This window comes from Canis aureus, chromosome 3 (genome assembly GCF_053574225.1).
Source record: "Canis aureus isolate CA01 chromosome 3, VMU_Caureus_v.1.0, whole genome shotgun sequence".
In the NCBI taxonomy this organism is placed as follows: Eukaryota; Metazoa; Chordata; class Mammalia; order Carnivora; family Canidae; genus Canis; species Canis aureus.
Genome location: NC_135613.1, coordinates 84,425,941 through 84,568,634, shown reverse-complemented (window position 1 = coordinate 84,568,634; position 142,694 = coordinate 84,425,941). Strand labels below are relative to the sequence as shown.

The 142,694-nt window shown below is 49.2% G+C and overlaps 2 protein-coding genes and 1 non-coding gene across 6 annotated transcripts; 1 reads left to right on the top strand and 2 right to left on the bottom strand.

Annotated features, from left to right (window-relative positions):
- Positions 1–4,519: 4,519 nt before the first annotated feature.
- Positions 4,520–41,169, bottom strand: ST14 (ST14 transmembrane serine protease matriptase). Its single transcript, XM_077894192.1, has 19 exons — positions 41,012–41,169; positions 18,723–18,882; positions 17,692–17,819; positions 17,432–17,502; positions 16,585–16,742; positions 16,358–16,393; positions 15,854–16,094; positions 13,654–13,793; positions 13,243–13,340; positions 12,506–12,615; positions 12,290–12,420; positions 11,000–11,104; positions 10,665–10,775; positions 10,457–10,570; positions 9,987–10,109; positions 9,348–9,534; positions 5,828–6,102; positions 5,274–5,410; positions 4,520–5,114 (listed from the first exon to the last, which is right to left on the bottom strand). Exons 1-19 carry the CDS (start codon positions 41,090–41,092, stop codon positions 4,953–4,955), a joined length of 2,568 nt encoding a protein of 855 aa, XP_077750318.1. The 5' UTR covers positions 41,093–41,169; the 3' UTR covers positions 4,520–4,952.
- Positions 41,170–56,654: 15,485 nt separating this feature from the next.
- Positions 56,655–139,297, bottom strand: APLP2 (amyloid beta precursor like protein 2). 4 transcript variants are annotated; one of them, XM_077894188.1, is made up of 18 exons: positions 139,099–139,297; positions 94,638–94,811; positions 93,493–93,616; positions 80,385–80,497; positions 79,446–79,642; positions 78,929–79,137; positions 77,746–77,913; positions 74,729–74,859; positions 73,665–73,739; positions 72,089–72,247; positions 71,083–71,211; positions 66,887–66,986; positions 65,257–65,409; positions 63,712–63,747; positions 60,719–60,804; positions 59,941–60,015; positions 59,419–59,574; positions 56,655–58,139 (listed from the first exon to the last, which is right to left on the bottom strand). In XM_077894188.1, exons 1-18 carry the CDS (start codon positions 139,201–139,203, stop codon positions 58,038–58,040), a joined length of 2,292 nt encoding a protein of 763 aa, XP_077750314.1. In that variant the 5' UTR covers positions 139,204–139,297; the 3' UTR covers positions 56,655–58,037. The 4 variants fall into 4 exon arrangements, with proteins under 4 accessions (XP_077750314.1, XP_077750315.1, XP_077750316.1 ...); XM_077894189.1 differs by lacking the exon at positions 63,712–63,747; XM_077894190.1 differs by lacking the exon at positions 77,746–77,913.
- LOC144311685 (U6 spliceosomal RNA) lies at positions 123,538–123,639 on the top strand. The gene has a single exon (XR_013377264.1). It is a non-coding gene; the product is annotated as a U6 spliceosomal RNA (small nuclear RNA).
- Positions 139,298–142,694: the final 3,397 nt, after the last annotated feature.

Genomic DNA, 142,694 nt, shown 5'->3' with positions numbered 1-142,694 from the left:
CGGCCCGGCAGGTGGGTGACCCTGTGACCTCACAGCTGCTAGGAGCCTGCCCTCCGCGGCCACAGGCTTCCGGGCAGCGCCCCCCCCCCCCCGTGGCCGCCAGGCCAGGGAGCCGGAGGTCGCCCCCGCCTACACCAGGGGCCCCCTGCCGTCACCCCATCACCCCGAAGGTCGTCGGTGACCCGGCCCCCTGGCTCCCTCCCACAAAGGAGCTTGTCACGGGTTCCAGGCCCTAGCGGCTGGCGGGACGGCCAGGGTCGGGGCAGGTGGCCGGGCCGCAGCTCCGGGGACTGGCCTGCGACCATGGGGGGAGCCCGGCGCGGCCCTCCTGCCCCCCAGCGCCCCCCCCACTCCCACCACCCGCCCCCAACCACACACACCCCATCGTGTTCCCGAAGCTCCTGGAAGAAGGGCGCAGGCTAAGAATCTCCGTTGGGAGTAGAGGAGGACGTGGCGCAGGTGCTGCGGGCTGGGGCGACACCCAAGGCGCAGGGGCGGGGGGCAGGTCCCTTGAAAGGACACAGGCCTCGTCCTGGTGGAAGAGTCTGCGCTGGAAGTGGCTCCGAGGGACAGTGGGAGGGCAGGGCACTGACACACCGCACCTCGGAGCTGCAGACAATGGGACTGGGGTGTCCACCCCCCCGGAGAAGGAAAGGAGCGCAACAAGAAAAGGGGATCCTTCAGGGCAGCAGATGTCTTCACCGACGTAAATCATCCCTGTGGGCCCATCTGAGCCCCGAAGCACTTAGCCAGACCCAGGTGCTCCTGGGGGGTCAAGCCACTCTGCAGCAGCAGGGATCAGGGGTCAGCCTCCCCCCTTCCCGGGGGGCTCGCTCCCTCTCACCTCCCACCCGGCCACCAGCTCGGAAGGGCTGGTTCTCCGGGAGCTGGGCCTCTGGTGGCCTCCGGCTGGGGGGGAGCCCGAGGGACCCCACAGGCCCAGAGCCAAGGCCGATGGCTCAAGACCTCTGCTGTCCCCCCTCTGCTGTCACTGCCGGTGTTTGTCATCTTGAGGGAGAACAACCTGAACCGTCTCTTAAGTAATGCCGAGAGGTCAGAGCAGGTGACACACTCCCGTTCCTGCTTGGGGTTTGGTCTCTGGTGGCTTTCCCGGCGCTCCTCCTGAGGGTCACCCCGAGGAATCCTGGCGGTGTGACCAAAGGGACCGGCCCTGGGACAGCGGTCTCCGCCCACCTCCGGCCATCCCTCAGCCAACCCCTTACTGGGCCAGCTGAGGTGGCCCGGCAGCCAGGGGAGCCCAGGGGCGCCGTCGGGCCGCCCAGAGGGCTGGTGCCCGGGCTGCTGGACATTCCCTATGAGGCGGGCACCCCCGGCCCTGCTCCATCCTACCCGCTACCTCTGGCGAAAGGCTGGGGAGTGCAGGATTCACAGCCCTCGGGGCGGCCAGGGCACCAGCCCTCGATGCCTAGATCCAGTAGGTCCTCAGCAGGGGACGCTGGCAGCGGCCAAAACTCCTGGCACCCAGGATTTCTGTCTGTGCCATGGGAAGTGCCGCAGGGTCCTTGTGGGGCTGGAATTAAGTAGAGCCCCAGGGACACCCAGAAGGGCCCCACGGTCAGGTGTGAGATCTGCGGCCACGCACTTGCACAACTGTGCAGTTCCAGAAACTCCAATGTCTGAGAACCACTGACATCAAGATCCACCTCCCCTTACGTGTGGCTGCAGGTGCACAGAGCACGTGTGCACACACAGACACACACACGCCCAGGACTCCAAGCCTGGAACGGTGAAAAGCATCCTTTCAAGCCCAAAACGCAGAGGCCCCCCTACATCCAAGAGAGCGGGTCCTGGTGGAGCAGCCAGGTCACATCCCTGTGACATAGGCCATTCCAGACGTTGGTCCCTCGATGCATACCCTGCTCCCGCCCGCAAATGTCTGTGTGCGTGTACATGTGCGTGCGCACGTGTGTAAGAACATACGGGCCTACAGGTCACAGCCAGCGGCCCGCGGTGAGCGACCCCCATGAGGTCTCCCGCCCGCTGCCCTCAGCGGAAACCCCTACCCCCCCACTCACCCCCAGTGGTCCTCACTCCAAACTGCCTTGGACGCTGCCCTGGGGACGTATGTCGCCCAGGTCCCGCCTGAGGGCCAGCGGCCCTGACTGCAGAGTAGGGCCCAGGGGACCGGAGAGGCCACGGGGCTGCCCGGAAAGCCTCATGCGGGGCCTGATGCCCACTGGCCGCCGCCGGCACCGCGCTAAGAAGCCCCTGAAAAGTGGCAGCCTTCAGCTCGCCACCCCACCTGCCCCCCCAGAGGCGACGTGCCCGGTCCCCTGGGGTGGCCCGCAGCCCGGAGCTGCTGCTGTGCGGCCTCTGTGGCTCCGAGACCCTGGACCTGAGCCCCTCTGGTGTCTATAAAGAACACGCGAATTCATCCAAACTCAGTTATTCCTGCACAATCTCCATCTGGGGGCACAAGGGGGGCCCAGTGGTTGAGCGCCTGCCTTCCACTCAGGGTGTGACCCCGGGTCCTGGGATCGAGTTCCACATCAGGGTCCCCGCAGGGAGCCTGCTTCTCCCTCTGCCTGTGTCTGCCTCTGTGTCTCTCAGGAATAAATAAAAAAATCTTAAAAAAAAAAAAAAAAAGGAATCCACATCTGGACTAGACTCCCTATCCATGCAATTGCATTAAACACTCACTAAACTTGAGTGTAAAGGTTTTTGGCTGGTGGCCAAAACAACTGAAATTCAAGACAGTTGGGGAGATTCAGAAAGATGGATCTTCGGAGGCTAAGGAGCCTCGGGGAGGAGCTTGACTTCCCGTCTTAAGGATTCCTGGCCTATATTCTTGTCCAGTCAGGAGGAAATGGATTTGGCTCCACGGTCTTTCTAAGGGAACTGACCCGTCGCTGAGCTTCCAGGGACGGACTGAGGCCGCGGAGATGGGCCAGGAGCGCAGGACGCACCCTCACTCCGCTGCCCTGGGCCCGGGGGAGGCCGGTGCCGCCAGCCTGCGGGCCCGCTGCTGAAGTGCTGGTGGGTTAGAATCATCTGGAACACCTGCTGATGCACATACTGCACGGCCCTGGCCCGGAGTTCCTGATGCAGGAGGTCTGGGCGAAGCAAGAGCCTTCCCAGGCGGTGCCAGGGCCCAGGGGCCACACTGGGGGAACACGCAGAGACTCCTGGGGGGGGGGCTGAAGAACTATCTGTATTTTTAACCCTCCCCCAGGTGGAAAACAACAGGGCTGAGGAGCCCCAGTAAATTGGAAAGGGGGGTGACAGAGAGGGGGTACCCTTAGGGGACAAAGGGACTTTCACAGTGAAGTCCTCCTACATTCCTGGGGAGGGAGTCAGGCCATGGGGGGAGACTGAGGACACTATTGGCAGGCACTGGCTGGCCTCCCTACACACTGTGTGGGCCGCCACCACCTCCACACCCGAGTGGAGGCGGGGACCCGGGGCCCCTGAGTGCTGGGGAGGCAGAGCACAGGGAAGCCCCTCCCTGGATGTCACCATTTAGAACGTGGTGCCAGCTGCACAGGGGTCTCCTGACAACGGCGTCTGTCTGCTGCTTGTCAGGCCTCGCTAGAGAATGGAGCCCTCCCCCTTCCCTGGACGGCAAATCCCACAGCATCCGTGCTCAGGTGCCAAGACAGAGCTTCTCCTTCCTCCCGGGAGCAAAGCATTCGGGCTGAAATCAGAGGCAGCTCAGGTCCTCCAAGAAGCCGGTCCGGATGGCTGTGAGCGGACTGTCCCTCCCTCTGGTTCCCACACTCATGCAAGGCAGCGACTATTCGTTCAGCAAACGCGTACTAGCATCTTCTAGGAGCCAGTTTGGGCCAGGGATACGGAGACAGCCCAGAGCAGCCCATCATCGTTCACGGCCGCCGGCTCCTCTCTCTAAGCCCCGCCTTTCACCAGCCCGACTTGCATCCCGCCTTGGCGAACAGAGGCTCTCACATGTCCCTTGGAGAATTCCCTGAGCCCTCCACCCCGCAGACGGTTGATGCTACCGCTCTGTGTCACTCCGAGCAAGGAGAGAGAGAATATTCTAATAAGGAGACACCAAGGAAGGTGCGCTGGAGGTGTGAGAACACTTCAGCAAGGCGCCAGGCCTCCCGCGCGGCTCAGGGACCCTCTGCTGGGCCCACCCTGGGCCGCGTGGCTTCCCGTGTACCCTCACGCCTGCGTGCACAGGTGCACACACGGATGCACAGATCGCCCTTGACCCCCTGCACGGCCTCAGGGAAAGCCACACTTCCTCCTTTCTTCCTGGGGCGCAGCTCCCCCTCTCCTAGGGCGCCCAGGCTGGGCAGGGCCGCACTCCGCCGCCTCCTCTCGGCCCCACATACCCTTCCTTCCAGGGCACCAGGCCCTGCTCTCAGAAGCGAACATGGGCCCCTACTGCCTGGAGGGGACCACAGGGCCCGTGGCCCCTGCTCTTAGCCCGACTCCAGCGTCTGTGCTGAGGGCAATTTCAATCCAGCTTACTGCTTGCAACTGGGGTACGAGGAAGGCGGAAAGGGCGCCCGCAGTAAGACCAGTGAGAAAACAATTTACCTAAAAACAATTTACTCATACACACAAATACACACACTGAAGCCCACCCTAGGAGCTGGTAAAAATTCAGATCATAGGCCCGCGTGTCTTCCAGGGTCTCTGGCCTAGGAACCGACCGCGCCACGGCCCCACGGCAGGGATCCCGGGGCAGCCCTGCAGGGCCCCTGCGCCGGGGGGCAGGGGGGCAGGGGGGGCAGGGCGGGCAGGCCTCCGGGCGGGAGGCTGAGTCCTCACGCCTGCGCCCCCGCGCGGCCAGCGTCCTCCGCCCACCTGCATGCGCTGCTCTGGAGGCCCGGGCGCCCTCTCCGGAGGCCTGGGGATTGGGTTCACAGTCTGGGTTCCGGGGCGCCCAAGTCAGGGGTGCCGTGAGCGGTCCTGTCCTTGGCCCGCACGTGCGCACGCCGGGGTGGCCGCGGATGGCCCTGCACCTACACCCCAGTCTCCTCTCTGATCCAGTCCCGAAATACAGCGAGCCTCGTGTACACGCCCGGCTTGTCCCTCTGAGCGCAGCCGTCGCCCCAGCTCACCACGCCGGCCTGGAAGATCCGCCCGTCGGCCTCCACGCTGGACAGGGGACCCCCGGAGTCGCCCTGCGGGGAGACCCGCGCCGAGGCGTGAGGGCCGGCCCCGGCCCCTGCCCCTGCCCCGGCCCCGGCCCCTGCCCGCGCTCCGCCCCGCCCCGCCCCCTGCCCGGTCTCCGCCCCCGCCCGGCCCCGCCCCCTCGCCGGGCCGCCCCGCCTCGCCCGCACCTGGCAGGCGTCCACGCCGCCGCTGAGGTAGCCCACGCACATCATGCGCGGCGTGATCTGCTGCGGGAGCAGGCTCTCACAGGTGGTCTGGTTGATGACGCGGATCTCGCCCTTCTGCAGGACCAGCGCGCCGGAGCCTGGGCGGGGGACGAGGCTGACGCGGGCCATCCCAGGGCAGGGGCCTCGCAGCCCCAAGGGCTCCAGGAGCTGCTGCCACCCAGCCGAGGGGCAGGGGGCGGGGGACGGGGCGTCGCCGGGAAGCGGCGTGGGAAGGGACAGGAGGGGGCGCCGCGGGTCGTGCAAGGCAGGAGCGCCCCAAGTCGGGCTCTTCCTTCTCCGCTTGCGCTCTACAGAGCCCGCGGCGCTGTCGCAGAGCGGAGCTTCCCATACACGTGTCCCCACCACCGGCCTTGGATGGAGGCAGAAGGACGGGGAGCCCGGGCTCCCGCCCAGGCCTGCATCACACGCGGCTGCCTCCAGGGGCCTGGCCGGCCTTCCACCCGGAGCCCCGGCGCCGCTCGCTCCTGGACACCTGGCCCCGCCAGCCCACTCACCTCCTTCCTGCGTGTGACCCCAGCCGGTGACCCAGATGGCCTTGCCGGCGGGGAAGCTGTGCGAGGTCTCGGGCAGGCAGATGGGCCGCACGGTGCTGCTGTACTCGGCCGCCTTCTCCAGCTCCAGCAGCGCAATGTCATAGTCGAAGGTGAAGTCGTTGAAGTAAGGGTGGGAGATGATGCGCTTGAGGCCGAGCTCCTGCACCCCAGTGGCGCTGCGCTTGCTCTGGTCATGCAGGCCCAGGAAGGCGGTCCACACCATGTGGTCCGAGTACCTGGGACAGGAGCCCCGGCAGCTGCGGTGAGCCCAGCGCCCACCGAGGCCGGCCACCTGCTGCTGCCCCCGTGGCCAGTGGGCCGAGGCTTCCGAGCAGCTGCAGCCCTCCACCGAAACCGCTGGCGGCTGCCGCCAAGCACTCATCCCCTTCGACCCCCTTGTTTCCTTCTTTTAATACATTTTCTTCTGATGCCAAAAATATACTTCTTAGGGCAGCCCAGGTGGCTCAGCGGTTTAGCGCTGAGTTCCACCCAGGGTGTGATCCTGGAGACCCGGGATCGAGTCCCGCGTCGGGCTCCCAGTGCATGGAGCCTGCTTCTCCCTCTGCCTGTGTCTCTGCCTCCCTCTGTGTCTCTCATGGATATATATATAGATAGATAGATTTCTTAGTGATCTGATCTTCCACAGAAGGCATAACACAGAACTCAACACAGACTCTTTTAACAGCGGTATGTACTCTAAGAACAAAATGAGTTGGGAAGTAGGCTGAACCACGTCTACGAGGTTTGCTATTGGTAGTGGGACACGAGTCACAACTCCAAACGGTACCCTGTATACTGGCAGACTGAACACATAAGGATGACACACTGACACTGCTGGGAGCTAATCCCCGGTGTGGGGGAGGAGATAGGGGAGTAGGGGAGAAGGGCGTGCAATTAGAGGTAGCAAGAAAAGCTCAGGATTTTTCCAAAAAATGATCCCAAAACAATGACATCCCCAATAGCACCCAGAACATCAGATGCTCCTGCTCCCAGAGGCACTCCCAGGTCTCCCTCCCCTGCCCAGGGCCCGATTCTCGGCCTACCCACAGGGCTTAGGTAACCTGTGCACCATCCATCCCCACACAGCACACACCGTGGGCGCATGTACGTATGTGCATGTGCACGTGTACATTCACGTATGTGTGTGCATGTATACATGTACGTGCATGCAAGTGTGTGGGCACACATTCATGTGTGTGTGCACACGTGTGCATGTGTGCCTGCATGTGTGTGCATATATGCGTTTGCGTGTATGTGTGTGCATGTACGCATGTGTGTGCATGAGCACACATGACGTAGCAGGCCCCCCCCCCCCAGAAGCCTGGGAAGTGCAGGGAAGAAGCCTGATCCATCTGGGGCCCCCGCAGTAACCACAGCAACAGTGTCGCCTGCATGGACCACACTCTTTCTCAAGGAAGGCTGACTGGGAATCAAGAGAAGATGGAAGAGGAAATGAGAAATTCAGTGATGAAGCAAGACAAGGAGAGAGGAGGAACCAAGGGCGGGGGGAGGCATACATGGGGATCCGGGCTTGCCGTGTGGAGGGTCTGGAAGCAGCGGGGCTGTGGCAACTCTGAGGACACCGAGTGCCTCGGGCTGGGTCCCACTCAACGGGATCCCTGGCGGGAAGGCTAATTCCAGGCCTGGGCCTGCGCAAATACAAGACGCGCCAAGAGCCCCTGGGAAGGCCCGAAAGGACAGAAGTGGCTCAAAAGAACCAAAGAATGGGGGCCGATCAAAGGGACACGGGCCAAACTTGAGGAGACAGCAGTGGTCAAATCTGGAAGAGTCTGAGCCACAAGCAGGGCATTGGGTTACAACCCAAAGGAGACGCGAGTGTGCGAGAGTCCACACGAATATCAATAGCGTGGAAGGGAAGGGCCGAAGCTTCCTCACAGAAGAGCTGCACGCTGCCTCAGTCCCAAAGAATAAAGAAAGGGGGGCTTGAGCGTGGGGAGCCCTGGCAAGCACCGCGTGGGCCCAAGGAGAAAGACCCACATTAACCGGCGACGTCTGGCCGGCATCCTGGGCCGGCTGACGGGGCGCGACCTTCTTTCCAAACCCTCAGAAGCCATGTCTAGTATCACACGAACATGAGACGAGCCGGGGGGGGGGGGGGGGGGGGGGGCGGGGGGGCGGCATTTGACAGGACCCCTGGCCTCCAGACTGTCACGATCACAGAAACAAAGACGCGGCCTGATCGCAGCCTGGGGACACGGGACAACAGAAGGCAAAGTGGTAACGCGGACGGGCTCTGGCGCCCAGGGGAGCTGAGTGTGCAAGCCACGGAAGGCCAGGTGAGCCCGCGGGGGCTCTGGGGCTCCTAGCAGGGGCCCAGGGTGAGCCTTGCCGTGCGGGGGCCACACCGGTGCACAGCCAGGGAAACTGGGTGACGGCGTGCGGAACCCCGTCTCTATCCCAGGGTAAACAGTGTTACAAGTTCTGCAGTGAGCTCCCACCCTCCCGAAGAGGATCAAAACCACTTTTGCCCGGGGCAGAGCAAAGCGTGACAAAAACGAGGGAGGGGGCCAGCTGGGGTGCGCTGCCCTTCAGTCCAGCAGGGCCCCGGGGACAAGGCCCTGACCCGGCTCCCCCATCCCCGCCTGACCTCCGAGTGACCTCCATCAGCCACGCCCACATGCACCTGCCTGGGCCCTGGCTCTCCTGCCAGCGGCAGGAGGGGGACTACAGCCCAGCCACCCTCCTTCGCGCAGCCAGCAGAGGGTGGGGATCCCCCGGAAGGCTCTGCTCCCTCCCCTGTGCTTGTTCCTCCGGGAGGAAGCGGTCCCAACAGACTCCCCCGATGGCCGGCGGCCAGAGGGCCTGGGCAGGCTGGCACGAGGACACAAGGAGCCCCGGGCCTGGGCAGGCCACCTGCCCCTGCGCCCCCGTCCTGGGAGGCCAACATGACCCCTCCTGAGAGACCTTCCCCATGCCGGGCTGAGTGTGCCGGAGGACGCAAGGCTCCCGTGGGCAGAGCACACGGCGTGCCAGGTGCAGAGCGTCTCAGGAGCAGGAACACGTCACTCTCACAACTCCAAGGACAGGAACTCACCGTGTCCCCCTTACTGCGGAGGGATCTGAGGCCCAGGAGGCGAGCATGACTTGCCCAAGGTCACCGGGCAAGCAGGGCTGGAGCATGAACGTGAGTCTTGAGTCAGCCAGTGCCGAGGATCCCCCATGCACACTGACCCCATGAGCCTTGGCATCCGCACACGGGCTCCAGTCTCTCTGTGCCACTCGCTAGCTGCGTGCCCTCGAGCACCTGTCCTTACCTCCCTGACCCTTCATTTCTGCAAAATGGGAACGTAATGGGAGCAGGTGCAGTCACACGGTAACTGGGCTTCTGGAGGGGCATCCGGATACCGCGGTACCTAAGTCTGTGTCTGTGATCACTGCTGTGAAGCCCCAGCAGTGCCACCCTGGCATGACGTACACTCGGGGAGAAAGAAAACACAGAAGGGATGCCCTGCCGGCCTACCTGAATCCTCGGTCGTCGATGAAGCAGTGAGCGGCCGACACCAGCCAGTTGGGAGAGATGATGGAAGCCCCGCACACGTGGCCCTGGCCCAGCACGTGGAGGCTCACCTGCCAGGGCCACTCGCCTTCGTCCGCATTCGTGCCCCCGACGACCCGGGACTGCCTGGTGAACGATCGCAGCCCACAGTCTGGGAGAAGCAGAAAACCCAAAGGTCAGAGGGTCGAGGTCAGGGCACCGGCGCCCGGCTGACCCAGAGGCCGTGGGAGGCCGTCCCCTTTCCGGGGGACCCCCTACAAGTATCTCTGAGACTCGGAGACCCCACTGACTTTCACCTGGCCCCTCTCCCTCCCCAGACCCCAAACCCTCTCACTTCCACCTCCCCATTCCTGCCCAAATGCCTTTGGAGGCCTTCGGACACCTGCTGGTTTGCCTGGATTTAATTTGAGTGTCATTTGCCTAGACTTCCTTGCTGACAGACGAGAGCTGGCCCAGGGGACAGCAATCATCCTTCCCCCCGGGGCAGACACACCCTGTCACCAGGGCAGAGCCGGGTGAGTGAGGCACTGGCATGACTGGCACCTCTGTAGGGGCCTTGCCCAGTGAACAACCTGCACAACCGTGCGCAGCGGCCCTGCTCACCGCAATCCTTCTCATCCGAGCCGTCGCTACAGTCCTTCTTCCCATCACACTCGGGGTTGCTCTTGCTCAAACAGAGCCCGTTGTGGCAGCGATAGGTGTGTTTGGTGCAGGCCACAGTTCTCACTGCACAGCAAGAGGTATAAGGGGCAGGGAATCAGTTCCTTTACAGCACCCAACCAGAAACCTGATGACCCGTCCACCTTACACCCCTCATCAGGCTGGCCCCACCCATCCACACCCATGCCCACGCCCACGCCCATGTGCTCCCAGCCCCACCGGAGTTTCTCCACCTTCTGGAACATTCTCCCCCCACCGACACACTTTCTCATCATGCTTCACACATAGGGTGGTTTGTGCTCATCAACCTTGGGACACCCTACAGTGTGAGCGAGGCCACGGCTACCTCCTTCCTTCCTGCTCCCGCCAGGAGAGAAGTCCCTAAAGGAAGGTGGGGCTGGGCCAGGCCTCACCCAGGTCACACGTGGCCTCATCGGATCCGTCCCCGCAGTTGTCCGTCCCATCACACTGCTGGTTCTGTGGGAGGCACTTCCCGTTGCCACACCTGAAGGTCTGAGCCGGGCAGCCTGGGGGCGGGAGGCACAAACGCTGAGCGGTGGCCCGGCGGCCCCTGCTGAGGGTGGGCCGCAGGGAGGCGGGCTGGCCCCGCCCCACACTCACTGCACTCCTGCTCATCGCTGTTGTCTCCGCAGTCGTTCACACTGTCGCACACCCAGAAGAGGGGCTTGCAGAACTTGTTCTTGCACGTGAACTGGTAGGTGTCGTTGCATTCTAAAGGGAGCGAGGGGGGGGCAGCATGAGCCGGGCTCCAGGCCTCCAGTGCGAACTGCTCCCTGGGGAAGCAGCGGCAACCACAGCTGCTGGGGGGCGGGGGGCTCCCCGGCTATGGAACTGACCCCAGGACTGCAGAAACACTGTGCTGTCTGCTCAGAGGAAGGGAGGGAGGGAGGGAAGGGGCGCGGGGGGTGGGCACAGGGCACGGGCAGGGCACTCACGGCAGTTGAGCTCGTCGCTGTAGTCCGTGCAGTCAGCCCAGCCGTCACAGCGCAGCTCATTCCGGATGCATCTCCCCGTGTGACACATGAACTTCCCCGGGCACGCTGCGGGGGACAGGGCGGGCCTCAGGTCCGCGGCCACCGGCCCCACCATCCACGCCAGCCGCCCTCCCTCGGGGCCGCCCTCACGGCCACACTGACAACCAAACAGGACCCTGTCCCCCGGCCGGCCCTTGGTGTAGAGGGGCAGGGGTCCCGGGCCCCAGCGGGCTGGTGCAGCGGGGACCTACCGCCCACGGCCGGCCCGGGTGGCCAGCCGCAGAGCCACAGCGAGGGGTCCTCCCGGCCGCCGGGCTGCAGCCCCAGGGGGCTCCACACAAGGTGGACGGAGGCGGCCGCTGTGCCCTGTCCCCTGGCCCGTGTCCCCGGCCGCCCACACCCCCCGAGTGCCAGGCTCCCCCAGCCGCACTCGGAGCAGCGGCAGCCTGGCAGATGGGTGATGCGAGCACCCGCTCCGGGTGTCAGGCGGCACCCCGAGATTTCCTGAGTTCTGAGGCCTTTCCCACGTTTCCCTGCTTCCAAAACTGGAAACGTGTCAGCCCGCTGATGTCACAAGGCCGGTGACAGAGCCGGGCCAGGGGGCGGGCGGCGCTCCTGGCTCCGCGCCGGGAGCTCTAGTTACTGATTAGAGGGGTCGTTCGCCTCGTCCCGCTCCGGGAGCCGAGCCGAGCCGAGCCGGAGCCCGCAACTTAAGTCTGGATCCTGTGCAGACGGGAACCGTCTCCATGACGTCGGGCGGAACCAAACCGTCAGCGCCGTGGGAAAACCGCCACGCACGCAGCAGTTGGGGAAAGAGAGGGAGAGACCACCCGACTGTCGGAGCTCAGGGTAGTCACTGCGGCGCCCACGCCCCGTGGATTCTCACGTGTCTCAGAATCGCGCTACTAGTCCCGAAGGCGCTAAAAGGCCACAAAGTCAGGCACGGATTGGCAGGGTCAAGGCCATGCTGGAACAACGGGACAGACGGCTCGGGGGCCGGGGGGACCCCTTGGGCCCCGGTGCCTCGCGGGGGCTACAGGGCACCGTGCGGACCAAGCACTCGCTGTCGCCTTCTCCAGTAAATGCATCTATGGCAGGGTTTTATTTTTCCCTCAAAAGGCTGCCAGAGTGGTACGCACCCCATGTGCCCTGGTGTCTCGGAACCAGGGGAGCACGAGGCTAGGAAGATGCAGCCGGAGGGTCCATCCAGCCCCGCTAGCCGGGCCGCTCCCCCTGGAGACGGGTACTCACGGTCACTGGAATCGTACGACAGGTACTCGGCCAAGAACCCCGTGTCGGTGTAGGACTGGTCGGAGTGGAAGCGAACGGTGATCTTGTTGCTCCTGCTGGTGACCACAAACTGGGGCCTCTCTCCGCAGTACCTGGAGGGGGTGTTCGACGGTAGGAAGAGGGTCCCGCGGGGTTGGGGGCAACCCCCCCCAGCACCGGCCGCCCCAGGGCGCTCACTTCTCCCCGTTGACCTCCACGTAGTCTTTGGAGCAGGTGCCCAGGGGGGTGTTGGGCTCCAGCATGTAGAAGGCCTTGAAGAGCACCTTCACGTTCTGGTGGCTGGGCACCTAGGGAGGGACACGCGCTGGGTCTCTGCGGCTTCCCCCGAAACCCAGCGCCACCTGGGCTGTGGGCGGGGGCCCGCGGGCGGCACGGAACACGCAGCAGGACGGATGCGGGTTGGCCATTTGGAAGAACCTCCAGACTCAGAGGCGACAGGCACCCTGTTCCCCTAGAGAGCGTGCGGGCCTCCCGGCGCCGTCGAGGAAAGGGCAGCCGGGGCAGCCAGGATGGCGCGAGGGTGGCCTGGGCGCCAGGACGCCGGTCTCGCTCGCTGCCCTTTAGCAAGTGCTTTCTCCGCACTCGCGCACATTCTGTGACTTTACCTGACTTTACCTCTGAGAGGCCCACCCGCCGTCACCCCCCTTCCACCCGGGAGCAGGCCGAGGCGCAGGGGGACCGGCCCGGGTCCCCCAGGCAGCCCCGAGCAGGAGCTAGGATTCCAGCGGCTTCTGCGGCAGCTGCAAGCTCGCACCCCTGACCCTGCCCCGCGCTGCAGGCTGCCGAGTTGGCTCTGGGGGCTGCTCGGGAGCCCACCTCCTCTCCCTGCCCTCCTCGTGCCATCCCGGGGCGCCCCCTCCCCCTGCCCTCCGTCTCCCCAGCCCCTGCCCTCCCGGGCACCCGCCGGCTCCTACCTCAATGTCCCAGGTGCAGTTCATGTTGGGCGGGTAGTGGCCAGGATAGTAGGGGCTGCTAAAGGTCCCCTGGCTGCCGCGTAAGGAGCCGCCACAGCCTGAAAGGAGAGGCAGGAGACGGGCCTGAGCACCGAGGACCCCGTGGCCGGGCGGGCAGGCCGAGGGCCCCGCCGTCCGTCAGGCTTTGCGCCAGGGCAGCTGCAGGCTCCACGACCGCTGCCGGGAGGTCTGACGCCGGGGCCTGACCCTCCAGGGAGGCCTCCCGACCCACACAGGAGGCGAAAGGCCCCGCGGCTCCGAGCTTCGGACCTGTCACCGACCTCTGTCACCGACCCCGGCCAGTTCCCAGCCGGACGGCCCGGCCCCTGGGCCCCGCCAGCCCCGCCTGGGCCCCGCCGCGCCCGTCCTTACTGCTCAGCTTAGGCAGCTGGAAGAACGTGGCCTCAAAGCCAGGGTGTCGCCGCTCCGTGTTGGTGATCAGCGTGACGAGCAGGACGTTCTGGGAGGAGAGGAAGGTCAGGTTGTAGGAGGGAGGGTAGGTGCCACACAGCCTGCGGGGGCAGAAGGGGCGCGTGTTACAGGGAGCGCACAGACCCCGCGCCCGGCCCTGGTCCCATCCAGGCCCAAGGGGGGTCCCTCAAGAGCCCCTCCCTGCATAAACGACCTGAACACGGATTTAGTTAAAACCACAGAAGCTCAGGGGCGCCTGGGTGGCTCAGTCGATGAAGCATCTGCCTTCGGCTCCGGTCACGGTCCCGGGGTCCTGCACGGCCTCCCCGCTCAGCGGGAGCGCCCCCTCCCTCGGCTGTTCCCCCTGCTTGTGCCTGGTCTTGCTCTCTCTCTTTTTCTCAAATCAATAAATGCAATTTTTATTTTATTTTATTATTTTTTTAAATTTTTATTCATGAGAGACACAGAGCTAGGGAGAGGCAGAGACACAGGCAGAGGGAGAAGCAGGCTCCCTGCAGGGAGCCCAATGTAGGACTCGATCCCGGGACTCCAGGATCATGCCCTGAGCTGCAGGCGGCGCTAAACCGCTGAGCCACCAGGGCTGCCCTAAATGCAATATTTTAAAAAGTAAAAACAAAAAAAAACAAAAAAAAAAACAGCAAAAACTCACAAACCTCTAATGTCTGACTACAGAAGATTCATTAAACTATGGACTAAATCATAACAATAAATAAATAAAAATAAATAAAAAATAAATAAATCATAATAATAACAGTAACAGTGAGAGCTCCCCCAGCACCCGGGAACACACCCGGCTCCATGCTCAGCTGCGTATCTGTGAGTTCTTCCTAACAACTCTACCGAGTAAATACTAGCCGCACCCCCCCCATTCCACAAATAAGGAAACTGAGGCACAGCCAGTAAAATAACTCGCCCAAGGGTCCACAGTTAATAAGTGGAAGGGCTGAAAACAAAACTCGGGCATCCAGGCCCCAAAACCCACGCAGCTGACGCCCGAGTCACCGGCCTCTACGTGCCGCCAGGTGATGCAACCGTCACCGAGGACAGAGCTGAGCCGACTGACTGGGACGGACCAGCACACGTACACCCGCACAGCACGTGCGTGGACGGGCCTTCGACACGAATGTGACGGTGATTACGTCCAGGTGGGGCGGTCACGATGGGGGCTTGAGCTCTCGGGCGCAGCTATTCCCCGCCTTCTCCCCCCGGAGCCGTGTGCTGCCTTCGTTGTACGACCCAGAAGCCAGAGGGGGACCGCGCCCCGCACACACACTGGAGCCGGCTGCCCAGCGGCGGCCGCAGACGCTCCCATCCCGGCCGGAGCCGGGACGTTACCCCGTTATTCACCACGAAACGTCTGCCCCGCTCATTTCCGCGGGCGGCCGGAGAAGGTGGCCCACTGAGGCAGGCACCGTGAGCCGCGCCAGCACCCCGGCACCCCAGCTCAGCAGGTCAGCAGGTGCACGGTGTGGCCGCTGGGCCGTGCCGCCCCTGGACAGGCTGTCCCCGGGACCGGGAGCCCCCGGAGCGGCCGATCACCCTGGGGCAAGCCCTTCGCACGCACACACTCAACGCAGAGCGCACTCCCTAACCGCCTCCTCCCCGGGGCTCATCCCGGGGCTGGTCTCCAGGCCGCCATCACCCGCCCTAGCACCCCACGACCAGGTGCCAGGCGACGAGACACGGCGCTGTGCCCCAGAACCCCCCGGAATTATAAAACCAGCCGACCCCGAAACCTGCGGAGCTGCCTTGCCTTGTCTTGCCCGGAAACCGCGACAAAGGCCCTTGCCCATGTTCCCTCCACCCCCGAGCCTCCTGGCGACCCGGGGCTCCCCTGTGGCCCCGCCCATGGTAACTGTGGGTCACAGAAGATCTCTTCAATGGCAGCGTCTCCCGATCCATCGGCCTCCACATAACTGGTAACAACGTGGGGTCTGCACCCCCCCCGCCCCTCGGCCCCAGTGTGCCCTCCTCGCCCGGCCCACCTGCGGACGTCACCTCCGAGCTCTGCAGGAGCTCACACTGAGGACCACGCGCCCTGACCTCTGATGCCCGGCGGCGTGCAGGGGCCCAGCGTCGGCCGCAGCTCCAGCCCACGCTCCGCTCCCCCAGCCCACCTCCGCGCCCCCGGGACACTCACTGCACCACGGCCCGGGGTTCCACGGGGCTCAGGGTGTCATACACCATGACCAGGTCGCTGCCCCGGTCGTCACAGGTCGCGACGTCAAAGCTGCGGAAGGTGAGGCTCAGCACGAAGTCGGCATCCCCACGCAGGGTCCACTGGCAGCGGGCCCGGGCCGGGTACGGGCTGTCGGGGAAGCCGGGCGTGGTGAAGCGCATCAGCTCCCCGCTCCGGGCGTGCAGGGCGAAGCTGCAGCTGTCTGCGTGGGACACAGAGAGGCCGCGGGGGCAGCGCTGGGCAGAGGCGGCCAGCGGCGGCGGGGGCAGCCACCCAGGGCCTTCCTGACGCTGCACCCGGGCCTGGCCCCTCTGAGGTGTCCCCGGCCTCGCTGGACCCCCGACGGATGGAAGAGGGGGCTTCTTGTGGCCTGGGACAGGCGGGGGCTGCGTGCACGCGTGGGGCGTGGGGGCCCCCATCTGGCCACACCGCCCCTCTGGTCTGGGAGGAGGGCAGGATACTTACTGTCCTGGGCGGTCTGTACTGTTCTGGGGTCAGTGGCTGAAGAAGAAGGAGGAGGACAGAGCGGTTACCAACGTGCAAGGTCCCCGCTCCTGCTTCCTTGCTCCGGGCGCGGGCATCCTCTCGTCCCTGCACCTGCTCAGGAGCGTGGCTCCCCGCCACGGGCCAGGCCGGGCCTGCGCCTCCCCCCACCGCCCGGCAACTGCCCACGCCTGGCGCCCCGTACTCACGGAAGGCCACCACCGAGGTGAGCACGAAGGAGTTGAGGGCGCGGGCTCGGGGCGGCAGCACGGCCGCCCGCTCCTGGGCCATGACGCGCTCGGCATCCTCCACCAGGTACTGGGGGATGCTGAACTCGGACCAGTAGTAGGCGATGATGCTGCCCTCGCTGGGGGAGAGGCGTGAGGCTGGGGCGTGGCTGGGCACCGGGCTCCCCCTGTCCCCTCGCCCCCCCAGGTGCCGGGCGCAGATGGGACGGCTCGGGCCCCCAGACACCCTCCTCCAGGCAGGGGCCCGCCCCAGATTCCTCACGCTTGCCCTCCCTTGGATCCCTGAAGCCAGAGCCCGTGCCCTGTTCCCTCTCCTCTCGGTCTCGGCGCCCGCCCGGACGTGCTCTGGGGCCGCTCAGGGCTGGGGAGCTGGGCAGCAGCCTGGGCTGGGCACACTGACCCCCAAGCCCCCGGGTCTGTCTCCTCGACTTGGAGACGGGATGAGAATGCCACCTGCCGCACGGCGTTCGTACACAGTAAATCAAACAAAACCGAAAGTCCCCTTGAGATAGTCTATTTTTTAAAAACAGTGTATTGAAGGCGGTTAAGGAAGGAAAATGTGGAGCCTCGCTGAAGCCCTCCAAGCCCAGATTTGGAAAAGTAATGAACGGTCACCACCGTTACTGAGCCGCTTATGTGGCAGACAGGCCACCTGCCCTGGCCCCAGGTCCCCTGGCCACATCCTTATGGTCGCCCTGCCCGGGAGGGCGCACAACGGCGGCTCCGAGGGACGAACGGGCCTGGCTCCCCAGGCCCACTCCTCCGGCTGCGAGCTCCCTGCCCCACCAGCCCTCTCCCCAGCACCCACCTGAAGGCGGTCACCATCGACTTCTTGTGGTAGGGGCCCAGGGACGGCACCCCACTGTACAACAGCTTGAGCTGGGGGAAGGAGACGGGGCTCACAAGCGGGCCGGAGAGCGGCAACAGCACCCCCCGACCTGTGCCCCCTTCCCAGGCGCCTGCCAGGGATCTGGAGGGAAGGGAGCCGTGTCCTTTGGGCCTGGGCGAGGGCGGGTGCGCCAGGGCTGACAGCAGGGCCGGGGCTCCCTGCCCCGGGACCGGACTCACCGCTTCCTTCACCCTGTTGGCCAGGTTTGCAAACTCCGTGGAGTTGGAGTTCTCATAGGCATCCACGAAGTTCTCGTTGGTGATCCTCAGGTAGCCATTGAAGATCTTCTGAACCCGCATGTTCTGGTCTATGGGAGGCAGAGAAAGAGGATGCTCAGCGGTGGTCACCATCACCCCCAGTGTCCTCATGCTGCCCTCGTAGCCCTCGGGGAGTGAATGCCAGGAGGGGCCCGGAGGGGCCAGGAGGGGCCAGGAGGGACCAGGAGGGGCCAGGAGGCACCAGGCGGGGCCAGGAGCAACCAGGAGGGGCCAGGAGGGACCAGGAGGGACCAGGAGGGGCCAGGAGGGACCAGAAGGGACCAGGAGGGATCAGGAGGGACGAGGAGGGGCCAGGAGGGACCAGGAGGGGCCAGGAACAACCAGGAGGGACCAGGAGGGACCAGGAGGAGCCAGGAGGGACCAGGAGCGACCAGGAGGGGCCAGGAGGGGCCAGGAGGGACCAGGAGGGGCCAGGAGGGGCCAGGAGCGACCAGGAGGGGCCAGGAGGCACCAGGCGGGGCCAGGAGCAACCAGGAGGGGCCAGGAGGGACCAGGAGGGACCAGGAGGGGCCAGGAGGGACCAGAAGGGACCAGGAGGGATCAGGAGGGACGAGGAGGGGCCAGGAGGGACCAGGAGGGGCCAGGAACAACCAGGAGGGACCAGGAGGGACCAGGAGGAGCCAGGAGGGACCAGGAGCGACCAGGAGGGGCCAGGAGGGGCCAGGAGGGACCAGGAGGGGCCAGGAGGGGCCAGGAGCGACCAGGAGGGGCCAGGAGGGACCAGGAGGGACCAGGAGACACATGGCCTGGGGCCAGCCCTCCACCCTTAGGGCTTGAAAGAGCCAGGAGAGACAGGGCCCCGGGACACTTCCTCGGCTGCCCCCAGCTGCCCCGGTTGTCTCCCTCGCGCCACACCCGCGGGCCCCGCACCTGTCCCCAAGAGGAGCACTGTCCCGCCCTCCCCCCCAAGGCCAAGCCCTGGCCCTACTCACACTGGAAATGCCACATCAGGAGGCAAGCCACGAGGGAAATCAGGACCAGGCCGGCCAGCCCGGTCACCAGCAGCACCCAGCGCTTGGGGCCCCGCTTCTCCACCTTCCTGGTGTTGTTGACCGGCAGGAACTCCACGCCCTCCTCGACGCCACTCATGCTCTGAACGGAGAGACGCAAAGCGGCTCAGGGATGGCCGTGACCTGGGTGGGGAGCTCCCGCGTGGACAGCGGGCCAGGAGGAGCCCCCGCGCCCCGGGCCAGCGGCGCCACGCTCGGAGGGCTTTCCACCTGACAGGTCCCAGCAAAATGACACAGGCGGGCTAAGCCCAGCCGTGAGTCACCCCGACCAGGTGGACGCCCGGGGGGGCGGGGCGACCGGCCACCAGGGCGTGTCGCCTCCTCCAGCCGGGCAGCCCCGGGCGGTGCACAGAGGCAAACCACCCCCCCACCCCCCCACCCCCCCACCCCCCCCGCGGCCAGCCCCACGGAAGCTCGGCAATAAGGCGGAGCCCGCCAGGCCCAGGGGACACGCCGTCTGTTTCCCGCCTTAAGAGTCCCTGTCCGGGATCCCCAGGTGACGTGGGGCCCGTCTCTCCGGGAACCCACACCCACACTCACGCCCAGGACGAGGACGGGAAAGAGCAAGACTTGCGACAAACGGGAGGGCAGCTTACCCGGGCTCCTCCCGGAGAGGGCCGGAGAGGGCCAGGGAAGCAAGGACAAGGACACGGGGCGGGGAGGGGGCACACGCACCCGAGGGCCAAGAGGAAACTGTCCTGCCCTGTGACACGCACTCCGCGTGCCCGAAACCCCGGGGAGGAGCTCCGGCCCCTCATGGGTGACCCACTCCAAAAGGGGACGTGACAAAGGCAAGAGCCCCCACGTCCCAACCCCCCAGACGCGGCCGCGAGCGGGAACTGACACGGCTGGACTTGTCACACGGGAGCACCGTCTGGGAACTCCACCACTCCGAGCTCCCCCATTCTTGCCACGCTGGGTCCTCCTATTTCTGTTCCTCAACTGGTTCCTGCTGCGACTTGAATATTGCAGCAGGAACACAGCCCCTACCCTGGGCCTCCTATCGCAACGTGTAAGTATATCCAATCAATGTGCTCTGTCCCTTAAAACGACACAACGTTCCACGTCAATTATGTCTCCATAAAATACGTTTTTAAAAAGGAATGAAACATACCCCAGAGGTGACCGCTTAAAGTGCTTTCACCAACTGCTAATTTTGGAATTTATCTCCGTATTTCCAGGTAATATGCCAATAGCACTATCTCTTGATTCATCTATTCAAAAATATAATCATCTGACTTCCTATTATGATCATGTGAATTCTAATATCTTTCTTTCTTTGGGTGGTTCAACTGGTTGAGCATCTGCCTTCAGCTCAGGTCCTGATGTCAGGGGTTGTGGGATTGAGCCCCACATCGGGTCCCTGCTCAATGAGGAGCCTGCCTCTCCCGCTGCTTGGGCTCTGTCTCTTGCTCTTGCTCTCTGTCAAATAAACAAATAAAATTTAAAAATAATAATAACCATATCCTTCTTTCCTTTTGTATATCCCATCCCCCCCAATAGTTATAGGGCTAAAATTTGTTTTTTTAAAAATTATATCCATACTCTATAGTTTCATTACAGCTGACCCTGGCAGGGTTAGAGATGTCCACCCCCGACACAGTCAAAAATCCACATATAACTTTTGACTCCCTCAAAACTACTCATAGCTCTACTGGTGACCAGAAGGCTTACTGATTAACACATATTTTGTACGTTATATGAATTACATACTGTACAATAAAGCTAAAAAAAAAACGTTAAGAAACTCATAAGGAAAATACATTTATAGGACTAAACTGTGTTTATTAAAAAAAAAAAAAACAACCCACATATAAGTGGGACCACACAATTCAAACTGTGTTGTTCAGAGGTCAACCATATTAGTCTTTGAAAATATTGTTCTTTATTGTTTCCTTCCCAGTACAACTAATTTATTTCCCCTGCTGCAGAATTCATTTACTTGGATTTCTTTTGAACATATACCCAGGGCTTCCTAGACAATCTTAGAGTCCTGCAGTACTCTTCTAATCTTCCATATAGAAAGTCTGTCAAATAACCTCTCACTTCATTTTTTTCCTGGAATCTTCCCTCCTCTGTCCTTTCCCATAACTATTGTCTGGAACTTCCTTCAATAGCATCCAGGGAATTTCCTTCCTCTCCGTCTTCTGTTAAAACCCCTATTCCTCAGGGATGCCTGGGTGGCTCAGCAGTTGACCATCTGCCTTCAGCCCAGGGCATGATCCTGGAGACCCAGGATCAAGTCCCACGTCAGGCTCCTTGCATGGAGCCTGCTTCTCCCTCTGTTGTGTCTCTGCCTCTCTCTCTCTCTCTCTCTCTCATGAATAAATAAAATATTAAAAAAAAAAACTCTTCCCTGGATTCCATGTCTTCAACTTTCTTGGATTACTTCATTTGGGAGGAATACACACTTCACTAGCTTCTCAAGAGGAAAATTTTTTTGAGATGTTGCACATTTCTGAAAGTACCTTACCTCTGTATGCACATTTGTTGATAGTTTGGCTGGGTATCGAACTATAGGTTTCAAATCATTTTCACTTAAAATTTTGAAGGCTCCACTGTTTTTTTAGCTCCCAGTTTTGCTTTGGAGAAATACAAGAACAGTACAAATCCATTGTTTCTTATTCATAATTTGTTATCCCTCTCTGAAAGCTTTGAGGATGTGCTTTAAATTGAGCCTTTAAATTTCATTATCTTGAGCTCTCTCCCCCAGCCCTTTGAATTTGGAGATTCATTATCTTTCAGCCTGGGAAACTTTCTTGTACAGGCATACCTTGTTTTATTGTGCTTTGCTTTATTGCACTTCACAGGTAATGCACTTTTCACTAATTGAAGATTTGTGGCACCATGAGTCAAGCAAGTCTTTCAGTGCCATTTTTCCAATAGCATTTGCTCACTTCATGTTTCCATGTCACGTTTTGCTAATTCTCATAAGACTTCAAACTTCTTCATTATTAGTATATCTCTTAGGGTGATATGTGATCAGTGATTATGATTCACTGACAGTTCAGATGATGTTTGACATATCTTAATAATAAAGTATTTTTAAGTTAAGGTATGTACATTGTTTTTTAGACATGATGCACACTTAGTAGACTACAGTATAATGTAAGCATAACTTTTATAAGCACAAAGAAGCCAAAAAATTCATTTGACTTGCTTTATTTGCCATTTGCTTTATTGCAATCGCCTGAAACTGAATCCACAACATCTCCAAAGTATGCTTGTATTATTTCTTAAATTATGTCCTCCCCTTCATTTTCTCTAGTCTTTCTGCAATTCCTATTATATTGATTCTCTACTTATACATTCTCGCTATTATCCATCTCATTGGGGTTTTTTTTTTAAGTAATCTGTACACCCAACATGGGGCTCGAACCCATCACCCCAAGATCAAGAGTCACACACCAGCCAGGCACCACCCCCCTCATTGTTTAACTTTTCCACTGAATTTTTCATTTCTGCTGTTAACTAATTTCCAAGAGTTCTTTCTTATTCTCTGAATTTTTCTCTTTCTTGTTTTCTGAACTTTGAATGCAAAATCTTCTCATCTTTGTGTTGCTGTCAAGTACCTTTTCTCTGTTTTGGACTTTCTTTTTCATGTTGAAGAAAGGATATTAGATTGTTCATTCATATTTAGGAATGAGGTCCTAAAGACTGATTGGAAGCTCTGTGTGCATGGTTTGCCACAGTCACTTCACTGTAGGCTACAATTAAGTGGTGAGCTACTTTTTTTTTTTTTTTTTTTACTAGGCACTTCCAACTGTTAGACTATGCCTATCTTTTTTTCTATGGGATGACTTAATTGCTCCACAAAATAATTTTCTAATCTCCTGGATAGAGTGATTTAAACCCAGCCACTAGCATTCTGGAATATGTGAAAGAAGAGGCCTTTGACTATTTTTCACCCCTCCGTACAGCCTTCCTCTGCACCTAACATCCTCAAGTCTAGAGAAATCAATTTCACATCCCTTATAGAGGACTGATGAGGTAGGAGTACATTTGTTTGCTATCTAAGTGGGGATCTGGGGATTCCTAACAATGCCCTTCCGTAGCTCTCCTTTATCGATAGCCTGAGCCCAATTCCTGAACCTGATAGAGGACATTATCAAAGAACCCTGTAAGAATATTTCCAAGAGCTAAGGAGAGGCATATATCTTTAAATTCAACAGGCCCACTGAATAGTAAGAAAGATAAATGAAAAAGCACACTTAGCTGAATATATCACGATGAAATTTCAGGACACCAAGGATAGAGTAGATCCTTTGCATCTTTCCCTGGTGTTTTTTCCCTTCTCTCATATTTTACATTTCTTTGTCATTTGGTTCTATTCTGGGACTTTTAAAACTTACTCCTGTATACCTTCTATGGAATTTTAAAAATAGCTTCACTGACATATCATTGACATAAAATAAATTATACATATTTAAAGTGTGCAATTCTTGGCATATATATATACACCCATGAAACCATCACCACAATCAAGATAATAAATATATCTGTCATCTTCTAAAGTTTCCTCTTGGCCCTCCCTTCCCATTCCTCCCTGATTCCCTCTCCAGTCCCAAAGCAACCACTTATCAGCTTCCTATCAGTAAAGACTAATTTGCTTTTTTCTAGGACTTTGTGTAAATGGCATTATTCAGCATGTACCATGTACTCCTTATTGTCTGGGCTCTTTTACTCAGCACAATATTTTGAAATTCATCCACGATATTACGTTTATTATGCTAATAGTGCATTCCTCTCTATTCTTGAGTAGTAGCCCATTGTATGTATGTACAATGATTTACTTATTCATCTGTTGAAAAACGTTTGGGTTGTTTCTAATTTGAGGCTATTATAAATAAAGCTGCTATAAACATTCCTGCACAAATCCTCTTATTGGCATATGCTTTCATTTCTCTTGGATAGATACCTACGAGTGGAATAGCAAGTTTGTGGGACAGGTATATTTTTAGTTTTTTTTTAAGATGCCACCAACCTATTTTCCAAAGTGACTCTATCATTTTACATTCCCATCAGCAGCGTGCAAGGACTCCCATTGTCCACATCCTAACCAACATTTGGTATGGTCAATGTTTTTCATTTTAGCCATTCTAATAGATATATAGTGGTATCTCACTGTGGTCTTTTTTTTTTTTTTTTAAAGATTTTATTTATTTATTCATGATAGTCACAGAGAGAGAGAGAGAGGCAGAGACACAGGCAGAGGGAGAAGCAGGCTCCATGCACCGGGAGCCCGACGTGGGATTCGATCCCGGGTCTCCAGGATCGCGCCCTGGGCCAAAGGCAGGCGCCAAACCGCTGCGCCACCCAGGGATCCCTCACTGTGGTCTTAAGATGCTTTTCCCTAATGACTAATGATGTTGAGCATCTTTTCATGTGCTTAATTACCATCGGTTTGTCTTCTTCGGGGAAGTGTCTTTTCAAATCTTTCCCTGATTTTTTTTTTAAAAGATTTTTATTTATTCATTCGAGAGAGAGAGAGAGCACAAGCAGGTGGAGAAGCAGGCACCCCATGGAGCAGAGCCCAACATGAGGTTCAACCCCAGGACCCTGGAATCATGACTTGAGCCAAAGGCAGCTGCTTAACCAACTGAGTCACCCAGGCGCCCTTTCCTCTAGTTTTTAAAGTTGGTTTGCTTATCTTCATATTACTGAGTTTTGAGAGTTCTTTCCATATATTCTGGTTACAAGTCATTTAACTGATATATAATTTGCAAAGATTTTTCTCCTAGTCTGCAGCTTGTATTTTCATTCTCTTAATAGAGTGTTTTGAAGAAGAGAAGTTTTTCATTTTGATGAAGTTCAATTTGTCAAGTGTTCGTCTATGGATTGTGATTTTGGTGTTGTAGCTAAGAAATCTTTGCCTAATCCAAAACACCAAAGATTTTCTCCAATGTTTTCTTCCAACAGTTTTACAGTTTTAGATTTACATTTGGGCCTATAACCCAATTTGAGTTTTAAAATTTTTTATTTGGTGCAAGGTATAGATAAAAGTTCTTTTTTTTCTCTTTTTCCTTTCCTTTTTTTGTTTCTTTTTTATACAGATATCCAATTGCCCCACTATAATTTGTTGCACAGACCATCCTTTGTCTACTGAGTTGTCTCTGCACCTTTATCAAAAACCAGTCAGTTCCCCCTGCTTGTGCTCTCTCTGTGTGGCAAATAAATAAATAAAATCTTAAAAAAAAAATCAGTTGCCCAAGGCAGTGCCTGGCTGGCTCAGTTGGTAGAGCATGCAACTCTTGATCTCAGAGTCATGAGTTCAAGCCCCATGTTGGGGATAGAGCTTACTTAGAAAATAAAAAAGTTTAAAATTTTTAAAAAAAAATCCATTGTTCATATATTTGTGGGTCTATTTCCAGACTCCATTTGGCTCCATGGATCCATTTATGTGTGTTTATGCTAATATGATATCATCTTCACTACTGTAGCTTTGTAAGTCAAAAAAGCTATTGAAATATTCAGTGAGTGTAGCCAGGTTGCAGGATACACAGAAATTAAAAAGATTAATACACAAAAAAATCAATTGTATTTCAACATAATAACAATGATAATAACAATGACCAATTGGAAATTTAAAATTTTTTAAATGCCATTTACAATAACATCAACAATATGAAATACTTAGGAGATAAATCTGACAAGATATATACAAGACCTGAACCCTAAAAAATACAAAACAGTACTGAGAGAAATTTTAAAAGACTTAAATAAATCAAGTAATATCCCATGTTCATGGATTGGAGGACGCGATATACTTGTCTATTCTCCTCAAATTCATCTAGATATTAATATAATCTTGATCAAAATCTCAGCAGGCTCAGGGCTCCTGGGTGACTCCTGGTTAAGCATCTGCCTTTGGCTCAGGTCATGATCCCAGGGTCCTGGGGATTAAGCCCCCTGTCGGGCTCCTTGATCAGCAGGGAACCTGCTTCTCCCTCTGCCTCCGCCCCTCCCTCTCCCCTTGTCTCGTGTTCTCTCTCAAATAAATAAATAAAATTTTTTTAAAAAGAAAAGAAACATTGGTTAATAGATCAGATAATAATAATAATAATAAAAAACCTCAGCAGGCTTTTGGAGAAATTGATAAATTGCTTCTGAAATTCATATGGAAATGCAAAATACTCTGAAGAAGAACAAAATTGGAGGACCAATGTCACCCAATCTCAAGCCTTATTATAAAAGCAATAAACCTTTAAAAAAATCATGTATTTCATTTCCAAGAATGATGTTTTATTCTTTGATGGTTACTTTTTAGAGCAGCCTTTTCTTATCTTATGAATGCACTACATTCTTGCTCTTTCTTAGGATACCAACTCGATTTTATTTTACATTCAGAACTTTGTCTTTGCCTCTCTCTTTCAGGGTATAGATTTTCATTAAATGCCCAATAGTCCTTGGTAGTCTAATCATGTTTTAAAATGAAAAAAAAAATAGTAAGGTTTTGGCTAGGCTCTTTGGATAAACTATATGTTTGCATATGTTAGACGAAATGTAACAAAATAATAGCTTATTAAGTTTATTTTCAATTTTCAGAGTAGCTGCACTCTTTTTTCTTACATGACTCTCACAATCCTGGAATCATTCATGACTGGTGCCATCACTCCCACTCTATAGATAAGGCAGGGAGACATGATGACTGCAAGATCACGCAGCCTCTTGGTGGCAGACCCAGATTTGACCCTGTTTTTCTGCCTCCCAATGAGAGCAGTTTCAGGAATTCAGGAAGCAGGTGTTAAGGGAAACGGAAAGCAAGTTCCTTGGGAAGGGGAAAGTGGCTGACAGCATGGACAGTGCACCCCAGGGGCCACCCCCAGCCTTGCTATAGAGCAAAGCTGTCAGCACTGGGACTGGCTCAATGGCAGGGCCCTGGTTCCCCCTGCTGGGGCTCCAGTCAGCCCAGACCTGCTGTTTAATCAGTAACTGGACGGCTGCCTTTTACAACTACTCTCAGTTCCATTCTTAGGCATACGAGGGATCACCCTGCCTAACCTAGTCACTTTATTGATAAGGAACTGAGGCTGACAGAGAGGGAGTGTCCTGTCCAAAGTCACAAAGCCAGTGAGGTCAGTAAAGCAGCAAAGTTGAGATAAGAGCCACATCCTTCAACCCTAAACGGGGTTTCAGGCCTGCACACAGTCCATCAGCCTCCAGAGGAGGAGGTGGCAGAGAGTTCCCACCCACTAGGTCTCAAGTGCATCCGTAACCATCTCTCCGTACATAACAATCTCTCTGCAGGGCCATAAAGCTAACGGAAGACAAAGCGTGCCAGTGCCTGCTTCCGCCTCTCCTTTCTCTCTTTCATAAGAGTAAATACATCAGCAGGTGCGCCTAAGAACTCAGTGCTGGGAAGCCAGGTGCTTGCTTATGAACAGAGACAGAGGCCCCATAACTCTCAGGGCCAATTCCACCAGCCAGCTCAAGTCGGATCACGGCCAGAGTCCCTAGAAACACAGCAGGGCTCAAAGGCCAGCTCCGACAAGAGAGCAAGGAATGATTTCCCGAAGGACAGATGCCCAGAAAGGCCTGAAGCCCACACACAGTGAAACGTAGAGGGTCGGAGGGGGAGAACCCAAGCGATGGGTTGCACAGACAAGATCACATTACCCCTTTTTCCATCCAACGTCCTGGAGGAAACAGGGGGCAGAGGCCAGAAAATCAGGAGGGAGGGTGTGTAAGCCTTGAAGAATATTTACTTTCTGTTGTTTTAAGCACACAAGTACAAATTGAAACATATCTTCCCCCAGGATAGTGACTATGCCAAAGAAAATGACTGGGGCGCCTGGGTGGCTCAGGTCATGATCTTGAGGTCCTGGGATCGAGCCCTGCAGGGGACTCTTTGCTCAATGGGGAGCCTGCTTCTCTCCCTCCTTCAGCCCCTCCGCCTGCTTATGTTCTCTCTGTTTTTTGTTTTTTTGTTTTTTTAACATTTTATTTATTTATTCATGAGACAGAGAGAGAGAGGCAGAAACACAGCAGAGGAAGAAGCAGGCTCCATGCAGGGAGCCCGATGTGAGACTCGATCCTGGAGGATCGAGGGAGGCGCTCAACCGCTGAGCCACCCAGGCGTCCCCCCACCTTTCAAATAAATAAATAAAATCTTAAAAAAAAAGAAAGAAAGAAAGAAAAGAAAATGACTTACAGAAGGTATTTGATGATATAGGAAAGACTCCTGCAGTCACCTGACTCCCATCCAGTAAAAATCTCCCCAGAACTGAAAACTAACTGCTAAGCAAACAAAACTTGGTGTCCAAGTCAACCAAAAAAGTCCTTCCACTTTGAAAGGAACCTTCTCCTGGGTCCCCTGTCATCAGCTCCAACTCTCCCGGACCCTCCCCCGGGCTGCAGGGACCCGCAAACCCTAAGCCAGAACTTGCCTCTGGCAGCTTGGAATGTGGTCTTTACTAGAGAAAAGCAACTGGTAAATGCATACATTTATAAACAGCAAAAATAATACTGACTATCCAAAAATCTACACAAGATTTCAATCAGAGCAGATGGAGAGAAAAATGAATCATCCAGGAATCTGCCAGACTTTTTTTTTTTTTTCCTGGAGATTGTTCCTCATTTGGTGACGGTCGGGTGTGACCTGATGGGAAGGCAGGGTATGAAACTAAACACTGAAGCAGTCACTTGGAGTCGTGGGATGACATTACACAACGCCTGGTAATCTGCTTCTGCTGCTGAAGATCAAGATCAAGGGGCAGAGGTGAAGTCACTGGATGGAGACACAGGTGTTTTGCTCAGTCCCGAGACAAGGACAAGGGTGGCCGGCTTCACGTGCCACTGCCAGCTCCGTCGCTGACTTGCGACACACGCTCTTCACCCACAGCTCCGCGGACTAGTGTGCCCACCACCAGGGGAGATGGATCCCACCTCCATCCATGATGTCATCGCCACCACCCCAGTCATGTGAACGTCCCTCCGATCGTTCAAGCAGGAGAGGACAATCTGAGCCTCTGCGGTGGTTTTCCAAAGTGAGGAGTGTTCTGGAGCACTCGAAGATGCCCTCCTTGGCTGGGAGCAAGACAAAGCCCGCGGAACTCTCGGGGCCACCCCGATGCCCGTTGGGGTCAGAGCCTGGCCGAAGTCCCCAGAAACAGAGCACGGCTCCAAGCCGCCTGAGACGACAGAGCAAGGAATGACCTCTAAACCCCAGCACTGAGTGTGTCACCCTGGACACGCTGAGCACGGACACACCCAGCAGACACAGCAGAGGTGACGCTGGAGAAAGGCCTCTTTCTCCAGCGGCTGATTTCGCAGGGAGGTGGGTCCCTACTGAGCTGGGCTCTCTCCAGCCCCGGCGGCCGCGGACGGGGACAGCCAGCGCGTGCCCAGGGACTTCACCGGCACAGAGAGGACACCGGATTTGTTCATCACAGGATGACCGAGGGGACAAAAGAGAAGGGGGAGAAAGCCCGCGCTCAAAGCCTCCACCTGCCCTGCTCTCCAAGCTGTGGCGAGTGATCCCACGGAAGCTGGCGTCGCGGGAAACCCACGGGGGGCGACGGTTCCCGTGCTCGCACCACTTCGGCGTTTCCCAGACCCGTGGGGCCGCGAAGAACAGTAGAATAAAGTGGAGCAGACACGGTGCTTGCCCGCGGCTCGTGCCAGGCCCGCTGGACGGTCTGAGGCTGCATGGTCGGCGGGGGGGGGGGGGGGAGCCGTCGGGAAGCTGAACAGACCCCCCATCCCCCCAACACCCCGGTTCTTCGGGGGCTTCCTCCTAGGAACCCACCCTGGAGAGCTCAGCCCGCCACCCCAAGCCCCCCCCCACCCTGAGCCCCCCCCACCCAGAGGCCCCCACCGCCCACCCTATTTAAGCAACCAACTGCGGGCAAGGAACCTGCCCTGTGGGGCTGCGCCCTGCGTCTTGCCCCGGGACCCCCCACGCAGGGTCCCACAGAGGGGCTCAGTGTCGCCCTGAGGTCCCTGAGGCCTGCCCAGCCCCGAGTGGACTCCCTAAACCCTCCCGCCCTCTGGGTGACCAGCCCTCTTACTCTTGCCCTTTGACCCCGTCCCTGTCTTCAGCTGCTGGGAAATGGGTGAGGCTTCGGGCCCTGAGGAGGATCCAGAATTACGTGTGGATCTGTGACCTCAGGCCATCCAGGGGAGCAAAAAGCTGACCCAGAGCCAACAGTATCTGCTCAAGGAAGTCCATCACTACTCTGCCCACCTGGTCCGAGCGGGAGGGGAAGTCCCCGGGTCCTGACTCAGCCACTGTGGCTGCTCTGTCTGCGCAGAAACTCAGTAGGCCTCGCAGGCCCGCGGCTGGCTACTGCGGGGGTCACGCTGTGTCCCCTTCGGCTCCCTGCACCGCCCAGACCCTGCGCACACAGCTGTGGCCCGGGGACCACACACACCTGCAGCGAGACCCCGTAAGGTGACATCAAACGGACTGAGGGCAGGACCACCTGATACAAATCCCTTCTTTCCTTTTTGCGGGGATGGGCTGGTTATCACCGGGATTAGGGGTCAGGCCTGGGAACCCCGAGCCCCTGGGGCAAATACTTCTCACTGTGCCTCAGTCTTCCCCTCTGAAAAGTAGGTTAATAACCCCTTGCACCTTCTAAGTAGAGGTGTTGTAAAACGTAATTAGCTGATTCCTGCTAATGACAGAGGCCTACCTACTATCGCCCTTCGATTTTCATTTCTCCGCCCACAGTCCATCCACCTGCCTAAAGCGACCGAGGCCCATTCCTCCCTCCCGTCTGGGGGAACGGCTGGAGTTCAAGTTCAAACATTATGATGAAACAAAAACACCGTGCGGCCTCAACCGTAGCCCATGGCCCCTGCCCTCTTGCCACTCGCCCAGGGCCAAAGGCACCAGGAAGGCGTCCTGCTCCCACCTGGCTCCCATCCCCCCTCCCCTCGTCTGAGGAAGGCAGGGAGTGGCCTGGGGGAGAGAAGCAAGCCCTCCTAGGGACCTCCGCACCCTCACAGCCCAGAGGAGACTCACCTAGCAAAGCCATCAAGTCTGCCACCTATTTACATTCTAGGCCTCCGTCTACACTTCAGGTTTCCAGTCATTTCCAAAACATGTTTTTAAAACATTAAAACATATCTCAGGGACGCCTGGGTGGCTCAGTGGTTTCAGTGGTGGAGCATCTGCCTTTGGCTCAGGGCGTGACCCTGGGGTCCTGGGATCGAGTCCTGAATTGGGCTCCCCACGAGAAGCCTGCTTCTCCCTCTGCCTGTCTCTCATGAATAAATAAATAAAATCTTTTTTTAAAAAATCTCAGGGTCACCTAGGGGGCTCAGTCGCTTGAGTGGCCAACTCTTGATTTCATGATCTCGGGGTCCTGGGATCCAGCTCCACAGTGGGTCTGCTTGGAGATTCTCTCTCCCTCTGCCCCTCCTCTCCCTCAAATAAACAGATAAATCTTTTAAAAAATCCATTTCAAATGCAATTATTTGCAGAACCTCAAAATAATAAAATAATGAACAGACTGGCTCAAGTAGCCTCAGGACCCAGAAGGTGTCCAGACTATTCCTTGAAAAGCTGCCCTCAAGGACTGTGACCGGTTTCCAAGCCGTGCGGTTAGAGGACGCCTCACCCGAGGCCTTCCTGGGCGGCTATAGGAAGGCGGCCAAGGCTCACGGGGCTCTGGGGACACCTGGACAGTTGCCAGGGCTCTCAACCCGTCGTCTGCGTGCCACACAGCTCAGGGGAGAGGGCGGAGCCACCACGAGCATATTCATGATTTCTGCACATCTTTGTGCCATTTAGGCATTTTAAATACAGATTATCTCTAACTCCTATAATCAGGTTGCATTTCCAGATGAGGAAATGGGTAAAGGAGGGTTAACATCAAAAACCCAGATGGCTGGGACACCTGGTGGCTCAGCGGTTTAGTGCCATCTTCAGCCCAGGGCGTGATCCTAGGGTCCCGGGATCGGGTCCCACGTCGGGCTCCCTGCATGGAGCCTGCTTCTCCCTCTGCCTCTCTCTCTCTCTCTCTGTCTCTCATGAATAAATAAATAAATCTTAAAAAAAAAAAAAAAAAAAAAAACTCTGCAAAACTCTATCTGCTTCTGGGGCCCAAGTGGTGAGAGGCCTTGCTCAACTCTGTATATGCATTTCCACCCTTGAGCCACAGGTGTAGGGGTGCTGACCCCCCCACCTCTGACCTTGCCCCTAGCCACGGGGTCTCACACCTGTACGGAGCCAGGAAGCTGCTCCCATCCTGCCCAGCTCAGAATGGCTGCGCTCCCCTCACCACCCCTGAAAACACAGCCCAAGGCTCAGCCCCTCCAGGGAACTTCCACAGACCATCTTAATCCACAGGACTTTCTCCTTGGGGCCTCCCCCCACCCCGTGGCCTGTACGCCCACTTGGCATCAATGATACCCCACTGTCATGCTAAGACCAAGCAGTCCTAGGGGGCCAGGGTACCCCAGTGTCTTCTTCATTCTGCGTCTCTCTCCAACCCCCTCTATGACCTTGGCCAAAGGTCATAGTTTGGTTGGTTGGTTGACCAACTGAGGGACCTCTCTTTCCACAGCCACGCTTGGGTAGCCTACCCCGGGCCAGCCGGGGATCACCCGGTGCCAGGGCTTGCATCCCCTGCGTGCTTCATCCTCCTGGAAGGGGACAGAATGGTTGGTCCACACCCCAGGGTTCTGTTGACAGCCTGCCCATCTCTCCGGTGTCACCCAGCCTGGCCACCTGCGCTGGGCAGCTCCACCCAAGTGTGGACTCTCCCAGCATCTTCCTCTCCTGGTCTTCAATTAAATGCACCCCCGCCCCCCTAGGACACAACGTCTTTTGCAATCCCACCGGAGAATTCCAGATCAGTGGGAGAGAACGCCACCAGCAGCCCCCACTCCACCCTCAGCCCTTTGTCCTCCCAAGTCAGCCTGGGTCCTGTCCTACCTGGGTCCTCTCCTGAGAGCCTCTTCCCACCCAGCCAGTGTCGCCCCTCCGGCCCGCAGTCACCGGATTCAGGGAGCACAGGGCTCTGCCAGGACCTGCACAGCCAGAGATCACACCCGAAACGAAGCAAGAGAGACGAGAGCAGCGCCACGCAGCCCTTCTCATCCTTCCCCCCACGACCCACCGAACCCGCTTTCTGACGTCTCGGCCCGTGCTTTTCGCACTCACTGCCTTTGTTACTGAGAGAACGAGGTTCCCCTGCAGGTGTGAGAAACACCACGGGGAGCCCCCTGTGCACCCTCCGCCCAGCCTCTCCCAGGGGAAAGGTGCTGCATCGGGATACCCAGTGAGGACGCAGTCCGGCGATCTGGGTTTCTCCTTTTCCTTTGCTCATTTGTGAGTGTGAGTTCGAAGTTCCACGGCACCGATCTCGGGCGTGGGGGGCCCCCGGCCACCAGCCCAGATAACGGCTGGTTCTGTGTCCAGCACCAAGATCCGTCCCGCCGCCCTTCGGGAACCACGGCCGCCTCCTCCCCGTCCCCTCCCTGTCCGTCTATCCTCCTGTCCTTGAATTGTCCTTTCAAAACCGGCACATAAATGAACCATCCAGCGTCAGTGTTTTGGGATTGCTGGCGTCCTTCACTCTGCACACTTCTCTGGACAATCGTTTGGTCATCGCGGGCACCGGGGCTTGTGCTGCTTTGCGCTGCGTCGTATCCACAGCAGCAGGCGCCACGGGCCGGCCTCCCCCTTCCCACCGCTGCCGCGCGGCCCCGAGACTGCAAAAGCTTGGGGCGCCCCCTGCCCCCCCGCCTCCTGGGACGCCTCGGTTCCCAAAGCGGGCCCTAAAGCCAGAGTCCGGGGGCAGGAGCCTGGTGGCAGCACGCAGGACAGCGCGGCCCTGGGGGCCCCTGGAGGCCAAGGGCGCGCTCAGCAGCGTCCCCGCGGTGTGTCCTTGGAGGCGCATAGGAGCCATCCCGCCTGCCGTCCGGCGCACCCTCGCTGGGGCAGCGGAGCTTTCCCTGGGTGCCAACCTCGGGCAGCGCGGCGGCACCGAGCGGGAGGAGCAGGCCCCCGGAGGCCCCTGCTCCCCGGCCTGGCTGGTGGCCCGCGGACTATGCAAACTAAGTGTTTGTCACCTCTGGCCACCTCCGGCCTCGCCTCGGCCTGCCATATCCAGACACGACTGCCCACAACCCAGCGGCGTAACTCAAACGTGGACCAGCCTGGGGCCCACGGGCCGTTGGCCCATCACCTCCCTTCCCCGGGGGCCCCAGGTCCCTTACCTGCCCAACAACGGCTCAGGGAGCACACACAAATAATCAAAACAAATAGTAATCATAAAGGGTGACATGCCCACTTGATGAAAGCTTATACGGGAATCAAAACCGGGTTTTCAAAGAGTAGGTAATGCCACGAGAAAACTCTAGGATGCACGGTTGGTCGGATGAAAACACAAGGTCAGGAAGCCTACAGGCACTTCCCATCCCGCTAAGCTCACCTCCCACGTCTCCTCCCAGAGGCTCCCCAGGGGGCCCCTCCCTCTGTTTTAATCAGGTGACTTCCCCAGGGTCCCCTAGCACCCCAGACACCCCCCAGCCCCAGCCTCTTGCCATCTCAAGGCCAAGCACTTGCTCTTTCAGGATGGGAGAAAAGGGCTGCCTTGTTCCAGTCCATGGCTTGAGACAGTTAATACATGTTTGATGCACTGATGGACTACGACCGTGGCTTTGGCTGCAGAATAGGAATTAGATTATGACTCTATTTGGGGGAGAAAATGCATCACATATATATTAACATCCACATGAGTAAACAGCCTGGGGGGCTCAGTCGGTGAAGCATCTGCCTTCGGCTCAGGTCATGACCTCAGGGTCCTGGGATGGAGCCCTCCCTCTGCACTGGGCTCCCTGCTCAGCGGGGAGTCTGCTTCTCCCTCTCCCCCTGCACACCTCCCCACTCGCACTCACTTGCACTCTCTCAAATAAATAAATTTTTTTTTAAAAAAGACCTTGGGAGATTGTAAGCCAAACTACTTACAGGGGTTTTAAAACCCCAAGGAAAGAATTTCAGAGGAACTTTGCTTTCTACCTTGCATACTTTTGTATTGCTTGATAAAAACAAAGAAAGAAATTAAAAAAAAAAAAAAACCCTTCCTAACTTTTGTATTCAGAAAAAAAGTAATTTAATTTATTATTTTTTTTCTGTTAAAAAGCAGTTTCATTTAGAAAAATGCATAGGCAATACCAAATGATTAAAAATGCCTTTCTAGGGCATTTTCTCTCCTTTCTCAATTCTTTTCATTTATCTGAGTTATCCAAATTTTCTTTAAATATGTATCTATCAGGGACACCTGGGTGGCTCAGTGGTTGAGCACCTGCCTTCGGTTCACGGCATGATCCCGGGGTCCTGGGATCGAGTCCCGCATTGGGCTCCCATGGGAAGCCTGCTTCTCCCTCTGCCTGTGTCTCTGCCCCTCTCAATCTGTGTCTCTTATGAATAAATAAAATCTTTTTTAAAAAATGTGTATCTAGGGCAGCCTGGGTGGCTCAGCGGTTTAGCGCCGCCTTCAGCCCAGGGTGTGATCCTGGGGTCCCAGGATCGATTCCCACATCAGGCTCCCTGCACGGAGCCTGCTTCTCCCTCTGCCTGTGTCTCTGCCTCTCTCTCTCTCTCTCTCTCTGTGTTTCTCATGAATAAATAAATTAAATTTTTTTTAAAAAAATGTGTATCTATTAGTCTTTTTTAAATGATAATTTTAAAGGGTATAACCAAATAAAAATATGGGGAAGGAGGAATTTACTTTGCATTTTCGGGAGCCACACAACAGGCCTGGCTCTTACTAAGCTTGCCGTTGACTCCACGTACTAGATCTCCTACGGTGCCCTGCTTGTTCTTCCTTGGCCTCCTCCTCACATCCCAACCGTGGGAGCAGGTGGGTTTTGTTTCCAGTGTTAGGGTGGGGCACCCAGCACAGCACTCACTCCCGACACAGATGGACACAATTGCTGGCACCCCACCAAGCCGGCCGTCCAGGTCCTAGTGACTCAGAATTAAGTCATCCGAGGTATTGGCCTTTCCCTCCCAGGAGGGTGTCATCTACAAAGCTGATAAGCAAACGTTCCGAGACTCCATCAGAATTGTTGGTAAACAAGAAATGGCACAGGAGGCAGGCAGGAGTTAGGAGCCGCCCCCAGGCTAACCGCACAGAGTGACAAAGGGACCCTCTTAGGCACGGTGGGTCGGTAGGTAGTTCAGCCAGACACGGATCTTCCAGACCTCGCTGGTCTTCCAGCCCCCGGGGACGCCACGACCCTGCAGATAGGAGAGAAGGCCTCGGACACAAAGGAGATGAACACAACACGAACTAGATAAAACCTATGCATATGGTAAGGCCTGTAAGGAGGCCAGGGAAATGTAAACAACCAGATTTGCTGGCCTGGGTAGGTGAGTCTTTTCTTTTTTTCATTTTAAAACTGCCTTCATGGCTATAATCATGTGTATAATAAATAAAGCCACATTTTGTTCAAAGGCTTGTTGAAATCACACCTCCCGTCAGTCTCCTGGTCGACCGGATGAGTAACTTCATCAAAAGGGGAAACCAGACGCGTTTGGTGCAAGAGGTTTTTGTGGACTTGGGGTGGCGCCTGGTGCTCACCACTCTCTGCTTAATAACGTGTTCCCGTATTTTGCTGGGGATGTGCATCAATCACCATCATCTTTGGAATACAACTGTATAATGGCTTTGCGGTTAAGATCTAGGCTTTGAAGTCATGCAGATCTGGGTTGGAACCCTTGTTCTGCCTCTAATTGCCTTTGGGTCATCATGCAAACCCTCTGAGCCTCAGTATTCTCATCTGTAAATAGGGCTGCCCCCCACCCCCCCAAGGGTTGGTGTGAGACTAGAGAGGGATGATGAGCTGAAATACACCTATTCGGTGACGGGTAGAAATGGCTGTTACCATATTCTGCTCTACTTCTCCCCCAACATCACCACCTCAGGGAAACAAAGGCTCCAAGATTTGGACCAGTTTGCCAACTGCCCCCAAGGAACCCAAGGATTCCATTGCTAACCCTGGGCAGAATTTAGCAAATTCAGAAAATACTAGATTCCAAGATAGAAATTTTAGTAGAGACCTGCTTCTGGAAAGTCCTTAACAAAGAAAAAGAGTCAATTGATGTTCGAGAACTCCGAACTAACCGCAGACACCTTCTCACTCCTGCCAGCCTGAGCGAGAATTCTGAGCAGCCCAGGCGTTTCCATTGCCACCTACGAACTGCGAGCTGGCCATTGTAATCATGGTAAGCCCCCAGCATCTCAGAAGCAACTAAGAGGAGGAGAAATCCAGTTTCTTGCCCAAATCAAACTAATTCTTTCCCGTCATAAGCCAGCCGGGCCTGAGCTCCGCGGACGGACAGCCCTGTCTTGGCACCCTCGCGGTCTAGTAGAGTAAGCAGAGCCAGACCACCAGGCTTCAAATTCCAGTCCCACTCGGACGTCAGGCAAGTTCTTAGCTCTCTGTGCTCCCACTTCCCTCACCTATGAAGGGAAGTAATACTGCTAAGAGGCGTGATTCACGGAATATGCCCCACAGATGCTAGCAGTGATCTGAACACTCCGTCCTGAAGACGTGGCCCTGGGCTGAGGGGCTCGGCCACACTCTCTTCCTCTAAGAACAGACTTTCTCTCTTGGGAGAGACATGAGCCAACAGTGTGGGCAGAACCAGAGGCCACAGGAGGAACTGACACCACGGGAACTCCAGCACCCAAGGGCCACCGGCCACCGCAGCACAGACCGCCACCTGCCCCGGGAGCAAAGCATGAGAGGCTCAGGTGGGGTGAGGATGTGGCGCCGCCACCAGCAAGCCGGCTCAGGGCCGACCCACCCACGGGCGTCCCCACGGCTTTAGACGGCCCGGGCCTCTGACTGGGGCAGCCGGCAGGCTAGGGTGGCTTTCTCCGCCTGTTTTCCCATCTCCCAAATGAGGCCACGAAGGTCCAGGCCTTCCCGGGGCCGAGGGCAGCAGGGAGGCCCCCCTGGAGTAGCCAGGCTCCCTGTTCATTCACAGCACCTGGGGGGCGAGTCCCCCCTAAAGAGCCATCCGGGTTCATCACTGCCCACCTCGCTGCTCCTCCCTGCCCCCCTGTGCACACCTTCCCGGCACACGGGCCTCTGAGAGAGCCCAGCACGTGCTCAAGAGAACCCAGAAAGGAGGGAGTTTTTTTTTAAGTTTTGTTTTGAAGGGGGGTGGGGGGGCAGGAGGAAGAGGGGAATGAGGAATCGGTCGTAGTGGTTGTGGGCACACATTTCCTTTCCATAGAAGGGTCTTCCTTGGGCAGCCCAGGTGGCTCAGCAGTTTAGCGCCGCCTTCAGCACAGGGCCTGATCCTGGAGACCCAGGATCGAGTCCCGCATCGGGCTCCCTGCATGGAGCATGCTTCTCCCTCTGCCTGTGTCTCTGCCTCTCTCTCTGTGTGTCTCTCATGAATAAATGGATAAAATCTTTAAAAAAAAAAAAAAGGGGGGGTCTTTCCCATAGAAGCTGCTGTGCAAAGAGCGGTCTCATTCCCCAAAACTCCTCAGAGAGCCCCTGCGTTCAGCAGCGCAGGCCGGCCCTGCTGGGAGGCCAGTCCCCACCACCGGCCCGGTTCCTGGCCTCCGCGGGCCTCCCACCAAGACGACACCACCTTCCTGTTTGTCACCAGGCCTCTTCCAGCTCAGAGATCCAAACTGTGTACCTACACACTGCAACTTACAGAGGGCTCGGACGGGAAGTGTCCCTTTCCATCCTTGCAACGAGTCTATACCATGCATGTCATCCCCATTTCATAGTTACAGAAACTGAGGCTTCCAAAGATTAGGTCACATCTCTGAGGTCACCGGCCAGCAGAGGGGAGGCACCGGGTCCTGGCTTCACGCTGGACACTCCGGCCACCACATCACAATGGCCTACTTGCCCCAACTCCTCTACCCTGCCCCTTCGAGCGTGGGTTAGCTGTCTCTAAGTGCCCGCCCTGGGCTCCTCTGGAGTCTAGGACTTAGCACACCCACAGAACTGAACTCCCGAACCCCTGGGCCTTCGCCTTAAGCAAGGGCTCGATGGCTGGAGTCTTTCTCGCTGTTATCATCCAGCCTGGCCTGGCGCGTGCTCGGGCCGTGGGTATCTAATAAATATTTGGTACAGGGATGAGTGAATGTCTGACTAGTTAATAAAGAGATGACTCTCTGAACAGCCAGAGCCGCACAGCCTACCCCCCACACCTGATTTCCCAATCGTGGCCTCCATGTGCCTAGGGAATACGAGTCCTACCCAGGGCGGGCACTCGAGAAGGCACCAGTGGATGTCACGGCACTTTCACAGCTCCATCAAATATTCCACACTCAGTGAGGCAGGCTCCCTGGCTCTTCCTGGTGGCCACGATAGTTGGCATCTGCACACCTGCTCTCGTGCAGGGAAGGCTCACACAGTCCCCAGACATCAGGGTCCTGGGGACAGCAGGGAAACCTGAGGTGGCCCCTTCCTGCTTGATGGGAACAGCTTGGGCTGGGGCGAGGGCCACAGTCCTTGGGAAAGATGCTGCCATATACACAAGAACCTCCAGACAGAACTCTTCTCCGTCCGTGCAGGAATGGAAGTAGCCAGAACCCAGAACTCAAAAGCACTGGTTCCCCTTTGGGGCTCAGCACGACCTGGCTGGGCTCTGCTGATGGGGTGAAATCAGGGGCAGCAGCTGTACCTCCTGGTCGGGGAACGGGTCAAGGCCGAGTCTGCAGACCCTGACTGCAAACACTGCAAGGTGATCCAGGGAGCAAGCTTCCTGCTAAGGCATGGGATGGGAAGGAGTACGTGAAGCCTTCCTGGAGGCATGGAAGTGAGCCTTGGGCACAGTTGGCTACTTTCTTCAGGACCCACTGCATCACGTCGAATTTTTGCACGTCTTAGCAGGACTCTCGGGACTGTCACTTCCTTAAGGGAAGCAGTGCTATCTTGTCTTGGAGAACCTTCCCTCCAACAGTGCCGGGCCCGGGACTAGCCTCGGAGCTGGTTCAGTAGAACTTGGCAGGAGAGAGGACAAAGAGTGATCCATGTGAAGGAAAATCGCAGAATCAGGGAAGAGGGAAGAACCCGATGGAAGAGGGAATGTGTGAGCCTCGCAGAAGATGAGCAAACCGGCAGGGACCAAGGGGAAAAGTAAGCAAGGGCTTGCAGGTGACACGAGAGAGCTGGCTGTGGTGGCTCAGAGCGAGGCAAGGAGCCCCAGGCTCCGCCCCGGGGCGCCAAGACTGGCAAATCCCAGAAAGGGAAGTGGAGGGGGGAAAAAAAAACCCAAAAAACCCCAGCCCAGCCCCGAAATAACAAACACCAACCAGCAGGCCCCCCACTGCGGAGGCGGGAGGCTAGAGGCCCAGCAGGCAGTTATCAAGGATTCGCAAACACGGCACTTACAGAAGGGAAAATAAAAGGCGGGCACGGGGTGGATGGGCCTCCAGCAGGGAGGCTGCGCGGGAAGGCCCGGGCCTCCAGGCTGGCCGCCCTGACTGCGCTGCTTCTTTCCACACAGGAAGTCAGGTGTGGAGAAAACAAGGCGGCCAGGGGAGCCGCTCTGGGGTCTGGCTAGCCGCCGCGGCCCCCAGAGCTGGTCTTCTGCAAACTCCCGGGGTCACCCCGCCAACAGGGGAGAGACCGGCTTCAGGGACCTACGAGGTCTGGCCCGGCCGCCCGACGGCGCAGCGCGGGGCAGCGGGAGGTCCCGGACCCCGACGCCGCAGGGAGGAAGCTGCCTCCCAGGGCGCCCCGCCCGCTGCGCCCACGGTGCCCGCCCTGACCTGGGGAGCCCTGGGGCCCGGGGTCGCAGCGACGGTGCGGGGGCCTGGCCGGGCCGCCTTCAGGGGGCCCCCCGCGTCCTGGGGCTCCCGGGCTCGCTGCTGGGTCGGTCGCACCAGGGACCCTCCGCGGGCGCAGCCCCCACCCGCGGCCTCGGCCCCGGCAGCACCTGCGGACCGGCCCGGCCCCCCGGGAGCCCCCTCGCGGGCCGCAGGGGCGCGGCGCCTCCGCCCGGCCCCGACGTGCGCCCCGAGCCCAGCGCCGGACCGCGGACGCCCGCCTGGCCCGACCCGGGGCGGAGCGCGCCGCTCGGCGGGGACCGGGGCGCAGGCACCCGTCCGACAGGAAAGTCCACCTGCCGGGCCGCCCGGGCCGGGGGCAGCCGAGCGGGGCCCTCGCCGGGCTCAGCGGGCAACGCGGCCCCGCCCCTGCGCCCCCCGCGCCCCGCCCCGCGCCCCCCGCGCCCCCCGCCCCGCGCCCCTGACCCCGCCCCCCGCGCCCACCTCGGGCCGCGCGCTGTACTTGAGGCCGGCGCGGAGGTCCTGGCGGCCGCGCTCGCCCTTGAGGGCGCGGCTGCTCTTCATGGTCCCGGTGGCGGGTCGCGAGTCTCAGCGGCGCGGGCCCCGCGGGCGGCCGCCTGCCATCGCCGTGGGCGCTCGGGGCGCGCGGGGGGCGCGGGGCGCGCGGGGGGCGCGCGGGGGGCGGGCGGGGGCTGCGCAGGTGCGCGGGGGGGCGCAGGGGGCGCGAGGGGCGCGGGGGGGCGCGGGGGGCGCTCGGGGGCGCGGGGGGGCGCGCAGGAGGCGCTCGGGGGCGCGGGGGGCGCTCGGGGGCGCGGGGGCAGGGTGCGCGCAGGCCGAGCCGAGTTCCGGTCGCAGCCCCGCGTGCGGCCGCCGGCGGTCCTCTCGCGCTCGCTCTTCCTGTCCCGGGCAGGTAGTTTCAGGGTGTGGCCTCCCCGGGCCCGCCCCGCCCCGCCCCGCCCCGCCCCGCCCCTCGCGGGCCCGCCCTCTCTCCCGCCCTCCCGCCGCGCGCGGGCCCCGCGCCCCCCACCCCACCCCCACCCCCACCCCCAGCCCGGGGACCCGAAGCTGACGGACACGGAGACCCGGCGACCTGCCTGGCGGCGGCCCCTCGCCAACCGCGCCGCCCACCCGGGTCCCGGGGAGGGACCTAGCAGCCCGCCCTCTCCCTCTCCCCCTCCCTCTCCCCGTCCCTCTCCCTCTCCCCCTCCCTCTCCCCCTCCCTCTCCCTCTCCCCGTCCCCCTCCCTCTCCCCCTCCCGGAGGTGACCCCTTGCGCTGGGAGACCACGGCCGCCGCCTCCTTGATGCCACGGGGCTTCCGCTCCCTCCCTCAGGCATCTGCAATCTCTCCCCACCGTGCTACGTGACCGGGTCTCAATTACAACCCTTCCAAACCCAAACAAGAACCACCACCGGCCCTAGACCCGGCCTCCGCCTCCACCGCTGCCGGCCTTCCTGGCGGCCGCCTCTGCCCTCCGCCGGGAGGCCCTGCCTGGGCCGTCCAGCCGCCCCGGGGTGGGTGACCAGGACTCCCGTTGCTCCACCAGGTGCGGTCTTACCTGTTCCCAGCATCCTCACCTGTTTGCCGCGCCCCATACTCTTGATCCCAAGCTCAGATGCTCCCCTTCCCTGGATTCCGTGGTCCTCCTCTCTGGCCCCTGAATGTCAAGGTTCCCAAAGTTGTCTCTTGGGCCTCCTCCCTTTTTTCCCTACGCTTTCTTGCCAGGTCGTCTAAGGGCTTCAAGTAGGTAAATCTGCTTTCCTAACATTGACATCATGAAGGAGCGCCGCGTCTCCACTGAGAGCTGCTTGGGAACTTCTCCGTTTGTGAGCTACTGGTGTGACACGCTCAACAAATATTACCGAGCACGTATTATATGCTCAGCACTGTCCTAGGTGCTGGGAAACAGGAGTAAGCAAAAGTAAAAAGTCCCGCTCTGCAAACTTCCTTCCCAGACGTGGCCGCCTTCCACTCTGTCGCCGGGCTGTAGTGGCAGTGGCCTAGCCTCAGAATCTGGGATTCTCTTGGACTCCCCATCCTCTTACACTTTGCATCTAATTAGTTCCAAATCTGACCAAGTCTTTCTCTCCAGGAGCGGATAAGTTTAGCCCTTTTTTTCCTCTCCCTTTAGGAGACCCCTTGATGGCAAGCCCTCATCACCTGGTTCCTGGATGTGTGTGAGCAGTGACAGGATCTCCTGTGTGCTCCTCCCCTAAGCCCCCCTGTACCCGGCAACCAAGTTGCTCTTCCTAAGCCACGGCTTCTGCAAACCCTTCTGGATCCCTTCCGACCTCCTTAGCATGGCTTTCACGGTGTGATCTGTCTTCCTTTGCAACCCTGCCTCCCAGCAGGCCTCTCTGGGCCCTGTCTCTGCAAGCAGACTTTCTGATACGCACCTTTCCTCATGCTCCTTGTGCATGGAAAAGCACTTCTCCTTCACACTCGTCTCTGAGCATTGGGACAAAAGTCACTCACGGGAGTCATGAGTGTGTTGTCATTGTTCACCTAGTGTTTTTAGCTTTCTGCCCTCTGGGCACAGGCTGGGATTTCGCTCCCTCCCCTTTGAAGTTAGGTGTGGTCCTATGGCTAGCTGTGGACAAGGAAATGTTCAATGAGGAGGTAAACACCGCTTCCAGGTGGGAGCATAAGGAAGTGACACACAGGGGCGCCTCGGAGGCCCCGTGGGCTTGCCTTGGGCTCAGGTCATGATTCCCGAGTCCCGGGAGCAAGCCCTGCATCGCATCAGGCCCCCTGCTCAGTGAGGAGTCTGCTTCTTCCTCTGCTTCTGCCCCTCTCCCCACTCATGCTCTCTCTCAAATAAATAAATAAAATCTTAAAAAAAAAAAAAAGGAAGTAATACACGATTCCGTGCCCTCTTCCCCAATGAAGTACATGTTGAGACAAAAACCTCCCGTCACCCTGTGATCCAAAGTGGCTTCAGTGAGCGGAGACTCTTGCTAATGGCCATGGGCTGTAGAGCATGAATGAGAAGCAAACTTTGGGGATGTTAAGTGCTTTTTTTTTTTTTTTTTTTTTTTTTGCTTGTGCTTTTATCATGGAATGTATCACCTTTTCTTTGCATTGCTGTCAGAGTCTCACTCACCTCTGAGTGTCAGAGCACACCAGCACAGTAACTCGTGTCAATTTAATAAATGGAAAAATAAGCCTGCCCCTGTGCAGAGAAAAGCATTCCAAAGCTAACCAGGAGATATCAAAAATAATTTTCTGCATATTGGGACAAAGTCACCTCCAGTCCTTTGTAGGCACCACGGTTGCCAAGGACGCAACAGCCTCGAGTTAGTGCCGGTGATTGAAAGTCAGCCAGACCCGAGGTACCGTGAGTGAGATGGCACACGTGGCACTAAAACCTGTTGTGCTGCTGCAAAAGGAGTGTCTCGTGTCATCTCCCAGGCTCCTAGAGCATCGTCTCTTATCTCGTGGAGCTAACACATGCCTTGCCCACGGAAGGCCCTCGGTGCTATTGAACGCAGTGCGTACGCAGTGCATTTTCCAGGTTCAGAGGAAGCGATGCAGCCCAGGACCCTTCTCTACGGTCACTGAGTCGTGACCACGTACATTAAACGGACTCGGTTTACTCCTCATAAAATTCTATCATGTGAGATAAACGCTAACGCTTTTATTCCTAGACTGTACGGGAAGAAAGCCAACAGCAGGCAGCCCGAAGGATGTAGCCAGGTTCTCACGCTCGTAAGGGGCAAATCCAGACTCAAACCTAGATTTTGGTCTGAGGCCCGGGTCATTTGCTACGACGACCAACTCTCAGAGCCACCGTCATCCCCCTGCCGGCCCCGAACCCTCCCGCCAAAGCTGCCACTATGGCCTGGGCCTGCCCCACGCTGCCCCCAGGACTCTGCTGGGCAAGTCAGGCCTGTGGCCCTGGGACCCCCGAGCCACTCAGAGCTTGTACCAGAGCAACCTGACCACAGGCCAAGACGCTGGCTTCCACGGGGGATAACTTGGGGGAGGGAGAGGGGCCACCAGGTAGACTCAGCCGCACCCCCCGCTGAAGCAGACTGTGCAGGCCGGCCGCCAGGCCCCCTAAGGACAAGCGTGGACGTGGGGAGGTCGGAAGGTGGAGCAGGTGTGCGGGTCGCGCAGCCGTCACCTGCGGGCGTGTCTGCACCTGCCGGATGGCGGGTACCTACGGGTCCTGGCGCCACCTTTGCTTCGGGGCCGCTGTGGCTGAGGCTCGCCTGGGGGAGAAGGTGCGAGAGCTGGTCCGTGGCCCGACGTGGTCTTGCCTTCGCCCCGCGTGACCGCTTCACCCACCCCGTCTCCTTCTCCCGCGGGCACCCCGATTCAGCGGACGTAGCACCCTGTGGACCCTCCTCCAGGCACCCCGATCTCTTCTTCCCCAGTCCCCCCGGACCCTGGCACGCCCCTCAGCCACAGCTTGTCGTGGCCTGAGCTCTTCGGGTGTCCTTGCAGGAAGGGGCGAGCGAGGCCGGCCCACGAAGCTGGGCGCTGTCGGTAGATCAGGCCCTTGCTCAGGCTTCTGCTCTTGGGTTTCTGCATATACTATTTAAGAATACAAGTGTGGGCAACCCGGGTGGCGCAGCAGTTTAGCGCCGCCTTCGGCCCAGGGTGTGACCCTGGAGACCCAGGATCGAGTCCCGCATCAGGCTCCCTGCATGGAGCCTGCTTCTCCCTCTGCCTGTGTCTTTGCCCCTATCTCTCTCTCTCTCTCTCCATCAGTCATGAATAAATAAATAATCTTTAAAAAAAACTACAAGTGGTTTTGTGTTTTTTTTTTTTTAAGATTATTTATTTACTTATTGAGACACAGAGAGAGGCAGAGACCCAGGCAGAGGGAGAAGCGGGCTCCATGCAGGGAGCCCAACGTGGGACTCGATCCCGGGTCTCCAGGATCAGGCCCTGGGCTGCAGGCAGCATTAAACCGCTGCGCCACTGGGGCTGCCCCCCCAAAAAAATCTTTAAAAAAAAAAGAATATAAGTGGTTTTGTGGGTTTTTTTTTTTTAAAGATTTTATTTATGTATTTGACAGAGAGAGAGTTAGTGAGCACGAGCAGGGGCGGCAGGCAGAGGGAGGGGGAGAAGCAGGCTCCCTGCTGAGCAAGGAGCCCGATGTGAGGCTCAACCCCAGGACCCCGGGGTCGTGACCTGAGCTATGGCAGATGCTTAACCCACTGAGCCACCCAGGCACCCCAAGAATAAGAATATGTACTTCAGGGGCACCTGGGTGGCTCAGCGGTTGGGCGTCTGCCTTCGGCCCAGGGCATAATCCTGGGGTCCTGGGATCAAGTCCCACGTCTGGCTCCCTAGATGGAGCATGCTTCTCCCTCTGCCTGTGTCTCTGCCTCTCTCTCTGTGTGTCTCATGAATAAATAAAAATCTTTTTTTAAGGCAGCCCCGGTGGCGCAGTGGTTTAGTGCCGCCCGCAGCCCAGGGCATGATCTGGAGACCCTGGATCGAGTCCCACGTCAGGCTCTCTGCATGGAGCCTGCTTCTCCCTCCTCCTGTGTCTCTGCCTCTCTCTCTCTCTGCATCTCTATGAATAAATAAATAAAATCTTTTTAAAAAATCTTTTTTTAAAAAAAGAATATGTACTTCATATGTCACAATTTTGTAAGAATTAGACCAAATGGGTCTAATTTAACGACACAAGATTCCGCTTGCTCCGCCTGCCCTCAGGAGGTGGACCTGAAATGATTGCAGAGAAGGGTCTGGGCCGGCATGATTTCCTCTCAATCTGGGATGGCATTAAGTGCCCTGCACGTGTATTGCATTCAAATGATAGCACTCAGGGCCTTCTGTGTGCAGGGCATTTATTAGCTCCGGAGATAAAACGTGATGCTCTAGGAACCCAGGCAACAAAAGGAGACGCTCCTTTCCTAGCAGCACAGTGGGTTATTTTATTATTTTATTTATATTTTATTTTATTTTTTATTTTATTTTTAGGTAAGCTCTAGGCCCAGTGTGGGACTTGAACTCATGACCCTGAGAAAAAGAGTCATGTGCCCTATGGGCTGAGCCACCCAGGCTCCCCTTTTTCAAATACAGTTGGTCTTTTTCATTTTGGAGGGAAGATTACTTCGTACGTGGTGGTGTGTTCACATCTGGCTGTCTCTTGTATTCCCAGCGTCATGTTTAGATTCTAAATTCAGGAAATGTGAACGGTAACATTTCAGTTTATCATGCCTTGTTTATTTGCTGACTGAAATACCTCTGCTAGGGGAAAATTTCCATCTACATAGTTAGCCAGTGGTAACATTTGTGTTGGAAAGAAAGGATACAGGCCTGAGTCTTTCCCTTTACTTAGCCGCTCTCAAAATCGTTAAATTCCCTAGCATCTTCCAAAAGGACCAGTTGGTGTCTGTTTGCTTGTTTTTGTGTTTCTATGAATTCTTGGATTTTTATTTTTTTAGCATGTACTTTTTTTTTTTTTAAAGATTTTACTTATTTGATAGAGAATGAGCAAGAGAGAGAGAAAGAATGACCAGATAGTGGGGGAGGTGGAGGAGAAGCAAACTCCTTGCTGAGCAGGGAGCCTGATGTGGAACTTGATCCCAGGACCCCAGGATCATGACCTGAGCTGAAGGCAGACGCTTAATCAACTGAGTCACCCAGGCGCCCAATTCTTGGATTTTTGAATATATATACTATGTTTTGGCTCATTGTCATTTTTATGCTTAGTGATGTTCAAATTGAGGAGTCTCTTCTTCTTTTTTTTCCTTTTTAAAGTCAGCTCCACACCCAGCATGCGGCCCAATGTGGAGCCCGAACTCGTGACCCTGAGATCAAGACCTGAACTAAGACCAAGCATCGAACACAACCAGCTGAGCCATCCAGCTGCCCCAAATGGGAGCTCTTCCAGTTGGCTGTGACTTTGGCCCCCATTGTACTCATCATTGATCATTTATTTGCTTCCTGGTAAGATGTTCCAGGTTCTTCTCACATATTCATTCCTGGCCCAGACATGCAATCGCCACTCCTTCAAGACATCCTAGTGCCTTTTTTAGTGAGAAATGGTATTTCGAGACAATCACCTGGGCGCAAGGAATATTTATCATTACTGAGTTGGTCACTGCTTCTGGGGCTTTTGGTGGTGGACAAAGCTAGGAATTTTTTAAAGAGATAAAATTCAAATTCATATTGATATTTCCAATTCAAATTAAGGACCACAGGGTATCGACAGAACTTATTCTATCAGTCTTGTCTTCCCCCACACTTGTTCCCATGTCACTTTCCCCCCCATCTTCTTTGTTAAATGAAGGTCACAGTACAATTTTCTCCTTAGACTTCAGTGACTTTGTTTTTAATGGAGTTTTTGTCAACTTGCCAGTTGATAAACAACAGAATACTCTAATTTGAGAAGAAAAAAAAAAAGAGGAAATTATTAATCTTATGAAGTTCCTAGAGCCTCTGGGAGGGCTAGAGAGGCAAGAGGGGAGGAGACGCAATAGGGAACCAGACCACCCCAGGCCCAGGGCCACCCAGGCCGCCCCTGCCACCTGGTCCAGGGCGACACCACTACAGTTCATCCCAACGAGACTCACCCTGTGCGCAGGTAATGCTACCCCTGCTGCGCCCAAGCCGCCTGCCTCTACTGTTACTCTAACCAGAGAGTGACCTGTGTCCTTTCTTTGTTCGCTCTTGAATAAGTCCCTGTGAGTGCATCTCACTGGCGATCCTAAGTTCGCTCTGTGCCCTACCTACCAGCCAGCGGAGAAGTCGAGCTCTGCGTCCCGGCCTGGGGAGCCAGGACTGTTTACATGGAAACCCTCCACATATAGGAGGGCTGCTCAAAAGAGCCCCTGGTGTCTATACGCAATTGCAGGTGCTCTGAGCTGCTAGTCTGGAATGTGCCCTCCGAGACTTTCTGAAAGGCGTTTTATTTACCTCTGGCTACTACTGATTTGATGCTCTGTCTAGATAGCATCCTTGAGCACTTCCCTCTGTGCTTCCCCGGCCCTATGCCCATCACCCACACATCCAAGGTCACCCCTTCTTCCATCTGATATGTGTAGCTGTGCCCCAGCCATCTACTCCCTGACCCACGGTGCTGCGTGGGGCCGATATGGGCTTTTTGAAAATATCAAAGTGCCCTGACTCATTTGCTTATGCTCTGAGTTCTGTGCTCATGGGCCTAACTATAAAGGAACTTAAGTTTTTTTTGTTGCTTGTTTTTTTTTTAATTTTTATTTATTTATGATAGTCACAGAGAGAGAGGGAGAGAGAGAGGCAGAGACATACGCAGAGGAAGAAGCAGGCTCCATGCACCAGGAGCCCGACGTGGGATTCGATCCCGGGTCTCCAGGATCGCGCCCTGGGCTAAGGGCAGGTGCTAAACCGCTGCGCCACCCAGGGATCCCGGAACTTAAGTTTTAATCAAATAATGTAAACACCTGTGTGTGTGGCATGAAAAGATTCTTGCATCTTCATTGCAATTAAATAGATATCAGTACTTCAAGCAGAGAACAAGAACAGGTCCACATGGACATTTCTACTCTTAGTACAGACTCTTCGGTGGCCACAACCATGGCCTGATGGTTACAGCAATTATCATCTGATTAAGAAGTTGGTTAAAATGTTCTAAATCATCGAGACCGTGGGTTTACATTTACTATTAATAATGATGTTCCTTAGGGCACCCGGGTGGCTCAGTTGGTTAAGTGTCTGCCTTTGGCTCGGGTCATGATCCCCGGGTCCTGGGACTGAGCCCCTTGAGCAGGGAGCCTGCTTTTCCCTCCCACACTCCCCCTACACGTGCTCTCTCTCTGTCAAATGAATAAATAAAATCTTAAAATTTTTTTTTTAAATTTTTATTTATTTATGATAGTCACACAGAGAGAGAGAGAGAGAGAGAGGCAGAGACATAGGCAGAGGGAGAAGCAGGCTCCATGCACTGGGAGCCCGACATGGGATTCGATCCCGGGTCTCCAGGATCGTGCCCTGGGCCAAAGGCAGGCGCTAAACCACGGCGCCACCCAGGGATCCCCCCCCCAAAAAATTTAAGATATATTTTTTGCAAGAGAGAGAGCAAACGAGGGGCAGAGGGAGAAGGAAAAGCAGACTCCCCACTGCGCAGGGAGCTGACATGGGACTCGATCTCAGGACCCTGAGATCATGACCTGAGTAGAAAGCAGATGCTTAACCAACTGAACCACCCAGGCACCCTGAATAAAATCTAAAAAAAAAAAAAAAAAAAAAAAAAGAAATTAAATATCCAGGGGCACTTAGGTGGCTCAGTTGGTTGCACAATGTAACTCTTGACCTCAGCTCAGATCTTGATCTCAGAGATGGTCATGGGTTCAGGTCCCGTGTTGGGCTCCACACTGGGCGTGGAGCCGACTTTACAAAAACAAACAAACAGACAAACACACAAATATCTAGTACATAAGACAAGCCACTGCATTTTTTTTAGTGCTTAAAGTCATGCAATACTCAAATAAGTAATTTACAAAATTTTATTGAGGAATGATAAATGTAGCTTGAGGTACTTTTTTTTTTTTTTAAAGATTTTGTTTATTTATTCATGAGAGACACACAGAGAGGTAGAGACACAGGCAGAGGGAGAAGCAGGCTCCCTGCGGGGACCTTGATCCTGGGACTCCAGGACCACGCCCTGGGCCAAAGGCAGACGCTCAACCACTGAGCCACCCAGGCGTCCCGCTTGAGGTTCTTGAGGTTCTTAATTACAAACCAAAGACACTGTAGAATCACTTTTCCTGCCATGGTAAGAATGGCTGAAACAATACAAAAACCAAAAACAAAACCAAAAAAAAAAACCAAAAAAAACAAAACACAAACAAAAACACAAACCAAAAAACCACAGGCAGCACCATCATCCATTCTTATGTCAGTAAACGCTGTTGGAAGAGTCACAGGCTTGAAGGAACAAGCAAAAAAACAATGTTAGTGTGTGGAAGGTGTGATGGAGGCACAGATGTTTCTGTCACAGCCCAGCACGTGGTCTGGTATTTGCCAATTTCTTTACTCGTGACGTACACAAGTACTGTCTCTTCAGCGAGCCCTAGGTCCCAGAGATGATGTTTTCAACCATTTCAAACAATATGTCAGGCTCCTGGCACGTTTCTCTTGATCTCAGGGTCATGAGTTCAAGCCCCACATTGGGTATAGAAATTACTTTAAAAATAACTTTAAAAGATAGCTCTGGGGGCGCCTCGGTAGCTCTGTCGCTTAGGCGTCCAACTCTTGATTTTGGCTCAGGTCATGATGTCTGGGTCATGAGACTGAGCCCTGCATTGGGCTCTGAGCTGAGCGCAGAGCCTGCTTAAGATTCACTCTCTCCCTCTCCCCCTCCATCCTGCTCTCTAATAATGATAATAATAAAGCTAGGTCTTACACTTTTAAAAAAAGATTTTATTTATTTATTCTGAGAGACACACGGAGAGAGGCAGAGATACAGGCAGAGGGAGAAGCAGGCTCCATGCGGGGAGCCTGATGTGGGACTCGATCCTGGGACCCCGGGGTCACACCCTGAGCCAAAAGCAGATGCTCAACCGCTGAGCCACTAATAACCGCCGAGCAAATAATACTTGCTCTACACTGAGTACCCATCCATGTGGCAGTCACTCACTCCTAACCCAGTGGGGTCAGTGTTGTCACCACCCCCCATTTTTTAAGGCACAGAGCAGTGATAACTTTCTCAAGGTCCATTAGCTAGCAAGTGGCCAAATTAGGGAAAAAAAAGCCAGGCAGTTTGGTTTCAAAATTCCTACACGTAGCATTATAGCTCCCTCTTAGATTGTGTCTGTATTTTATGGAAAAGGATGGATTATGAAAAAAAAATCTCAGAAAATGTGATGGTATTGGATTGGCTGCTTTGGGTAGAATAAAGAAATATCTCCAGATAAAGTTCTGGTGCTAGCCCACATGGAAACCTGAAATGCACAATATGTTACAAAATGTCTTCAGTGTAGTTATTTTGATGAAAATCAGGAACATGTAAAATATGGTGGAATTATCTTTGCAATATTTTAAAATAAGATTGAAAGTGACCAAGAAAACATTTGGTCCCACGCGGAGATCCATCTTGTGACAAAGTCTTTAAAAAACTGAACCTAAAGATGTTGCACTGTTGGTTGGTAAGGTTCCTAAGCTAAAAAACGCCTGTTCCAATGGTCTTGTGTCTTTTTTTTTTTTTTCTCTTAAGTAAGCTCTTGGCCCAACGTGGGGCTTGAACTCACGCCCCTGACACCAAGCTCCACCGACGGTGCCGGCTGGGCACTGCCCTGCCCACCCTGGACTTGCTTTTTCTTTTTCTTTCTTTTCTTTCTTTCTTTCTTTTCTTTCTTTTTCTTTCTTTCTTTCTTTTCCTTCTTTCTTTCTTCTTTCTTTCTTCTTTCTTTCTTTCTTTCTTTCTTTCTTTCCTTTCTTTTCTTTCTTTCTTTCTTTCTTTCTTTCTTTCTTTTCTTTCTTTCTTTCTTTCTTTCTTTCTTTCTTTCTTTCTTTCTTTCTTTCTTTCTTTCTTTCTTTTTTTGGAAATATCTTATTTATTCATGAGAGAGAGGGAGAGAGCGAGAGAGAGAGAAGCAGAGACACAGAGGGAGAAGCAGGCTCCGTGCAGGGAGTCCGACGTGGGACTCGATCCCGGGTCTCCAGGATCACGCCCTGGGCCAAAGGTGGTGCTGAACCGCCGAGCCACCCGGGCTGCCCATGACTTGCTTTTTCTTTCTTTCTTTTTTTTTTTTTAATTTTATTTATTTATTCATGAGAGACAGAGAGAGAGGCAGAGACACAGGCAGAGGGAGAAGCAGGCTCCATGCAGGAGCCCGACGTGGGACTCGATCCGGGGACCATGGGATCATGCCCTGAGCCGAAGGCGGATGCTCAACCGCCGAGCCACCCCGGTGTCCCTGACTTGCTTTTTCTAAAGAAGCTCGTGGTATAAATTTGAAAGCAAACGTCCAGAGAGGTTTCAGTCGGTTGGAGGTTTCCATCGGTCCGTCGTCTGGTTGTGGGCAGGCTCCCCGGCGAGGCCCATCTGGGCACCCGAACCCCGAGGCAGAAGCGGCAGGTAGGAGGCGCTGTACCAGCCCGCGGCCCGCTTCTTCCAGCTGTTAGGACCGGGGTCTCGGGGCCCTTCTTGAACAGCTTTACTGAGGTCGGCTGACACGGCTGACGGCCGCCTGCACCTCTTCCAGTGCCCACGCCTGCACCCCGCGCGCCTGCCACCCGCACGGCCACCGCTACGCTCAAGAACCCTTGCAGCTTGGATACCGTGAAATGCAACAAATGGGCCTCGAGCCAGACTTTTAATTGCTCTAAGTGTTAAAACACGACTTAAAAATAAATATGGAGAAGGCTCCCCTCCTTCCAAGGGGGGGCACGTGGTGGGGGTACAGGGGAGAGCCTGCCTCCGCCGGGTGACGGGGCCCCAACAGTGAGGGGTCACGGGGACAGGGTTACCCCATGTGCTGAGCGGGGCCCTCGGCCTCCTCCCCCCTACCCAGCACCCCGGGGCCTCGCCAAACCCCGACAGAGGGCGGCCGGGCCCGCAGAACTGTCCGCGTCACCGAAAACAAGGCCAGTCTGCGAAGCGTCGCGGTCAAGAGGGGCTTAAAAAGACACAACTCGATAGAACGCGGTATCCCGAGGGAGGGAGGACACTGATAAAAACTAAGTAAAGAAAAAACAAAAACTAGGGAAACCGGAGTCAACCCTGGGCCACGGCTGTGAGAGCGCCAGCGACCGCTTTGCCTGCACGGAGGCCGCTCGTATTTTACTGGCCCCGAAAGGCTTTGTTAAATAACATTTGGAAAAAATAATTTCATCTTTTTTCTTATGCTTTCCAAGTTTCTATTTATGATTTTATATAGATCGAATTTTAAAATAACTGTACATATAGGGCACATATTTAAAACGTTTTCTTGATGGATGTTGCTGCTCTCACCGGAAAGAGCCGCTGGCTGCAGTATCTTAAGTCCAAATGGACCTGGGTCAACTTGGCCAAAGGATTCCTTGGGCAAAGATTCTCCGAGTCGTGCCCCATCCGTTTCAAGGATGAAACAAGTATTCGTGAATTCGTTACGTCTCTTGTCCCGTCCCCTGGACGCCTGGGCTTCTCGGCAGCGGCTTCGCACTAACAGTCTGCAATTGTTAGGGACGCTAGACCTGAGAATCCCGACAGAAGCACCCCATTTCCCAGTAGCTAGCACGGCAAGGTCGTCTTCTCTTAGAAGAACCGCTTTACCATTTGTCCCAGAAAAAAGAACCTGTTGCACATACCAGATTTTGGTTCTGCACTGAAGAGCATCGTGACCTTGTGGTCATGTTTCAACGGTGAAATGAGAGATGCCAGCAGGGCCCTTCTAGTTCCTTCTATCCATTTCCCATTTTTTCCATTGCCCACCACTTCTAACGAGTGAGGTAAGACCGTAGATCCCTTTAGAGTGAGGCCCTGGGCTTCCCCCAAACCTGAGGGACTCATGGCTTCCCAATCTGTGTCTCCTAGTGTAAGAGTATCGGTGTGACAGCGAGTGAAACCAGAGATTGCCAGGACACCTGGCCCGGCTCAGACCTCAGCCGCTGGGTTCCGATTTGTAACAGGGCAGACGGGGAAGTAGGAGGAACTCGCACCGAACTCAGCTGGGAGCTGCTTGGCACCTGCGGTTGACGGCAAGGTGGGCAGGGCCGCATTCCTCAGAAGGCAAAGCTGAGTCACCAAGGCAGAAACCGGGAGGTAAGTTTCTCTCAGTCCCCAAAGAGGACACGGTGCCACCAGGGAGCAGAGTGGAGCTGGCCTAGGGTGAGGCCTGCTGGGCCGTCCGCGCCGGACACACACCTCATCGCTGTGGGCGTTTCCTTTCAAAATGAAAAAACTACTCTTTATAGCTGCCGTATCTGCAGATCCCTATCAGTCCGGACGAGGGAGGTACGCGAGCCTCGTTGCCAGCACATTCGAGTCTAACCCCAGCTGCCCCGGTACTGACCCTGTTTCGGTAACGGATGTGAAAATGCAATTTCCCCAGCCCCAAACTCCCCCCGGGGCCCACCATCAACAGGAGTGCTGGGAATGGATAGAAGTCCTAATGGTTGACCAGTTGGATGGGTCCCGGTGGACTGGCCCCAGCCTGCGGGTTGTCCCCGGGGCCGACGTACAGCGAACACGGGGACTACTGGGCGCGGAGCTTGGATCTCCGCTCCATCCCTTACCAGTGGAAAGACCTCAGCTTTCTCTAAGATAAGAATACCCACGCTATAAAGGTTAAGACAATTAAAGGAGGCACTGCATGTAGCTAGCAGCTAGCAGATGGCAGGCACTAAAATAAATGAAGCTGGTCTGTTAGATTTGGAATCAGATAAGGAATGCTCCATCTACATGTTCCAGCTGATACTGCAGAAGGTCAAGTGACAACACTTTTGAGATCACTCTGGCAGAAACTGGCTTTGAAAATTAAAAGTTTCATTTTTTTTTTTTTTTTCAGGACTTTCCTGGCAGTAATCTGAGAGGCCACAGAGGAGGAAGAGGCAGATAGGGGAAGTGCTGATGGTTACAAAGAACCGGCCTGTTCTACTGGTTCGTCCCACGGTGCTTCCTGGCCCTAGGTTCCTCAGATGCACATTCATTATATTCTAGAACTCTAAGCCAAGTACAGGCGTCATAGAGGTACACACGGATGTTTGCAGACCTGCACGCAAGGTTAGCTTGACTGCACCATGTATGTAAGCTGGCGCTCCACTCCACCGGGGTGAGGACTCTAGGGTTGGCCCGAGTTTACTCTTACACACGTAGCCAGACACTAACAACACTAAATCACTAGTGAAAACCACCCCAGGCACAAAGTGCTAGAAGCTGAGGTCAGGTAAACAAACCTCCTTCAATGAGAAAACAGCACCTCCTGGTGGCAGGTCATTAAAGAAACACGTCAAGGCTGGAAATCCTTCCCTGGAAATCCGGCCAAAGCTGTGCTCACGGCTTCCAGGATCAAAAATAAAAGTCTCATATAAATGAATATCGGTAGCCTGGATCATCTGGGTGGCCCAGCGGTTGAGCATCTGCCATGGGCTCAGGTCGTGATCCTGGGGTCCTGGGATTGAGTCCTGCATCGGGCCCTCCGCAGGGAGCCTGCTTCTCTCTCTGCCTCTCATGAATAAATAAACTTTAAAAATCTTTTAAACAAGTATCAGTAGCCCAAATTCAAGTTTGCGGAGTTTTACAAAACTCTCGACTGTCTGTCCCTCTTATTTCTTTAACCATGATTAAATAAAAAAAAAAAAAAAAAAACCATGATTAAATAAATGATTGCTACATCATTTACAGGAAATCAACAGCCAAAAGGACATGTAACTTAAAGAACGTTTAAAAATCTCATGTATAAACTCAGATTTGCCATCATGAAAGGGGATGTTAAAAGGAATAGTAAAAAAAAAAAAAAAAAAAAAAAGGAATAGTCAAGGGGACGCCTGGGTGGCTCAGTTGGTTAAGCATCTGCGTTCAGCTCAGGTCATGATCCCGGGGTCCTGGGATCGAGCCCCTGCATTGGGCTCCCTGCTTGGTGGGGAGTCTGCTTCTCCCACTCCCTCTGTTAAATAAATGAATAAAATCTAAAAAAAAAAAAGTAAAATAAGATCTTCTGAAATTTCAAACTTACAAAATTCACAAAAATGGCTGCAAGATAAAGGCAAAGCAGTCACTCAGATTATAAAACCCAAACAACATATCAAAGAAATTTAAACAAATTTTAAGGACAAAGAAGCAATCTGGGAAGTCTGAGGTTTAACCAAATTAGCATTTTAGAAAACATAAAATATGGTGGAGGAAGTCATTAAAGGACACAATGAAATTTCCCTTAGACAAATATTGCCCTTAGACAAAGAATAGATACTGGCATTTTAAGTCATCTCGACAGTCAGCTCGGGGCTCGAACTCACAACCCCAGATCAAGAGTCACATGCTCCAGTGGCTGAGCCGGCCGGCCGGGTATCCTTCCCTTAGTTCTTCCCATGAAAAAACGGAATTCAAGTCCAAGAGCCCAACTTGCTTGAGTGGTTGGATTCCTGCCCCTGAAGGGTGCAGCCGGTGGCCCTGGAGGGAAGGGCGGGCCCCGGAGCGCGGAAGGCAGGACAGTGAAATCCATCCCTGCAGATTAACACCAGGCCAATGACACAAGGAGTCTTGGTGGAAGTTAAAGTATTTATTGATGTGTTTAAACTGTACATTCTCCACAGATCAGATTAAGGAGTTTGTAGGTGAAGTTTATCTGTGCATAGTGGGAAGACACATGGATAAGGTGAAGGGGAGGAAGAAGAAGAAAAAAAAAAGTTACAGGGAAATAGGAAAAAATACACCACAGGTTACCAGAACCTTCAGACTAAAATAAAATAAAATAAAAATAAAAGAAAGAAAAAGAATGAAAGGAAAAAAGAACAGAAGAAAAAGAAAAAAAAACCCAAACAAACCGTGAGCATCCTCAACTATACAAGCATCACAAAGACTCGGGGGAAGGAAACAATCTCCAAAGCTTTCCACGGTGTCTACAGAGCATTTCGTGTACAACGTGGAGGGTCCTCCTCGTGCACACAAGCCAGCCCCCCGCTGGCCTCCTGCCGTCCTCCCTGAACAGCTGGGGGGCTGGTGCTGGGAGGGGGCCGCAGAGGGGTCAGGGTCCGACGGGGAGGGCTGAGGGCCAGTGCCTTCGGGGGGCAAAGTGTCCAAAGAGGGGAAGACAGCACGTCTGGACATCACTTGGAGGGCGGTGAGCAGGAACAGGCTACGGCAGGTCAATGGCAGACAGCGGGAGAGCGTCACACATAGACTAGAGGCTAACTTCTGTGGAAGAGCTGGATTTAGAAGGAAAGCAGTGCGGGTGCCCTCAGCGGTCTACCTCGGGCTCGCCAAAGGACGCCGGACTCACGCCTGTGACCTCCGTGCTGACACCAGGGTACCCAGTGCTGGGAACGCAACTTCTGAGAGAACTTTGTGAGGGTCTCATGATGAGCTTGAACGGCCGTCGATTACGGTTCCCTATCACACTTGGTTTCTGGGCAACTTCCCCAGAGCTAGCTCATTTAACAAGGGAATAATGCCTTAACTGCTGCTGCTGCTGCCTTTTTTTTTTTTTCCCTAAGAAAAACCAGGACAGTGAATGAGCCTTAAAGAGTGATTTATACAATGCGGCTGGAGCGGCCTGCGTATACAGTCTATCACCGAAAACCAACATTTCCATTTAGAGAGCATATGTGAGACAATACAATAGAAGTGGGATTTCTGATTAATTTAAAAAAAGAAACTACATCAGTCAAATATCTGCAATAGATCATTTTTTTTCATTTAAGGTTTATATATCATATATTGTTATATTAACATTTTTCACCCATTTAAAAGAATGGAAATTGTGATTCTACAGTAGTACTTTATAGTCTTAATGATCCAGGAGGTCTGAACGGAAGGTGAAATCCTCTGGAAGCAACTGCTGGTCAGTAGTTGATCCCAAACACCGGACCTCTCCTGGCCCACCTGCACCACCCCACGCCAACCGGTGGTGCTGCGTGCTTTCTCCTGCTTAAATCTGCATCTGCTCCAGGTATTTGTACGTGGGGTTTTCATAACCATGGTTCTGCATCTTGTTCAGGTGACGCTCTTCTGGGGTGAGCATTGGGTCAACCTGGAGGGACGAGGATGGGAGATCACTGCACTGGACCGAAAGAGAATCGCAAAGCAGGCCGCCTGGGTGGCTCAGTCAGTCGGGCATCTGTGCTCCCCTTGGATCATGGTCCCCGGGTCCTGGGATCAGCCTCGAGGCGGGCTCCCTGCTCAGCAGGGAGTCCGCTTCTCCCTCTGCCCCTCCCCCTCCCGTGCTCACTCACTCTCTCTAATAAATAAAATGTTTAAAAAACAAGAATTGCCCCGGAGACCAGAAGACTGGGCCGCTTGCTGCACAATCCCCTGGGAATGAAAATCATCCCAGTGTCCGATTGCTGCTGGGCAGACCAACAAGAGCTGGTGGTGAGGACAGAGGAGGAGGAGAAAGAAAAGAAGGGGGTCACAGAGGCTTCTGAAAACTGGAGTCCTAAAAGCTGAGTCCGAGCTCAAGAAAAGAATGAACTGAATTTCCTCGCAGCACAGCAGAACCCGGTCTCAGTTCTGCTACTCGCTATTCGGGACGGCCCAGGCGAGCCATCCCTGTGAAATCAGAAATGGGACCGGACCATCTGTGGGGTCTTTCCCAGCTCAGGAATTCTACTACGAGGCCAGTGCGCCATGGGAGGTGAAACCATGTCACTAAGACACACATCCGAAGCACCTCACGTTCCTTATTGTTTTTGTTTTCTGGAACCGAGAACCTCTGGATGTTCCCATCACCCACCTCAAAATGAGTCGTAAGCAGTTCTAATTATGAATCGGCGGAAGACGGAACAGAAACAGTCTGCTCTGGGCTCTAAGTTTCCTGTTGCTTTTTCCCCCCATTAAAAAAAGACTATTACTTCTATTTCATACTTTTAACATGTAGTTCACTCATGATTGCCATTGTCACCTGATCTGTCACATACCCGGTTTGCTCCTCAAAAGAAGAAAGAAAAAAAAAAAAAAAAGATCAACAACAAAAACCAAAAGAAAGAAGGGTAATCGACAGTCCTCATTCTCAACTACCTAAACATACCGGAAAGAAGAGAACACTAAAGAAATCATCTGAGAAAAGCTTTCACCCTCTGCGGCAGAAGACGCTCTTGCGGTTTTCTCAGGTTCACAGCCAGAGCCCAAACTAACTAACGTTAAGATGTGAGAGGGCCAACTTAGTTCAGTGGGGACGGGCTTCCAAAACACGACCTAAGGACGCGGTGGGGAATTTACCTGGAGCACGGCACCCACGCGCGGAGGCGTCGGAATTCCATGAACCGCCCCGACAGCACCGGGCAAACCGTCACCAGCTCGGGGCCACTCACCTCCACGATCCCGTGGCTGATGGTGCCGTACTGTCTCTTCCTCAGCATCACCAGGCTGATGACTATGACCGTGGCGATGGCCACGGCGATGACCAACAGCCCGATGAGCGCGCTGCTGCTGAGACTGAAGTCCTCCCGCAGCGGCCCCACGGATTCCTAGAGTAACAAAGCATGAGTGGGACAAGGTCTTGGTGACCCTGCACGTGAGACCCAGCGAGCAGGGGGCGGACATGCGTGCTCCACGAGGGCCACGCTTCCGGAGTCGTGACTCTGAAATCCGAGGGACCTCTAGGAGCCCGCTTCCCGGTTAACCAGCCCCATTGGGAGAACTCCCACTCTTCCAGTCTCCATGGAGATCCTAGGTTCAGCTCTCTTATCCAAAAGTACAGAAAAATGGGGATGGGGCCCCCGATCACTTGGGACACCTGGCATCTCTCCGTTTCCCACATGAAACGAAGAGGGAGAGAAGCAGCCAAGAGCCACGAGAAACCTGGCAGTTAGGTTTTGGAGCTGAGCACGTACCGGCTCTGCCTCCAGGCCGCCGACCCTCTCGGCATTGAAGATCATTTCCTTAACATCCAGAGTCTCGTCGATGACCTGAAACAGCATGAAAATATCAGCAGCTGGGTGGAAGGGGAGACATTTAGTACAAGTGGAACCGCTTCTTTTCTACTCCATTCACTACCTGGTACCCGAGGACACCCACGACCCAAGCCATTCCATCCCATTCCTCTACATCGAGTCACCAAACCCCCAGAGGGGGAGGCTAGTGTGGACACAGGCCAGTGTGTCACGGCTGGCTCCCCGCGGCTTTCACCCGCATCCTCCCTGAGGTAACGGTCATGGGGAGACACTGCAGGACAGAGTGCCAAGGAGTCACTCAGGTGAGGATGACCCAGAAATACCAGTGACAGAAAATGCTAGAAGAATAATTAATAGTGGGGTATAAACCTAAGACGATAGAACCAACGTCAACTCTATTCCATTTTCAAGTTATTAAATCTCTGTACTCGCTTGGAAATGGCCTCTCATATTTTATTCATATCTGTAGTTGCAAATGTGTCTCCCCCGCTGTAGAGCAAGGGATGAGTTACTGCTGAGAATTAATTCTTTATTCCTTCTCACGCCCAGATGCTAAACAATACGACAAACTCGTGGGAGCAGTTGGAGCCCACCCATCTCCCAGCATACGGAGAGCGAACACATGGAGGTTCATCTGGAGAGCGTCTAAAACGGTGCCACTCACTCTAATGAGTCTCAAAATTCAGCGAGGGCAGGGCAGGAGGGAGAAGCGGCTCACCATGTTCTCATCCACTTTATTCTTGCTGTTGATCACTTTCTCCTCGGCACCGATCAGCCCTCCGTCCTGCTCTCCCGCTCCAGAGCCTGTGGAGAGAGGTCACGGCTGAGCGCTCCCCGGCCTGGCCCACGCCGCCCTCACAGCAAGCTCGGTCCTGGGGGCCGGGGAGCCCTCCTGGTCACCTCCCCGCCCCACAGCCCCGCCCGGCTACATGACGCGCGACTTCGTTCCCGTGCCAAGGATGCCCCGTGTGCTCTAGAAGGATGAAGGGTGCAGGCAGTTTGCAGAGGACCGATGGGTACAATGGACGAGGACAGGGTGCTCAACGGATGTCCAACTTGGAAAAATGGAATGCCAGCCTTCAGAAGACCATGTTTACTGTGAGACAAACACTAGTGGAGCCCAGAGGCTTTCCAGCACAGAAAGATATGTGACGCTGCCGCCGCGCCCCATCACCCCACAAGCCGGCCCTTCGACAGCCTGGGCTCCCTCGGGACGGAGGACCCAGCACGGCGGCAGGGAATCTGCAGGTCTGCCTCGAGCATCGGGTTTTATCCCACAGGCGGTTCTTTCTGCCTGACCGCCCCCCCCGACCTCCAACACGTCCCGCTTGTCCCCTGAGCCGCAGCCCCTCGTGGGAGACGCTCCCCGCCCTCAGCACTCCAGCGCCTGTTTCTCCTCACGCAGCTTCCTCTGTGTGTCCCCCTGGCCTGTAACCCTCTGAGGGCGTGGATCGCAGAGGTCACATCTTTGACGGTGACCAGAGAATGAACAGGAAGGAAGCATTCCACAGACAGGGAGAAGCTGAACGCGAGGTGGACGGTCCCGTCTACAAATGGAGCAGGACTCACCGCTCCTCTTGTCAAGGTGGGACATCGCCGGGGCCAACATCCCCTGTGCGCCGCGCCCCAAATGACAGTATCCGAAGATGTGACGTGGCGGAAGCCAGTGCTAGCCCAGGTGGAGAAGTGACGAGCCACCCTCATTTTTAGCTTCAAAAATCATGTGACGTCTAGCTATCCTATGAGTTTTTTAATAATAAGATATACGGTTCTGTACAAAGGTCTGGGTTTTGAACCTTCCATAAACAGATCAACCTGCCGGCCCGCTCGGCATTCTAAGGGGACCACCAACGTGTGAGGGAGGCTCCCACACGAGGATACGGCCCGCACTGCCACCGCTGGGCTGGCCGGGCGCAGACGGTGACACTTGGGCCCGGCCCCAGCGGAGCCTTCCAGCTCGCAGCCACCCTCGCCCTTGACCAGGGCCAGGAGTCGCAGCCACCACAGGCGCCGGGCGTGCAGCCCGACATAAGGCTGGTCTTTCCTAAGCTTTCACTGTAAAGAGGAATTTCACAACTTGATTCTAGGGTAAGTTAGATCAGGGCTGGCTCTGTAGCCTCTAAGTGCCATTGGAGCAGGGACGCTGTACCCCGACCATGTGAGCAAGAGGCACCTGGAGAGCTGCTGCCTCAGCAAGGATGCGGATGAGCAAGCCTAGGAAATCTCTAATCCTCCCATCCTTCTCCCTCTCCTCCTCCAGACTTTACAGGTCATAGGGCAGGATCCTATTTGAAAAATAACATGGCACTGAACCAACTAACGTAAAGTCCTACTAGTAGCCCCGGCTGCTCTGACGCACCTTTGGTGGGAACAAGCCACATGTTTTCTTAAACGCTGACCAAAACCATTTGGCCTCAGAGAAGGCATAAACAAGTGACATCGGGAGAAGAAAATTTAACGCTTAAATTATTCCAACTAGTAACTGAAGCATGAGGGCGAAAGCCAGGTAAGCTTCTAGGAAACTCACCTCTACCCCTAAGAATCCGAGAGGGACTGATGAGAGGAAAGGGAACACCGGCATCGCCAGGAGGAGGCTTATCCAAGCAGAAGAAAATCAAGCATTTACCCCTAAGTGATTTTTAGATTCAAATTGCACTCCTCTGCATCAAATTCTGAGAGAACACCGCGAGGTCCGTCCCTGGTCCTCCGGAGCTGGCGGGGGGTGGCTGTGGGGGGGGCCTCATAAAACATACACTAAGCGCTGAAACGTATGCACTTCTCACAGCGACCCCAGGACTGCACACTAAGGAGCAAGCCAGAGAAATTCAGCAGCATTTTACAGGACAGAAGCAGCAGGGCCTTTGAAGACAAAGGAGCTGGGGTTCAAATTCGAATTCCTCTGCTCCTCAAAGTCGTGACTCCGAGCAAATAATTCGGTCTGAGGCTTCTTGGACCACCCAATCTGTCAGAGCTGAAAACCAGGCCATCGGCATGCCCGGTGCATCCGGTGAGACCAAGTACAAGAGGAGCTCAGCAAGGTTCTTGCAGGGTCCAGCCTGTTGTGGAGCTCGGACGCTCACGACCGCGGAGCGCGAGCTCACCTGTCGCAACCTGCGCCGTCCAGCAGCTTCTGAGGAGCCACAACTCAGGACAGGAGACAGGTGGCAACAGGCAGGTGGGCACCACAAAGGGCCAGGCACAGCTAAGAGGAACGGAAGGATGTAGCGGGAGGGAGCAGCGGATGGGAAATACAAAGAGGTAGAAGAAAGCGACTCTCCACCTGCCCCTAAAGTAAGCATTTTTTTTTTTTTTAAGACTTTAAGTAAACTTTACACTCCCATGTGGGGTTCGAACTCCCAACCCCAACGCCTGACCTAAGCCAGCCAGGCGTCCCCGCGTAGGTTTAGATATATTAGTAACTCCAGCCAACCTAAGTCGCATATACATTTGAAAATCTACCCAGATGAAAATGTTTCATGAGAATATCTGGTTTTGGTTACTCTGTATTGTCCGGCCATGCAGAAGGAAGGTGTGGGGTGGCCACCTTATAACCCTGCACCCGGGGCTACTCTGGCTCCGCTCACAGCCACGTCTGAGGAAATGAGGTGGAAAAATCTCAGGTGATGGTATGACACAGAAAATGAAACTCCTGACACACGGGGGAAGTGAAGAGGAATGAGGTCTTAAAGGGAACATCTTTGACAGACCAACCTTTTTTCATTGGGTGGTACAACTCCCGCTGAGTGTCTAGCAGAAAGGAAAACAAAAAATAGTACAAAAAAGGAGATTAAGAAAGAAAATGGCGTCTTTCAAAATTCCGATCTTAGAATTTCTCTATAACGTGAAGAGGTATTGTATCCTTCCTTAAAAACATGCCTGAAATATCCCATTAAACCAACCAGCAGTTAAGGTCCGCAGCATAGGGACTGGAAGGCAGGAGAGAAAGAAAAAGGTCTGCCTTGGGTCGTTTGGGGGCGGGGGGGGAGGGTGGTTGGGGGAGATTTCCAAGCTCTTCAGAGCTGAACCCACAAAGTTATTTTTCTTTTTCTTTTTCCCCAAAGTTATTTTTCTTAGGGAAGAGCAAAAATATAGTCAGTATGGACTGTGGTTTTCTGACAAGGAGACAAGACTCCAGTTTGGATCTGTCCGAGGTGCCCTGACCCCAAATGAGATACATCAGCGTGGCCGCCCTACAGGCCCGGGAAGTCCGGGATTTTTAAGTGCAGGGCTTAGGAACGAAGTGGTATCTCTTTATTTATCTGGCTCCCTTCTCAGATTCTGATTACTGCAGGGCCAGCCGTACAGAGCTGGTACTTCTGGGGTGTCCAGTTCAGAAGGCGTGTCAGGGTCTGAAGGCTATGCTGGATGTCCCCGTCACCCGCATTTGGCACCTTCCTCAGGCTTCTGTTCCACCAAGGCTGCATCTGATCAAGGGAGGTGACCATGCCCAGGATTGCAGGGGTTCAAATCCTTACTCTCCACCTGGGCAGAGACTTCACCTCTATCTGCCTACACCCAGGACCCATGAGGACACTCCAGGACCTAGCCAAGAGGGCTCCCTTTGAGGACTCAAGGAGAGCACCTGGGCTCCAGCTTAGCCAGAGCGGCATCCGATGAGGACTCTATCCACTACTCTCCCCATCACCGCCGTCAGCAGTAAGAGTAGCAAACTGCTGCTTCCACACCCTGGTCTCAGGGCACCGGGCTCGGCAGTTTATTTCTGGTGCAGACCCACGGCTTTTAAAGATCCTTTTAGACACCGAGAACCAGCAGCGGAACAGAAGCAAGCATGCCAGAGAGGGAGTCAGAGGGACACGGCCTCTGGTCACCCCCCAACCCCACCCCCCGTACCAGAGGTGTCACCTTGAGCATGTCAGGCCACCTCCATGGCCTCTCCACTGCCTGCCCCCCCCCACCCCGTGTTATGAAAAGCTAATGACCTCATATAACATGACAGTGCTATTTAAGGGACTTCCACGTGCAAGGCGTCACACACCCTGGAGGCAGCTGACAGGACCAGGAAAAAGAGAGGGTTTCACACAAACCACCCACAGAGGGGGGGAAGGTTACTCACCTCACGGGGATACTGAGCCCAGCAACATGCGGGTGCCCAGCATGGTGCCTGCAGTCGGGGCTCAGCGGATCTGGCTGTCAGCAGGGGCACCGCCTCCCTGGCACACCCAAGTTCAAACATCCACCTGCCGCGTCCTAACCCCCACCCCCCAGCCAGGTAGGCGCACTGTCGATCATACGCACCTTCGTTCTCAGGTAAGGATGGGAAGGGATGGAAAGGGTGGAACGGCGGGATCTCATCACTCTCTTCGGAGCTCACCCGGACGTCCACGGGGGTCTCGGAGATGGAGGCGGTGAACTGGTCCATGTCTGCGCGCTGCTCCTGAAGTAGCTCGTCTGACAAAGACAGACACGGCAGGGCCCGGCTTTCAGAAGGCCACGGGCGCGATGGAGGCTGACGCGGGTCATCACAGAACGCGCGATCTGCTGCGGGGCCACTGCCAGCTGCCCTTGCCGTGGACAACCCCTCCTACCTACACCCCCGACCGCACAGCACCGCAGACCCGCACGGGGGCCCATGTGGGCCCTCCTCTCTTCCTTAGGGACCCACTCCGGTTGGGTGGTTTCACCCCCGGCACTGTCCTAAGCACCATCCACAGCCCATGACCCCCAAACCTGTACCTCCTCCCTGCTGCCCTGACCTCTGGCTCCTCGAACGCCCTCCCCACCTCACACACCCTCTCCTTAAGCTCCAGCAACTTCGACTTCATCATGCACGAAGAGACTGCTCCCCTCAGTGCAGTGCAGCCCCACCGCCCACTCCGCGGCTGATGGAAGCCCTCACTGCCCGCACGCCCCGCTCACCCTTCCTCTGCAACATGCCCCAAAGCCCCCCACATCTCTCTTTCCTCCATTACCGTCAAACGCCCACTACCAGCATTTTTTACCCGATTTTTACAATTGCTTCCTGGCAGGTTTCTAATTTTAATAGCACACAGCAGCCAAGTAATTCTTTTTAAATTCACATCCTTTTTTAAAGCAAAGTACAGATCTAGTCACTCCCTAGTTTAAAACTCTCTATCGGTTTTCCATTATCCTAGGATAAAACCCAAACTCCTGGATTTTGCTAAAATCTCTGAACAAATTGGCCTCTGCCAACTTCTTTGGCCCCATTTCTCCGTGTGTTCTGGCCACACTGACTTAAAGCTCAGGCGTGTGCAGTCGTCATGCCCTCTAACAATGTCTTTCCCCTTGTGATCTTCGTGTGGGTGGCTCCTCCTCCTCATGTGGCTCTCGGGTTCCTGTGCCCAAGACAGCCTCCCTGGCCCCCCCAGCCATGCTCCACCATCCACCAACTATTTTGTCCCCCACGTGGCACTCTGTCTTGTTTTCCTGTTTCCCCTGTATTAACATCATCTCCAGGATACACTGTCTCCTCGTGCACCATTTTACTCTGTGACAACATGGTGGACAGTGGACACGTAACTATTTGCCAAATACATGAAGATGAAGAGCACAAGAGGGAGGGGAAGTGAGAATGTGTATAAAACAGGTGCCTTGAAATGCACCAGCAATTAAGGGGGAAAGGGCAACAGGAAGTTCCCCCGGTCCCTTGCAATTTCACACCCTAGACTGTTTTTTTCCCTTCCGGTAACAGAGTAAAGGTCAAGAAACTCAAAGCCCTGTGGCTCACAGCCCGCCCACCTGCCTTGACCTTGCCACATAAGCTCCAGCGCATTCCAGGCTTAAACCCCAGCGTGCTAATGCCCGGCTTCCTGGCCTGGCTGTCCCGGTTTCTCTAATCTTGCTCTGCTGCCACCCCAGAGCCTCGGCCAGAAGTCCCACTGGACCTCGATACAAACACAGCACCCACCAATTTCCTCCTGGATCTCTTGGGCTACGTAAGGTACTTTGTAGAGCAGTGAGAGGCTTTGGTTCCTTCTTTCTTCAATCACATGGAGATGCGTCATCACCTGGGGGAAGAGCATGGTGGAGAGGCCCTGTTACCAACAGAGCCGGGCCCGGAGGCGGCTTGCAGACACACGCTTCCACAAAGATCAGCTGCAAAAGTATATGCTCTGCAGAGCCCAGCAAAGCAGGTGGTCAGGGAAAATATATTAATCCCCACCCTACTTGCTGGCCCCTGCAGTACAATAGGCCGCCCTCATCCGTAAGGCATACGTTCAGAGACCTCTGAACCCGACACCTGGAACTGCAGGTAATACTGAGCCCCGCATATACGAGGTTTCTTTCCTGTGTGGACATACCTAAAATAAAGTTCAATTTAGAAACCAAGCAATTTTAACAATAAGTAATAATAAGAGACTAATAGTAAGTAATAACAAACAGGAACAATTATACTATAATGAAAGTTGCTTAACGTGGTGTCTCTCTCAATACCTTCTTGTGCTGTACTCACCCTTCTTGTGATGACGTGAGGAGATCACGTGAGGGGAATGACGTAGGCACTGAGACATGAGGTTAGGCTACTGAGCCCCTGACGATACCTCAGGGGAAGGGTCACTTGTTTCCAGGCCATAGGAAGCGAACCCTCAGGTAAGGAGTGTGCCCAGACTGTGTGATACCCCTTGGTGATCTGAGCACTTATCCAGAGAACACTCCGAGTTAAAAGAAACTTTAAAAACTTTCACCAGGCAGTTACTGACTTTTTTTTTTTTTTTAAAGATTTCATTTATTTATTCATGAGAGGCAGAGAGAGAGAGAGGCAGAGACACAGGCAGAGGGAGAAGCAGGCTCCACGCAGGAAGACCGACGTGGGACTCGATCCCGGGACTCCAGGATCACGCTCTGGGCTGAAGGCAGACGCCCAACTGCTGAGCCACCAAGGCATCCCTGATTTTGATTTTTATATAAGGCACTTCCTAATTTACTTGTTGGGTGTAAAAGAGTAATTCATACTATGCCAGATACTCGGTAAGGTTCTGCTGAGTGAAAGATGGAAACAGTCCATTTTTACCACTGGTCAGATTAGATGGGGTAAAATAAGAATGAAATCACTGGCTAAAAAGTGGATTTGCAGGGAGAAGGGGCCATTCATGGATTTGCTTAGTGAAGTAATTGCTTGAAATGATTATCATGGTAAATAATAGAGCTGGTTTATTCATATTTAACTGAATTACTTTTTCCTTCAAAAATTTACACTGAGATAGAAGTGAACCTGATTTTAGGGGGGTGATAAAGGAACTTACCTACCACCTGTCTTACACAGTTTACTACCTTTTCTGAATGAAACAGTTCCAGGTTGTTGATATTTTTTAAAAAGGGGGAAAAAAAAGCCATCACAACTGGTCATTTAATTTTAAAGCTTTTTTGGGGTAGAAACGAAAGGTGATGGGATCCCTGGGTGGCTCAGCGGTTTAACACCTGCCTTTGGCCCAGGGCATGATCTTGGAGACCTGGGATCAAGTCCCATATCAGGCTCCCAGCATGGAGCCTGGTTCTCCCTCTGTGTCTCTGCCTCTCTCTCTCTGTGTGTCTTTCATGAATGAATGAATAAATAAAATCTTTTAAAAAAAAAACAAACATTGCATCAATGTAAAATTCAAGAAAGAAAAAGAAAGAAAGAAAGAAAGAAAGAAAGAAAGAAAGAAAGAAAGAAAGAAAAGAAAAGAAAAGAAAAAAGGAAAGGGAAAGGGAAGAAAAGAAAGAGAAGAGAAGAGAAGAGAAAGAAAAAAAGAAAAGAAAAGAAAAGAAAAGAAAAGAAAAGAAAAGAAAAGAAAAGAAAAGAAAAGAAAAGAAAGAAAAGAAAAGGTGATGTGGGCTAACACCCTCCCCAAGGCCACAATCAGCCTGTTGCTGTAGCTCAACGCCAGCTACTTCAGGACCTGCAGTTACCAGGCTCATCCTAAAGAGGGTGCTTTAAGTCCAGGGATTAATTACGTGGGCTTGAAGCCATTAGCATGGTCAAAATGGAAAAAAAAAAAATTAAATGGAAAAATGCTTTTATTGTAGATTGATGTCTCTCTGACCTTTAAAAGCAGGGATGAAAGCAATTTAATTTTATATTTGCCATTCTTTCAATCAAGTAAATTGATGGGAAAGCACAAGACTAAGTGCCTTAGATAGAAAATGCAAATGGAGAGAGACTGAAAAGGCACCACCGGCAGTCTTCGTGCGTGTTGATGTTGTTATACTTCAGATGAATTAAGGAGCCATTTGATTGAGGACGGTTCATATGCCCCCAGGAGAAACAAGAACCACAGGGTGGGATACTGGACGTAGCATCTTCACGGCGAGCCCCTGGGCTGCAGCACGAGGGGTCAGGGCACCATACCACTCACCCCAGACCCAACACACACGCTCTAATAGGCTGAGCATATTCAGCATTCTCTAAAGTGTAGATAATACAACAAGGGAACATGCAAAAGTTCATGTAATTCAGCAGCCAAGAATCACTAGAATTAAGGGCTTAGAGCACAGAGCAAATATCACAGAGGAGAGCTGGGTGTTTCCCCGAGATCTGCTAAGAAGGGAGAGAGTTCCACTTCCCGTGCCATCTGGTGTGGCGCTGTGATCTTGCTGGCAGACGACTCATTCCCTAGCTGTTAATTTAATACACTGATCGAGGGCTCTCCTTTCCTTCTGTTCTCAGACCATATAAAAATGGCTCTTCTTCTGTAAAGTATTATATGATAATCTAGTTTTTCCACAAAAAAATCTAAAAAAATGTCATGTTTTTGGGTTTTGTTTTCAAAAAACCAAGTAGACCTGAAAAATCTACCCCCTGTCAAGATGGATGCATTGTTCCATCTACACTTCCTGGAAGCTCCTCTAGGATTTGGCCTTTTGCCTTCTCTTCTACTCCAACCAGCTTAAAGCAAAGCCCTGAGCTGCAGGCCCATACCAGGTGCCTCCTGGGGTCCCCAGAGCCATCCCTGTCCATATTCTCCCATTCTTCTCATTCCCCTGATTACCCAGCATCTGACTGTTGAAGCCGACTTTGCATGTTTAAGGATAGTTATTCTTCATCTTTACAGCTACTATAATTAATACTATGCTGATGGTGAGTTGCTCCAGGGTTCAACTTTGCAAGGTCAGATGTGAGTGCAGAGTCTGGCATGTGGACAGTAGGCACACAAACTCCTGAACCAAGGGAGTAGCCCACCTACCTCAGTTGCCAGACTCCCAGGACTTTGGGCAGATGGCCTCACAATCCTAATAATACACACAGCATGAGGCTGGGAGGGGGAGTTGCTGGGGAGGTGGGCAAGTGTGCACACGAGTGAGCGCATCCCATGGACACTGGGCAAGCTGCAAAACACTCACCTAAGAATGTAAAGCCCAGCCGGGCACAAGGATGAAAGCTGTGCTTTTTAAAGCTTTGAAGTTCACCAAGTAGTAAGAAACTACCTTTCTTCGTAAAGTACCATATTTAAATTAAATTATGGGAGGAAATTAAGTCAGATCTGTTATGTCATTACAAGGCCCAATAGGCTAAGCTACTAGACTTGCTGGTTTACAAGGAAGCCAACAGTCTTGCAGGCAGGCTTCTTTTCTACGAATACAAGAGAGTAAAACACGACTTAACACACAGACAATACTGAAATGCGAAAGAGGGTCCAGAAACAGACCTCTCCGGACGACTATAAAGGAAAGCTGGATCCCACACGGAACAAAACCCAAGAACGTACCAGTGTGTGTCCCAACTAAAACTAATGTACAAAACAAAAAAGACCAATTTTTAAGAACTGCTTGGTATAGTTGCCTAGAAAAAGACTTCAAATATTAATTCTGGCAGTACCCCAAATCAGAAGTAAACAGATATAAAAAAGATTGAGAAATTGCCTTATCTCTTCAATTCAATTGTGCATTCTTAAGCTTCCAGAAAGGCTTTAAGTAGAAATGACTTAATAGAAGAAAATATGGAAAACATATTTTTAAAACTAGGATCTCTGCAAAATCAACTCTTGTAACCTAATAATGTCTTTGGAAATAAACCATTTATCATTTTCTAAGCACAACTATCAGGGCTGCCCGACCACTGGACAAAGCTAGAGTGCCCCCGCTAGAGACCTTCTCCCGCCGCGATTTCTACTTTGTCTGGTGTACCTGGGATTTCATTTGGGCTGCCTTTTCTGGGTCAACAGCCAACACATGCTGGTAATGACGGATGGTATGCAGGCGATCTTTGTTCTCAGCGCGGACGTAACGCCGCAAGGCCTGGAGAATGCGATGAGGCTGCAAGAGAGAACAGTAGTTTTAAGATCCAGAGACCACAGAATGAAAACAGGCAGGAAAGCAAAGCTGCAAAACACTCACCTAGGGTAAAGCCCAGCTGGGCACAAGGATGAAAGCTGTGCTTTTTAAAGCTTTTAAGTTCACCAAGTAGTAAGAAACTACCTTTCTACGTAAAAACTACGTGCCAAAAACTACACACAGTTCCAAGCTTATGTTGGCTCCTTAACCAGCAGTATCTTCCAGAGTCTGTAGCCCACTCTCCTACTCAATCTGTCCTCTCTCCTGAGCTCAGTGCCTGACACCTTGATTACAAGGCAGGCAATCCCTGTGTCATCCAGGAAAGCCTTTACTTGCTCACTTAAGAATAACACCAATATCCTACTTTCCAGTACTCTGCATTCCCCCAAAGTAAAGTAGGTTAGAGTTAAGGGATAAACAAGTGTGAGACCACGCTTCCACACAGGGCTTCGACGTAAATTCCTTTACCTCTTTTTTCCTAATCTTATTTAGAACAGAGCAAGTTCAAAAGCTTTGAAAGGCATGTTTTTTTATTCTCTAAAAGTAAAGCTACTATAAAAAAATTCAGTAATTGAGTAACTACCAACCAGTAGTACCCTGAGGTTATGCTTTTCCAGTGTAAGACACTTCCATCTCCAGGTGGCACATGCAAGCAGCAGGTGTAAGGCCAAGGTGACATAATAGTTTCCTCCCCATTCTTCTTCCTTTCTCTCCTTCAGCCTCACCAGAATTTGTCTTAAAAGTGTCATGTGTTTGCTGACCTGCGTGTCATCACGCGTAGGCTCGACACATGCCCTACGTTACAGCAGGAACACTGAGGCTAGCATTCATCAGAGACGGGGCTCCACACACCACTCACCCGCGGGGGGTCGGACTGCAAGGCGGCCAGATAATTCTCCAGAGCCATTCGGCGGCGGTCATTCAGCATAGCTTCCACTCGAGCCAGGTGGGTCTCCACCAGCTGCTGCTTCTCGCTGGCTGCCTCCTTCTCTAAGGCTTTAACCATAGCTTGGAAGTGCTAAACCAAGAAAGCAGGAACAGACACGTAAGTCATGGCACCTAGAAGACGTCTAAGCCAACAGCCAGAGCCCCCGATGCTGCCTCTCCTTGCCCAGAGCCTGTGCCAGTCGATAACAGAGTCAGAGAGGGGAGCAAGGGTGAGATCCAAGTATACTTTATCTGATTGCTGTCAGAAAAACGACTTCCTTATCTAATGAGCGTGTGTTAAATTAGAGTGTCAGGGTGCACCTTGGCACTGCTGGCACGGAAATCACCAGCGCCAAGAGCCCAATTGTGGGCTTCCTCAACGTGCCCTGCGAGGGAAGCGATGCTGTCCTTTCCACACCACAGCAGAGGCACCCACTTCCAAATCCCGAGACGCAGACCAACAGGAGCCATATCTTGAAACATATCCCAGTAATGGGGTGGGTTATGCAGAGTCATCCACACTGAAGTTCCGAAGGCCAAGTATCTGGCCCGCTGGAAGGGTAAAGTTGAAGGCCCTGAAACTACCTCTCCCTGCACAGGATGCACCGGCCGCATAGAAATTAACATTCAGATTTCCTAGGTGACTGACACAAAAGGAAAGGTGCTCCAATTAAGTGTTAACATCACAAGAAGACAGAGTTCAGTGAATCATAAACACGAACTGATTTAAAATGCAATCAGGTTTATGAAACCTAAATTGCTCTCCCTGGGACTACCACACTCTCATCTATTCAACGGGGACCCAGCTGCTGCTGGGACTCTAATGTTACAGGCTTGCAAAGTTACAGATGAACGGGGATCAGAGGGTCTTATTGTCTGTCTTTTGACTTTTGAAGACGTCCACAAAAAAAAGAATTCAGGGGATGCCTGGGTGGCTCGGCCGACTCAGTGTCAGACTCTTGGTTTTGGCTCAGGCCATGATCTCATGGGTCTTGAGATCAAGCCCCATGCCCCCCTCGGGCTCTGCGCTAAGGGGGAGTCTGCTTGAAGACTGTCTCCCTCTGCCCCCTCCCCGCACTCACATGAGCTACCCACGCGCTCGCACACTCTCTCAAATAAATAAATAAAATTTTTTATATATAAATAAAAGGAGGGGAGGGAACTCAGTACTGCTGAAAACTGAGTCACAGCCCCAGAATGAAGATGACTGAGGACTTTTGTCAGGAGAGCACAACTGACAGACACAGCCAGCTAAGGTTGCTTCCTGGCACGAGTTAGGTGCGCTCTGGTCGGTCTGCTTTCCTTCTACTATGGGTGATCGACTCTAGAGAATGCCAGTTTGCAGATGAGAAGGGTTAAAAAAAAAAAAAAAAAAGGCCAGTCAAAACTTCCCTGTAACATAAGCTCTCAACTGAAAGAAGGTGTCTAACTTTAATTTCCTGGGAGTTTGGCTTTGGCTGGGTTTCGGAGGGCCAGGCTGGAGGCTATCTCTGGAGAACGCATCTCACCTGAATGAGAGTCTGCCTCTCTGCTTTCGGGAGGTTCTTGGCCTGAAGCTCAGCCTCTTCCCACTCCTTCTTTACCTGGAACAAAGGTCAAGGCCAGTATCACCAGAGAATCCTCTATGAAACAATCCCCCCCCCCCCCCCGTTTCCTAATAATAGCACCAGGCCTTGGAATCTAACATGAGAAACTGCAAATGGAAATCGCCATCATATGACCCCTCACGAGCTCAGCGCTGGTTAAGCTGGTTCACAGAATTACTGCTCACAAGGTCCTGGACCACTACCATCCCTAACAGAGCCTCAATGCCATGACCTCCTGGTTTTATAACCTCAGGCAAGTTATTCAGAAGTCTTTGTGCCTTAGTCTCCTTGCACTAATAAAACGCGGGGTGGAGGCGGGTTTCATACCTACTTCTCAGAACTGTTGTGGATAAAACAGATTTAACACACATTTCCAAAAGTGTAATCCCGGGACCGGTGACAAGTGAGGTTTTAGGTGGGATTCAGACCTAAAACTCTTTTCAATTTTCTTTCAATCTTTCTGAGTAACTCCAGGAGGAAGCTGCACTAGGATGCTCATGCTGCTCCGACACTTATGACTCTTCTGAGAAAGCAGCGGAGACTGAGAACCTTCCGCAGGCAACAGAATCTCGCTAGAATAGGTTAATATAGGTTTGCTCCTATCTAATACGTTTTTAGTTACCTGTCCTAATGGCAAACGATACCAGCTTTCTATCTACAACAGTGATATAAAGTTTCCCTCCTTAAAATACAAAAATATTTTAAAAGCTAGTTAACAGCGAACAAAAACAAGGATGTAATGGTTACAGGAAGTGCTCTGAGTGCTCTGCAGAGTCTGAGCACTGATAAGCACTCGGAGTAATTACATTATCATGAGGGGGTGGGAGGTGGGGAGGGGGCTAGGCTGGCCCAGGGGTGGCCCTGTTGAACTCTCACATGCAACACTGCCTGACGATCCAGGGGGACGGGGTCCCTTTTCTTCAACCATGGAAACCCTATTACTCGATGCCACACCTCAGGGGCGTAAGGGGAGCGCCGAGGTTTACCCTGTCCATTCGGTTGCGGTGCCGTATTTCCAGCTGCTCCTTTGCCTTCTGGAAGCGAGCGTGCTCGTTGTCATCTGCAGAGGTCTCAAAATACACATCGACATCATTGGTTGGCAGAGGAGTTGGGGGAACTGAAACGAAAGACAGAAGGGGTTCCCTCTGGGGGTCAGGCCCAACGTGGGAAGTGGGCTGTGCGCTCGGAAGAGGCTCGAGCTCAGGCCTGCAGAATGCACCCGTCTGCCCAGCACCACGCTCTCAGTACAAGGTGCTCCTGTCTGCCGAGACCCCACGGCGGCCCCGCTTCCTGACGGGACACTGGACCTCCAGGCCCATCCAGGCCCGTCCACGCCCCCCGGCATCTTTGTACCAGCGAAGCACCTCCCTGGGACTTCAGGGGAAGAAAAGGGAACCTACCATACCTTCCCTCGGTTCCTCCAATCTTAAAACCTAAAAACTAAGGATTTCTGTCCCTGATCGCTTCTGGCCGGAGCCAAGGGCGGCCATCAGACCTGCGAAGGCACCTCCCCAGACGCTCCATTCTGAAAGGAACTGTGGTGCCCAACGGCCTCTGCATACAGGCTGCGTAGGGCCCGTCCAAGCTGCTCTAGCTATCTTTTTATCGTTTTCAACAAGACTGAAGAAGTCGTAGCCCCATCCCCAACACCAGGGAGAAGAGGGATCGACACCCAGCTGCGGAATCTGACAAGGACTCAGCACAGTGTGGAGATGCTTTGGGTGTTTGGATCCACGATGCTCCCTGGCCTCACCAGCCCATCACCCAGACACACCCCTCACTGCTAGTCGGCACCCGGGCTCACGGGCCCCAGCAGGTGAACACTGCGCAGTGGAGCTTAACCTCGTGGGCAGGTTTGAGATGACAAGCTTACCTCCTCAACCCCGTGGGAAATACCCAAGAAAAACTCTTACTGGCCCAGTTCACTCCCAATCTCCCAAGCCAGGGAGGACACTTGCTCGTACAACCTGCTGTGTCATGACGTCAGCGCTAAGAGAGGAAGTACCGAAACCTGGTGAGTGGCCTTCAACTCAGAAATAAAGTTACCTAATGCCACGTGGCGTAGCTGTAACACACCACCAAAACAGCCGTACGAGCGACATGCGCACCTACACGCCAGCCACTCCAAAGCTCTTCCATCAAAGCATATTTCACTTAGGTTCAAACCTACACGCTACAACGAAAACCCCGTCAGGAACGTTTGGCTCCTACGTATGCTTCCACAGGATCACCACGGCCAGTTTTCACATTAACTAGAGTGTACAGCTTCGCAAACCCCATTCCCCATGACACTCGCAAGTTGTCGGGAGGACGTCAAAGCACGGAAGCCGTCGGTGCCAATACGCACGTTGCCATCGTCTGCAGCTTAAAGGCTTATGTGCTGCAGACAGTCTTTGGTTCCTATCACTGGGCTGGATAAAGATCATACAAACCACAAGCTGCCTCCACCCCCGGGAACAAAAGGTAAAGGCAGAGTGGGCCTGGAGACCTGGTCCGGAAAACCCGAGGGGACGCACACCAGAACCACACCCCCTGGTCCGTGGGAAAACCGCCGGCTCCAGAAACCAGCACATCGTCCCTCCTCGGATCCCTGCAGGGAGGGGCACAAACCCCACCAGTGGCCAGTGATGCTTCTAGGCAGTCAAAGCCCTGGGGCCGGGGACCCACCAGGACATGAGCGCAGGGCTTCTCTGTGGCCCGTCTTCCTACCACAGGCATCAGAACGACAGCTGCGCACACCGCAGAACCGCGATGCCTCGAGAACCTAGGTCCCCGTACAGCACCGCCTGCGTGATCCTCCAGGAAGCAACCGCCTCTCCCTATTCTGGGAGCTCCTCCATGACCCCGCATTCCTCGGGCTTCACCTCCAGATTATGACTCCTTGCCCCTTGGTTTAAGCAACCTCGCAAAGCAGGAAACATCACAGTAGGCTCTGCCTCCAGCTTTCCTGAATAAAAAAGTTTCTGGGTAGCCCGGGTGGCTCAGCAGTTCAGCGCTGCCTTCGGCCCAGGGCCTGATCCTAGAGACCCGGGATCGAGTCCCACGTCGGGCTCCCTGCATGGAGCCTGCTTCTCCCTCTGCCTGTGTCTCTGCCTCTCTCTGTGTCTCTCATGAATAAATAAATAAAATCTTTAAAAAAATGAAAACATAAAAGTTTCTGCCACCAAAGTTCCCTAAGGACTCCTATTGTTTCCACACTTTCAATTACTTCCCCTAAGAACAGCTTCTCCACAGAGCAGCAGCTGGGGTGGTGGTGCTAAAAGCCTACTGTGTTCTGTTGGGATTCGAACATCTTGGGGGGGGGGTGGCGAGGGGGGCACACGAAGGTATGTAAGGGAACACCCGGTGGAAGCTACAGCCGAGGACTCCTGAGAGCAGCGACCAGGAGCGAGCAGGAGCTCGCTGCTCCGGCGAGATCCAGAAGCAGAGCCAGGGAATGAGCGCGGAGCCCAAGGACTAGCGCGACCGCGGGGAAAGCCGAGCCCTCCTGCCGCGGCCGTGGGAACCCTGCTCGGTGGAACCGCTGCACTTCCTCTGGGACCAAAGGACACGTGGACGAAAATTCCTTCACTTCCTAAAGCTCCGCGGTCCAGCGTTGCCAAAACACGGGAGCACCAGCTACCGCCCCGCAGCCGCCGGGCCGCTCCCTAGAGCAGTGCGTTCCCGCCTGCGGACCCCGGAGGGGACGAGGACAGGGGGGACAAGGACAGGGCAGCTCGAAGACGAGACGGGGAGCGCAGCGTGTGCGCCCCGCAAGGACGGACAGCCGAGGGCGAGGCGGCCGCCGCGACCCCACCGCCACCAGCCCCACGGGGAGCACGGGACACAGAGCCGGGCTGGCGACGGCCCACAGGAAAGCAAGGCCTAGATCTAGGAAGCACAGAGGGGAGACGACAGCAAACACCTGCGTCGGCAGGGAGCACCACACAGACGCGGCCACGGGGACGCCGGGAGACACGGCCGACAGGACAGCGCTGCCGCGCGGGCCGGCGCCGGGACTTACTCATCGTCTTACACACAGCCATACAATAGTCCTCAGACTCAAAATTGTTCCTGTTGCCTCCGCAGCCGCCATATATAAAGCGCACGCACTTCCCCTTGGAGAGGTCGAAGTACCACCGGGGCATCACGGCCCGGCAGGGCCCCGTCATCGCCTCCTGGGAGCAGACAGCTGTGTGGAAACGGTCAGAGCGTGAGCAGGACGGGCAGTGGCTTCGCGGGCCTCGCGAGGCTACGGGGGGGCGGGGGACGCAGCCCCTCAGTGGAGGCCGACACAGCCCGGCTGCCGCCCGCCCGCCAACACGCGTGTCTCACACGCTGGCGTCTAGCCCGACGTCGAGTTCTGGGCCTCCCGCTCCCCGTCTCGGAGGTGGGGGCAGGGGCCTGACGCGCCCACCGGCTGCTGCCAGGGGCCGAAGGAGCGCGGCGTGGGCGCGAGGGCTGTTTTAGTGGCCGCGACCCCAGGAAGTGCCACTCAGGCCCCTGGCAAGCCTGCGTGTACAGGTTTACTTTTTATGTTTTCTGAGGTGAATCGTAAAGTCTGGACTCGTCAAGTGTTTGGCCTCGTGGAGCCCGAAATCATTCTTCAGGTCTCCAACGCTTCGGAGACGCACCAGCAGGAGGCTGCCGGGCAGCGGGCCAGCGTGCTCACACCGTCCTTCCCCTTCTTTGAGGAACTGGCAGAATGAAGAAGCGGCCGGCCCGGCTCCTTCGCCGGCGGTCATTCCGTGCCACCCGCCCGGGGCACAGACAGGGCGGCCTAGAGATGGGAGCACACCCAGGAAAAGAACCAAGCAAGTCTCTTCCGTTCTAGAAGGTCAGGGCTTGAGAAGCACTGAGGAGGGGGCTCCCCTCGGGGACAGAACCCCTCGGGCTGCACGTGGAAGCGTCCTGCCCACGCGCACACCACGCTCTCTCCCTGATGCTCTGGTCCGGTCCCTGTCCTCCAGTCAAGTCCTTACAATGCAAACGAGACTTTCTGATTCACTCTGGGTCCCTCCTGAGTGGGCCAGCTCGGGACCCCCAGCCTGGCCGCCAGCGTGAATAGGGCACGACCAGCGTGCTGCAGGCCGCCCTCACGTCGGCGCCCAGGAGCGCCAGCTCTCCTGGGACTTACCTGGGAAATCCAAAATTGTAAGCAAACACCACCAAACAGATTCTAACGCCACGGCTTTACGTCGGGTTACCTTTAACGTCGTGAGTAATTTCCTTTTCTGAAATCGTCCCGTCGCTGCTGGGCTCAGTTGGGTTCTCGTCATTGTAGTCGTCTCCTTTAAAGGTGTCGTAGTAGTAATCACGGTCTTCCACCACTTCCTCCCCTTCCTCCTCGTCCTCGTCGTCCTCGTCCACAGCTGCCTCTGTGAAGTCCTCCAAATCCGCTTCGGTAGGAAATTCACTAGAGGTCACAGCAGAAAAGGGAGGTTAATACGGATTCCTATGTGCAGCGCACAACAATGATTCTCTTCCCTATTCTGAAACGCAAAAACAGAGACAGGAAACCAGCTCAACTCACGGTGAGCTCTGCGGCCACAGGCCAGAGAGCCGAGAGCCACCGGCAGTCTTGCCACCAGCTGTGGCCAGAAGGAAATGCCAGCTGGCCCCACTCCCGGGGCCTCGGGGGAAGCCCACCGCGCCCGGAGGGAGGGACTGGCAGGCCACGGCCAACAGCAGAACCATTTCAGGTTCGTCTTCTCTGAGGTTTACCTTTTGTAAATATCGTAGTCTTCCTCTTCATCCTCCTCCTCCTCCTCATCTTCATCTTCCTCCTCCTCCTTTGACACAGTAGATTCAACAGTCTTTGTCTGGGGGCAGCACACATATTCAGTGCCGTGGAACCGGTCTACCCCACAGGGCAGCAGCATGCCGTAGCGATACAAGGTCATTCCCTGAGCCAGGCAGGCCTAAAAGAAACCCGTGAGTCCGCATCAGAACGTTGACGAATGCGGTCAAATCGTCCCCAAAAGAAATGCCTATCTACATCACTACGTAATACCTTCTTCTCAGGGACACAGAAATTTTCTGTCAACAAGCTGCCATGCTGTAATTTTAAGATTCACTAATTTTGCTTAACTTGTGATGAGGAAACATCAGTTGGGTCAGAAACAAAGGAAAGCCCAAAGTTAGAAAAACAATTAAGGAAAAAGGAGTTGTAGTCATCAATGCTGGCTAGCTAAAGGTGGTCAGAGATAATTCACACTCCTCACCGCAAGGGCGTGATGTCAGAATTTGACCAAAGAAACTGACTGGAGATCCAGCTTAACTACAGAAGGCAAGTGTAAGAAAGGCTATTTCTCCTCCCAGAAGAATGAAATGGCATCTAATGCCAACAGCACGTTCATCAAGACACAGATTTTCTATAATTGGCTATTTCTGCTCTAAGGCGCTAGGGTTTGGGACAGCCTCCTTGGGAACCCAAGGGACAGCATTCTTCCTTTTCAACATCCTTAACTATAGGGGCTGGGTTGTCAACACTGTATTTCCCTATAAAAATGCCCTCCCAAATATTTTTAATTTATAAGATACAAGTACTCATAAACTTTGAAAAGATAATGGGAAAATTAAATCAAGTTGAAATCAGGAAGTTTCAAAGAAAATGCTACTTTGTCTTTTAAAGGGAAAACAATACACGATCTGTTCTTTTACCTCTTTGACCACAGTGTGCCAGTGCTGGTGGTTCTCGCACACTTCCATCTGCTCTTTGTGGGAAAACTGGCACTTTTCTGGAACTAGTAGAACATCACTTACGAATTCACCCACTGGAAAGGAGAAAGCTTTGTTACAAGCAAATCTGATGGTGGTTGGAGGTGGTAAGATCCTGAAGATTATACAGTCAGGTGTAAACAGGAGCAAGCTCAGATACACATAAGCTGATGTGCCTCCGTCCTCTTCCAAGGTCAATGGGACGTTACGGCTCCAGGCAAAGGGCCACAACAGCTTGACATTCCCTTACAGTCCTGATGCCTGGGACTCTGCTCACTCTCCCCAGACTCCAATCCTTACAGTCTGTGTGGCTATCACAACACACGAATAGAGACGCCTTCCATTCCATGATGTCAAACACACACAGATACTCCCGACTGCCTCTGAGTTCACAGGAATTCATATTCCTAGCCTCCTACTTCCCTATTTCTGCCCATATTTTTTAACTTATTTACTTATTTTAGAGAGGATGGGATGAGGGGCAGAGGGAGAGAGAATTTCATGCAGACTCTGCACTGAACACAGCCTCGAGATCATGACCTGAGCCAAAACCAAGAGTCCGATGCTTAACCGACTTTGCCACCCAGGCACCCCAGCCCACGTTAGTCCTAATACAAAATGCCAAGAACGTAAGGATGTTCTTCTAACGTATGGGTGAATCTTACTTTGGCCCTCTGTGTACCTAAAAACGTAGCACCATTATAAGTGATTCAGGTAAGACTCCTCGATGGAAGAGAATGGGTGCCTCTGGGATGAAAAACTCTGGCAGACACTACTTTAACCAGGTGACCAGCCTAACATCACCAGTAATGACAAGCTGCCATATGTGATGTGCTAAGAAGAAAATATCACTACACGGTCTTTCCGCCAAAAATATGTCATTTGAATCTAATCGTGATAAAACAATAAGACAAATTCAAATTCAGGGATATATTTAAACAAGTGGCCTAAACTAAAGAAAAAATAACAAGTCATGAAAGATTTTTTTAAAAAGACGGAACTGGGGAATTACTGTGGACCAAATATAATGTTTGATACTTTTTAAAGGAAAGCTAGGAAGGACATTCTGTGGACATTTAGAGAAAAAGTGTCTGAAGTGTGACTACCATAGTTACATAGGAGAACATCCCTGATCCTAAGAGAAATAAGCCGAATATTTAGAAGTGAACTGTCATGACGTCCTAACTTACTTTCAAAGGGTATAATCACAACAACAAAAGGCAAATAAGACACAGCCACAGAATGAGATAAAGAAGGCAAATCCAGAGAACCTCGGGAAAGGGCAGAGAGGTATTTGCTGTCACATTTGTGTTCTCTAGGTCTCTTTTAAAGTTCTCTTTTTAAACATACAAAGCTGGGAGAAAAATGCACATAGCTGTTTAAAAAATAGAATGTGCTCTTTTAGAAATACACACTGAAGTATTTATAGGAAAAAAAAAATACTGTCTGTGATACGTTTCCAAACACTCAGGGAAAGGTGGGGGTGGGTCCACAGACAATGTAAGAGCAGCTCGCAAACTGATGATGGATACATACTGGACCACGGGTACATAAGGGTTAATGGTACTAGTTCTCTCTGTGTTTGGACATGTTTGTAACTTCCGTAAGAAAAAGCTAAAAACTCACCTATCAATGGGGTGGCCTGGCTGGCTCCGCCAGTAGAGCATGATTTCGGGGTCCTGAGTTCAAGGCTCACATTGCGTATAGAGATTACTTAAAAAAACATATTCATATATCACTGGATCATCACCCAGAGATTCTGACTCAGCAGGTCTAGGGTAGCATCAGTACTGTTCACTGAACAAACATTCCAGGAGATTCTGATGATCACCAATAAGCTCCACACAGGGGCTCAGCAGAGGAAAACAAAGAGGGAGAGACATATGTGCTCAGCTCAGGAAGAGATGCAGTAAGTAGGGGCAGGAGAAAGGAAGCAGGCAGGCTCACCTCTGAGGTGTCCTTTTCTTTCTTTCTTTCTTTAGAAATGAAGTGCAAAAGGAAAGTCATCCAATCTGAGAAAGGTCTCAGGGCTGTGAACTAGTGGAAAGTCCACTCAGACCCACCTCCTAAGGTTCATCACCACAGCCTGGTCCTCCAGGACTGCTCAGTCTCTGGGCACTACAGAAGTCAACCCTTCCATGATCCAAGTGCAAGCAGAAGGAGCCCTGTTCAAGGGGGAAGATGTGCTCTGACATCACAAGCTGGAACTGTAAACACAGCTTCCCCACATCAAAACAGCCTCACACCCGGTAATGATGCTGTACACCACTGTCAGAACAAGGGAATGTGAGGGCCAAATAGCTCCATTTGACACTAAACGCAGGAACAAAGTAGTAAGTTAGATGTACGACGCCCTAAAGGCTCTAACGTGGTAGACCATATACATAAACTTTTTTAATCAACTAGACACAATCAATGCTCAACAAACCCCAAATCCCTGTCGGTAAATGAGGATTTGCCTCTATTAGGAAAAAATATCCTGATACTCAACAAAGTTAGAAATCACTTGAACTAGGACATCCAACCACTAACTCATATTGTCTTAATGGGATTATCCTGTATTGACTGGGCAATTTTTATATTTATGACAAAACCATCAAAAGAGTATATTAAAAGGCAGTGTGCACAGGGTTAAACGCCAGGGTTCAATTTTAGCACTGTCATTATAAGCGGAGTGGTCTTAGGCAGCTTGTTTAACCTTTCTGTGCCTGGATTTCCTTATCTTGTTGTGAGAATTAAATGACATAATATTTGGAACACACAGAAAGCTTAGAGCAGGGGCAGCTGGTTGGCTCAGTTGGTTAAACGTCTGCCTTTGGCTTAGGTTGTGATCTTGGTCATCGAGCCCCACTGAGCCCCGTGTCAGGCTCCCTGCTCAGCGAAGAGTCTGCTTCTCCCTGTCCCTCTGTTCCTCCCCCTACATGTGATCCCTCACGCACACTCTCTCTCTCTCAAATAAAATCTTAAAAAAAAAAAAAAAAGAAAAAAGGCTTAGAGCAGAACCTGGTACACTGTAAGCACTCAGCAGCACATAAGTGTGCTAGTTCTAATTACTGATGCTAATGTTGCTGAAGTGTTAAGCTGACAGCTTCATACAAAGGAAACTACATATACAATTACAGTTATCATACAGAAATCTGTAATTTGTAAAACCTTGATTTTATATGTACAATTGTGACATCAGAAAAAAATTTAGAACAGCAATTTTATTACTAGATATATAATCTATCGACACAAGAAACTGAGTTTTAAAATAATACAATGGAATACTATATATCAGGTTAAAACTGAATGAAATCTACTTACATCACACTTTAGTCATACCCCCAAAATGATGTAAAACAAAATCAAGTTGTAAAAGGTCAACTACAGGGCAACCCTGGTGGCTCAGTGGTTTAGTGCAGCCTGCAGCCTGGGGTGTGATCCTGAAGACCCGGCATCAAGTCCCACGTCAGGCTCCCTGTATGGAGTCTGCTTCTCCCTCTGCCTGTGTCTCTGCCTCTCTCTCTCTCTGTGTCTCTATAAATAAAAATCTTTAAAAAATAAAAATAAAAGGTCAACTACAGAATGATACCATTCATGTAAGCTTCCAAACTGAAAAAGAAATGGTTTATAGGTACATATGCATATAGCACAAGTATAAAAACATGCATGAGGCAGAGGTGGGGTGGGGGAACAGGGGATGGGGTTGAAGGAGTACAGTTGTCCTCAGTGCTGAGTAACGTAGAGAACTGTTGAATCACTAATATTATACACCTGAAACTAACAAAAGACTGCATGTTAACTACACTGGAATTAAAATTTAAAAATTATTTAAAAATGAAGCCACTAAAATTCTGGTTCTTTCCCCTCAAAACCAAAAAATATGCATGAGAATAACATGCCATCAAGATTGGCACTGGTTACCTTGAGAGCAAGAGAGAGAAGAAGGGAGGAAAAGGGAAGGAAGGATGAGGCTTTGGAATATTCAATACAACTATGAAAAAATAAGATGGAGATGAAGCAAACCTGGCAAAATGTTGAAGAACTTGAATCAGTATGATGAGTACCAAGCGGCCAGCATATTGTGTTAGCTTCTCAGTATGCTTCAAATACTGTATGTCAGAATGAAGTTTAAAACCAAAACCTCTAAAGTGCCAATGATTTAAAAATTAACTCCATGCTACACTGTAATATTAAGTGCCACCCATCCTTAGCTATTCCATGCCTGAATCAATCTATCTGACCTCTGAAAACCGGAAGAGAATTATAAACACCACTCAATTTGACAAGAAACTAAAATGTAAAAGAAAAAAAAAGAGGGAACCCTGGGTGGCGCAGCGGTTTGGCGCCTGCCTTTGGCCTGGGGCGCGATCCTGGAGACCCGGGATCGAATCCCACGTCGGGCCCCCGGTGCATGGAGCCTGCTTCTCCCTCTGCATGTGTCTCTGCCTCTCTCTCTCTCTCTGTGACTATCATGAATAAATAAATAAAATCTTAAAAAAAAAGAAAAAAAAGAAAAAAAAAGAATACTCTTTGAGTCAATTGTAATTCTAACATTCTAACAACATAATCTAAGGAAATAATTAAGCAAATAAAGATAATTTTTTAAAAAATTTTTAAAGATTTTATTTATTTATTCATGAGAGACACACAGAGAGGCAGAGACACAGGCAGAGGGAGAAGCAGGCTCCATGCAGGAAGCCCGATGCGGGACTGAATGCTTGGACCCTGGGATCACACCCTGAGCAGGAGGCAGACACTCAACCGCTGAGCCACCCAGGCATCCCAATAAAGATATTTATTGTGGTGTTAATATCAAAAATTGGAACCGACCTAAATGCCCATCAATAGATAGGGGATTAAATGATGGTAGCTACATACATGGAATACCATGGGGTCACAGGAAATATGGTTTGTGTCTATATTTAACATGGAAAAACTTCCATAGTGATTAAATAATTTTAAAAATAATTAAACAATTAGGGGTGCCAATGTGGTTCAGTGGGTTAAGAAGAATCTGACTCTTGAGACGCCTGGGGGCTCAGTGGTTGAGCATCTGCCTTCTCTCGTGGGGTTCTCTGCATGGAGCCTGCTTTTCCCCCTGCTTGTACACTCTCTCTGTTTCTCATGAATAAAGAAATGAAATCTAAAAAAAAAAAAAAAAGAAGAAGAAGATGAAGAAGAAGAATCGGACTCTTGAGCTCAACTCAATCTCAGGCTTGTGAGTTCAAGCCCTATGTTGAGCTCCACACTGGGGATGGAGCCTACTTAAAAAGAAAAAGAAAAATTAAGTAAACAAAGCAAGAAACACATCTTATATCCTCAACCCTCCTCCTTCAACCAGTTGGTTAACTCCTTAAGGCCAAGTTTGTCTTTTATTCAAAGATATGTATCTCCAAAGAGTAGTACAGAATAGATGTTCAAATATGAACTTTAAAAGAACAAAAAAGCAGGACGCCTGGGTGGCTCAGTGGTTGAGGGTTTGCCTTTGGCTCAGGTCGTGATCCCGGGGATCGAGTCCTGCATCAGGCTCCCTGCTCAGCGAGGAGTCTGCTTCTCCCTCTGCCCCTCCCCTCCACTTGTGCTCCCTCTCAAATAAATAAATAAAATCTTTTAAAAAGAGGAAGGAAGGGAGGATGGGAGGGAGGGAAAAGAAAACGAGTTTTTTAAACAAGTAAACTAAAGAGGAACACATTTCAATCCCAATATTGGTTCTGTCATTTCACTGTTACTTTTTGGCATTTGCTACATTTATCAGAAGCTTCTAAGAAAAAAAAGGGGGGGGGGGTTCAGCAGATTAGTATTACTCTGTGTTTTTTTTTTTTTAGATTTTATTTATTCATGAGAGACGGGGGGTGGGGGGCGGACACAAGCAGAGGGAGAAGCAGGCTCCATGCAGGGGGCCTGACATGGGACTCGATCCTGGGTCTCTGGGATCAGGCCCTCGGCTGAAGGCGGCGCTAAACCGCTGAGGCCCCCGGGCTGCCCCAGTATTACTCTGTTTTATAGAAGAACACTGAAAATGGCTTGGTCTCAGTTTAGAATTTTATCCAAGTCTGTAACAATCCTCAATTTAATCGGTTGGGCTGTAAAAGATAATGGCCACAATTTCCCAAGTCACTGCACATAGAAGGTTATATTGTTTTCACCCTTTAAGAAGCTGATCAGTGAGTATAGCAATTCAACAAAACCTAATAAACCGATGACGTCCATGTCCCTATGATTCTCTTTCTCGTCATACCCTTTCCTCTAAGCAGGGCCATGACAGCCATCAGGTTTGAGAGATTTTCCAGAGTTGCTAAAATTCCTTTTAAAAATAACAAGGGTTTGTACCCACTTGGGACCGCCCTCTACAACAACACTCACAGATATTTTTTTAAAAACCTCCTGCAAAAGTACTCTCCAGCCATGTCGGTTACGGGGTTCTGGAAGCTGTAACCAGGTGGGAGAAGAAAGCCTTCCATAATGAGAGCACCAAGAGAATCGACCTGACCACCAATGCAAATTTCTGTGAGGTCTAGTAGCCGTTTCGAGCACATGTCTCAGAGGCAAACAGGGCTCTGAAGCTACAGACTCAGGATAATCTCACGAGCAGAAATACTCAAGGGTCCACGCTGGGGACAGGGTGAACTGCTGACAGGCTGTCATGAATTCAAAGGTAGCCGATGAGCAGCAAACAGATGCCTGCAGTGGATAGTGAGACAGCGAGGCGCATCTGCTGAAGGCACCATCCCAAAGCCTCTGAGATGAGAACTGTCTTTGGTAGGCTTCACATCACAGTAACACTGTCTGTCCAGATCGCCATCCAAAAATAACCCAAAACAAAAACAGTCACAGGCTTACAAAGCTCTCTTCTTTTAGTCCAGGAGCCAGCCTGCACAGAAATGTCAGAGATGACTAACTCCTTCCCCCAAAATACCAGCAGTTTTGCTCCTTCACACATCACCAACTCTGTCCTACTTGGATCATCCTATCTACCTACCTACCTATCTGTCGTCCGCATAAACTTTTAGAGATAAATAGGAGTCAATCCACAGTAACCTAAGATATGAGGTCATTTTGAGAAGGAAGAGACAACTGAAACAGCAGGTTAGAAGTCACATTGATGGGCAGCTAAGCATCAGAAGAGGGCAGAGCTGAGTGACATGAACACAGATGTCCACAGTGTGACACAGACTTGATGCAAGCACTACTAGCAACCTAAATTCATTCTCAAACTGCTTTCTAAGCAGGCTAATCTCTCCCCTCAACCTAGCAAAAACGACAACAAATAAAACTAATGCCTGAGGACACAGGTAAGGACCCTGGGACACCCAAACCAATTAATAGAGGCGACCCAACCCATATAGACAGGTCCTGGTTTCCCCAGTTTCCATCTCCTCACCTCCTCACTTTCTGGCCTGCCTACCAACCTATGCTTTGGGTTTGCTGGGCATTAATTATCTCTATTATTTTTTAATGTAATCTCTATGCCCAACATGGGGATCAAACTCACAATCTCGAGATTAAGAGTTGCGTGCTCCACTGCCTGAGCCAGCCAGGCACCCCATTAGCTAGTGACAGAGTCCTAGGGCTACAGCTAACCATATTTCTACCATCACTGTATTCCAACATGCGGTATTCATCTTAGTATGTCCAAAAAGACTTACTGTGGTTACTTCTGGTGAATACAACATACAGGACTCTTTTTACTGAATCCATTTTTAGGACAGTTTGTATGTTAAAAGAACGGTGTGTGGCTGTCTAACTCACTGAATATACTATAAACTATTAAACTATATCCTTCAAAATGGGTGAATTATATAGAATATGAATTATGTCAACAAATTTTGTTTTTGTTTTAAAGCAGAGACTGGTTGGGGCGGCTGGCTGGCTCAGTCGGTTCAGTGTACAACTCTTGATTTCAGCTCAGGTCATGATCTCAGGATTGTGGTTCTGTACTGGGCATGGAGCCTGCTCCTCAGGATTCCCTCTCTCTCTCTGTCTCTCGCCCTCCCCATCCTCACTTGCTTGCACTCTCTCAAAAAAAAAAAAAAAAAAAGAAAAGAAAAGAAGAAAAGAAAAGAAAAAAGAAAAAAAAAGACTGATCATTTATAGGAGATACTGAGCAAACAATAGTTATACTGAGGATAATGGCACTGGAGGCACCAATACGAGCTACTGCCACTAATATACACGTGTAGCTACAGAAATACAGATTTATGTGTATGTGCATATGTGTATATACATGTATTTCTTAACTCTGTCTGCTGAGCAGGCCTAGAAGCAACATCCTAGTATAATAAGTACACACAATGCCCAGACTTGGTTTCTCAATACCATTCTCCACTGACAGAAACCAGGGCTTCCTGGAGAAATGTCAGACTCCTGATGTAGAGTTGGGAAAATACAGCATCAGCCTGGATCATCTTTTTCACAAATCTGGACAATGAGCCCAGAAGGAAATAAGTGAATGCAGACACCATCTCAGCCAAGTAATAAAAGCTACCACGGGTAATGAAGCAAACCGACATCTGCAACTCCTAATTCTATGCAGCAAGAACACATCTATGGGTAGCCTCCTCAAAAAGGCGTATATCAAAGGAGTCCTAAGGGCCCCCTGCATGGCTCAGTCAGTTCAGCGTCCGACTCTTGATCTCAGGGACAGGAGTTCTAGCCCTGTGTTGTGCATGGAGCCTACTTTAAAAAAGAAAAAAGGATCACAAGACAAACCCAAACTGCAAGGCATTTTCACAAAGCAATTCCTACTCTCTAAAAATGTCAGGGTCATGAAAAACCAGGTGAGAGACTAAATACTATGTGTGATCTTTAATTAAATCCTGACATTATAGAAAAAAGGTGAAACATGAATATGTCTGCAGATTAGATTGGATCAATGCTAATTTCTTGATTTTGATGATGTGGTTATATAGGAGAATATCTTTGTTTCTAGAAAATCTACACTAAAGCCCTACGGGATAAAAAGATAGCAACTTAAATGACTCAAACACAAAAACGCAGCAATGGCAAGGGTTGGGGGTGTTGGGGGGGAGCGAATGGTAACAGTTGGAAAATCTGAAGAAAGAGTATATGGGAACTCTGTACAATTTTTCTAACCATTCCATAAACTTGAAATTATTTTTAAAATATTCTTATTCTTAAAAGGCAAGAATAACTCTAAAGCACTACCACCAAAATGCTTTCTAGAGCATGGAAGAGAGTGGTACTAATTACTACCCAACGTCAGCTCTACCTGGGTGCTCTAAGGGGAGATGGGCTGGGGGCAGCAGAGAGACATTAAAATCTACTTCTTCAATGATGCCAAGTTAGAACTGGTCCCTTCCTAGCTCAGCCGCAGGCAACTGTATGCGTTTTAGGATACAGTGGATGGCTCTACTTATTGGCTAAGAAGTAGTTCAAATGGATACTGGTGTAAACACAAAAAAACACTTTCCACTAAGGAACATCAAAGACCATATGATACTTTATTCAGTGACCACGATGCAAAGAAAGTATTGAGTAATTTATGGTCAAATAGTTTTTTTTTTTTTTTTAATTTTTATTTATTTATGATAGTCACAGAGAGAGAGAGAGAGGCAGAGACACAGGCAGAGGGAGAAGCAGGTTCCATGCACCGGGAGCCCAACGTGGGATTCGATCTCGGGTCTCCAGGATTGCGCCCTGGGCCAAAGGCAGGCGCTAAACCGCTGCGCCACCCAGGGATCCCGTCAAATAGTTTTTTATGCACTTAGTTAACAGTATCATTTCACTATTTCATTTTATCAACACAGAAAAATTCGAAGTACATGTAACATATGGGAAAACAAAGCAGTAGAATAAAATTTCTGTCATGTGCCAGCTACAGTATGCAGTCTTGTCTTACAATTGTCATTAAAAAGTGTATCCTGTGTTGCAGACACTGTCATGGTACTAGAGGTCCAAGAGGACTAAAACAGGGGCCCTCGGGGCGCGATCCTGGAGTCCCGGGATCGAGTCCCACATCGGGCTCCCGGCATGGAGCCTGCTTCTCCCTCTGCCTGTGTCTCTGCCTCTATCATAAATAAATAAATAAATCCTTAAAAATAAATAGATAAATAAATAAATAAATGAATGAATGAATGAATGAATAAAACAGGGGCCCTGGTTTCACAGTGTTTACAGCAAAGTTGGAGAAAGGTACAGAAACAGATAATCACTGTACAGGGTGACAGGTGCAAGGGCAACAATGGGAGTATTCCAGAAATCTACATATCTGGATAAGAAATATAACTAGGAGGAGAAGTTTTCTTTAAAGGAGGCAGCCCCTTAAAAAAAAAAAAAAAAGGAGGCAGCCCCTCATCTGGGTGGCTCAGTTGGTTGAAATCTGACTCGATTTTGGCTCAGGCTATAATCTTGGGTTCATGAGAATGAGTCCCTGCCCCCCACCCCTGCTGGGCTCTGTGTTGGGGATGGAGGGGGGAGTCTCCTTGAGATGCTCTCCCTTCCTCTGCCCCCCCCCCCACCGCCCCACTCCACCCCTGTGCTGGTTCATGCTTCTCTCTCTCAAATAAATCAATCTTTAAAAACAAAATAAATAAAATTTAAATAAAATAAAGCAGGCAGCCCCTGAAGTAAGCTTTGAAAGGAGAACTCAGCAAGCAAAGGAAGTAGAGGAAAGGCATCCCAAAGATGAGAATGGGAGGGTGTGTGGCCAGGAGCCACAGAGGCCCAGGCTGACAGGGGGTGGTACACAGAGCAGGGGTGGCAGACATCTGGAAGGCCATGAAGAGAGCCACAGTATGGAGTTTTTGACCTAAGGCAAGGAGCTTAATTAAACCTACTTTTTAGGTGAAGAAGAGCTACTAAGGGCTTCTACGTGTGGGAAAAACAATTCAATTCTCATTTGAGGCCCGAGGGCAACAGACTAGACAACAGAATGGAGAAGCACACAAGGAGGCTGTTGTCACTGTCTGGGCAGGAAAGGACAAACGGCCGCCCAGAGCAGCAGGATTAGGAATATAATAAGGGATATAAACCAGACGTTCCCAACTTTCGGGTCACAGCACCTTGAGTGTCTCAGTAAGATTTTCATAACACTTCCAGGCCTACCCTAAAGAATACCCAAAAGCTAGTGTGTGCTGAGCACCACACAACGCCTCCAAGGGTGCGACTGACTGACCACTGTCACCCTTCCTTCTCCTTCTCTAGTTATTTTATGTGATGCTGGCTCTTTAGCCCGGGAACCACTAATGTTCAGGTCCAGAAAGATAGGAGGTCGCTGAGAGGAATGGAATAGGATGCTGAAACCATGAACACCTCCAGCTAGCAGTTCATGGGATGTCTGAGAGATGTTTCCTTTGAAAATCCAACTATCCCACAAGGCCTCCCGCCACAAGTTTGCACCAATGCCCTGGGGTGCCTCAGTGCACAGTTTGGGAACTGTGGATAGAAGCCTTATTGAAGACATACGAACCAGGCTTGAAAACTGACTGGGCGTCGGGGAGATAAAGGTCTCCCAGATCTCGAGCTCAGAGTTCTGAGTGAGGGGTGGAGCCATGACAAAGAACATGTAGGAGGGACCAGACCAGGCTGCAAAGTCTTCCAGGGTAACAATGTAAAGGGAAGAAACGACTGCAAGTACTGTCTACCCACTGTCTACAAATATTCAAAATTACACTCTTGTTTCTTTAATCCAAGAATTTTATATAGAGGGGCGCCTGGGTGGCTCACTCGGTTAAGCGTCTGCCTCCGGCTTGGGTTGTGGTCTTGGGGTCCTGGGATCGAGCCCTGTGTTGCGCTTAATGCTAGGTGGGGCATCTGCTTCTCTCTCTCTCCTTCCCTCTGTCCCTCCCCCTGCTCATGCTCACTCTCTCATGCTCTTCCTTAAATAAATAAAATCTTAAAAAGAATTTTATGGAGAGTGTATGAAACCTCATACCAGAGATTTCTTAGAGCCAAATGGAATGGGAGACCATCCTTAGACCACACCACACGGAAGGTCTCCAGGTCTCACACGACTACCACATGATGCTCCACTTTAAAGTAAGTGGTGGTAAGCATCTGCAATGTCTCGCTTTCCCCCTACTGAATACTTTAATAAAACAGTAATTGCTACATGGTTTAAACACTGTTATTCAGGTGCTGACTCTTCCTGTTATTTTGATACATGTGAGAATGAGGAAAGGCATACATTCCATTTTAGGAAGGGTTTTAAACGAAGGGAGGAAGTAGGACCTGTTAAATTAATGGCTAAAATTAAATATACCACCAACTACCCAGAATGTCGATGTTAATGCTATATCTCTGTTAATCCCATCATGGATCATCAAAAAAATCAGTTGTTTTGACCTTTTACGCTTCAATGACCACATCTGCTCCTGAATCACCCAGCATAGCTACAGGTGCATGAGTGCATCTGGATACCTCTGTGACGAGCGGTTGGGATGAATACATTGACTAGGTAAGTAATGGAAGCAACAACTCTTTCTGGGTAATAAAAATTTCTTACTCAGTTTTACTCAGGTTAGCTCTACTAACACTGACCACAGGGTCAGAAGCACCTGTGGCCGCTGTGGGCCCTTCAGAATGGCAGGGAGCACGGGGCCTTGGCCTGGCCTCCCTGACAGTGCACAGGCAGCTCACTATGAGTCACTCCTCCTGAAAACTACCAGTCTGGTCTGGCTAGCAGTGTAGGATTTCAGCACCTTGTAAAGTATGCTTTGGATGAAGTAAAAGGAACGGGGGACTCCATTCCTTGGGCTGTTCAATATAACGCACTACTATGGCCGTGAAACAGGAATTTCAAACATCAATGTGACGCAAAGTTGGACTGCTCTGAGGGTAGCACTTTGACTCTGTGCCGTGCAAAAAAGCTCACCCTTAAAACACAGAGGATGCCCACGATGGGAGAGGTCATGACCATCAAAGGCAAGTAAACCACAGACACTAGAAAGTGATGAATATTCCAAAAGGAAGTCCCATAATACCTTCTTGTAGCCCTCAGCTTCTTAACAAAGGGAGGCATTGCACTATGGGGCAAAAGAAGATTTATTTGGAAATGAGCAACCTCTACTTCTGGAGAAGTCACCAAGAATATCTAAAGGTCACTCACCAAGACACTTAAAAGGTACCACGACGTGAGTCTTGCACTGCTTTTTGTCCCTCCGGCACCAATTGTCAACACTGACTGGCTCATTTGCTTCCATCACATTTGTGATCTGTAGCTCTGGATACATCTGCAAAGAAAAGAAAACGCGCTCACAATAAACTGACTTTATCCATAATAAATGGATGTTCATTTCCAAGTAAGGATGGGTGTCTGCTTCCTCAGCGTCATCATTATCCTCCATAAATCTAAACTTCACTCTGCTACTCCTGGTTCTAACTGAAGTCATCAAGTAAAAAGATATTGTAACTATTAGTTCTCTTTTGTCTGGGAGATTTCTGACCACTTCTAATGCATTCTCTTAAAACAAACAAAAAAGGAATCTTTACTTAAGGATATACAAAAGTAGCAGGCTCTCGAGTCCACAATAAATCTATTAGGTACAAGTCCACTTGCAGGGTGCATGTAAATAGCTGAGAAGAAAAAGATATTAAAAGGCAAGTCCATGGAAACATCTGCTGATGAAATTAGAGAATAAAACTCTAACCCTGGCCTTCGATGCTAATCTTGGTGAGAAGTTAAAACATCTCATATCCCTTTCTCGGTCAAGTTCTGACTCCAAAGGTAAGCAGAATCAGACCTGAGACAATCATTTATAATACAGGTGGCTTTCTAGCAGCAAGTGGAAAGTGCAAGTGTCCACCTGACAGGTTTGGCTTTATATCCTCCCATAGTAAGTGGGAAGTCAAGAGAAGCAGGCTTGACTCGTATGGTACCTGCCGAGCTTCTGTGCGGATGGCCAAAACCTCTGACAAGTCTCAGCCATGTCATATATATTGAGACATAAAAGGCCCGGTGCTCCATCATTAGCAACTTGGGCTTCTAAGGTGAAGAGGTTCAAGCCTGGGATGCCTGGGTGGCTCAGTGACTGAGCGTCTGCCTTCAGCTCAAGTCAAGATTCCAGGATCCAGAGATCGAGTCCTACATAGGGCTCCTCACAGGGAGCCTGCTTTTCCCTCTGCCTGTGTCTCTGCCCCTCTCTCTGCATCTCTCATGAATAAATAAATAAAATCTTAATAAATAACATAAAATAAAGAGGTTTAAGCTTGACCCAGGAAAAAGTCGTTTTCATGTTCCAACAACAGTCTTACCTCCTGACAGTACTGAAGAACTTCTTCTTTTGTTCCGAAGCATTTCTTAGTGCCTGTTGGGTCTGGTTCCCATTTCCCAGTCTGAATGTTCACATGCATATTTAACTTCCCACAAAATACTGCAATTTGAGGCTCGGCGACAGCAAATCCTGTTCCGGCATTGGCCGCGAGAGCCTACCAAAGGGGGAAAAAAATCCAGGTTTACTCCCAAAAGGCTGGCACAAAGGCACAGTCATCTACTGGTTGTGACAGTAGAACTGATCTCTTAAAACTTGTTTATTAGTTTTATCTTTATCTTCATAAACAAATCCTTTTCCCAGGAGTTAGGCCAGAAAAAACAATGAGCGTTGGACTTACATGATCAAAGCGAAAGGTCAATGGAAAAAATCTACCCCCCACTCCCCACCTGGATACTTCTGACTTGGGAACCTATAATCCAACTGTGGTCTGCTCTACTACGAGTATATCTACTTCCCGGTCCTTCATATATTAAACCACAGAAGTACAGAACGGCAAAAGTGCTAGTAATTCACTCGCACAACAAAATCTTGTTGAGCAGCTACTATTTTGCAAAATAATGTGCTAAATGCCTATGACACAGAGTGAACAAAAAGTCATGGTCCCTGCTCTCGTGGGGCTTTCGGCCTACTGCCGGACTCCATACTCGCACATCAGGTGTGATCACATTCCTAGATATCCCACAAAGGAAAAGAACCCAGGGATCCCTGGGTGGCGCAGCGGTTTGGCACCTGCCTTTGGCCCAGGGCGTGATCCTGGAGACCCGGGATCGAATCCCACATCGGGCTCCCGGTGCATGGGGCCTGCTTCTCCCTCTGCCTATGTCTCTGCCTCTCTCTCTCTCTGTGACTATCATAAATAAATAAATTTTAAAAAATTTTAAAAAATAGATACATGTTGAGCTACATGTATCAATACATGTATTGTATCAAACATGTATCATGTTAAAAAAAAAAAAAAGGAAAAGAACCCAGTGCTGAAGCAGCATATAGGAAGGGAATTTAACCTAGACTGGGATACGGAGGTGGTCAGCGAAGCTTCCTGACGTGGAGCTCCCACGTGGAGGAAACATACACAGAGAGGCAGACAGCAGCGGCAGAAGGGTGAGAGGCAGGGAGGTGCAAGTCTAGACAACCGTGCGGGCCAAGAAAGGACTTTGTCACTGAGGTGCTAAGAGGTTTTAAGCACAAAGTTAGTATTTTCAAAATGCACCTGTGATATTTTCTGGTTGCACGATGGCAAAGAGACTGCAAGGGAACAAGTGTATGCAGGGGATGGCTCAGGAAGCTGGTGCCACGGACTCAGGGAGATGGAGAGAAGGGGAGCGAGGGAGGGTGGCACCTGAGACAAAGGCAGTACAGCGGAGAAACAGATGCAAGAGACTGGACAGTACAACTGGTGAGCGTTGGCGACAGATTAACTAAGGGGCGCAGAAGCAGATGTCAAGCATGGCTTGCATTACTCAACGAGGGATGCATCATTCACGGAAATGGGACACTAAAAGGGATTTCATGAACAATTTTATCTTGTATCAGATAAACATAATGGTTCCACTGTCTTTCTCTGGCTGGTATCCTCTTCTTTGTGAAAAGATCATAGCCACTAACATCACAAATTACAGGTGACAAAAAACATTTAGGCATCGTGACAGGTAAGGCTCCTACAAAGTCTCCTGTTCCAGAAAAAACACAGGCATCCCAGCACCTAGAAATAGGCCAATATTGATGGATGCATCCACAGTGGAGTTTTGTGGTTTCCTCTAATGTAAAAGTTCTTTCAAAATAAAAACTGAAGTTTTTTAATGTTAAAACTTGGCGGATAGGGTTAAAGATTGTATGGTCTATCATAGTGCTCTTTTTTAAAAGAGCAATTAATATAAAATGGCTTTCCTATTAACAGAAAGGGTAGCTTTGACTTCTGTAATATATGGAAATTATGTGCTTTCTAAGCAACTCTCATTTACTTGTGCTGATGGACGACAAAGATATTAATGGTCCTTCCAATCAGGAGACTACATTTGATTTTGAAAGGCATTATGACCTTTCTCCAGGAAAAATTTGCCATCGTCCACCTATTTTGCTCAGGAGCTTATTAAAATAAGCCTGCTTCCTACCACTACAAGAGAAGGAAACACAGACACTTGTTGGATAGCTGGGAGAAAGCTAATTTGGGATGAAAATATTGCCAAGATCAATCAGGGTTGAAAAAACACCTCAATTAAATCCAACAAAGAGAACAATTAGCAACTTTATTAACTAGAATTGATTGCAGCCCTACTGTGATGATTAATCATTTACTAAAGCAGAAGGCAGATCCTATGTCTTCCATATAACTGCGTACAAAGCTACAGGCTGATGAGAAAAAGAACAGGGGTGCCTGGCTGGCTCAGTGGAGCCTGTGACTCGATCTCCAGGTTGTAAGTTCAGGCCTCATGTTAGATGTGGAGATTACTTAAAAATAAAATCTTCAAAAAAAAAAAAAAAAGAAAAGAAAAGAAAGAAAATTGAAGGATAAGTACACACATTTATTTATAGGCAATACTCTAATGGTATTTAATTCAAAGCAATCATTAAAAGGTGTAAGGATGCCCAAGACAGATGTGCTTAATATTCACATTGAGTTCAACATGTGGACCAAAATGTCTCTTCTGCTGGCCATTCTTCTTTTGAAAAAGCCACATGTTAAGGATGGGCTAGCGTTCAGGTATGACATGGAGGAAAATGGGTTAATATCGAGACGAAGGCAAAGGAAACCCAGGGACAATTTTGTCTATTGAAACCAGTGTTTCCCTAAAGTTCTTTCCTTCCTACTTCAAAAGCCCAGATAGAAATAAAGAAAATTAAGAAAGATATAAAAAATATATAAGAAAGCTCAATCAGGGATCCCTGGGTGGCGCAGCGGTTTGGCGCCTGCCTTTGGCCCAGGGCGCGATCCTGGAGACCCGGGATCGAATCCCACGTCGGGCTCCCGGTGCATGGAGCCTGCTTCTCCCTCTGCCTGTGTCTCTGCCTCATTCTCTCTCTGACTATCACAAATAAATAAAAATTTAAAAAAAAAAAAAAAAAAAAGAAAGCTCAATCAATAGGTCAAAAGGAAAGGGTTTCCTAAACCTTCTGTAATTGAACCACCACAGTTAAATCTAAAAGATGTAAAGCAATTAATTCCTAAATCCTCTTTATGGCTTTGTAGATTTTATTCTTAAGATGTTTGTTTGTTTGTTTGTTTACACAGGGGGTGGGGGAGAGGCAGAGGGAGAGAGAGAATCCCAAGCAGCCTCCATGCCCAGTGCAGGGTCTGACTCAGGGCTTGAGCCAATGACCCTGAGATCATGACCTGAGCTGCAATCAAGAGTCCGAGGCTCAACCTATTGAGCCACCCAGTGGCCCCCTTAAGATTTTATTTTTAGGTAATCTCTACCCCCAACGTGGAGCTTGAGCCCATAACCCCGAGATCAAGAGTCGAACGCTCCACTGACACAGTCAGCGAGGAGCCCCTGGCCTTGTATAGCTCGACATTAAAAGCAGCTATTAAATAAATAGGATGCCGGGTACAGTAAAAGTCCGGGGGGGGGGGGAACGGGACGGACGGGACATTAACCGCTCAAATTCCAGACATGAATTCAGGTAGGAACTAGTGTCAGTTATGTGAGCTCACCCAAGCCACAGCCGTGCAGTGGGCGAAAGCGTGCAGGCAGCCACTTATCAGCACCAAAGATCATGTTGCACAAGTTACTCATTATGGTCGTTGGCTACAAGACCACAAGAGTTCCAACTGGATAAATGTTCAGTTTATGGGTCAACCACTAAGGTCAATACATCAGTGATGAGTGCATTTGATCTTTGTGCTGAGATGGTCAGCATCGCCTTCCCTAAAGAGAATCTAAAATACCAGAGGTTAAAGCAACAGGAAGAGGCAGCTAGGCAGCAGCAGCTCCTCGCATCAGTTACCACCAAGAAAAGGGAGAGTAACTGGAAGCCTTCCAGACAGCTAATATGCTGCAGTGATTCACTCTTGAGTTCAGAAAGATTAATCCTTGTGGTCATAAGAGACTCTCAAGAAGGTATCATCTGAAATATAAAAAGCCTCTGTGGACCATGTCTAGGAATCAACTAATCAAACACATCCCGACCTTACCTAGGGTATAATAGGATCGGTTTTGTTCTGGGATGTTTGTACTTCTTTCCTTTGAAAATGCTCTTATTTCATGTGCGTCCATTTTCTGAAGCACACACTGTGCCTGGATCCATTACATCAATGTATAAATCAATCTGTTTCCTAATCTAACATGTTACAAATGGGATTTCACTGCCAAGTCAGCACTTCTGATGTCCTGTGAACCTGGAATCCTCTACGAAAAGAAAATTAATGCCCCAAGCTTTGGCACTTAAGCCGGTCCTTGTGATCTATGCACATTGCAGCACTTTTAAGGCTTTGAAAACAAATTGCATCAATTGCTTCCCAGCCCAGTGCTTCCATTTTACTTAATAATTCATTCTTAATAAGAAATTCCATCTTATTAATTTGGCTCAGGGAAGATAGTTTAGCCTTACAAGGACAGAAATTCAACTTGGTAAAAAGTGCTTCGAGTAACTTGGTTGAAAACCTGACATGGCTTAAAACAATAAATAAATCTAAGTAAATCTAAATCTGAACCTAACTTAACTGAGGGCCTTTCATCACCATCTCAAGAGGTGCGGCTCCTCGGCCCATCTCGGCCCCACCGCCCTTCACCTACAGCAGTGCTCCCAGTCCAGGGCGAGACCTAAGCCCAGGATCTCCTTCCTCCCTGAAACTATCATCCCAGAATCCAAGTTGGCTCGGGGTTTGGGAAAGTGCCTGCCGTGGAGGGAGCATCTTCTAAGGAGGATTGTTTTATCCCCTTACTGAGTGAATCATGTTTCCTTGGATAGGAAGATGCTACATTACAGCCAGGCAAGCATTCCAGCTTCGGCCCAGGAGGGCAAGTTCACACAGTCCCAGTACGAATAAATACGGAACGAAACACGCCTTTGGAGCATCCAGTTACACCTGTGTGGCAGTGACAGCAAGAGGCACAGCACCCGTAATCAAAGGCCTTCCATTTGCAGAGAAAAAGTCAGAAAAATGACAATGTATTAATGGATGCCAAGATCCTGTGTAGTAGATTCATTCCTGTTTGTTCAGGTCCTGCCTGGCATTTGCACGATTTGTCAATTGAAAGGACTTAGGTCTGTGTCCACAAACCTGCACCTAAGATTTACTCAATTGAGCAGGGTTTTTTGTAAATTATTTATTTATTCATGAGAGACACACACAGAGAGAGAGAGAGAGAGAGAGAGAGGAAAGAGAGAGAGAGAGAGAGAGGCAGAGACACAGGCAGAGGGAGAAGCAGGCTCCACGCAGGGAGCCCGACGTGGGACTCAATCCCGGGTCTCCAGGATCACGCCCTAGGCCGAAGATGGCACCAAAACCCTGCGCCACCCGGGCTGCCCTCAATTGAGCAGTTTTATAAAGCCATAGATTCAAGGTGTCTCGCCAATGTAGTTACTACTACAAAAGGGAAGAAAACTGTGGACATGGTGGACATGGTGACACTGCCCTCAGCAGCAGTAACCACGAAAGGGCATTGATGAGCAAAGACTGAGGGACTCTTAGATTTCAGGAGACCAAGAAGAAATGACAAGCAAATGCAACATGGGACCCAGGACAGGGTCCTGGGACAGGAAAAGGATACCAGGGAAAAAGTGAGCGATCGTTTGAATCAGGTCTGAGTCAGTTAATAACTGTGTACTAATGTCATTTGCCTGGTTTTGACCATCGCACCATGGTCGTGTCAGATGTGAAGATCAGGGGAAGCCCAGAAAGGGTACTGGGAAACTCTAGTATTTCTGCAACTTTAAAAAAAAAAAAAAATCTAAAGTTAGGTCAAAATAAAGTGCTTTGGGCTTTTTAAGTCCTGTTCATCACCCGCCTGGATTTTGATTGTGACTGCCTGTTTTCAATCTGTCACGAAGAGAAGACACACTTCTAGGCAGGGCCACGAGTAAGCACTGAGTAGATCCAATACCTGAAAAATAAACTATTAATTCTCAACACACGAGCACGCAACCTACGGTAGTAAAACCCCATGTGTACAGATAATAAATTCTCTCCAATGGGAGGACTATTATGATTCTACCCAGAGCCTAACATATAAGAAAGTCCACTTTTGTTACTATCAAAAGGATGATGGGGGTTTGGAGCCTTTAGCCCATCTTCATCAGTGGTAAAGAAGTGAAGCTTTCAATTAAAAAAACAAAAACAAACAAACAAAAAACTCCAAGATTCAAATGTTTCAACTATTTAATAATAGCAGGATTCTTATTAAGCATTTTCTAGTTTTAGCAGCAAACTGAGAAAACCTGACCATAAAAATGACAGTTTGCACTACACCAATTGAAAATCCTTGTTTTTGTTTTTTTGTTTTTTTTTAATGTTTGAACTTAATTCTAGTTAGAAACTGGTGAATTAGGTTTAGGGAGAAAACTCTGAATGCAAAAAGCCATTATTCTTCCACCGACATATAACAGCTGTTAGGTATTATTTTCATAGGCAAGGATTTATACAAATAATCTCTGCTTTATTACAGGTCTAAATATTAAGGTATAAATAAGGTATCATTTCCAAGATTAAAAACCATTTAGACTGTCTCCAAGGCTTTTTATAGGAACACAGGAATTTGTTCATCTGGATTACACTGGTGGGGATCCAAGCCCTAAGGTCTAAGAGAGGCCTGTCCTGTGTCCCCAAGATGAGAGCGAAGAGTCTTCTATAATGGAAGTTATTGAAAAATACATAAAATACGTTTATGTTAAAAAAAAAAAGTGTTTATGGATGTAAAATTCTCAAGGGGACAGGTTCTCTACTGGCTCCTGTGTTTCTTTCCAACTGCCCATAATAGGAACTCTAAGAAGCTGATTTCAGCGGGTATGGAAACATTAGTCCTCTGCTCAGGAGGAGTGCCTGACCTCAGAGGAAGTGCCGGAGGCGGTAGCCCAGAGCAAGGGCTTTAAGAGGAAGACAGACCTTGAAAGACATCCAGCCTCATACTGACTAGCTGTGCTCCTTTGGCAGGTCACCTGACCTCTCTGGGCTTCAGCTTCTTCATCTCTCAAATGCTGACAACAGTGACTGCACAGCACGGTCTTGAGATTTAAATGAGCTGGTGCATGTAAAGCGCTTGAAACCATGCTTGTTCTATAGAAAAGAGAGCTTCAAATGTTGGTGGCCATGTCTTTATTCGTCAAACGAGGCTCCTAGCATACCTATACCTCTCAGGCTTGTTGTGTGGATTAAATTAAGACGCTCACTAAAGCCTGATGCCTGCCACAGAGCAAGCACTCAAATGTTAACATCATTAGCGTCGGGCTGGCTCCGGGACCTTCAGTTCTGTCCGGCTACAATTACAGAAGGGCCCTAAGTTATGAGTGTGCAGGGAAGAACCCATTAAGTCCCCATGGGACTAGTCATCCTCCCCAAAGCCAGGATGGCATGAAATGGGCTTAAAAGACTGCACATTCCCTCTTTACCTATTAAATCCGGACATACTCCAAGCGGGCTGCATTAATAGTCTGCATTTTCTTCTGTGGGAATTCAGCTTTACATGAACAATTTAATACCGCCCTACCATTTAAAAGAAAATCACCGGGAGTATCTGGCTTCCTGGCCCTGGTCCAGCTTCCGGCTGGCACGGAAGCCAGGTCAAGATGAATCTGCAGTTACTACTGAGACACTGCTGTGATCAAAAGAGCACTATGTGAGTTATTTCTCTAGATTTGTACTCTTGAGGGGGGGGGGGTAGTCCCTCAACTTACTAGCTATGCAACGTCACCGAATAATCCGGCTCTCTTGGTATTCGTTTTAGCCTCCGTGCAACATAAATACGGTGCTACCCAAATTTTAGGTATTATAATAAATGATGCCCACAATACGAACTTCGGACTTTGGGTCACAGTTCGACACTACAATGGACAGAACTCTACTTTCCTGCCGCTTCCGATGCGTAAGAACACGGCTTGGCAACAAAGGCAGCTAAAGGCAGCTAAAGGCAGCTTCCTCGCTGAACAGGAATCTGCAGGATTCCAAAGCCAGGCAGTAATCTTGTCATATGTGGAAGGCACGCTAACTGCAGAGGCCAGAAAGCCAGGAGGCTTGAGTATTAATATAAGATGATCTAAATGGTGTGAACTTGGACTTAACCTTTGAACTCACTGGCCAGTAGTACTTAGTTGTTTATTCAAGGGGGCTAAGAAGTGTGTGCAGGGTTAGGGGGAATGTATAAGGGATATGGTTCTTAAACCTTAAAGGAGGGAAATGATTCTAAGTAACAAACGCCCAGAAGTATTACTGATTAAATATTAATGATTAATTAATAATTAATGTTCATTCTAAAGCATTCTTACTAATTCACAGATGATAGACATAATACCAAAAAAGAACCAAACAAACAAAAGAAATAATACAAACGGTTAGGGGTAGGGGAGTGTGGGATATTCAAGCACAAAGCTGGCAATAGTCTCAGAAGTTATAAGCATGCTTCTTACTTCTGGCTAATCAAATGCTCTTATGTTTATTTCAAATGCATTAAGTCATAATCATTAAAAATTAGGCACTCAGCATTTTTCAGTTACCTCATGTACTTTAATAAATTACACCTCCTTAAAAATATTCTATTTCTATTTCACTAAAATATATACCAGACTTAGTGATTTTACCAAGGTTAAGTTGGGAAGAAGCTGTTCACATGTCAGCTTTGGCTAAAACTGCTGACTTCTGGGTATTAAAACCACAAACACGAATAGCTAATGTCAGAGATCTGAAACTGATACCCACTAAGTCTCCTTTCCTTTAATATACCCAGGAAAAGATAAGAAAACAAATCAAGGTGCCTGGGTGGCTCAGTCTGCTAAGCATCTGACTTCGGCTAGGGTCATGATACCGAGGTCCTGGCGTCGAACGTCCCCCCTTCAAGTGTCCCCCCTCCCCGTAATGGGCTGCCCACTCAGCGGGGAGTCTGCTTGTCCCTCTGCCCCTCCCCCTGCTCATGGTCTCTCTCTAATAAATTAAAATCTTTAACAAATCCATGCGACTGAAAACATTCATGTTTTAATATATAGGATGGTTTGCATTAGGATTTTAAAGTGGGGGCTCCCTACCACTCATTAGAGGGCTAATAAGGTCTATGACAAGTGTTCAATGGCCTGAGAAATGAGAAACATAAGAAGGGTGTGGTGTGCGTGTGTGTGCACCTGGATGTACAAGGACATGGGACTGCTAACTGTCTTCTCTTGAGGAAAGAGTGCTCTGAATTCTATGATCATCTTTTTAGCTTTCATTTTAAAATGTTTTTCATAAAATGACAGCAATAGTAAATTGACTGTAAAGTGACAAACAGTAAACTGACAGTGAATAGTATAATTGACAATCATTAAGAATTAGTGACCTAAAAAAAAAAAAAATTAGTGACCTTATCTAAAAATTTCTTAATTTTTCACTTTTCCATGAAAACCAAAGGCTTTATTTCTGAGATTCTGCGATGTTGAAAGTCAAGAAAAGGCAGAAATTCTTACGTGAACAGCCCTTATCTGTTTGTAACTAGAAAATAAGACAATTTGCCAAAATGACTTTTACAGGGCAGAGAGAGAGGAAATTACATTTCAAATAACAAATGGCACTTTCTATGTGCTAGTATGCTAACCATTTTACTACGTTTACTAGGTGTAAACAATATTCAGATACCAATCATGATGTAGCAAATTATTTTAACTTCTCGTGTCCACTAAAACTGTGAAAATAACAAAAATATGAAAGAGCTCCACCCTCCCCCAAGTTCAAAGCAAGTCAAAAAGGCATCTTTCCTATGATTTATGTAGCATCTAAATTTAAAAGTAAATACAGACGGTATTATCAGCTCACACCAGATCTGCTTGCAGACAATGATTCTTCCTGTCTGGGCCCCGTGCCCATGTGCATTATTGTAATTATCAGCAATTTTAAAAAATAAAGTAATACAGCCAGTACGAGCTGCTGGTCGCAGCTCGGTATGCTTATTGCTTGCTGCCTCAACTGTTAATTAAGCTTCCTGGGCTCAAGCCACTGGAACTATAAAATAAATGCATAAAGGAGAAAGGGAAACATTTCTGTGCAAGTTAAAAAGAATGAATAAAAAAGGATGTAAGCGTGGGTGTGAACGCACCCCACAGTGCAAGTGCAACAACACCTTGTGCTACTTGTCAGGTGGGCCTCTGGGGAGCTGTGTCCACTCTTTCCCACCTGGTCGTTCTTCCCCCAACATTGTGAATCATCGCAGGTCGGAAGGCATCAACCACTTCCCTGTTCCAAGAGATTCCGACTCTTTTGCACAACCTCTACCTCACTCCATCACCCAGCCCCGGTGCAGCACCACCCTTCCCGTCCTGTGCCTGGACCCCGGCCAGGGTCTTTCCTGCCCATGGCTCTCTGCTTCGCACACCCTCCCCCTTGTTCCTCTCTGATCTGGCTCCTTCTTGATGGGCAGGACTCCCCTCCACTGTGCAACCTCTGCAGGCCCTTCCTGAGGACAGTCCCCAGCCCGCCAGTTCCTCGATCTTTCCCTCAAGCAATCTGGAACTACCTTGCTCGCTCAGCTCCCTCCCTGGAAGGGGAATTCCTCAACGGGAGAGGCCTCCTATGGTTTTCTAATCACTGCATCTGGATACAGTAACTAGTCACTGACAACCACTAAGGGACCGACTCCAAAGCCTGCACTTTTGCTTTACTTCCAAGACATTTAGCTAAACTAATTAATTAGCAGACATCACGCAATTTAAAGATTTATTTATTTTAGAGAGAGTGCACACGAGAGTGGGGGACGGAGATAGAATATCTCAAGCAGACTCCCTGTTCAGCAGGTAGCCCGACGTAGGGCTCAATCTCACAACCCTGAGATCATGACCTGAACAGAAACCAAGAGTAGGATGGATGCTTAATCAACTGAGCCATTCACATGCCCCATCATTCAGCAATTTCTAAATGATTAACACTGTACAAGTTTCAATAAAGTAGATCCATAATAAATGACAAATTAAATGAAAAAAAGAAACTTATGTGGTATAACAAGTTTCCATTATTTTTCTAAGTAAGCTTCATGCCCAACGTGGGGCCTGAACCCATGACCCTGAGATTGGGAGTCACATGCTCTACGGACTGAGCCAGGTGGGTGCTCCAACAAGTTCCAGTTTTTTAAAAATTTTTGCCGAGTGCATCTAACTAAGTACACGGCCTGAAAAGCCCGTAACACAGGCTTGTACTAGGACTAGCAGTCCTCCAGCTCAACGGGCACACTCCTGACGGCAGCACTTCCAGCCTTCCTCCACTATTTACCTCCACATTGCTGAACAGCATGCTTTATTTCTGTACCCTTGTCAGTCCAGACATTATCCTCACTCCTGGGCACCTGGGTGGCTCCGTTGGTTAAGCATCAGATGCTTGATTTGAGTTCAGGTCACGATCTCAGGGTCATAGGATGGAGCCCTACATCGGGCTCCATGAGCAGTACGGAGTCAGCTTGGGATTTCTCTCTCCCTCCGCCTCTCTGCACCCCCTCTCCTTCCTCTCTCTCTTTAAAAAAAAAAGTTTCACTCAGAAACCACCATACCCTATGTTCATGCACTCACTTCCCCCGGTCCTGTTGGTCAAATCAATACTCCTATTTACATTATTATATCATAAAAGTGTACTCTGATTACACTTCCTTTCTCCGCCGTCTCTCTTCCCCCCGAGAGCTCCCAACTGCACCTTTTCTTTTACCTGATGGTTTCACATGCACTGATCACTCAAGCTCTGAGATTGTCAAAAAGGTCTACAAGGCTCCCTCAGTGTGGTCTGATGCAAGAGGTGATCCAAGTTTCGATTCTTTTTTTCTTGAAGACAGGCCTCCCTCAGGCCTGTCATTTTCCTACTTCATCTACACTGATGGTCTCTTGACTGCACACAGCTGCCACTCCTCGGGCTTTGATCACAAATTCCTTCCACCTTCCTCCTCTCCCCTGACTCAGTACTTTTCTCTGTGTTGACTTACTGCCTATTTTCATGGCTCACACCTTCTGACAGCTTCCCGAGAGAGGGTGTGAGAATGCTAAGTTTCAGACACAACGGGTCTGAAAAGAAGTTTTTATTTTACGCACATGCTTTATTGCTCATTTGGACGAGAATGAAATTGTAAGCTCGACCCAATTTTCCCTCGGAATTTAAGGCATGGAGCTACGGTCTTCCAGCTTCCAGCACCACTGCTGGCAAATCTTAAGGAAATCTGATTCCTAATCTTTTGTGCAGGTCTGTTCTTTCTATATGAAAGTAAATTCTAAGATTCTTCCCCTCCTCGGGTGATGTTTCACCGTCCGGGCCTCAGTGTGAGGTTCTGGCCCTGACCTGAGCCCTGGGTGGGCCAAGTCAACCTGGACACACTCAGTCCCACGTCTCCTCTGTTCTCTTTCTGAAATTCTTATTACTTGCTTCTTGGACCTTTTAGATTAATCCCCTTGTTTTCTTAGGTTTCCTTTCTAGTTCCTTATTCTCCCTGGAAGATTGCTACTCTATTTTTTAAACTCCTGGTATGTTTCTCAACTTCAAGAACTCTTCCTTGTTTTCTGCCTTATTTTACTGTGAACTATTATGTCACAGATGTAATGCCCTCCCCTCTTTGAAGTAAATATCAAGAACTTATCTAATCTAAAGGTATTTGTTCCCTGCATTGTCTTCAAGCTGCTTTTTCCCCCTTATCTGTTTTTGCTCTGGATCATGTTCACGGCATTCCTGAAATCTTTGGTGCTCCCAAGCCATCTGATTCAATATTTAAGAAGGGGGCACTAAAAAGCTGGTTAGAGGGGTGCCTGGGTGGCTCAATCGGTTAAGCATCTGCCTGCAGCTCAGGTCATGATCCCAGGGTCCTGGGATTGAGCCCCACGTCGGGCTCCCTGCTTGGTGGGGAGTCTGCTTCTCCTCTCTCCTCCCCCTTCTCCCTCGTGTTTTCTCACTCTACTCTAATAAATAAATAAAATATTTTTTAAATTTTTTTTTAAGATTTTATTTATTCATGAGAGAGAGAGAGAAAGAGAGAGAGAGAGATGTGCAGAGACACAGGCAGAGGGGGAAGCAGGGTCCATGCAGGGAGCCCGACGTGGGACTCGATCCCGGGTCTCCAGGATCACACCCTGGGCTGAAGGCGGCGCTAAACCACTGAGCCACCCAGGCTGCCCTAAAATCTTTTTTTTTTTTTTAAAGCTGGTTGGAAGTTTTTTTTTAAGATTTTATTTATTTGAGAGAGAGTGTGAAAGAGAGTACGAGGGAGGAAGAGCAGAGAGAGAAGCAGACTCCCCACCAAACACAGAACCCAACTCGGGGCTCGATCCCAGGACCATGACTGGAGCCGAAGGCAGACCCTTAACTGACTGAGTCACCCAGGCGCCCCTGCTTGGAAGTTCTCTGTACATGGATAGAACCAGTCAATGATGACCTATGCAGAGAGGAAGGCAACAAGCCCCTTGCCCGGGGCCCACCAGACTGGCTGTCAGGGGGCTGGTGGCCAGCTCTCAACCCCTCATCTTCTTGCTGGGCCTGTTGTCCCCAGGTAAACCAGGAAAAGTGTTTTCTCAGGCTGTACAGTGGGAGGAGCACATTCCTGGGCTGATTCCTCACATTCAGGCTCACCCTCCTTCGTTACAGGCCTCACCCATTCAGAAGCCCTGACGCTTCCCCTTCCTCAGTCAAGTCCTGCCCTGCAAATCAGTTTGCTTTTAATTGGCTTCTCCCCCTGCATTTGTTTCAGTTCCTTCTGATGGGCTAATAACTCTGCTACTCAGGGTCCATCTGCTTTCTATCTTCAAGATTCTGTGGACATCTCTCTTTCTCTCTAGTTCTTTGTCCTTGTTGCTTATTCGTATATTACATATATCAAAAGTCAAGCTGCATTCTCCCTCTCATCATGACAGAGTCAGGACAACTAGAATCATCCACCTGCATCTTTTAAGGTGCAACAATTCAAAAGCCGCTAAATATGAATATATTTGAAAGCTAGAGATAGTAAAGTATGAGCAAAACCACAAGCTTTTATTTTTGATTATGTAAACATAATGCCTATTAAGAAAATAAGTCTGATCCTTTACTCAGAGAGGATTTCATTGGATCACTTTACAATTAGGTTACAGTCAACATACTATTGGTTGAATGGCATCCCTGCCAAAACACATTTGAAGTCCTAACCCCCATTGGGCACCTGGGTGGCTCAGTCGGTTAAGCGTCTGCCTTCAGCTCTGGTCATGATCTCAGGGCCCTGGGATCGAGCCCCAAGCCTGAGTTAGGCTCCCAGTTCAGCAGGGACTCTGCTTCTCCCTCTGCCTCTGCCCTCAACTGGTACACTCTCTCTCTCAAGTAAAAAAATAAGATTGTTTAAAAAAAAAAAAAAAAGAAGTCCTAACCCCCCTACCTCCAAATGTGATATTCTTTGGAAATCAGGTCATTGCAGATGTAATTAAGATGAGGTCATAGTGGAGGCGGGTGGACCCCTAATCCAATACACCTGATGCCCTTTTAAGACGGGAAATGTACACACACACACACACACACACACACACACAGGCCATATAGACTAGAGCTGTGCTGCCGAAAGCCAAGGAACTGCCAGAAGCTAGGAGAGAGGCCTGGAACAGACCCTTCCAATAGCACTTTCACAGGGAGCACCACCCCAACCTCCCGACAACTTGGTCTTAGACTTCTACCCTCCTGAACAGTGAAACAATACATTTCTCTAGTCTGTGGTACTTTGTCACAGCAGCCCTAGCAAATGAATACACTGGGTAAACAAGCGAGACTCAAGATCCATATTTGGGGAGCTAATAGAGTCTTCAAGACAGGATCCAGGCATAGAGAAACCCAGAACTACAGCGTAAGACATGCATTATGAATGAGAGGTGAGGAAGTGGAAAGGGAGTGCCGTGTAATCTGAGAAGAGCTACAGCAGAGACAGGCACAGGGCAGAGAAGAGGAACTGGGGGTGAGGGGATGGGAGGGCCCAGTCCTCAGAACCTCTCCCAAAAGACTGAGCTCCGGCTCTCCTCCAGCTCCAGTAGGACTTGCTAGGCGTATTTTAGAAGGTGGATCTGGGAAGATTAGGTAGAGACAAGGAGGTCAGTTAGGGAGCCACTGTGTTCACCCAGGAGAAAGACTGATGAACTAACGCTGGAGCCGCGTGAGCAGGAAGGGTCAGCCCAGAGAAAAGTTGGAGGATTTGGACAAGAGATATGAAAGAAGTGTCAAAATGATTCCAATTTTCTAATTCCGGCAACGAAGGAGCAATGGAGCTCCTCACCAAAGGAACTGAAGAGGGCTGGAAGGAGGGGATCAGAGATGGACAGACCTGGTTTGGATGCGCGGTATTCAAAATACTCCAAGGTCACCTGAATGGCAAGAGTGGAGATGTTTACCAGACAAAAATGCAGGTCAGGACCTCCAGAGGGTAATCATGAATTTGTAATTTAATAAGGTGGAAAGAATTTTAAGCCCAGAGAACAGGAGGGATCATCTGGGGAGACTGCATATTAAAAGGAGAAAGACGGCACCATAAGAAATACCAACGTTTGATGCACAGGAGAGTCAGTGACTGGCTGCAAGAAGCAAGAAAGGGGGATCCCTGGGTGGCGCAGCGGTTTGGCGCCTGCCTTTGGCCCAGGGCGCGATCCTGGAGACCCGGGATCGAATCCCACATCAGGCTCCCGGTGCATGGAGCCTGCTTCTCCCTCTGCCTGTGTCTCTGCCTCTCTCTCTCTCTCTCTCTGTGACTGTCATAAATAAATAAAAAAATTAAAAAAAAAAAAAAAGAAGCAAGAAAGGGTGTCAAAGCCCCCCATCGAGAGAGATGAAGCAGCAGATTCGAACGTTCGCGTGAAATCTCAGTGGTCATGAGATCACCCGTCGCTTCAATGCAGTGGCAGTGCTAGACACAAGTCCACATGAACCCAAGTGACAAAGGAGAGGCGAGGAACTAGCCTATGGGTACAGACTAGGGATGGCCAGGTTGGGCGTGCCAGGCCACCCCTACTAGAGACCACAACTTGTGTGGAACTCCTACTGCACGCTGCCAGACCTGGGGACAGGACAGTGCTTACAATACTGGAAGCGGGACGGGCAGTCACCAGGGCAATCTGCCTGCCGTGCCACAGAGAAGTGCAGCTCTTGGTCACCTCATGGTGAAGCACTTATGAGAGACGTCAAATTGAAAAATAAGCCAAGGGGCGCCTGGGTGGCTCAGCTGGTTAAGTGTCTGACTCTCGATTTCAACTCTGGTCATGATCTCAGGGTCCTGGGATCAAGCCCCACGTCGGGCTCCCTGCTCAGCGGGGAGTTTGCTTCTCCCTCTCCCTTTGCCCGGCCCCCTGCTCATGCACGTGTTCTTATAAATAAAATCTTTAAAAATTACAAAGAAAAGAGGAAGACACACTAGAGATCAATCTCTGTCCTTCCTGCAAACAGAGGGAAAAGCCCATAAGAGGACCCAGAGAGAAGCCAGCCACCTACCAGACAAGGAGGGGACTCACCAGAAACCAACCCCACTGGCACCTCAATCTTAGCCTTACAGCCCCTGGAAAAGTGAGAGATTAGATTTCTTTGTTTAAAGCACTCGGTCTGAGGTATTTGTTATGGGGGCCCCAGCAAACCTAATACAATCACACCCTATCACACTGCATATGAATTTAATGTTCAAAGGCAAGGAACGTTTTTGGCCTTAGCTACATAGGTACAAAAAGTTTTATGTAAAAACAAACAAACAAAAAAAAAACACAAAATGATTTTACGTTACAAAATAATAATTAACTCATTCATAACACAAATATACAGAACAGTTTAATTAAAAAGCATAGTGTAATGTGAACTGGCTACAAAAGTTACCAGAAAAATCTGAAGAATGCTTGTTGATATTTATTAAATTGAGGCTTGTTTTTCAGTTTTTGCAACACCCTGTGAATTGATATTAATAGTACTGAGTGGATACAAGAGTTAGTGGATTTACTTAAATGATAGTTCTAAACTGAGATACTTGTTTCAAGGTAAAATTGATTCTAAGGGTGCCTGGGTGGATCAGTCAGTTAAGTGTCCAACTCTTGATTTCAGCCCAGGTCATTATCTCAAGGTCATGGGTTTGACCCCAAGTTGGGCTCCCTGCTCAGCACAGTCTGCTTCTCCCCCTCCCTCTGCTCCTCCCCTCACCCCTGCTCAGGCTCTCTCTCAAATTTTTAAAAATAAAGAACACGAACCAGCTTTGTCAACATGGACACAAACATCAAAAGAACATGACTTTTTAAAAACTCCACTCAGTTACTAGAAAGTGTTGAATCCTGTTTGGAATAACTTGAGAATGTTAATCTACTCTGCCAACTATATATTTCACAAAATCTAAATAAAGATCAAGTATTTCTAATAAAGATTAACATCCAAGTTGAGATCAATGTATAATATATGCAGAACTTCAAAGACTTAGTATGTAAAATTTTTAAATGCAAAATATCTCAATTTTATTACATGTTGATTTTATTTATTTTTTAAAGATTTATTTATTTGTTTATGATGGGGGGGGGGCAGAGACACAGGAGGACGGAGAAGCAGGCCCCATGCCGGGAGCCTGATGTGGGACTCGATCCCGTGACTCCAGGATCGTGCCCTGGGCCAAAGGCAGGTGCTAAACTGCTCAGCCACCCAGGAATCCCTACATGTTGATTTTATAACACAATCATACATATTGAAATGATTATATCTCTGATATACTACTGAGTTGAATAAAATAGAATGGTCAAGCTAATTTTACCTATTTTTGCTTTTTTTTTTTTTTTTTAAGTAGGCTTCACATTCAACATGGAGCTTGAACTCACAACCCCGAGGTTCAGAGTTGCATACTCTATGGACTAAGCCAGGCTGGCACCACTTTTTTTTTTTTTTTTTTTTTTGGTTTTAAAAAAAAATGTCAACTACAAAAATTGCAATTACATATACATGTGGCTTGCATCGATTTCTGTAGGACAGTTCTGTGTTCAATGTTAACACTGTGCTAGAAGCATGATTTGGATGACTTTTTTCATTCACCTTGACATTCTGTAGAAATGCATTTTCTGGGGCACCTGGGTGGCTCAGTGGTTGAGCATCTGCCTCTGGCTCAGGTTGGTCCCAGGATCAAGTCCCACATTGGGCTCCCTGTGAGGAGCCTGCTTCTCCTTCTGCCTATGTCTCTGCCTCTGTCTCTCATGGATAAATAAATAAAATCTTTAAAAAAAAAAAATCCAGGGATTCCTGGGTGGCGCAGCAGTTTGGCGCCTGCCTTTGGCCCAGGGCGTGATCCTGGAGACCCGGGATCGAATCCCACGTCAGGCTCCCGGTGCATGGAGCCTGCTTCTCCCTCTGCCTGTGTCTCTGCCTCTCTCTCTCTCTGTATGACTATCATAAATAAATTTTAAAAAAAAATTTTTTTTTTTTAAATTAAAAAAAAAATCCATTTTCCTTTCTTTTCATCACCTATGGCTAGCAAGTTTCTGGCGATCAGACGGGTAAGGTAGGTACTCAGAGGGTTCCTTGAGAATCTTCAAATTGCTAAGAATTAAAGGCCATTAAGAAAGCTTCCCTGATGAGGTGAGGGTAGTTCAAAAGAGACAAGTGGTTACAAGTAAAGAATAGGAATTAGGAAAAAGGACTAGAGACATTTCTTCTTTTTGTAAGATTTATTTTTTTTTATTTCAGAGAGAGTGCGTGCACATAGGTGTGCAAGAGCAGGAAGAGGAGTAGAGGGAGAGGGAGACAGAGAATCTCAAGCAGACTCCCTGCCAAACTTGGAGCCCTACACAGAACTCAATCCCAACCCTGAGATCATGACCAGAGCCGAAGAAAAGTCAGATGCTTAACCAACTGAGCCACTCAGGTGCCCCTGAGACAATTCTTCTCATAAGAGATTGGTTATTGGGGGGAAGGGGTTCAGTAGTGGTTTTTAAGTGGGTTAAATGCCAAGAGCCAAAGTTCTTATTTTATCCAATTGCTGGAGAGGGAGGTAGACACTCTCCTCCATCCCTCAGACTTCTTAGATCCACAAATAAGAGAGGAATCCTCACTCACACATAAACAAACAAATCCCTCTTCTTCCAGGCTTCTGACAACCACAGAACAAAATCCAAGGGTCATCCAAAAACAATAAAAATAACCAGAACAGAAAGATCATATATATGATGTTCACATCACACAGGAATTGCTGATTCAATTATTTTTAAGTCAGTAAACATTTTAAGGACCTTACTTACAAGAGTAGGCTCTAAAGACAACAAAATGAATGAGTTACATGTCCTCACATGCACGGAGGCTTGGCTTGGTAGGGGAGACAATTCTATAAACAAAACAAGCCTGATAAAGAAGGAAAGCTTCTTCAACTCTGTTATATAGGAGGGTCCCCAACTTCTATCTGACTGCCTCCTAAAAGACAGTTAAAAGTTAAGCACCCCCCCCCAAAAAAAAGTTAAGCCCAAATAAAAGGTGCAGTGATGGTGGTACCCCTGGTATCTACAGGTGTCATATTATAAATTGGGAGTCTATTCCTGAACAAATTTGAAGAGCAGACACAAATGTTGTTATAAACTTAAGTATTTCGATCATAGAGAAGTTCTTTTGGAGTGTTTCCCTTCATGGGCTAGAGTGGCTGAGGCTTCTTAAAAATCTTTAAGTCTAATCAAGTATAGAGAGATGACATCTTTTCCTGGAAAACTTCCCCGGAACAAGTGTGAGTATCATTTATGGCTCGAAGAACCTTATTATTACCTTCAAGGTTACCCACCTGGATGATTCCCCATCACCAAATCATTATCATGAATGCATCAATCACGTCAAGGAAGCAGTCCGGCATTTTTCCAAAGACACATTACTCCTCAATTCAGCTAACTTTTCTGGAAAACCCTGTGCTATTTCCATACCAGTGCTTGTAGCCTTCTCCTGAATGCTGATTTTCTTAAAAATCCACTTAATCATGTTTGTTCCTGGAGCAATCAAATCAACCTTCCCTTGGACTAGAAACCCCCTTCCAATGATGATTTACAGACATGGCCCAGACCAAATTTAATCACTTACTCTTCATAATAACATGCCATTTTAATTTGAATTCAAACACATCATAAAAGCAAATCAATAAAAGGCAGACGACAGCTTGGCAACCATCAGCAAATTCCAAACAATTGTATTTTGGATGAAAAACTGACAACCACCTTGCTAAACTGATCTTATGTATTCCTAAATAAAAAGTCCCAAATAGTAAAAAGCCCTTATTCTTTAATATAGCACTACAATCCACAACCATATATGTGTATGGGTGTTGTATATACAGACACAAACGATATGTTGTATGTATACAACAAATTCAACAAAATCTTAAAAATTTGCCCAGTGAAAATTGAATATGGTTTGAGAGCATCAATTAGCTCTACTACATTACATTAGCTCTACTACAAGTATTTATATGTCCTTAGTAGATAAGCCTCTAAATGGTGTCAACACAAACACTGCAAAAAAATTATTTCTACCAACACAGTACCCTTTCCGCAACCCCCCTCCGCAGTCTCCTCAGCAGTGCCTACACAAAGGCAATTTTCAGCACATATGAGAACTTGTGTAGCACACACACGGTCTACAAAAATCTCTCAGTTTTTTTCTAAACAGTCTTATAGGGCACCTGGGTGGCTCAGTGGTTGAGCATCTGCTCAGGTCGTGATCCTGAAGACCCAGGATCAAGTCCCACATCACTGGGTTCCCTGCAGGGAGCCTGCTTCTCCCTCTGCCTGTCTCTGCCTATCTGTGTGTCTCTCATGAATAAAGGAATAAAATATTAAAAAATAAAAAATAAAAAAAATAAACAAAAAATAAAAATAAAAAAAATAAAAAATAAACAGTCTTACAAAGTCATCAGAACTAGTTCACCTTTAACCCTTCAAAGACTGGCAAGTCAAGCAGCTATTTATGTATAGTACTATGTGTGAGTACCTCAGCCAAATTTGAGCAATCCAGGTTGGCTTGTATTAGAATAACTCTCCTTTCACTCTCCTTGTCTCTTGGGAACAGCTATTAAGTAGCTGAAAGAATTTTTGAATTCTTTTGAATTTTTGAAATAATTTTTGCATCTTATCTCTAATACTTAATGCCAGGATGGAAGCAAGTGTTCATATTAGGTTAAAGCCACTTCTTTGGCCCTATGAAAAAACTGGTTTCAAACATTTCCATAAGTATGTAAGACTAATAGCTGCCTACATTAACATCACAGAAGCCCTATGTTAATCTCAATAATATTTAACATAGTATTTTACTTGGCCAACAATGAACTCTACCTATGGTGGTATAAAATAACATAAACTTATCTGTATTTGTAGGGGACACTCCTGATCCGTCTCTTTGCTTTCTTCCAAATATCTGTTCCCATTAAACCCACAGATATACCAAATACTGGATATGGCACTGAGGTGATATCCCAAAGAAATCCATCTTCACAAATTACCAAGTAAAAAGACGCTAAAAATGCTATACCTATAATACGATCTTCTTAATAATATGTATTGAAGGGGCACCTGGGTGTCTCAGTTGGTTGATCATCTGACTCAGTTTCGGCTCAGGTCAGGTCAGGATCTCGGGGTCATGAGATCGAACCCTGCACTGGGCTGAGCTCAGCATGCATCTGCTTGGGATTCTTTCCCTTTCCCTCCACCTGCTTGCTTGCTTATTTTCTCTCTCTCGCTCAAATAAATAAATAAAACATTTAATGAAAATAAAAATAATAATGTGTACTGAAGTAACCATCATTACCTCAAATGGGACTTGAAGTTTATGTTCTGTTCTATTTCCTATAGCTTCTCGCAGACAAACATAAATGCTGCTCTCATAATATCAGATTACCGTGGGGATATTTTAATGAAATCCATTCATCCACTAGATCTACAATATGCCTCCACTTTCATTGTTCTATAACAAGTTCAACTTCTTTATTCACTACATATACACATAAAACCACATGTAATGGCTCAATTTGGCCGGGAGCTTATCAGGTTTTGCATCTTTTAAAATCAATATTTAAAGCATTTTAATCTGATTTTAATCGCTGATTACTATTTCCATTGTTTAAAAACAACACTAACCAATCTGCAGTCTCAATGACTTGTATCAATTCACAAGATTAATCTTTCATAATGATAGCTCAGCAGGATATTTTATTAACGTCGATTCTGAGGAATCTAATCAAGCCTCATTTTCCTTAAGAGTTGCTAGAGGGGGTGCCTGGCTTGCCCAGTAGGTATAGCATGTGACCTTTGATCTCTGGGTCTGACTTTGATCCCCACGTTGTGTAGAGACATTTAAAATAAATAAATAAAAAGGAGCTGCTACAAGGAAAGACGTTTACAGAGCAGAAAGCAGCAATCATCTTCAAAAGGGAGTGGGGGCAGGGCAGAGGTCAATCAGATAATCCAAGAAGATTCTGTTATGAAAGGTGGTTCTCAGGTCACTTGAAATCTGCCGTAATAAACATTTATTCCAAGAGACAATTTCAATCCAACTTTCTCTTTCTCCTCTTTTCAACAGGGTTGGAAACTCTCTGCCTACGGATAAGAGAAAGGTGATCGCAGCAGAAAGGAGTCTAAGGCAAAAATGCACCCACATTCAACCTCCCCCAGGAAAAGTGGAGACTCCTTCCATCTAAAGGGGGCCGGTGCTACCAGAGCATGGCTGTCAGGTCTTCAAATTTTTTAAACCTGGAAACAAATTTTTTTTTTTTTGGAAACAAATTTTAATATAAAAATCCTTATTATTTGGAAATGGTGATTTTTTTTTTTTTAAGATTTTATTTCTAAATGACCGCTACACCCAATGTGGGGCTCAAACTCATGACCCTGAGATCAAGAGTCATATGCTCCATCAACTGAGCCAGCCAGGTGCCCTGGAAATGGTGATGTTCAATTTGAATTTAAAATACAATAAAGCCCAACGTGGTGGGAGCCAAATAAAACAGAAGCCCAGGGCACCTTCTGTCTGCAGGATACAGGCTTTCCATCACCACTTGGCGGTTATATACTGGGAATCACAGTTAGTAGAGATGGTGATTAATTTCAGAAGCTAATGGTCGTCAAACACCTAACACCCAGGGGCACCTGGGTGGCTCAGTTGGCTAGGTGTCTGCCATTGGCTCAGGTCATGACCCCAGGATCCTGGAATCGAGCCCCGCATCGGGCTCCCTGCTCAACGGAGAATCCTCTTCTCTCCCTCTCCTTCCTGGTTGTGCTCTCTCATTATCTCTGTTGCTATCTCTGTCTCTCTCAAATAAATAAATAAAATCTTTAAAAAAACACACACACACACACACACAACCTAACACCTGGAAGTTATAGTATAAACTAAAAACTAATCACAGTATATCAATTATAAACAATTTGATTACAAAAATTTATGTGAAAGACCTAAAGATTTAATACTGAGATGACGGGATCCCTGGGTGGCGCAGCGGTTTAGCGCCTGCCTTTGGCCCAGGGCACGATCCTGGAGACCCGGGATCGAATCCCACGTCGGGCTCCCGGTGCATGGAACCTGCTTCTCCCTCTGCCTGTGTCTCTGCCTCTCTCTCTGTGACTATCATAAATAAATAAAAATTAAAAAAAAAAAATTAAAAAAAAAATACTGAGATGACAATACTACTCAAAGCAGTCTACTAATTCAGTGCAATCACCATCAAAATCCCAAGTGTTTTCTGCAGAAATTTTTTTAGAAATCTTAAAATTCATATGGAATCTCACAGTCTTGAAAAAAAGATCAAAGTTGGAAGACTTATGCTTCCTGGTTTCAAAACTTACCACAGAGCTACCCATAGTAATGAAAACAGTGTAGTACTAGCATAAAGATAAACACACAGAATGGAGAGCTCATAAATAAACACCTGCACATATAATCAAATGATTTTTGACAGGGGTGCCAAGAGCATTCAACAGGGAAAAGACAGGCTTTTCAAGAAATATTGATGGGAACACTGGACAGTCACCTGCAAAAGAATGAAGTTAGAACCTTACTTTAAACCATAAACAAAATTTAACTAAAAATGGATCAAAAACCTAAACACAACAGCTAAAAAGATAAAACTCTGGGAGTGGAGCCTGACATGGGGCTCGATCCCAGAACCCTGAGATCATGACCTGAGCCAAAGTCAGGAGTTTAACTAACTGAGCTACCCAGGCACCCCAAAATGTAAAAGTCTTAAAAGAAAACACAATGGCAAAACAAAAAAACACAAAGGCAAATCTTCACATTTTATTTGGCAATGATTCCTTAGATAATAACACCAAAAGCACAGACACAAAATAGCTGAATTGGACTTTATCAAAATTAAAAACTTCTGTACAAAGGGCACTATCAGGAGAGGGAAGACAACCTACAGAATGGGAGAAAATATTTGCAAGGGATATTTGATAAGGGATGAATATTCAGAACATATAAAGAACTCCTACAACTCAACAACAAAGACCCAGTTCAAAAACGGGCAAAAGACTTGAATAGACATCTCTCCAAAGATACACAAACTGCCAACATGAAAAGATGCTCCGCATCACTAATCATTAGGGAAATGAAACCCACAATGAGATATGATTTCACACCTGTTAGGATGGCTATTACCCAAAAAAACAAATAACTGTTGGCAAGAATGTGGAGAAATTAGAAAGCTCACACACTGATGGTGGGAATGTAAAATTGTGCAGCCACTATGGAGAACAATTTGGCAGTTCCCAAAAAGTTCCACAGAGAATTTCCATATGATCCAGGAATTACACTTTTCAGTACATACCCAAAAGAATTGAAAGAGGAACTCAGATACAAATAAACCAATGTTTACCACAGCAGTATTCACAATAAGCAAAAAGTGGAAACATCCCAAATGTCCATCAAAGGATGAAAGGATGAATGAATAAACAGAATGTGGCATATATACACACAATGGAATATTATTCAGCTTTAAAAAAAGAATGCCATTCTGATACATTTTCTTTGAAAACAGTATAATGTTTTATAAGAACATTTATAAGAACAGGCAAATTAATAAGAAAGGAAAACAACATTTTTTTTAAATCGTTAAGAGAGGTTTCCAGGGGCTTGGGGTGGGGGAAGAGACAGGGCCTTAATGGGTAATGGGCACAGAGTTTCTGTTTGATGAACAGTTCTGGAAATGGATAGTGCTGATGGTTGCAGGGCACTGTGAATGGAATTAATGCCACTAAACTATACACTTAAAATTTACCATTTTAACCATTCAATGTTATACATATTTTATAAAAAAAAAAAAAAAAATTATGGGGCACCTGGGTGGCTCAGTTGGTTAAGCCTCTGATTTCGGATCAGGTCATGATCTCAAAGTCGTGAGACTGAGCCCTGCATTGGGCTCCATGCGGGACATGACACGTGCTTAAGATACTCCCTCTCCCTCTGCCCCTCCCCTCCCCCTCCCCACACATGCAGGTGCAATGGCTCTCTAAAAAGAAAGGGAGGCGGAGAGAAGAAAAGGAAGAAAGGAGGAAGGAAGGAAGAAGGAAGGAAGGAAAAGTTTCAGTTGTATAATTCAGAAAAATATTTCATCTTAGGCTGGCATATATAAAATATTTGGAGATAAACCCTAGAAATAAGTTTTTTTAAAAAAGATAAACTGGGTTAAAACCACCTATTTTAAAAGACTGGAGGGATGCCTGGGTGGCTCAGTGGTTGAGCATCTGCCTCCAGCTCAGGGTGTGATCCCAGGGTCCTGGGATCGAGTCCCACATCGGGCTCCCGCACAGGGAGCCTGCTTCTCCCTCTGCTTGTGTCTCTGCCTCTCTCTCTCTCTCTCTGTCTCTCATGAATAAATAAAATCCTTAAAAAAATAAGACTGGAGGGGATCCCTGGGTGGCGCAGCGGTTTAGCGCCTGCCTTTGGCCCAGGGCTTGATCCTGGAGACCCGGGATCGAATCCCACATCAGGCTCCCGGTGCATGGAGCCTGCTTCCCCCTCTGCCTATGTCTCTGCCTTTCTCTCTCTCTGTGTGTGACTATAATAAATAAATAAAAATTAAAAAAAAGAACAAAAAAAAAATAAGACTGGAGAAGTGTTGACTATCACTTTTCCAACAACATTAAAGGTTTCTTTCATTTATCATCTTAGTAACTCATGCGTTGCTTGCAGCTAGTGTTATTTCTGCTGTCACAGTGCCCTGCATACAGCAATTTAATAAATATGGGCTAATAATGAGGACTATGAAGAATTTCAAATGAACCAATTACCATGGTTTTAAAGTCCTCAACTTTAAAACAAGTTATATCCAAAGGTTCTTTTAAATGTCAATTTGAGATACAGCTAAAATGATAAAACAAAAAAGAGGCACTATCCATCATATACGGTTTACATTAGAGAAAAAAACAGAAATATGAATAACCAATTACAGAGGAATGAATTAAATAAATTACAGCATGGGAAGATCCTTGCTTTTATATATAATATATTCTTGAAAAAATGAGCAAGTTCAAAGATATGCATGTTATTTGGGGATTTTGCTACAAGAAAGGTAATGATTTCTACAAATCTCAATTACTCCCAGTGTTTCAGGACAAAAAAATATCCTTGAAAACTTCATTCCAGCATCTGAACACACTCCTTCCTGGGGCGACTGGCTGGCTCAGTCAGAAGAGCATGCAACGCTTGATCTCAGGGTCATGAGTTCAAGCCCCAGGTTGGGCCTGGAGGCTACTTACACAGGGGCCCCTGGGTGGCTCAGGCAGCAGACTCTTGATTTCAGGTCAGGTCATGATCTCAGGGTTTTGAGACTGACCTCTGCATGGGCATCAGGCTCAGGTCATGACCTGGGATGGAGGTCCACCTCAAGCCCCACTGGGCCTCCCTGCTCAGGGGGAGTGTGCTTCTCCCTCTACATTCCCCCCACCCCCGACCCCCACCCCCACATGGTTGCTCACTCTCTCACTCAGAATCTTTTCAAAGAACAGTGATAATAAAATACATAAAAACATTCCCTCACTTTCCTACATCATGGAGCCCACTGAGTGGTCCCCTAACTTCAAAGACTCCAGAAAGCACCACATAAGAACCAACACTTAAGCCACGTACTTTTTATCAATACAATAAGCACTTTGCTTCCCATTTTCTCACTTATTCTTATAAGAGCAAAATGCATTCATATATTCAAATTGTAATTCCAATACTGCAAATACCCAACCACTGATGGTCAACAGCATTCTTCTGCAGTAACTGGAAATGTCTGCATCATTTTAAGTTCTCCATATTCAGGGTATGGAAGCGACTTAGGGTATATAAACATTGTACGTTTAAAAATGCAGGGAGGAAAAAAATAAAAATAAAATAAAATAAAAATGCAGGGAGGGCCACTGCTGGATCACTCCTCTCTAAGCTTCACCCACACTATGGCTGGGCCCCTGCGCACCCTGCCAGCCACCCTGACCCTGGCCCTGTCCCTAGCCCTGGCATGAACAGGAGCCGGTCTCCAATGGTGGGCACCCCATGGGCAGCTGACCATGTCAATGAGGAGGATGCGTGGCAGGTGTCAAACTTTGCCCTAACCAAGTCCAACAAGGCGAGCGAGGGCACTGCAGGTGGCGCTCAGGGGGTGGGCCTCCACGAGCAAGTTGTGGCTGGGATGAACTACTTCTTGGGCGCCGAGACTGGCCGAACCAGATGTACCAAGTCCCAGCCCAACCTGGACAACTGTCCCTTTCATGACCAGCCACACCTAATGAAGAAAACGCTCTGCTCTTACCACATATACACTGTCCCCTGCTTGGGGAAGACCTCCACGGAGAAGTTCAGTGGCCAGAATGCAGAGGACCCTGTGACAGGCTGGTCTACTCTGGCACCCCTCTCCTAAGCCTTCCTAAGCCTTGGAAGGGCAGTCCTGCAGACTTCCTAAGCCTTGGAAGGGCAGTCCTGCAGACTTCCTAAGCCTTGGAAGGGCAGTCCTGCCCAGGTGGCTGTCCCCTCAGAGAGCTGACCCCAGGATGCAAGTAGAGAAGGGTTCTGGGGCATTTTTCCAAATGCACCAACATGTAGTATGTGTGTTCTGCTCCATCTTAATCATGTTACTTTTTAGTAACATCGGCTAAAAAGAATACTACTAAATTTTTTTTTAAATGCAGGGAGTTCAAAAACCCCAAACCACAAAGAGTGATTCAACCAAAAGCAGTGTATAATATTTAAGACCCTGGAAAGTTATTCAATATGTCAAATGGGAGGGAAATGGGTAATATCCACTGTTTTTAAGTAAGATGTATAAAAAGAGTGGGAAAATAAATTATTTATCCAAATGGTAAATACTTTAATTCTTTAATCAGTTAATTTTTTGGTTTTGTTTTGCTTTGCTTTACCTGTAACAGTCTAAATTTTTCTCAATGATTTTGTATTTCTTCTTTAACACATGATACATTCTAAAGCTCGCCTTTAATTATCATTTGTAAGGAGTCAATTTAGAATCTCAAGTCACTTTTTAAAAATAGTTGTTTTAAGTAATCTCCACACCCAATGTGGACCTTGATTGAACTCACAACCCCAAGATCAAGAGTCACATGTTCTTCCAACTGAGCCAGCCAGGTGCCCAAAAATCTCAGTCATTTTTAATAAAAGATTTTAAGAAGTGGCAAATAGGTCCCTGAGATAGATCATACACATCTGAGTCATAAAGGACAATTACTGATAGTGGTTCGATAGCTGAGAAACTGAGGGCCTTAGAAGAGTTTTTCCTTGGCTTTCTGATTAGTAAGAACCACTTACTGCAATGTTTTACCTCCATGTTGATTGTCGGGAGCTTGCTTCAGAGCACATATACTAAAGTTGGGATGATATAGAGAAGATTAGCATGTCCTCTACACAAGGACGACAATTTCACAAAGCATTCCATATTTTTTTTTAAGATTTTATTTATTTGACAGCAAGAGAGCAAGCAAGACAGCATGCACAAGCAGGGGGAACAGCAGGGGTAGAGGGTGAACCAGGCTCTCAGCTGAGTAAGGAGCCTGATGCGGGGCTCGATCCCAGGACTGTGAGGTCATGACTTGAGCCAAAGGCAGACATCCAACCCACTGAGTCACCCAGGCACCCCAAGCATGCCACATTTTTACTAAAACTAATATTATATAGTATGATAATTGGAGTAACAGCCAAACCTCAAAAAAAAACTTTTTTTAATGTTTTTAAAATTTTAATTGTAAAACTGAAACCACAGGGGCATCTGGGCAGCTCAGTCAGGCATCTGCCTTTGGCTCGGGTCATGATCCCAAGGTCCTAGGATCGAGCCCCAAATTGGGGTCTCTGCTCAGTGAGGGAGTCGACGCTGCCTCTCTTCCCCTGGCTTGTGCGATCTCTCTCAAATATAGGAGTAAAATCTTTAAATAAAAGTTAAAAAAAAAAAAACCTGAAACTATATTAACTATAAATAAGAACTCAATGGATGGACTTCAAGGCAGATCAAATACAGTTGAAATAATTATTAGTAAACAGAAAGATGGGCCAGAAAAAAGACTATCGAATGAGGCCTGGAGAGACACAGAAGACACAGTGGCAACGTCTAAGATGTTTGTTTTTGGAGTCCAATGGGAAAGGAGAAAATTAGGTGGAAGCAATATTTAAATACTTAAAAAGAGGGATGCTCAGGTGGCTCAGAGGTTGAGCTTCTGCCTTTGACTCAGGTCGTGATCCCAGGGTCCCGGGATCAAGTTCCGCATCAGGTTCCCTGCAGGGAACATGCTTCTCCCTCTGCCTGTGTCTCTGACTCTCTGTGTGTCTCTCATGAATAAATAAATAAAAATTTTTTTCAACGATACTTAAAAAGAAAACAGCTGGGAATGTTCTAAAACTGATTAAAGTCATCAAACCACAGACTCAAGCAGGTCTACAAGAATACATTTTTTTTTAATTTAATTCTTTTTTTAGAGAGAGAGAGCACGCAAATAGGGAGGGACAGAGGGAGAGGAAGAGAGAATAGTAAGTAGGGTCCACACCCAGCAGATACCTCGACCCCAAGATCATGACTGAGCTGAAATCAAGAATCAGACCTTTAACCAACTGAGCCACTCAGAAACCCCAAAGAGAACCTATTTTTTAAAAAACTACGCCTAAGTATATAATAGCATAATTGTTGAAAACCAGATTCAAAGAGAAAAGCTTGAAAGTAGACTTAGGAACACATTATTTTCGAAGGAGTATAATTATGCTGACAACAAATTCAAGTTGTTGATAACATTCAATATTAGGATATTGGTAACAAAATATCAGGAATGGAGTAAACGCTGTAAGATGAGGAAAGAAAATTCTGTTCTCAATGAGCCTATCTCTGTCAAGAAAGACAATGGAAAAGATATCTGGTGAAAGAATACATCACTAGCCAACCTACCCTTAGAATTCTAAAGTGTTTTGGAGTCAAAAAATTATCCTGGAAAGGTCAGAGATGCATAAAAAATTAGAATAAATATGTAAATCTATATCAGAGCCTCTCAATTTTACTACAAGTGTGAATTACGTGAGGGGTTTTTAGGAAATACTAATGCTTGACCCTCTGTCAGGAGATCCTGATGTCATTTGTCCAAATTGGAGCCAGCTATCTCTATTTTGCAAAAGTTTCCCAGATGATACTCATAATGCCTCCAGTCAATCGCCACCGACCTAAATTCACTTGACTGTATAAAAGGCTTGTGTAACGTCCTCCGGGGTTTAAAATGAAATGAACATATGTGATAACCATGGCAAGAGATGAGAAGGGGTTAAATGGAATTAAAGTCTTCTAAGGTCTTCTATTGTCCAGGAAGAGGAGAAAAATACCAATTAATGTAAGACACTGGTAAGTGACAGATACTGAAATTTCTCAAGTAGCCACTAAGTAATAATAAAAGATATATAAATACGTTCCAAAGTAATAAGAGAGAGAAGTTAAACAGTAACAAGTTCCAAAGGGATTAACTAAGAAAACAGACACAGAACTGGCAAAACAAACAAAAAGCATTAAATATGATGGTAGATGAGAACCCAAGCATATCAGCAGCCCCATTAAATGTAAATGTACTAAATATTCCAGGAAAACACAAGTGCTAGGTTAACAAAAGAGAAAACCACAGCATATGTAAAACATATAGAAATATTATTAGACAAAGTATTAATAAAGGCAAAAAATATTACTGGAAACTATGGGAGATTCCATTCTTCAGGAAGAGATAGTAATTCTAAATCTGGGGGAACTTGGGTGGCTCAGTCAGTTAAGCTCAGGTCATGATCCCAGGCTTGAGCCCCATGTCAGGCTCCCTGCTTCTCCCTCCACCCCTTGCCTGGCTTGTGCTCTTTCTCACTCTCAAATAAAAATCTTTAAAAATAGTAATAATAATTCTAAATCTGTACACACCTAAAAACAGCTTCAAAATAAAACACTGTCAAAACTACAAGGAGAAAAAAAATTATCCAAAAAAATCATTAAGGATAAAAACCTGAACATAAAAACATGACCAGCACATACATACAAAACATCAGAAGTTTAAAAAAACAAAACACAACAAAAAACATCAGAAGTTAAAACTGAAGAATAGACATTTTCTTCATGAGCAGGATGAAAATTTCACCATAAATCAGTCATAAAACAAGTCTCAACAAATTCCAAATGACTGAAATCATAAAGACTAGTTCTCTGACCACAATGCAGTTAAGCTGGATTAAATAACAAAAAGACAATCAGAAATATCCCCCATATTTAGAAATTAACAAATGTACTTTTTGCTTTTAAGTAGGCTCCATGCCCACTGAGGAGCCCATCCAGGAGCAAGGAGTGGGGCCTGAACTCATGCCCTGGAGGTTAAGACCTGAGATGAGGTCAAGAAACAGACTAACCGACTGAGCCACCCAGGTGCCCCAGCAAATGTACTTCTAAATAGCCCATGGAGAAAAAAATAGAATTATAATGGAAAACCAATTTTTTTACTGAATGATAATAAAAATAGTCTTATCAAAATTTATATGGTGGGGGCATCTGGGTGGCTCAGTCAGTTAAGTGTATGACTTTGGCTCAGGTCGTAATCTTAGGGTCCTGGGATCAAGCCCCAAGGCAGACTCCAGGTGGCTCAGCGGTTTAGCACCACCTTCAGCCCAGGGCGTGATCCTGGAGACCTGGGATCGAGTTCCCCACCAGGCTCCCTGGGTGAGGCCTGCTTCTCCTTCTGCCTGTTTCTCTGCCCCTCTCTCTCTCTGTGTCTGACATGAATAAATAAAATCTTTAAAAATAAAAAAATAAAATGCTTGTTTAAGGGTACAAACTTAACTAGTAAATAAGTTTTGGAGATCAATGCACAGCACAGTGATTATAATCAATAGTACTATATTACAAATTTCAAACCTACTAAGAGACTAGATCTTAATTGTTCTTACTACAAAAAAGATAATTACATTATGTGATAGTGGTTATTAGCTAACATGACAGTGGTAATCATATTGCAATATATAAACCAACACACTGTACACCTTAAATTTGCACAATGTTATAGGTCAGTTGCATCTCAACTTTTAAAAAATTAAATAAATAAATAAATAAATAAATTTTTAAAAATCCCTTGTGAACAGCAGCTAAAGCCCTGTTCAGAGGGAAATTTATAGCTTTAAATTAATATGAAAGCAGAAAGGCTGAAAGAAATTTTTCAGCAGTCATATCAAATTGTTTGAAAAATAATAAATTAAGCCCCTGGAAAGTAGAAAGAAGAAAATAATAATCAGCAGAAATAAGTAAAATGAAGGCTGACTCAGTCTGTAAAGCACACGACTCTTGAGCTCAAGGCTGTTAGTTTGATTTGGGTGTAGAGATTACTTAAAAATAAACTCTAAAAAAAAAAAAAATAGAAGAAAATGCAAAATAAACATACAACAGAGAGGATCAACAAAGCCCAAAGTTGATTATTTAAAAAGACTTAACACTTGTAGGAGTGACTAAATAAAGCAAAACAAATACACAAAAATAACCAAAGTGAGGAATGAAAAAAGAGGGCATCACTGCAGATTCCACCCATATTACAAAGACTACTAAGAGTGTATTATAAACAAGTTTGATCAAACAATATCAATTTAAAAAGTCCAATGTCATAGATTACTAGAGAAACTTAACCAAACTCACACAAGATAGGTCTAATCCTATAATTTGTAAATGAATTAAATCCATACTTGGAAACCTTACCAAAAATAAAAGTCCAGATGGCTTCACTGGTAAATTTTTTCCAAACATTAAAAGAAAAAATAATGCCAATAAAAAAAAGAGGCAATAACCTCTCTCTCCAAGTCTTTCTGAGGCCATAGAACTTTGAAACCAAAACCTGATATGTTATAAAAGAGAAAAACAGGATAAACCCTTTTTTTTTTTTTTTTTTTTTTTTTTTTTGAGTAGGGGTTTGAACTCATGACCCTGAGATCAAGACCTGGGCTGAGATCAAGAGTCAGACATTTAACTAAGCTACTGAGGCATCCTTTTTACAACTTGAAAAAAAAAAAAAAAAAAAATCAAATCCACTTTTTTAAATGATTTTTTTTTTTTTTAAGATTTATGCAAGAGAGAGTGTGTGGGACAGAGTGACTGAGCCACCTTGGGTACACCCAAACACACTATTGAACACAGAGGCAAAAATCCTGAATATTATTTTAGCAAACCAAATCCAGAAAATAAATAAGTTTGGCTCATTTCAGGAATGCATAAGATGCTTACATATTTAAAAGATTAATCAATATATTTCACACTATCAAAAAATATATGTATATAGGGATCCCTGGGTGGCGCAGCGGTTTGGCGCCTGCCTTTGGCCCAGGGCGCGATCCTGGAGACCCCGGATCGAGTCCCACGTCGGGCTCCCGGTGCATGGAGCCTGCTTCTCCCTCTGCCTATGTCTCTGCCTCTCTCTCTCTCTCTCTCTCTCTCTCTATGTGACTATCATAAATAAATAAAATTAAAAAAATATATATATATGTATATATTTCACACTATCAAAATTAAAGAGAAAAATCATATGACCATCTAATCATTTGGAGAAAAAAGTGAAAAATAATCAATATTCATTCCTGACAAGAATCCTGAGCAATTAGAGAATAAAAGAGCTCCTCCCGCCTGGGTGGCTCAGCAGTTTAGCGCCTGCCTTCAGCTCAGGGCGTGACCCTGGAGTCTCGGGGATCAAGTCCCACATCAGGCTCCCTGCATAGAGCCTGCTTCTCCCTCTGCCTGTGACTCTGCCTCTCTCTCTCTCTCTCTCTCTCTGTCTCTCATGAATAAATAAATAAAATCTTTAAAAAAAAAAAAAAAAAAAAGCTCCTCCCCAATCTAATAAAGGACATGGTATCTAAAAAGAAATCCGTAAGTATCATAAATGGTGAAATGTAGTTTCCCTCTTGAGATCAGGAAAAATAAAAAGATACCAGCTATTACTACCACTTTTCTGAACATTTTACAAGTCATAGCCAGTGCAGTAAAGCAAGAAAAAGAAATTAAAGCTCTAAGAACTGGAAGGGAAGAAATTAAAAACTGTCAAAATCCACAGAACATATTCAGAAATTTTCAAAATTACTAATAAATTTTTAGAATCAGTGCACAAATTTAACAGGTCTCCTGGATACAGAGTCAATTTGGAAATATCAACTGCATTTCCACAACCACAACAAAAGGACAACAAAAAATTTACAACAGCATTAAAAATAACCAAATACCTACAAATAAATCTAATACAAGATGGTACAAGAGCTCTATGCAGAAAGCTATAAAAAGATTGAGAGTAATGAGAGAAGACCTAAATAAAGGTATGTGCCATGTTTCTAGATTAGTAGACACATTTTCTCTCTCTTTATATATATGTATAAATATATATATCTTACATAGGCTCCACGCCCAGTGCAGAGCCCAGTGCAGGACTCAAACTCACAACCTTGAGATCAAGACCTGAGCTGACATCAAGACTCAGACGCTCAACCAACTGAGCCATCCAGGTGCCCCTGGAAGACTCAACATTAAAAACAATCAACTTTTCTCCAATTAACTAGACTCAGTGCACTCTCAATCAAAATTCTGACAAGTGACTGTTTTCAGCCATATGCAGCAAATATATATATATCAGAAAAAAATTATGAAATAGTCAAAACAATATTAAAAGACAACCTAGGTAAAAGGGCATGCTCTAGCAGATATAGAATCTCATTATAAAGCACAGTTATTAGGAGAGTATAGACTCGATGCAAAGATACACACAGACATCAATGATTAAGAGAGCCGAGAAACAGACTCACCCATACAGAGATATTAATTAACAATGAAGGCGCCATGGGAGAACAGAAGGGAAAGGATGACCTTGACAATAAATGGTGCAAGCTGGATAGCCATATGGTATGGGCCACATACCCATATGGAAAAGATAAAAATAAAAAGACCTGTGCTTCTCATTACACAAAAATCAGACCCAGGTAAACTGTAGCTCTAAGTGTGGCAGGCAAAATAAAAAGCTCCAAATAGACAATCTAGGAGAATAATTTTATGTCCTCAGGGTAGGAAAAGACTTCTCAAATAGTACACACACAAAGAAAAACACCTATCACAATAATAATAATAAAGAGATATGTTAGACATCAAAATTAAGAACTTCCTCCAAAGGGATCATTAGGAGAGTAAAAAGGCAAATCAAAAAGCAGAGCAGTATCCCAATAATATTAAACTGGAAACATCCCAAACGTCCATTAGCAAAACACATCATGGTTTCTTCATATACTGGAACACTACACAGCTACACTCAACAATACCGATGACTCTCAAAACCATGTTTAGTGAAAGAAAGGCACCTAACTACATCGGTCAGAAGAGCATGTGGCTCTTGATCTCAGAGCCGTGAGTCTGAGCCTCACACTGGGTATAGAGATTACTTGGGGGAAAAAAATTAACAAAAACAAGCTTAGTGAAAGAGCCCAGATACTTAAGAATACATACGGAAGGATTCTATTTATATAAATCTAGAAAGCAGGATAAAGTACAGTGGATAAGGACAAATGGTTGGATGGTAAAACTATAAAGAATAAATAATTACCAGAAAGGTCAGTGTAATAATTACTAGAGGGGGCGGTTAGGGTGGGAGTGTTCTATTTTTTACCTTGGCAGTAGTTACATCAGTATGTGTTTTATGAAAATACACTGAGTTATAAATTTTAAAAAGCTCAAAAATACTCAAGGGCAGTGCTCGCTTCGGCAGCACATATACTAAAAAATACTCAAGGGCTTTTGATGTAGGGAGGGTTGCAATGGTGCCATGTATGCCTGGCGCCTTCAGGAGGACGGGGCTACCTTCACTTCCACTTCAAGTATCTTAGCTTTTAAATCATAATTATGTTCAAACAATTAATTCGCTGCATTGATAAACATTTATTACAACTCTAAGAACCTGAACAAACTTCTTTGGAATCCAAAAAGAAGAAAGGGACGTCTCTCAGCATGAAAACATGAACGGGAATGCTAAACTCCCAACTCAAGATAAGAGTTACTTCTGGAAAGAAAGGTTAATGGGATTGGTAAACGTTCAAAGGAGGCCTTTCTACTGTAATGTTTTATTTATCTATGTTTTAGTACTCAAAAAAAAAAAAAAAGGCTAAAGCAAATATGGGAAGTGTTAAAATTTAACAAAATTGGGTGGTGTATATAGGAGTATCTTTGTATTTCTACCATAATATGTTGGAAATATTCATAAGGGAGTAAAATAAAACCATGTCCTACAGTCTTTTCATCTCATTTCTCCACGGAAAAACTCTGCTTCAGTTTCCTACTTAGCCTTCCAGAAACAAACTATAAAATATTCTAAAAGGCTTATGTTCTTCTTCACCACCACCACTAAATCCCACACTTTCTTCTTCTCCCAAGCTAAATATCTCCCTTACAGTTTCTCCATGTTTCATGTCAAATTCTTCATATTCCTTATCATTCCAGCCATTCTGTTCTAGACAGCAACAGCCCTCAAAATGAAGGGCCAAGATCCTAATCAATACCCTGCATGAGGGCAGCCTGGGTGGCTCAGCGGTTTAGTGCCACCTTCAGCCCAGGGCGTGATCCTGGAGACCCGGGATGGAGTCCCACATCGGGCTCCCTGCATGGAGCCTGCTTCTCCCTCTGCCTATGTCTCTGCCTCTCTCTTTCTCTCTGTGTGTCTCTCTCTCATGAATAAATAAATAAAATCTTTAAAAAACAAAACAAAAAACCTTTATGAGGTTCCTCCAATTTCTCAGTTTTGCCAGCAAACATTTAACCCACAGATAATTTAGGTAAGAATTAGTTCTTTTTCCTTCCAGCCAGCCCACCTGTTCTACAAGCAACCAGAGAATGCCCTTGCTGCACACATGCGGTCATCTACCCAACTCCTGTAGCACTTTTCCAACAGAACCCAACCCGCTCGCAGTACCGCTCCCCTGCCAACATCTGGTTTGGCTAGGAGCATCTGGTGCAATTCTGTCCAGTAAGATTTGAGGGGAATTGTGCTGGTGGGCTTTGAGAAAGATTTCTTCACCCTTTAGGGGAGATACACAGGAAGAGGTCGTCCCCTCCTCCCCTGGGCATTATCATACCACAGCATGTCCTCTGGAACCACATCCGATCTGTAACCATCAGAGATGTTTGGCTGCGAAAGGGAGAATGGAAAGGTTGCCCAGAGCTACTCAGTTAACTGATCTCACAGGTGTCCCACTCCAAATGCTGATTAACTTTTTTCTGGACCACAATCTTATCCCAGTCAGTGATAACCATCAACCTCCTCCTATGGTTTGTCTATCAACTAGCTAGGCTAGTGACTGTAAATCTCTTCCAAATAATCCCATCCCCTGACTTTTATAAGACTCCCCCTCCTCCACCACACACACACACAAACGGGGGGGGGGGGGGGGCTTTTAAATTTCCTTTCCTTAAATTTTGCAGAATACGAAGATGAAACAAAATTATTATTTAGAGAGAGAGCGAGAGAGAGCCCAAGCATGATGGCACATTATATAAAAAGGCATTAGAAGTTTTTGGAAAATCCATGGAAAATGTAAAAAGACAAAGTCTCCTGTAATTATATCCTTCAAAGATAACCACTTTGGTATATAGTTTGGCATATACTGGTTCATGATATATCTAACTTCTATGAAATTAATTTCTTTTAAAGCAAATACTTACATCAGATTTTTTGGTAGTGGGGAAGACAGAAAAGGAGATCTGCAACCACAAGAGAGACCTTATGAAACACCCTGACGCAGATGAAAGAGCAACAGACTTAGAAGAGGACAGATGGATTTGTACCTGGGCCCTGCTGATTGGCCTTAGGCCCCTGACCTCTACTGACTCCCTTTTTAAGTGGGGATAACAATACTGACTTCAGTAAGCTGCCCACAGAGACTAAGAAGATAATGTGCCCAAAAGAGTTCTGTTAGGGTTTTTTGTATGCTGCTGTTTTGTTTTTCTGTACTTGCACACAAGAATCACCTGGGGAGCATTTAAAACTGAGACTCCCAGATGTACTCAATGAGATTCTCTGAGGGTGCGGCCGTGAAATCACAGGCAAGTGCATCCTGTAGAGTAAAAAGCACTATGCATATTTGTTTTTTACTACTGTAGCATTTAGCATCTACAACAGTACCTCAGGGCACCTGGGTGGCTCAGTGGTTGAGCATTTGCCTTTGGCTCAGGGTGTGATCCCGGGGTTCCGGGATCGAGTCCCACGTTTCCCGGCAGGGAGCATGCTTCTCCCTCTGCCTATGTCTCTGCCTCTCTGTGTCTGTCTCATCAATAAATAAATATTTTTAAAATAAAATAAAAATAAGTAAAACAGAACCTAACAACAGTGATTCAACAAACACTCGTAGGCTAAATAACAAATGAAAAGCCTATTTTAAAAAAAGATTATAGTTGGGGAGCCTGGGTGGCTCAATCGGTTAAGCAGCCAACTCTGATTCCAGCTCATGTCTTGATCTCAGGGTCATGAGACTGAGCTCCATGTTGGGTTCTGTGCTGGGCATGGAGCCTGCTTAAGATCCTCTCTCCCCCTCTGTCCCTCCCCACTCCCTTTCTCTCTTAAAAAAATTTTTTTAATAAATAATAAAATGAATTGAAAAATAAAAAGATTATAAAGCCATTTCATTTAAAAAAAACAACTTCAGGGCAGCCTGGGTGGCTCAGCAGTTTAAGCGCCTGCCTTCTGCCCAGGGTGTGATCCTGGAGTCCCAGGATGGAGTCCCACGTCAGACTCCCTGCATGGAGCCTGCTCCTCCCTCTGCCTGTGTCTCTGCCTCTCTCTTTGTGTGTGTCTATCATGAATACATACATAAAATCTTAAAAAAAAAAAAAAAAAAAAAAAAACTTCATGAGCTATGTAAAAAAAAATTGAGCAAAAATAATTAGTTGTACAAAGGACTAGAACCTATTTCTTTTTTTTTTTAATTTATTTTTATTTTTTTAGAACCTATTTCTATTTGAATGGGCCGATATGGTCCACTTTCCATATTAGGCCATAGATCAAGGTATACAATACTAAATTTAATTAAGCATCAAGGTAATCTACTTTATCTCACTAAAAAACAACTCTTGAAAATTGGAATAGAGACAATTTCAAATTCTCTCTCAAATGACCCCCAGAAACTACAATTACTGTACAAAGATTTATCCCTACCTTTTATCAGACAGAAAACTTGATTTTCTTACAGTAATTCATTTTAGGACAATTCAAAGTAATAACTGCTAGGTACCAACTCCAATATGCAATATATGCCAGTTTTACGAAATATATGTACTTGATCTACTAAGGTATACATCATGTTTACAGTGAGGTTTCCCTGGAAGATACGTTTTGAGATTATTTTTCCCTTTTTATTCATCTGTATTTTTTAAATTTTACAATGAATGTGTACTACCTATAAAATTTTTCTTCTGTTATGTCAAAAAGAACATGCAGGGACCCCTGGGTGGCTCAGCAGTTGAGCACCTGCCTTCAGCTCGGGGCGTGATTCTGAGCTGCAGGGATCGAGTCCTGCATCGGGCTCCCTGCATAGAGACTGCTTCTCCCTCTGCCTGTGTCTCTGCCTCTCTCATGAATAAATAAATAAAATTTTTAAAGAAAGAAAGAAAGAAAAAGTGCAGAATGGGGAGCCTGGATGGCTCAGTCAACAGACCATGTGACTCTTGATCTTAGGGTTCTAAGTTCAAGCCCCACACTGGAGGTAGAGATTACTTAAAAATAAAATCTTACCAAAAAAAAAAAAAAAGTACAGAAGCCCAAGAATTCAGAAAGGGTGAAAAACATAATTAAAGATCTTGAAAGGCTTAAGCTTTGATTTTCCAAAGTCAAAACATCAGATAAGTTAAACATATCTGATTCTTAGGGGCACCTGGTCAGTCAGGTAAGCAACCGAGTCTTGATTTAGGGCTCAGGTCATGATCTCAGGGTCATGAGACTGAGCCCCCAAACAGGCTCCCCACTCCGTGGAGAGTCTGCTGGAGATTCTCTCCCTTATCCTGCCTCTCCCTCTGCCCCCTCTAAAATAATAAATAAATAAATCCTTTTTAAAAATCTGTTTTTTAATTTGGAAAACATGAATAACCCTTCACATTTTACTGCCAAGACTTCTAAGCTCTTCAGCTTTAAAAATAACTATGTTTTTGAATGCTATAAAAAACATTATTGGGTCAACTGACAACTGGAATATGGACAGATTTGATTTTAACATCATATCAATGTCAAATTTCCTTAAATCGATAACTGTACTAACACGTAAGACAATTTCCTTGGTTCTCAGGAAATATAAAGTGAAGGAATTAAGGGGCAGGATGAATGGAACTCATAAATACTTCAAAAAATACGTAAGAACAGAATAAAAAAATAAAGCAAATGCTGAATAGGAAAAACATTAACTGGTGATTCCGGGTATGAGAGTTATTTGTACCATTTTCGCTATTTTTGTAAGTTTGAACTTCTTTTTAAATAACATTTTTAATTGAAAAAAGTAACCAAAAAAATGACACTTAAAATTGTCCTAAAAAACATTTAAAAGCATGCTCGATCAATTTCAGGCAAGACATTAAATTAGCATCGTCTAGAAGAAGTATAATATGAGCTATATATGTTGTATTTTCAGGTGGCCGCATTAAGATTAAAAGAAACAGGTGAAACTAAGTTTAACATATTTTACTTAGCCACGGTTTCAAATTCCATCATTTCGATGTCATCATCAATACAAAAATTACTGAGATATTTCACAATTTTTTTTCATTGTAAATCTTCAAAATCTGGTGTGCATGTTACAGTACAATGCATTTCAGATGCTAAATTTGCATAGGAAATACTTGATCTGCATTTAGATTTCATTAAATGTACAGTTCAAAAAGTAGATCCACATAACCAAATTCTATCAAAAACAGCTAAAAACGGGGATCCCTGGGTGGCGCAGTGGTTTAGTGCCTGCCTTTGGCCCAGGGCGCGATCCTGGAGACCCCGGATCGAATCCCACGTCGGGCTCCCTGCATGGAGCCTGCTTCTCCCTCTGCCTGTGTCTCTGCCTCTCTCTCTCTCTGTGTGTGACTATCATGAATAAATAAATAAAATCTTAAAAAAAAAAAAAAAAAAAAAACAGCTAAAAGTTTTCCAGTCCCTGAACTATCAGTTTTAAATGTCAACTTAAATTAATTAAAATTAAATAAAGTGGAAAACTCCTTCCCGCAATCATACTGCAAGCTCAGTAGCCACATGCCTTTAAACTGTCATATAGCCCAATTTTAGATAATGAAACAAAATCCCTCTAGGACAGAAGGACCTGATTGCTAAGACTTAATTTATCATATTTATCAAAAGATTTTTAGTAGTCATGATAAAATGATGACTGCTAATCCTATCAGAAGCCTTGGCATCTCCCCAAATCATAATCAGACATTCCCTATACCACTCAGAATACCAACACAAAGCCTTCTTTATCTTCTAAGTCAGTTGTCATACCTTGTTATCTGAGGTTCCTGAAAATTGTCTGTCAAATGGCCCTCTTTTAAATGTAGCAGAATGAACCCGAGTTCTGGCTCTCAGAAGCATCAATGTCCATTGTTACAGAGTGCAGAGTTTCAGCACAAATACCGTCGGAGAATCCCGAATGGGAACATGCACACAACAGAACATATCCCGGATTTAAAAGAGATGACCTCGGTACAGAGGCAGGTTTTTCTTTTTAAACAGGTGTAAGAGATTAATTCAGTCCACACCAAGCAACACTAAAGATTCGCCAATCAATAATTCTGCGCCAAGCAACTTGATCAGGGATTTGGCTAGAATCCCTTTGGCTAATCTCAATAAAGACCTTCCCAAAGACATCCCGATTTAGGCCATTCTCATCTAAATCAAGGTTTAGGCAGCAGTCCTTTGCCTGACAGCAAATAAATGAAATGAAACGAAACATGCACAAGTAAAATTTTGCCCACTTGACGAAAGGAAAAATTATCTGAAAGATCATTTAGTGAGGTCAAAAATACAGTTCCAAAGAACAGAAGTCAGCCTAAAACAGCACTTATAAACCATTTTAGGAAAATGTCTAATTCCTACCTTCTAACTAGCCAGCCTTTTCAATGGAACAACGTTGTAACAACTGAATTTAATCCACAACTGGTTTTTCCTTCTCTGCAGGCACACATACAGGTGTTAATATTCTGCTTAAACTTGAAAGGACGTTAGTCTTTAAAACCTACCAATCCTTTACTGTGCATCTACTGGCGCCTTAAACTACGAATCCCCTGGGGAAGTGAGGGAAAAGAGGGAGCAGGATGGTTTTTGACACCATGACTAAAAATTCTACGTTCCAGACAAAAATCCTTTTTTTTTTTTTTCCTTCCTTTCGCATCCTGCTGACCTAGCTTGCAACATCCCATCGGGGGATCACAGATAGAAATCTAACCATTGTGTGGAAACAAAAATAATGGTCTACAAACATGTGTATATAAACATTAACTCTACTTACAATACGACTTCCCTTCCCCCTTCCTGCAAAGAATCATAAAGCTTTAAGCAGGATGAATACAAACGTTTTAAGCCGCCGCAGCGGAGGTGTGTTCTTGATTAGACGTATCTGACCCTGCAGATGTCTGAACATTCTGTAGAACACATTCTAACTTGGGGTTGTTACTGGAAACTTCTCGGCCGATGCCTAGGTCATGCAATCCCTTCTCTCTGAAATTAGCCAAACGTGCAGAAATCCATTGTAATTTTAGAAATAGTGAAGAGTGGAGAAAAAGGAGAAAAAAAGAGAAAAAAAAGCTACATCAGAGACCCATTCGGGTCCAGCAGTTCAAGCACTATTTCGAGAAGGCAAGGAAGAATAAAAGCTGCACGTCTCGCTCAGGAACACACAGGGTTTCACGAAGCCGCAGGGTCCGGGCCAGGCCGTGGGCCCCTCCCGACCCCGGCGACCCCGGCCCCGCCGCGCATCCCGGCTCCTGAGCCACCGCGGAGCACGAAGGTTTCTGGGCTTGTCCGATGCATCGCAGCTGCTGCTTAACTCCGAACACCCCCCACCCCACCCCCCCAAAAAAAAAGAAAAAAAAAAAAGTAGGATGAAACCAGAGTTTTTACGGCGTATTCGTCGGTTCCTCTCGTCGTCGCTGGAACCCACTGAAAAGGGGGGGCAAGGCCGGCGCGGGAGAGGCCCTTCCCGGGTCCGCGAGGCCGAAGCCGCCCGAGGCCTGGTGCCCGCGCGGCGGGTCCTCCCGAGGGGGGCGCGGGGGGCGCGGGGGGCGCGGGAGGCGCACCCGCCGCCCGGTGCCGGCGCTGCTCCCGGGGCGGCCCGAGCGTCCCCAGGGCCCCGCGGCCGTGCAGGGGCAGCCCGCCAACAAAGGCGGCGTCCGCGGCGTGCAGGGTGCAGGGGCCCCCGCATCGGGCCCGGGGCCGCAGGGCGCAGAGGTCCCCCGGGGAGGCGGCGGCGCGGCGGGCGGGATGGCGATGGGGATGGGGCTGGGGGCGGGGATGGGGCTGGGGATGGGGCTTGGGATGCGGCTGGGGATGGGGCTGGAGATGGGGCTGGGGATGGGGGCGGCCCGCGCCCTCCGCGCGCCCCCCCGCACGCACTGCGCCCCCTGAGCCCCCGCGCGCACCCCGAGCCCCGGAGCCCCCCCCGCGTGCCCGGACCCCGCTGCGCCCCCCGCGCGCCCCCCTGCGCCCCGATGCCTTTCATTTGGCCTCTGCGGCGGCGGAGGCGGCTCGACCTCCAGCGCCAAGCGCCGCGCCAAGCCGGGCGGGCGGGGCAGGCGCGCTCAGCCCGCCGCAGCGCCGACCACCCCCGCGCCCCCGGCCCCCGGGGCCCGCCCGCAGGCCGCGCTCCGCGCCCGCCCGGTGCCCACCTCGATGTAGCCGGCCAGCGCCGCGGCAGGCGCCGTGAGCCCGAGCAGCAGCAGCACCAGGAGCTTGCCGGTGGCCGAGGCGGCCGCGGTCCCGGGGGCCGCCATCCCTCGCCGGGTCGCTCTAGCGCTCGACTCCCAGGCGCGCACGCGAGCTCTCGGGACGTCTCCCCGCCGCGACCCAGAAGCATCTGAAGCCCGGGCGCCGCCGCCCCGGGGGTTTTACACCAACCGGAACTGACTTCACCGGACCACGCCCCCTCTGCCCGGCGCCCAATGCCGGCCCGCAGAGCCGCCCCAAGGCGCCGCCCCTTGCCCAGCCCAGGCCCAATCAGGAGACTGAACAGCCTGCGCCTCCCGCCCGCCGCGACCGCGAGCCCCGCCAGGCCCCGCCCCCGCCCGGGACCCCGCGGCCGCGCGGCGAGGGGGTGTGCGCCAGGGGCCGGGGGCCGCGGCTGCGGGAGGCGGGGAGGCGGGGAGGCGGGGAGGCGGGGAGCCCGGGAGGCGGGGAGGCGGGGAGCCCGGGGGGCCGGGAGCCCGGGAGGCTCGGCCCCCGCCCGGGGAGAGCTCCTCGGGCCGCGCTGCGCCGCTGCGGCCGCCTGCAGCCTCCCGACTCGGGGCACGCCCCGCTCCCCTGCCCCGCGGGGTATTTTTCAGATTCCTTTGGGCACTACCGTCCGAGGTTCTGGAAATGGTTGTATTAAAAACATAATTTCAACAATTTTGATGTTGTTGTGCGGAGCCCAGGCAGGCTCACGCTGCACGAGCGAGCCCTCCTCCTCCCCAGACCCTGCGCGGGGCTGAGCATCGGCGCTCCCGTCCCCGACCCCGAGCTGGGCGCTGTCTCCACGCCTTTGACCTCTGGTCCTTAGGCCTTCTCCCGACCGCCCGAGCCCAGGGGTGCAAGGACCACGATGACCCTAAAGCCCAGGTCCCCTTCCTCCCGTGTTTTAGGCAAAGATCGTCTTTCCTCCTTATTTACTTTAAGATCCCTGCAGGAGACCTGCTTCCCTGCTTTCTTGCCCCACTGCATTTCCACTTCGACTGGGAATACGTTCTGCTGCCCCATTTCACAACTGGCACGGCCTCGCCACGGCGAGGGCACTGCTGGCTTTGTTTCCTTTCAATAGCCGTGTGATTTATACACCACCCTTTGCAGAGCCCTTGCTAGTCCCTTTAGGTTCAACCAAATAAGTAGGGAACAGGGTCTCTACTCTAGGAAACAGACAGTGAAAAGAAAGAGACAGTGTCCACAGAGTAAACAGTGGGGTAGTGAGAAGAACCCTGGATTTTCCAGCCTTGTTGCCTGATGTGCCCAGTTCTTGGTGGTTAAATAGGCTCTGTCCCTGTTTCCCAAAGACAACCCATACCTTTCCATTTTAGAGCCCTTTCTGTGCCTGCAATGTCCTCTCTCCAATACCTACCTGTTGAAAACATTGTCATTCTTCCTGAGTCCACTGGATGTAATGTCATCCCTGGCTGAGTGCTGTTTCCCAACAAGGCACCTGCTCCCTTGGTTATTTGCATACCTCTGTTATGCCACTGATAAGAACTGAGCTATGTCATGTTTCTGCAGTGACACTGAAACCAATGATGCTGGGTTCTGGTCTTTGTTCTGGAACACTTGCTGTGACTATTTGTGTCCTTCCCAAAGTTCATTCAGGTTGAAGCCCTAACCCCCAAAGTGATGGTGTTAGGAGGTGGGGCCCTCCGGAGGTAATGAGGATTGGATGGGGTCATGAGGGTGTGGCCCTTGTGATGGGATTAGTGCCCTTAGAAGTAGGCCCCAGAGAGCTACCCATACGAGGACACAGCAGGAGGAGAGGAGAGAGCAAGCATCCAGGAGAGAAATCAGCAGACACCATGATCTCAGACTTCCCAGCCTCCCAAAAAGAAATTTCTGTTGTTTCAGCCACCCGGTGATTCCGTTTTCTTCTCCATCATGTGTGGATATTACAAACCTGTCTCACTTTCACCAATTTACCTGATTCAATGAAAAGTGAATGTACAATAGTGAAAAAGCAGGAAGAGACTTAAAAGGTGAAAGCTGTGTGAAGCAACAGGTTACCAAGTGCATACTTTCTGTCCAACTACATATGGAAACAGTATCAAGTGACTGTGTAAGTTCCAGTTCTGCAGAGCAAGCTCCCTGAGTCATTTAGTCCTTGCTCACAAAAGGATGTCGAAATTTCTATGAATTTAAATGTTGAGAGAAAAGCAAGGGAAATTACCGGAATTCAGAACAGTGGGCTTGACATTCATGTTCTTGGGGCTGTATATTCGAGATTGAGCTCTAATAGCATAGGATGGGACAAGGAAATAAAGAATAATGCTTTAGGAGTTTTCAATCCAAAATTAGATCCTGGAAGAAGTTTATTTGCATTTTCAGGTCACTGAAGGATCATTAATAAGAGTTTATTGCCCCGTTCATCATTGTTTTTGACTTTAAAATGTTACCCTCTTTTTATTAGATGACACTGATAGGAGCATACCTAGTCCTGCAATTCTCAAGCAATAATTTTTCATCCTAAATCTGCTCATGTCAGTGACCAAGTCATTTGAAGAGCGCTATGTTATCATTTTATTTCCCTTAGTGCACAAAAGTAAAAGGCCCTAAAATCACCTCCTATTTCGTCTCCCTTCTCAAGAATCAGACATCCTCGGGGTAGCTGTCTGGCTCAGTCAGTGGAGCATGTGACTCTTGATCTTGGGGCTGTGAGTTCAAGCCCCACCTTGGGTGTAGAGATAACTTTAAAAATAAAATCTTCAAAAAGATTTCTCCTAAAAGAAGTATCTTCCATGTACACTGAAGATGTGTGCATTTCACTGTTGGGGGAAAAAGTGAAGTTTATGTCCCTATGTGTATATACTTACATGGGTAGCATGCACGCATTCATTTGACACTTATTTATCCAACACCTGTTCAGGATAAGGTGAGCCAGGCTAGAACAGTTGCTCCCACATCAGGATGCTTTCCAAATCATCTAAGAAGATTTATAAAAAGACAAATTCCTAAGCTTCTACTTCAGAAATTCTGAATCACTAAGCCTAAGTGACATAAGGAAATCAGTCTTTTTTTTTTTTTTTTTTTTTTTTTTTTACTTAAAGCTTTCCAGGGAATTCTAATCCACTAGTACTTTTGAGAGCTTCACTCTTGAATATCATAGGGACTAGTTAAAAAATAAATGAATCATGTGTAGTAGCTAATTTAAAATGACCAGTGTTTTGGTTTTCCAAATAAAACACTAAATTAAGATAAAACTATATTATCTATAAACATGAATTTAAAAAGATGTGAATCCCTATGTTTATTGCAGCATTATTTATGATAGCAAAAATATGGAAGCAGCCCAAGTGTTCATCTATAGATGAAATGGATATAGGTGTGGTATATATGCATACACACGCACAATGGAATATTAGTCATAAGAAATATTGAAATCCTGCCATTTGCAACAACATGGATGGATCTAGAAGGTACTATGCTAAGTGAAATAAGTCAAAGAAAGACAAATATCATACAATTTCACTCATGTGTGGAATTTAAGAAACAAAGCCAAAAAAAACAAAACAGAGACAAACAAAAAACCAGACTTTTG

What these genes read in the sequence shown, in the direction of transcription:
- APLP2 (XM_077894188.1), bottom strand. Translation starts at nt 139,203, where the DNA reads ATGGCGGCCCCCGGGACCGCGGCCGCCTCGGCCACCGGCAAGCTCCTG. An exon ending in TGCAGTCCGACCCCCCGCGG is followed by an intron (nt 71,212 to 72,088) that starts GTGAGTGGTGTG and finishes TCTCTCTTGCAG; the next exon opens with CCTCATCGCATTCTCCAGGC. An exon ending in CAGCCCAAATGAAATCCCAG is followed by an intron (nt 66,987 to 71,082) that starts GTACACCAGACA and finishes CTCTTCCCCCAG; the next exon opens with GTGATGACGCATCTCCATGT.
- ST14 (XM_077894192.1), bottom strand. Translation starts at nt 41,092, where the DNA reads ATGAAGAGCAGCCGCGCCCTCAAGGGCGAGCGCGGCCGCCAGGACCTC. An exon ending in CACCTCGGTGGTGGCCTTCC is followed by an intron (nt 16,394 to 16,584) that starts GTGAGTACGGGG and finishes CTTCTTCTTCAG; the next exon opens with CCACTGACCCCAGAACAGTA. An exon ending in CAGCGATGAGCAGGAGTGCA is followed by an intron (nt 10,571 to 10,664) that starts GTGAGTGTGGGG and finishes TCCCGCCCCCAG; the next exon opens with GCTGCCCGGCTCAGACCTTC.